Consider the following 143804-nt stretch of genomic DNA (forward strand, 5'->3'; position numbering starts at 1 on the left):
TGGAAAGTTACTAATTATCGTCAGTTGCCTCTTTGAAAAGTGGAAGCTATAGACGCTGCTCGTGTGCCCTCTTGTCTGCTAACGTTAGCCGCTGCATTTGTCAACTCCATTCATCCCTTGTTGTAAGGCAGCTAGCCTAGCCCAGTTCATCCCTCTCCCCCACCTGGCCTGTGTTCTCCGTGTCTGTGTGTGTGTGTGTGTGTGTGCGCGCGCTCGACCCGTTTTGTGGTAAGGTTCAATGTAGCTAGGGGCAATGTACACGCAGCGTCGCCTGCAACCTGACAACCTAACCGTTTTCTTCAGAGTGGCCCGTTGTGACAACACTTCCGCCTGTGAACGGGTCGAGCTCAGGCCTCGTACACCAACACAACAAAGCCGCCGATCGGCCTCGGTTGTGGGTTTTGAGTGTCTCCGTGGAGCTGACGTTGGACCCCAGCAACGGCGGAAATCTCAGTTTAAAGGAACTACTGTGTGTTCCCATTGACCTGGACAGGCACGACTGTGAAAACACACACAGGGACGAGATCATACATATATAGCTGCCACACACTCGATTGATCTCACCAGTCCCAAACAGAACAGGTATTCTTTCCAAGGATGAAATGAAAAACTATAACCTACTTCCCTCCCACGTCTCTGTTTAAGTGATGGATGGGGCATGTACACACAAAAACCCACAAATTGTGCAGGGTTAAATATCCCCGACATCAATTCAGATGTTGAATCCGACTTGTCATCCTTCTTCAGAATGAATTCCAGCATGAGCGGCCCAAGTTGCCTCTCCTGTAGATGATTTACGATATAAGACGTTGGTGAGTCAAGTGACACAGGAGGCGATCTGTCAGACACAGGACACCTCATACCGCTGACGGGCTTTTGTAACACACCTGATGTTGAATTTTGGCCAGGGCCCTAAATGCTGCACTGAATGTTTCATAGGATGGTTTTCGCATGTCTACAGCCACTGATACATGACCTCGTTCGAAAACAATTGCTCCAAAACATGCAAATATGCATATTTACATGTTTTATGAATGCACTGGTCCACCCTGTTTGTGTTACTTCCAAAACTACCTTATCAGGTACCTATCTAATCTGTTATGGCGTGGTGTGTGGTGTTTCCTGTATGTATAATTTGTATGGCCCAACCCCTAATAGATTTTTCAACCACCCTGAATGTGTTTGTGTCTCCGCAAAATGCAGCCGAATACGCGGATTGATTGAAATGTCAACTGGATGCATTCATGCGTTAACAATAATAATGACTTGGCTATCGGAGGTTGGCTTGTGATTGCTGAGTCAACTTTTAAATGTCGAGCGTAGACGATCAACAATAAATTCTCACCCCGTGGGAAGCACATACAGTATGTATTTAACTCTCTGTTGCCGAGGCTGGAAGTGGTTAAACTTATCAAACCGTCTGAAAAGTTTTTGATAATCATGCAATGCTTTCGCTTCTACTTACAGCTGGGGTCCCCCTGCAGGATGTGTGACGGTGGTGAGGCCAGTGAACAGTGCCTGTCCCTCGCTACTCCCACCTCACCAACTCCCTGAATCTCTCTCCCAGTCCGCCAAGATGACCGACAGGAAGGAACCACCCTTCTTTAATGACGACAGTGCGGGAGCTTTACACTACAAGATCCCTTTCTATGACACTATGGAGCTCTTCATAGAGACCCTGACCGGGACCTGCTTTGAGCTGCGCGTGTTGCCCTTTGAGGCCGTCATTTCAGTCAAGGCAAAGATCCAGAGGTTGGAAGGTACAAAGCGCACCGATGTGTAATTTCCATGTTTTTGCATGCTGTTGCTTGCATGTTGTTAAGGAATACTGGCCATATTTTATGAGCAATGACGTTGCACCGATTGTGCCAGCAATCTGTATTAACTGTATTAATTATTTGATAAATTCAGACGATGAGCGTAACATGGAGACCTCCATCAGTCAGAGTTGAATACTTGGCTGAATGTGAGGTCACAAATAATGTGTAGAAAACTCTTGGAATACACTCAAGTTCAGAGCATTTTTTCACTAATCACTCTGGTCTGTGAGTAGATTTGATGGTGTTTATTTGAAATCCAAACTATTATCTTTTGTTAAAAAAGTAAAGTATTCAACTGCCAAGCGCTACAGGCCACCGTGCCTGTGGGTGCTCGTAAAAATGCACCGTCACTTAGTCTTCGTTCATACAAAATGGAGGAAACTTGTCAGCCATGCTGAATCACAACACCAACTGTCTGAAGTTATATGTTGATGCACTTGAAATTAAACACAGAAAATTTGTGGGAAAAGATCACGCTGTTTGCTGATGTTATGTAAAATGTGTCAAGACCGGCAAAGTCTGTGGACTCGCATGTTGGCTTGTCTCCCAAATGAGGCATTGGAAGCAAAACCTGCTGTTCAGTTTAGTTTAGGATGGTAGAATGTGAGTTGAGTTGGAATTAATTTGAATGAATTTGTTATTTATTCAAACCACATTATTATTCTTTTTAATGTATGTCCGTAACAGTCCTCGTTGTGTTATTGTAGTTCAAGATGACCTTCCAAATCTACACTCTTTGCAGCTGTTTTCAGTTTTGGTCAGAGGGCCAATCTGTGCTCTATGTGCAGAGGTGTGTCCGTCAAGTCTGTGTGTTTGTGATGGAGCAGCAGACCCCTCCGTGATGAAGGGACCACTGCTCCCTCACCAACACTGGCTCCCCTCCAGCACCGGGTCGGCGAGTTCACTCACTGTGGGCACACGGACCTTCCTGACTGTGCATACACTCCCTCTCATTCCAAGGAGCAGCTCCATAGAGAGCCTTTGTATTCATCAGGCTGTCATCCCTCAACTGAAATCATATTGTTTTGGTCTAATTTGCAATGACACTGGATACAATATAGAGTAGCCCAACCAATCTTCATGCGTTTGACAGTATTTGCTGTTAAGTTAGGCTGATTTTATGGTGTTGTAACAATGTAGTACATCAACAAATGTTTAAAAAATTGCATTATTTTTGCTGACAATGCATCCTTTCTGTGATTCGCAGTTTTTTTAGCAGCTACATAATTCTGTCTTTAGGGGGCAGACATGAACCGTCTATGGTGGCCATCTCACCCAATTGTCAGATTATGGAAGGTAGTCTATGAAATATGAACAGCTCTTTGTCAACTTTGGTTGTTTTCTCTCCTTCTTTCTCCCTCCTACTGTCAATTAAGGTATCCCTGTTGCCCAGCAACATCTCATCTGGAACAATCTGGAGCTAGATGATGAACAGTGTCTCCATGACTATGGGTAGATCCATTCCTCCTTGACCCTTTCTGTCCTTCAGAGCATTGACAACGAGGCAAAAATCACACGGAGAGCAAGGCTTGTTGGAGCAATTAGCAGCGATGTTTGAAAACATGCTCAACTTAATTTAATTCAGCAGGTTGTAAATGAGCCATAGATTCAGACAAATGATACTGGTCATATTTAGAGAGTTTAGAGAGAGTGGAATTCCCACTTTAGATCAGAGCTTTTGTCAGAAGTGAAGCAGTTTACCGTAAATGTAAATATGCATGTTGCTTACTGTTATTTCTTTCTCCACTTTTATACACACGGTTGAATGGTTTGTTATATCGTGCGTATTTTCTGCTGTATTGTTTATAATAGTTTTTTTGTTTGCAGCATTGCAGAAGGCTGCACTTTGAAGCTGGTCTTAGCTATGAGGGGAGGGCCGATCAACACCAGGAGAGGTAACGAAACTGTGACTGCAAATGTTTCGTGATTGCTGGACATTTGTGGTTTTACATAGTATCAAAATAATTTTTTTCTGAATGACATTCCCTAACACAAATTGGGATTTAAAATACACTGTTCCTTTGTTTTTAACCCTTTTGTCAGTAACCATGGAGGATCCTATGAAAGAGGTGGCTGACCTGATGGAGAGCACGAAGGAGGAGGGTTGGGAGAAGAGCGTGGCCAACAAGCAGGTCACGTTTGTGGTCTATCGCGAGGGCGAACAGCTGAGCTTCTTCCGAGTGGTTGACAGGGGAGATGGCACCCTGACCCCCTTGTCTGAATCTCTCAGGTGAGTATATTGTAATAATGTCCATGTTTTTTAGCACAGTTGTGATAATAACTGTCTACATACTGTAACTATGCACATTAAAGGATTTGGGACAGGGGTTTATCCATACTGTAAAATACACATGAGAACTTTAAACATACTATCGCATTATGCTCTGAGTTTTAAGAATGATACGAGGAAAACAGAGGCACACATGAAGAACAAAATAGTAGAACAGAAAAGTATAATATGATTATTCAGTGATGGTTGTGAACCACTGGAGCTTAGTTTTTGCAGGCTGCTTACTTAGGTTGCTAATAGTTTTTCGACTCTCACATTTTCCAGCGGTGGTTCAGTGTACAATATGTACACAGAAGCGGAGGAGGACGGAGAGACTAATGCAGCTGCACAGCAGACCCACGAGAACTCCATCACCATGAACAAAATGAAGCTGCTTAAAGCCAAGATGGAGGACATGAACCTCAACAAGAAAGTAGGAGGCTACTTGGATCGCAGGATCACCAGAATTTGTTTTATGCACAGTATTCATTTTCAACTGCTCCTCATAATCAGAGACTTTTACGGGAGTCATCAACCATTTTTCATAATGCACATGTACTGCACCAAACACTAATTTGCATGTGTTTGTGTGAGGTTAGAACTTTTCATTACATTAAACTGTACTTGCTCTATAATTTTTTAATGCTCATAATTTATTTATACAAGCAGCCTAATTTAAGATGAGACCACCACTATCATTTCATCATTTTAAGGAAAGGGGAAGTGATGAAAATGTACATTGTCTTTTGTGAGGATGAGAATCTGAATGCCTGCGTCTCTGTTCTCCAGCCGAAGAAGTCAGCGAAGGCGAAACCGCGCCCCCCCGTCAGCCCACAACCCTGCGGCGGCTCTCTAGGACCTCCTGGCACTCGACACCACCACCGCCTCTTCCGCTCTCTCCCGCAGATCAACCAGCCTCGGCAGTCGAATGCACAACTACCTCCAATCGCTCACCACGAATCCATAGACCCCTCGCCGCCCTCTGCTGGATCATCCGCTGTCCACTTATCCATCCCTAGACGACCACCTCCCTCTTTCTCTGCCTCCTCCTCCTGTTATATGCTTCAGGAGGAGGAGCCATGGGAGACATGCCCACCATTTTCAAAAATACGGCCCCCTCCAAAAGTTTCCCGGTTGGACATCGGCAGCACCAGATTGATGAGGGACTGTGTGTACCCGCAGCTCCCTCCACTGTGTACCAGGGGACCACCTGAAGCCATCTTTGACCCAGCTGAGCCTGCAGGGGAGTCAGTTGGACTAGGTTTGTTAGATGAAGCCGCTGGGCTATTGGCGCCAACACAGCCTGCAGCTCCATTCGGGGAATTGCCAGACCCTCTTAGTCTGGATGTTTCCACCCAGTCGGAGGGAGGTTGTCTGTCCCTAGAGGTTGGCGCTCAGCACCAGTTACCCCTTTCGCCCTCCCCACTTAGTACCTGGACGCTTGGGACAAGTGATACTCTCACCAGCAGAGCCGATAGGACACAGCATAGCACATCTTTGCATATCAGCCCTTCCTCTCCATTACCCACATCCACTTCTAGCAGGCCGCTGCCTCAGCCTTTCGACTCCGCTCTCTCCTGTTTACAGCCCGGCATTCAAGCACAATCCTCTGCACACGTGAAGTGCGGCAACACATCCCCTCACCCCTCCACCACCTTAGCAACTCATCCCCCACGCCTTCGTGGCGTAAAAGTGGAGTCATCTGGCAAGAGGCCAGAGCTAATCTCGAAGAGGGAAGCAAGAGGCATCACTAAGTTGGCCAACCAAGCGTACAAGGAGCCCCTGGGACCTATGGACAACTCTGAACTCTTGGCTTCTCTCTCCAAAAGGGCTCCAGGTAGTGGCAGCAGCAGCAGCGGCAGCAGCAGCAGGGACGGTCTCAGAGAGAGTCGGGGACGTGCAGTGGCATTGCCTCCTGCCACTGCCTCAGGACAGAGCAACCATTGCTCCAGGCTGCCATCCATCCCAACTAACAGGCTCCTTCAGGAGGATTTCCTAAGACAAATATCCCCTTTGCACGGAGCAACCGCCTCCTACATGGTGACAGTGTTTGCTGTCAAGATTTGTGAAATAGTTTTTACTCCTCAATTATTGCCTTGAGCTATTTCAAGTATGAATCTTCAAACTATGTATTCTCTGTCACTTACACTTAAGAAATGTTGTCTACAAGAACTCATCCCAACCCGGGAAGGTAAAAGTTACTTTAAAATTAAGGAGAGGGGATTTCTGTGCAACTAACTCGATAAGTTTCACCAAATTAGTACATACAGCTTTGTTATTTATTTTAGTAGACCAGAGTCATAGATATCCAAAAAGACAGTTTGTATTGTCAAGTTTTTGAGATGATTGGCTGTAACAAATTCCTTTAAGATGAAACTGATCAGTTATTTAGAGAACTGTCAGTCATGATATCATGAAGTGATAATATTGTCTCCCAGCCATAGAGCGAAGCACAAAAGATAATGATGATGGAAAAAAAGGAAACATGTTGCTAAGCCCTTGAAAAACTGTATGAAACTGCAACTCAACACTGTGAAATGGTTATTTTTATCATACTTACAGGATACAGATCAGCAACATTCGGTGCCTTGAAAATAAGTTGGATACACAAAGAGAAAGTGAAATATGATTTGTGATTGATTTTCAACCGCTAAAATATCAGAAATCAGAGGAAAAGTTCATAAAAATCTTGTTTTGATCTCTCTTTTCTGCAAAGCAAACCTCTTCCCCTTAACCATATCAGTATTCTCACGATCTCTTTGGCTTTTCGTCAATAGTATAGATTATATACCTGACTTTTTCGATTTTGACTTCATGTCTAACGTATATACATTTCTTACCTGGCGGGTTGAAGTGCTCTAAACTCTTATTCAGCACATCCTTAAAAAAAAATAAAAAATAGAAGTTGAGCACTTCAGGTCGTTTTTTATTTATTTGCCCTAAAACATGTCATGTTTCTGTTTTCACAGACCAACAACACTCTTGCATCAGCGGGAGGAGTCATGACCTCATTCGGGAGAATAGGTAAGAGAGACACGCTCACCCCAATGTTCAGGACTAGTATACAGTATGAAAAAGTGTTGGATTAAGATGTATATGTATGAGAGCTATAACAAAGCACCACAAGGGTTTTAAATATTCATTATTCCTACCACTGCAGAAGCAGCGCAAACAACAACAGGTGGGGAGCCTGCACACCAGCGCTCTAATTTATTTATGTCAGCCCATGATATTGCTCTGACTGTTAACGGATAATATGGACAAATACACGCGGATCAGTACACAAAGTAATGAGTGAAGACTCTTAATTTTCCTTTATTGGATATTCGGTTACGAACAACGCTGAATAACCTGGCTCATGCCAGATTTTTCAGGCGGCCAATGACGTGTGCTCTCCAGTATTTTTTTTCAAGAGTCTGTAATTGATTCTTATTCATTGTTCCTTCAATCAGGACATCATCTACTGGCATGTTGCTTTACCACCGTGCTTTATAGTAGGTGTTTGTTAACCAGTTGTAGGCGGTGGATATAGTAGCAATATGCATTCAGAGTGAAGAGGTCAGTTTTCATCTCACCAGACCAGATTATGTTTTCCATTATGGATTTAGTTTTTGAGAGCAGTTTTACAAACCATTTTGATTTCTCTGAGCTTAGCAAAACGGAGCAGATGCAGAAAAAGATAGGTGATAACAAGCACACGGTAGGTAATTTAGATATTTTTGTGTTTTGGTTTTATTTGATTATTTTGATTATTATTTGAGTCATAACTTTACCGTCAATGTATAAATTAGGGATGTATCCAGCTGCACTTTGCCAGAAGCAACCAACCATTTTGATGTATTTGAATACCTCATTTAATATCACAATTTCCCGGAGGTTTGGAAAAGCGCACTGTTGGTTAAATTCCCAATAATAGAGGAAAGATAAATACATTTTACTTGGGGCTGTTTTTAGAAAGTATAAAGCGTAAATGTTACTAATTAGTCATAGTTGTTTTCAGGAAACATCCCTGGAAATTTCCAGGAAAGTACAGACCTGGTAAATCAACCAAGTCTTAATTGGTCTGTGACTCAGCTGTATTGTTCTGCTCCACCTACACCAGCCTTCGCAAACATCCCATTGGAATTCACAGAAAACAACAACAGTCAATAGTGTTAATTAAGATATCGACACTGACAGCAACTACCAAACTGAGATAAAGTGAGTTAGAAAAATGTGTCTGCGGGGCTGCTGTATATATCAGATGTTCTTTATCTAATTTAACAGATAAGTACCGGGGGGCCAAGAGAACTTGGATGGGCCTAAATGAAACGTGATCAAATTCAAATGAAGTCCACTACACAGCCGAATGTGGAAAAATGTGAAGGGGTCTGAATATATTTGAATCCACTGCATGTCTGTGTGGCAGCGGAATGAAGTGCACGGAACAAATACAAATCCAATCCCACGCCCAACTGCTTGACAACAAGCTCCCTGTACTGTCATCACAGAGCTGTCAGTTTTATCTGTATGTTCCCGCGGGCCCTCGGCTCACAAACTTGAGCCGAGCCGCATGCTTCCACAGACACGATTATCACGGGTACACGCCGACATAAAACCAGTGTTCTCTGACTTGGGGAAATGAACAGCAGTGTATTTTTCTGATACTCATACTGCCCAATTCTGCAGGTCCTCTTTTTACCCTCTGTCTGAAACATCTGGATTTATTTTAGTCCCCCCCCGGCTCCCGATAACCTCACTCTCAGCCAAAATACATGGTACGAGAACTCTCTCTCCTTGAGCTCAATGAAATGGCAATGAAATATAAATTTGGGACAAGACAAAGTGAAATGGCGAAGACTGAGAAACTTTTTGATTTCTGGCCACACTCCAGTTTGTGCCGCCTGAACAGGTGTCATGTCTTCTCGCAGTCGGGGAAAATTGGCTGAATCTACATCACTGCTGGGGTTTGGCCAGAAATCCAACATGACTGAAAGTACTGAACAGAGTGAAAATGCAGTTTTACTTCACTTGAGTGCTTCAGTGTTGACCCTAACCTTTTGAAGCCTTCCTGATTACGATGATGGATCTAGACTGAGCAAACGTCGGTGGAATGTTAAATGAGAGCAAAGAGGGCTACGTCAGAAAGTTGGAAATATTAAGTAATAAGTTCCCAAAATTCTCTCTCTTATGCTTTGTGCAGACAGCAGGGATGCTTGAAATTGTGTCTGAAGAAGAGAGCCTAGCCCACATGATTGGACGGTGAAAATTAAATTCCAGACATTGATAGAAACCCTTTCACTGGTTTCCTCTCCCCCTAGGCAGTTCAACTTACCACCTACCTCCAGTCAAGGCTCCCGCAGGCGGCAAGAAGAAGAGCTCAAAGCACTGCTTCCTCTGCGCCAAGAAGACTGGCCTGGCCACCAGCTACGAGTGCAGGTACCTCAGTGCCTCCAGCGTTTCCATCTCTCCCCATCTCTCCCCATGTCTTGTCCTCGAAGCACCCCCCCCCTCCTTTTTTTTCTTCTTTTCTTTTTTACCTAGTTCATCATTTTTTCTCTCATGAAAACACGTCTCTGTTCACTGCTTGTTCTGCCATAAGTTATTAGCTTTATCAAAGTGTCTCCTCAGCACATCAATCTGGATCACTTCCGTATCTCTCTTTTTTTCTTTCTTTTTCCAGGCCAGTGCACTTTGAGTCTGATGCAACAGTATGTAACTCTCTTAATGTCAAGCCACCTGAAGGGGTTGTTTAAAGGATACAGCTTCGATTGCGTTAACTAAAAGTCTCGCTGATGCTGGATTAGTAAGATCGTTACTAATATAGATCTTGTGATTCTAAAAAGATTAAAGCACACGTAAGTGGATTTTAGTCGAAACCAAAAATTAAGAGAGCACTAAGACTCAGCATACAGACTCAGCAGAATAACCCCATGATTGAGCAGATGATGTGTGCTAATGGAGAAACTGAATGGTTTTATTTACTGACGGTGAGGTTTTGAGGAGTATTTAATAGAGTATTATGGCCACATCAGATTTTTTTTTGTGCATAATTTACATACTGAGAAATGTGTTCAATCTTTTAGGTGCGGTCACAACTTCTGTGCCACCCACCGCTACGCAGAGACGCATGACTGCACGTACGACTACAAGAGTGCCGGACGGCGAATTCTGCAGGAGACCAACCCCCTCATCAGCGCTCCAAAGCTGCCCAAGATCTAGAGCCCTCAGCCCCTCGATCTCACGGGGGACGACCGTGAGAACCACAGGTTAAACTGACAGATTTTTCAGCCAGTTCTGGCAGACAGGAAGCACCCTCTTCACCAGTGTGTGTTTTTTCTTTTCCTTTTCCTTTTTTTATCAGCCAAGTTCGCTTCAAATTTGAAAGGAAATTCTCTGTCAAGTCAAGTGTGAACAAACAAGTGTCGACTGACATGGCACAGAGTTAATTATCACCTCTTGACAATGTGAAACTTAATCGTCTTCATCTGTTACCTTGTTCTTTTTCCACTGCGTGAAAAAAACAACAAAAAACCTGTGCATGTATGTAGGTAGTTTTTTGCTAAATATATCTGCTGCACGTTCAGACACATCTATTTTTAGTTTTTTTTAAACTTTTTTTAAAAAAGAAAATAGGACCACTGATGACTTTTCATTCGACAAGTCTTTGACAGATGCACTTTAGAAATATCATATTTATACATTTACTTTATACTTCCCTTATTGAGAGGGGGAAGGACACTTATATCTCCGTTTGTCTTATGAGGTTGTTGTAATCATCAAGATTTTTTTATATTTAGCGTCTTTCTTACACAGGCACATACATACCAACATCACTTACTTTTTTTTTTTTTTAGAAAACCATACACAGACAATAGACGTACTAATGAAATACTTAATATTTATCAATGAATACTACTTATTTAAATTCAAGATTGTTTTTTGAAATAGTAAGTATGCAATGTGTGTAGGCGTGAATGTCAGTTGTGATCCACATGCCGGTCAAGTGAAGTGTATTAGGATTGGGGGGCATGGTTATGGTATTTATGATGTGTACAGTACAGTGGTTGCCATAAAAAAATCTTTTGTAAGTCTTTTTTTATTGCTCAGCTGTTGCAAAAACTTTTAAATGCTGTTAAAGTATCTACAGGGGTTTGATCTAATAAAGTTTCTTCTAAGCGTTTTCGATCCAACACTTCCTGTCTGAAATTATGTTTCCTCCTGATTTATTTTTGAGTTGATGATGTAACAGAGTTCACAGTCCACTTGGTCCTGATATAATATCCTCTCATTTTGCAGTGTCCTGAACTCTCGCTGATGCTGTTTTTCCTTATCTGCTCACTGAGTTTTTTGACTTTTTCTGCCGCTCGCCCTTAACAGCTCTCATCACATCACCGGGAAGTGGATGAGAAACGGTTTCTGTTTTGGTATCACTGACTTATTCTCCTCACTTTTTGAGCACCCGGGCGTCCTGACACAGACCCATGGGCTGATTCCTTAGCAACAAGCAGAAAACATTAGTCCACCCTTCTAATTCAAGCTTGGGTTGGTATAAATAAAGTTGCACACAACATTTTTTGTAAGTTTGTCAAGTTCCACAACAAGTTTACACCCATCATTTTAAAAAAAAAATCAAAAAAATGACTTAACAAGCAAATGTGTGAACTTGTGATTTTCTCTGGGAGTTTATTGCTTGTATTGAACTGTTGAATATGGCTAAAGGAAAACAAAAAGCCTGGGCTTTGTGCCACTGCATTCCCATTTTCAAATGCACATTAATAATTTTGCTGGGGAGAGCATTTCAAAGCTTCACTTCACAACAAAGTGATCCTGGAGTGCAGATAATGTTGAGATCAGTGAATTTGAGGACGGCATGTAATCAAAAACACACATTGTCTTTCCTCGCTGGCGAGTCGCTGAGCAGAGAGAGGCTCAAATGAAAAGAGGGGCCATTGCTTATTATTATTCACTTTGCTTTTTTCCCTTTGGAGGCTGTTGCTGTGCACCAGACCAGACAGACCCTGACCTGAGTCACGTCTCACTGTTTTTATCCACACTTTCCTCCTTCATGTTATCCGGCTTTGATCCAAGATAATTGGGCCGCGCAGCAGATACTGCTGAAACATGTCTTAGTCTCTCTTGACTGGTGAATGCTCCTCAACATGGAGAGGGTTGTTTTTTTTTAAACTAAAGATGAAGTTCACAGGCATTAGACGCAAAATACATCATACTGATTTTATCTTTTTAAAACTTCTGCAGTGGCAGGAAGTGACATTTTTTTTATCATGCCATGTCTGTAATTTTGTCAAAGGATTTTTCTTTTTTACATTTTGTCACGCAACTGATCGATGGACCATTTAAAAAAATAAAATAAACATAACATTTGAATATTATCTCAATACTCGATGGTGGAGACAGGCAAAGATTGTGGCCACCATAAACTAAAGCTTTGCCGCACCATTTCCTGTAAACTCCACCTCAGCTGCACTTTAACTTTGTGTTAATCATGAAACGTTGCCACTGTTGCTCACACGTTCAAGGCTGAAGTGGAGACTAGGTTTTATTTTCATGTGCAGTGTTCACATGGTGTTTGTTGTTTACCCTTCTCCAAGCAGTAACTTTCAAAACAGTGGCCAGATATTGTTTTATATAATGAGGGTTTTATAAAACCATCCATAACCTCTGATCGTGAACACAAAACTCAGGAAAAAGTGCACACTACTGAATAGAGTGCAAGGGTGGACTCTTCATTTCCACAACCGCGTACCTTTTGGGATTTACACAGGTTTTGTCTGAGTATTTTTCTTTTTCCGTTCAGTTATTTCTTCAGTGGAACATTCTTCCACTGCTCCTGTGCACCGTATCAAATAAACACACCACCCCAAAGGCCTATTTTCTGTCTCAGGATTACTCCGCTCGCCTCTTGCATCTCTGCCAAGTACTGCAAGTCTATATTTTGCACAGACTGAAAAAAACAATGCTTTTCCTCTCTGTCTCTTGGAAGAAAATATGCTGCCCTGTGAAAGTGCCAGTGGACAAGAAAGGAACATTTTTACGATATGAATCACAAGTTAATGATTGCCCGTTGAATAGTTTTTCAATACAGCAGCTAAACTGCAAAGTACCTGGACATTTATGTGTTGCTTTTCTGCAATTTTGCTTTGGAAATGAAGTCATACAGTTTAATTGTCTGTCACGTATAAAGGCTGTGGTTAAGGAGCCATGATCCCAATTTGAAACCAAATCACAGGAATGTGAGAAACAAAGTCAGGATAGGATCCTTCAAAGTCATTTTTTTCCTCACATATTTATGACCTGGCACAACCAGCTTGACGGGCTCGATGTGCCAGGTGGGGATAACTTAAAGGGCCCATATTATGCCCCCTTTTACACAAGTTAAATTGGTTTTCAGGTGTGTGAACTGCCATTCCATGTCAAAACACCTCAAGGACCAAGCCACACAGCACCCTCCTCTTTCTGTATAAGCAGCCCTGTGAGACTACGGTCCATTCCAGCGCTTTCCTGCTCACATCTTGCCCCCTCCCTTCGTGTTCCGCAAAGCTCCGCCTCGCTCCTCCCCGGGTCTGCTGCGCAACTACGGCGTTGCGCTGCCATGACAACAGTCGCACGTGACAAGGCACATACACGACGTAGAGACCCGGGAGGCACAGCGAACACGTTCTCCATAATTACACACAGAGCACATTAGGGCTGGGCGATAGAACGATAACGACATCTGGGCCGCGTGTACAGCTATGCCGGCTGGTAGCCGCTCCGCCGGTAGAGCTCCGCAGGAAGCCGCCGGTAGCCGCAGCTCGCTGCTACCGGCCGCGGTAGCCACGAGCGGGCGCGAGCTCCGCCGGTAGTCGGTAGCTACACCGGCCGGTAGCCGCGAGTCTAGCTTGGCCAATGCCCGCGGTCGTCGTTCGCTTGCGGGGAGAAAATTATGGCGTAGACGCGATCTGTTTTTCCGCACTTCGAGGGGGGAGGTGCTGCCCAGGTTGGGGCCGTGGTCGCCCCAGTAGCAGGAGTCAATTTACGTCACTTGATGCCCGTGAATGGCTCGTTTACAGACCGTCTGCACGATCAACCCAAACCACGAATCAACGACTCATTGTTTTCTTTTCATTCTCCGTGGGCTGGCAGACACCCCAGATAATCAAATATACGTGGAGGCAGGCTGAAAAGGTGCCTGGAGCATAATATGGGCCCTGTAACTTCCCTCCCGGAAATAATCTGAACTGCCGGAAAAAATAGTCAACCGTTCACCTTGGCCTGATTTCCTGCGATGAACTCATCATCCACCCGTCTGCTGACTCCCTCCTTGTCTTTCACCCACTCCTCCTCTCGGCTTCCTCATTCTAATGAAGCCTGACTCGCACACTTGATGGGAGTCATTGTTAACCGACTGGTCTTACATTATCCAGTCCTCCCAGTCAAACAAACACAACCTCCCCTTATCTGTTCAGGAGAAATTTGAGATGTGTGCGGTGTGCATGGCTGGTATAGGGTTGGGCAGACCAGTCAGACCCAGAGTAAATGAGTGCAAGTAAATGCCTCTCTCTGTGGCTGCTGTTCCCCTGTTGTGAAGAGTCATGCTTGGATTCCAGTAAATTTGGTTTAAAAACAAACAAAAAAACCCCCGGCTTCCTCTCTGCACATTTAACACGACGAGCCACGTCGCAATCTCTCGCCTGCCATGCAGCAAGACGGCCTGTATGTCTGCGATGCAGAGACACATGCGTGGCAATTTGGCAGACTCCCTTCTGAGGTGCCCACTTTGCCCAGACAGAGCACAGAGGCTCTCGTTGTCCGACCCCGAGGACCGAGTGGCAGACTGTGCATCAGTAATAAGCTCAGACACAATGACAGGCTTCACGGAGATCGAGCCGGGGCTTTTAAGAGCGGCGGAGGACTCAGTCCCTCGTTTGAGAAGCGAGCCCCTCCGAACATACTGCCCCTGCGATCGAGGGGCTCTCTTGATGTGGAGTTACAGTACATGGAGTGATTGACTCGAGTGTCATTCAGCGCACTGCAGGCCATTCACAATCTGAGATAATGACCACTGTGCCAGAATTTATTAGCTCCTAATTGTTTTGTAGAGGCTGACAAGAAATACTATCACCCGTGAAGGCGTACTGTATAAAAAATGTCAAGAATAATAAATAATTGAAATTACATTTATCATATTGTGTGCAAGAGAGGATTGTCAACACTCTCATATTTGTATGTTAAATATTAAGCATATGCCAACTGTCTCTTAGCTTAGCACAAACACTCGGAACAGGGGGAAACAGCTGGCCCGGGTCAACAATTAAGTGGTCCAAATGACATTTTATGCAAATGAACTTGAATATTTTTTTTGGGCAGGTCACAGAGCCAAGAAACAGTCGGACACATTTTGCCTAGGAAAAGAGAATTGAGATTTTTACGCTTCAACCTGCCTTGCAAAAAAACCCAATACAGACCAGCATGGGATGGACCAGCTAAACCACTACAGAAATACTGCTGGTCTAAAGCATCTTTTCCCCAGCAGGGTGTGTGGGCATACAGATTAAACAAGCAAGATACAACTGAAATACATATCATACATATATCACAAATAATTGAGCTTCTGAAGTGCTGGTATAGGTGGATAATTGTCGAATACATGGTCAAGGTGGTGAAGGGATGTGACATTTCCTACACATTTTTAAATCGGTTGCCCAATCACAACAGAGTGGGACAGCTGGCCAATCAGAGCAGACTGGGGTTCATCGGGAGGCGGGGCTAAAAGAAATCCAGGAGTTTCAGACAGAGGGTGAAAAGAGAAACTGAAGGAATGGACAGTATGAGGACACTGATCCCTTTTCCGAACATTAGAGCATGTAAACCTTTTCAAGTGGTAACCCCAAATTAAAAGTATGAACCTGAATATGAGAATAATATGTCACCTTTAAAGGTGCATGTCTTTATTTGCCACTTTGGTGCAGTGGATCAACCTGGCTTGGTCCGGATGTACGTTATTAAAAGGTGGAATTAACATGCGTTCATCTGGAGTTGCTTTTTGTTTCCGCCTGATGAATTCAAGCCCCTTTTAGCTCTGTTTTGTGCTCCACCAACTCCTAAGAAAGAAGAAAACAAAACACGACGCCCAATAGGTGCTCAATGCTTCACTCAATTCTCCATGTCTAGTTGCTTCACTTTATCTCTCTGATTGGTGTGTTTGGGTAGAGGGAATCATTTTTCTTTCCTTTTTTGTGTGCGGAAACAACTGCTACAGTAGTAGGCAACCAGGATGTGATACGAGCTGTGATGCCGAAGCAAACTGCAAAGTCGTGGGCCAAGAAAAACCTAAATAAGCTAAAGAGCTGCGTCGGGAAGTTGAGGGGGACACACCAGTTGCATTATTCTTTGGAGGGGTTGGTCACTTTTGAATTACACATCTGTTTCAAATATTTTTTACAAAGAGGCATGTCGACTTTTAGCGATACAGGATGTGTGAAATGAACATCCTGCCGCAATTTACACATTCAGCCACAGACGAGACAGACAATGCATGGGAGTGAAGAATGCGGGGCAAGACGAGTGAACCAACAAGACACACCACCCGCAGAAAAATAAAAGAAACACGACAAACTTGTAAAATGACACATCTGTCCACTTTTAATTTAGAAACACTGATTGGTGCAGCTTTAAATATGATACATTGCACCTGTCATCACCCAGTAGGCTGTGGCTTCACTCTCCACCTCCGCCATCGTCACGCACCTCTTCCTCATCCTCATCCTCTTCCTCTTCCTCGTGTCTCGGAGCCAATCGCACACCCCTCTCGCCGTGCGCTCGCCCTTTAATATTGATAAATCGTGTTCTTGTTTTCTGTCCTTCCTCCCTTGCGTGTTTTTTTTCCTCATTCCACCTCAAGGCGGAAGTCGGTGACGCACCATCACTCGCAGCTGGTCAGCCGGGGGCGGGGGCGCCGGGGGCGGGGGGCGCAATTAACTCAACACGACGTCGTCGGTCGGTGCCAAGCACAGCGGCGAGCGGTGAGTGTCCTCTCTGTCTGTCTGTCTCTCTCTGTCTGTCTGTCTGTCTGTCTGTCTCTCTCTGTCTGTCTGTCTGTCTGTCTCTGTCTGTCTGTCTGTCTCTCTCTCTGTCTGTGTTTTTGGTTTGTTTGGTGTCAGCTGGAATATGCGCCATGCGCTCGTCCACACCGAGCTCCCGAGTGGCGGCAGCGTGTCTCGCTTTATTGAGTCCAACCGGAGGCGGCTGTCGGTCGGTCGGCCGGTCGGACGGTCGGTCGGTTGGTCGGCCGGTCGGTTGGACGGTCGGTTGGTCGGCCGGCCGGTCGGACGGTCGGTCGGTTGGACGGTCGGTTGGTCGGCCGGCCGGTCGGTCGGTTGGTCGGACGGTCGGTCGGTCGGTTGGTCGGTCGGCCGGTCGGTTGGTCGGTCGGTCGGTCGGTCGCTCGGACGGAGCGTCCGGACGCCGCCGTGCGATGTGACGGTGTGGAGACTTGTTGTCGTTTACTTGTCGCAGCGATGAGACGCGGACGGTCGGTGCCGGGGGCTGAGACGAGGTACGGGAACTGAGATGTGCGCGAGTGTCCCCGGCAAGGCGTCTGTCAGGCGAGGACGTGTCTGCTGTCTTGTAAAGGATTGATCGCTGGGGGGAGGGGTCATCATGTCGCCTGTGTCCCAGTGTTCCTGAACGCCCCCCCCCCCCCCCCCCCCCCCCGACTTCATCACACTGGATCAATGTTTATTGGGATGTTGTCGGTCACTCTTGCACGATGGGCTCCAGACCCCACCCATGTGCGCCTCACGTCTGACCCGTCGTCCGCGGGCCGCTGCCTGTCCTGTCCTGCAGATGTTTCCCCTTTTATCTGTGAGCCATAATAAATCAAGTGCAGCACCCTATACACACACACACACACACACACACGCAGCTCCACTGCTTCCACGGGGCCAACTCCAACAGCTTCCTTCCCCTCGGCTGGCCGTGGACAGCACAGTGTGTGAGACGCCCCCCCCCTCCCGTTACTGTGGCCCTCACACTACATTGTCCCCTTGCTGTGGAGGATCATCTTTCATCAGTTTTCTCCTAGCCGTATACCGGGCCCTGCTGACCTGCCGGGTGCCATATACCTGCTGCCATGCGTTGCACCTACGGTTTGTCTTTTCATTTGTTTTTGGATGCAGAACACTGGTGTGCGCACGAAAGCTTTCGGTTCTCGTTTCCTCCGCGCGGATCAAGCCTGCGGGCTGTACTGTAGTTTGACACTTCTGCACGACAAACCTTTTCCCCCATCCTCACTCCGCAGGTAGCACGGGATCTGGCTTTTTCGCGTCGAACCGCATCCTCTTATTATAACATACAGTGTTCATGGATCAAGCATCATGAAGTTGGCGTCGCCGTGGTGCTCAGCCGTCGTCGGGGGGGGGGGGCGAGATGAAGAGCCAGCTGCGTCCGCCTGCCAGTGTTACATCATTGTAGCCTTTAGTTATGTCGTCTCCACAGTGGTAGTATACTGTGGGGCTTGTTGCGATAAGAAGCCGCATTGTGCTGTTTGGAGAGTGCATGCACAAACTTGGAAGATAACGCAATGCTTATTCTCTCCGTTGTCCTGCTGTGCAGCTTATCCTGCCTCCGCACATGGGATTACTGCGCATCGCCTCCTCCTTTTCCACACAAGCACCGTTAAAGCTTCTGACACAGCCGAGTGTTTGAACAATAGTGACGGACGTTGGGCCTTTTTTGGTAGCCAAGCACTTGGAGCTCTAATCTTGGTTGTGCTGTTTTGCACTTGAGCTGAAGGAAAGGGAAAATGTTGGCTCTGAAAAAAAAGGGGGGGAATTGAGAATGCTTTTTAATCTACTGCAGCATGAGAAGACAAGTGAGGCTGAAGCCACTTTATTTCTTTAAAAAAAAGGATTTCATTGAAAGATATGTTGTGAGACATCGACAACAATTATCACCATTGTGCAGTGATGTGCTTGTAAAACAGTCCAGCAGCTATCCCCAGTTAAAGAGGAGACGCCGTCTGGCGAGTAAAGAAGTAAAAAGCTATGACGTCTAACACATCGGAGGAGAATTGTTTGCAGTTTTCTGGAAGACCGAATAGGGGTATGAGGTGAAATGGTTATAGATTTGGAAAGTGTTTTTGAAAATGTATCGAAGTAGTTCTGCCAAAAGGGAATTGATAAAGGACAGGAGTAAAACTCCACGGTGAGGTTTGACATTTATCACAAACCTCGGCCTGTAATAGTCGGATAGATTTGGAAATATCGATTTTTTTTTTTGACAAATGAATCTGGAAAAGCACCAGTAACTGTATGAGTGTGAGACGATCAAAGGTAGAAGTTGTGTGGACTCTGTTACGGGCAGCCTCCCACCGGTCATCCCCAAATTACCACCCCGGCTCTCCCCCCAGGCCATCTTTTGCTTTGGTTTCTGGTGTACAGTCAAGGGATTGGAGTCTGTTATAAACCTTAGCAATTAAGGATTTTTTGGCCAGGTTGGAAAGACATTTTGTGCAATGTCTTATTTTGAAAATGACGAAAGAGGTGGGAGGATGGAAGTAGACATTCGCTGGAAAACCATCTTTATGTAGATCTGTGAAGGATCTCACGGCCTTTTGAGACACTTTCAACTCGATTCCATGTCGAGTGCACAGATATTTTATATAATTAGTTGGATTACATGATATCAAATGTTCAGGGATTATCCGGAGACTGAAACATATTTTTCTTTCAAGATAGAAAAAGTGGCCAAAAGTTTGACGCTCATGCGCGACCCGTTTTTCTTCGGTGCAACGTCCTTTGATGTTGCTTTGATCACATCATATGCTTTATACATCCTATACCGCTCTACCTCCGCCTTCGTGTTTCCTGTCCTGGTCTTCCTTCATGACCGGCTGACACTGTGCCCTGCTGACAGTGAGCGATTTGGCCGGTAGCAACAAGCAATCTGCCGTTATGAGACATTTCATCTCTTCCCGAGTCTGAGCTGTCGGCAGACTCTGAAGTCCTCGTCAGTCGTCCCGACAGGACCGGCTACAGGTAGAAATGAGAAAGTAAAGCTGCAACCGTGATTCCAGACTGGAGGAACGGGGCGACTGGGAGCGAGTCTGTTAAGCTGCTAGAACTGCAAGCAAAGGAGCCAGCAGTCCTAATGGGCTGTGCCATTGTGCAAATTAACTCCTACTGTGTGTCTTTTAGAGATGGGTTCAGAGGAAAGTAAATCGAGGTTGAAAAGAAAGCAATCAAAAGTATCTGAAGGCTCTGATAGTAGAGTGCTGCCAATTAACTGTCGCTGTTGTTTGACACAATCCTTTGTGATTGTGAAATGTGTCTCCAGAAGAATTTCACACGGTGGAGCAGAGGATGGGTTTGACAGCACCTATTGTGCTCATCTAAAGGGTTTTCAAATCAAATTCAATTTAACAGCCAAAAGACATTTAGACTTGAGGAGGTTCAGAACGTGCTGAAGTTAGTTCAGCTTTGTTCGTCAAATCATATTTTTTTCAGGACTGTACAACTGCTTTTTTAAAAACTTTTGTCTGATTCTGTGTTCCATAATTGGGTTAGAGCTAATGATCATTTTCGCCCTCATTTAATCTGTCCGTTGTTTTCTGGACTAAAGGTTTGATCTGTAAAATATCGGACAGCAGTGAAAAATGCCCGTAATGTTCACCAGAACACAAATTGATGTATTCACACGTTCAACTTTTTTCTTTAGTGTTAATATATTTTCAATTTCTGTTTTTCAAAATGGCCCCTGCAGATGTTGTTCCGTGACTCGACACTGCATCTCTTTGTCAGCTGCGTTCCCGTGTCCTCACTTTGGTGGTTCATCCTTAAAATGAATGTTTTCTGCATTATGCAAAGAGACAAGAAATGAATCCGGCCAACAAAAATCAGTCCAAACATGTTCTGTTTAACACGACTACACGTGTGCATTATTCAGGATGTGGATTTCCCTAGACTCCTTTGACTGTAAGGAAGATCTCAGTCATAACCTCTGTTTACTAGACTTCTAGCTCGGCAAGTTTCCCTATTTTTATCTTCTGCTGAAATAATTAAAAGTAAATTAACAATATCACCACCATTTGGCAGCTGCAAATGCACAGCAATATTTCCAGTGCCGTGTAGACTCTGTGCATGTGCCACACGCTGCCTTTTGTTATCTGATCTGATCGCATGTCTATGTCCACCGCTCCTCTTGTCGTATCAGCATCTGGCCGGGCTGTAATGCAATAACGTAATATAGGTATCACACTGAGGCAGAGAGCAACCGCCTTCCGCGCACTAACTCAGTCCTGGCCCTGCGCTGATACTGTGCCCCTCATGTGGCTCGTCTTCATCCTCGGGGAATAGAGTATCGATGCAATCTAATGACTTTCTCTTATGGTTGATGTGTCATACACCCTTGTGAATTAAACCTCGCTGGAGTAATCCTCACGGCATTGGTTAAGTACAATAATGTGCATGATGGGACAACAGCATAATCTTCATAATGATGTGTCCTACAGAAGCAGTCCTCTTCACTCGCACTCACAACTGTGTATGTTGCATAGGTGCAATGAAATTATAATGTATGGGACGAGAGAGGGGGGAGCGCTCGACAGCTGTAATACATCAGCCGAGCAGAAGTGCTGGCTCAGCTGAAAGGACCGTGGGATGGCACTGCTGCAGATAGCAGGCGGTGGTTGATGATATCATTAGGGATTTCACGATCTCACGAGCAGAAAGCCCGTGCAACAAACCTTGTGTTACTGAATGAAATGATGCATTAGATTCGTGGCAATGTCAATGGGGCTGTATTAAAAATTATTGGAGGGTGCTATTTTTATAATATTTTTATATCACAAATAGGTAGAGCAAAAGTGTAAGGAATGGATTAAACTTATCTGCTCGACTGTTAAGTTTGTTATCTACATAAGTAACCAAACATTACTTTACAGAGCACATCATTAACTACCTACATTAGTTTTGGATGTTACAGTTCATGTTATTTTTAAGAAAAGCTGCGTCCACGACCAGCACGTATACGGCTTTCCATTTCCCCATAGTGTGAAAGTTAACGACCTCAACTTAAAGGTGTTCCTCTGTTTTTCTTGTAACATTAAAAGTGAAACATACAGTTTGAAAATACATACGAGTGTGTAACGTTGAGCTTCACAGGACCAACAGCACTAATCTGCATTACTTTGTGTCTATGTCTGGCACACTTTTTTTCCTTGGATGTGCAGATTTAATATTTTAGCACAATATTATATTTGTGTGTGTAGCCTTCAAGTACATATTCAATACCCCGTAGACTGGTCTCGTTTGAATTTTTTCACACAAGTCGGATGGAAACATTAAAAGTCAGTTGGAGACGATCTTTGTAATCATCTAATTGACCGAACATTCTTTAATCAGCCTGCTGCTGATGAAATAAGCTACTGATTCTTAGCAAATGATCAATTACATTACTGGGTATAGCACAAGATTCTATTATATTCATACTCTTAAATCCGTTCAATGACTCTGTATGCATTCTTCCATATGGAAGAACATACATTCATTATGTTTCTCTTCTATCTCCTTTAATTTGTCTCTTCTCCGTACGTGGTTGGTGGACTGACTGACTGACTGACTGCAGACTTAACGCATCAATCACTGATAAGCCTGTTGACAGCTGCTTGTTACATGAGCAGCTAATAGCAGAATGATGTCACGGTGGGGATGAAGAGTGTCTCAAGTTTCCACATCAAGAACAGAAGCTCTGTGTATTTTATTTATATGCACGCCTTTTTGTTGTATTTTAAGTGTCTGCCGACTGTCTGGCAAGTGTCTTGCCAGTGGCAATGTGACTGCAGTATATTTGGATGTTGCTGTGGTGGGAAACCTCCTTCCTTTCAAGGGCCTTTTCAGTTTTCAAGACATCCTTCATGGTGATCACCTCTACCACACTTAACTTCTCTAATGCTGTGGCTGGAACTGCTTCACTTTGTTGAGGTGTCAGATGGCAGTGATGATGATGATGATGATGATGATGATGATGATGACCACAACTGTTTTTAACCCCCTCCTCACCTTTGTCTGTGCCATGTGTGGCCTGTAAAACAAGCTGCAGGTACATTTCTGTCTTTTAAATGAATGGCGTCCACTGTATACTGCTTGACATCACTATCAGCTGTTTATTTTGACAGCGTGTAATATTCGGTTAGATTCCTGATAGCCAGTCAGCCGTCCGTTTTCATTACTTTGGTTGGAGTGAAGCAAATCAACTCACCGAAGCCAGTGAACATGCCTCCAAATTATGTTTTGTCAAGGCTTAAACGTTATTGTTCCTCACGTTGATTTCAAAAGTGTTTTCGTCTTTTGGTGCGTTCATGTCCACAATAACTGTTTGAAGCTTCAACGAATCAACATCATCATTTTTGATAGTATCTAATCAAAATAGTGGAGCTCCTTCCTGCATCCTCATCATTCCCCTTGTAACCTCACACAGTAGTTAGTCCTTGCACAGTACATTTGCGTGAAAGGCATCTCTTGAAAGTTTTTAATTTTTAATTTCCTTTTAAACATGCAGGAGCAGCAGCAGTGTTTTGTTTGGACTAACTGGAGGGAAAACTGTCGAACTGAGTGGCAGCTGTGGCTGGGCAGACAAACAAAGAGTTGAGATGTCAGTGCTTTTTAAACACCAAATGTCATGCGAGCTCTGGGCAGTGTTGTGCAACTTGTGGAACTCTTTTTCTTCTTTACTTGAACTTGAGTTTGTAAACTGTACAGATATATAATCAACAAGAAAATTTCCAAAAGGCAGAATGAGTGCTTTCTGTCATTTCAAAAATCATTTTTATTACTAATGGCTTTTTTTCTTTTCTCTTGTTCCCCATCAATTGCTCCTTGCTGCTGGTCTTTGCATGGTGCCAGAGAAGGTTTTGCTGCCTGTAATCTTTACTTCATTGTATTCATGACTTAAATCTCATCGAATAATACGTCCATGTCAGAGACGTTCCCCCTGTCACAGCAGCCCAAAATAATTCCAGCTCTACAGTAAATCCCTATTCTGCTTAAGGATACCCCATGATTCTTTGATCATTTTCATTCAGTCCTCAGCGTGTTGCCATTATCAATAATGAGTCAATTTAAATAATCCACCTTCCTCGTGCTATTGCTTGTACGAATCGGCCCTGTAGTCATTATGTGAGGAAGTAGGTTTGAATTAGCATTTGAAGCAGTAAATGACAAATGTTGACAAAAAATAATTCCATTGAATGAATGAATACAAGTTTCCGTGTGTGCTGTTGAAACGGGTGTGGGTGGTCACGTGGACCGCCCTGGCATAGGATGGAATAATTTGCTTTTTCTCCACAACCTTATGCATAATCTGTGCTGTGCTCTGCAGGTAGGGATTAAGATAGTGGTTCTGCCAGGCTTCAGAACATGGAGCTGACACCAATACCTGCTGCATTGACATAATTGGAAGTTTACACAGGCAAATGTGCGAAGTAGGGTTATGTAACCACTGGCTTTTTGTTTTTAAAGCTTTTTGGCTTTAAGATGTCTTGAGTTGGAAAAAGTACCGGACCACGGTGCGAAAGCAGCTTAAGTGTCACGTGGGTCAAACTCGTGTAAAACGTTGTTGACAGACTGAGCGGGTGTGTGTCTAGTTTTGTCAAGATGTGCAGACTCTAGGTCGGGTTATTTTGGAGCCTCCGACTGCAAATCTGATTATGCCAATTACAAAGAGATGAGTGTATGTGGAACTGGCTCTATGATTTGTTCTGTTACCTTTGATATAAGTGCTGTGTTAATCGGGAAAATAATCAGTAGATTAATTGGTATTAAAACTGTATATCTTGTTTTTTGTGTGATGTGATGTTCAAACTTAAAGTAACTTGCAGCCACAAGGACATGTTTTCCTTTTATTAGATAGAGAAGAATAGTGCGTTGACAGGAAGTGAGGGAAGATTGGGGGGACATGGGACAAAGGTCCCCGACCGCGCTTGAAGCTGGAGCATTGCTAGTACATGATTTACTTACTATAAACCCCTGGGCCGTGAGGATGCACTGGAATGTTTTTCTAGTGAAGAAACAGTCCCTTTAAAATTGTCTCGATACCACCACACGGAAATGAGAAACTATGTCTTGGATGTTTTCAGGTAATATGGGCGTAGTGACCATTCCAGATTAAGACTGATTCCCTTTGCAGCAGTTGCATTATTAAGTTTTCCAGAATTAGATTTAGTGTCTGCAGTTTGTTTGTGTTGTTGCGGAGTGTATTTGCTGGTTAACTGCGGAGTAAATGAGGGCCAGAGACCAGTTCTCCAATGGTCCACACTGTCATAAAGTCATTAAGCTGCTCTCTATGCTCTCTGTATGTGTTTCGCAGGGTCTGCATGCACGCACGCACCCACGTACCCAATGGGCGGTTTGGTAAACACATACCAGTAATAGGCGTGTGTTTACTGGTTGTGCAAGGACAGATAAAGCAGTGAAAACCCTTTCAGTTTCTGTCTTGTGGTGCAGTTTGTTTTTCATTTCCTCATTCTTTGGCCAGCGCATAACACCAGTCAGCAGCAGTCTGGACCATTGTCTATTGGTTGTCGGTGGCCTTATGACAACCTTGAAAGCATTAAGCAGCTGAGGAAATGTGGAATACATCAGGTATGACGAATGTAGCATGAAGCTATCCACCTAAAGTACAAAATAAAAAGAATTGATTGTTAGAAGTCCCATTATAACAGCAACTATAAACATGAATATTACTAATACAATACTAAATCCTCTGTGATATTCGAGTTTTAGAATTTCCCAGTCTGTTGGAATGTCTGCCCCTGTCATTCATATTGTGTCTCCTTCACGTATTGCAGATTTGAATAGCTTATCCATGAAATAATTTTTTGTGTAGAACAATACACATTTTAATTGCACAAAACTTGTGCGTGGCTACTTCATATGAGCAGACATCTCGGATTCAGACTTACTAAATACCAGCAATTCAGCTTAACAAGCAAACATTTGTTTTAAAAAACAATGAGTGCGTGACAATTCTGTAAACAAGTCTTGAAATGAATGCAAGGCTGTCAGAGTAAGACAAGAGTGTTGCCTGCAGTGCCTCACTAAAATTAAGAGAATATATGTATTTGAATATCTACATTTACATTAGTTCAGTGACATCTAGACACAGCATCTAAACTCTGTGTGACTCAATCTGGTTTTGACCTTTGACCTAATTCCTAAAATGTATACAGATCTATACTTGTGGGTTCAAGTTTGCATGTGATAGCTGTATCTGTGTTTTTGCCAACAATGTCTCAAGCCTGATACTGGTGCTCTGCACGAGGTTGCTACCACAACTCCGTACTTATATTGTAAATTTGTTTGTGTTGTGATAACTCAGGTATATTTTAACTAGGATTTGGACCTGTGCAAAAAAAGAACTGTTTTGAAATTGAGGCCTTTTCATTCGCTTGCGTACATCAAATCTGGCTTCCTCTATTCTGTGCTCTACTTCCTCTCTTGACTGTGTGTGTGTGTGTGCGCGCGCGTGTGTGTGCGCGCGCGCGTGTGTGTGTGCGCGCGCGCAATGTAAATTACTGCTCTGTTTAACAATTTCAGTTCCCGTCTCCACACTCTGGAGTTTTGATGTGTTTGCACTTTTCTCCCTGCTTCTGTTCTTCAGATACTGTATGTAATTCTGCTCTTCCCGCAAAATTAGTACTTTACCCACTTTCCTTCTTTTTACCTTCTCATTACACATCAAAGAATTCGACAGCATCTCGTGCATCTTTTGAGGTTATCGGAGAGAGAAGGAAATTTCCCCTCTGGACAGAAAAGGAGGATTTTTATTCGCAGTATGAAAAACATACAGAAAGAGTCATACTTTTCCTCTGGTCTTGCTGCTGGTGTGTCTGCACCATGCTACTGTACAGTCCTCTGTCTGCAACATGTTTGAATACTCCCGACACTACATAGGTAATGAATCTGAATCCCTTATCCAATCTGTTAAGGTTCAACTTTGACTTCAAACACTCATTTGAGAAGTGTGTGATCACAGAGACAGTGTTTACAGTGGTTGACTTATATTCACAACAATAGACAGTGGTACAGTTTGATTTCGGCCTTTGGGTGAGGAACTTGGGGAATTAACATGAATTATCTACAGGCTCCAGCTCATCATCTGCTGCTGGCAACATTTGTCATTTCAACTGTTGAAACTTCAATTGCTGGAAAAGGAAAGAAAACCCTGCTACCTGAATATTTTGTGCAATAAATAGAGCTTGTTCTTTCACTCTGAGCGAAGTGGAATATAAAAGATGCAATAAGAGATTTGTTTGAACTTAAGTGACTCTGCGTGACTTTGCCTAACTGAAAGAAATTCACAATACAGTCATCGATAGAAGTTGCGCTGAAATCTCCCCTTCTTCCCATAATTGAAGTTTGAATTAGACATTTTATTTGCAGTCATGTGTTTTCACAATGTGTGACATTCAAGATTCAAGTCAAAGTAAATGGCATCTTCATGTGGTCTTGGATCCAGATATTAAGACATTTCGGGCGAACACGCCAAGAGTTAGATTTGAGGATTATTACCACTCGCCAATCATCTTATATCTTTTAGACAACTTCCTCAAAGGGGAAATGGCTAGCCTGGTGCTATAAGTTGACAGAAATCCTGGAAAACTTTCCAGCACCTCTAAGGCTCACTTTTCTGTACAGAAATGAAAGCATAGAACTGACAAGTTATGGTTTTTGCATTTATGAATACATTTTCTGCTGAGCAGTGTTTTACCGGAGTATCTGCTATGTCTTTTATCTGGAACGATTCTTCAAAATGACTCACATTACATAACAAGCAGTCAAAAAGTCTGTATCAATGGAAATTTAAGTTCTAGCCACCAAGATGAAACTGTGGCATAAAAAGAAACACACCTACTTTGAAGTTTATAACATTTTGGAGAGGCATCACATAATTTGAGGGCTCCAGTTGAATTATTCATTAGGTGATGAGCAGGATTATTGTACTCTGTTCATTCTCACAGTGGTTAGATTTTAGGGAGATCGTATTGGATTTATTTCAATGACACATGCTTTCGTTGAAAAACAAGGTGAGAGTCATTTCATGTCATTTTGCCTTGAAACAGAATGAATGAACCTGCTCTTCCCGAGGCCTGTTGGGAAATCGATGGCGAGGGGGAAAGGTCGAAGGCACTTTAATATGTTGCTGCTGTTGTTTTTTCGATGCATCTGGCATTTCAGTGCCTGTTCACATCACTGCACTGAGCCGAGGTGTTTAACGACAGTTTATTGAAAGATTTGTGTCTAAACTAAGCGTTTGAGTGAAGTTTGAATGGCTCAGTTCTGTGTATCCAGGGCAGAGACTATTCTTGTAGCGGTATACTGAAAATGAGACATTTACTGAAAATCGACTGATCATCCTTCCTTTGTTTTATCCGGTGAGATTTACTGGAGAGGAAGTTCTCTAAAGTGTGAGTATGTTCATGTCAGCTAAATCTGACTCTTGACTCCTTTTACTCTGGTCTGCTGTCCACACCTCTTTGAAATCTGAATAAGACGGTTAAAGGTGTGAAAGGAGAGGGCGTTTTTTTTTTTTTGTGAATGTTGGCAAAATCCCAGAATTTTTTTTGTGTTTATAAAGCATTAGCTCTCGCATTTGCTACACAAACAAGTCTGTTTATCCCAGATGTCTGTTCAGAGCTCATTTCACCAACTGCACAATTAATTGCATCCAAACTGGGACTCATTAGCATATAATCAAATGGGACAGTCAACAGAGGCACTGTATGAAGGCAGTGAGCTTACATATCATTGGTGCTTTTAAAGAATCCAACACACACACACACACACACACACACACACACACACACACACACACACACACACACACACACACACACACACACACACACACACACAAATGGGCACAGAGACATTTAGGAGGCAGAGAGGTTACTCTACTGGTGCTGATAAATGATGCAGATACATTTGAACAGACAGTGAACCACAAAACATTACGATAATTTATCATCAATATGTTATGAAACCACTGAGTGTAGCACAGGTGTGTGTGTGTGTGTGTGTGTGTGTGTGTGTGTGTGTGTGTGTGTGTGTGTGTGTGTGTGTGTGTGTGTGTGTGTGTGTGTGTGTGTGTGTGTGTGTGTGTGTGTGTGTGTGTGTGTGTGTGTGTGTGTGTGTGTGTGTGTGTGTGTGTGTGTGTACGCACGCCTTTACAATGTCCGTGACGTTAATTTATCGGAATGATCCGACAGTTCAATTTGTTTAACCCTGTTATCCAGACTACCAAAACATGCAGTGCCGTGGGTGTGAGAGGAAATAAGTTGCAGCAGGTTTTATCAGAGGAGTCCATCAGGTTTTTCTGACGTGTGTGTGTGTGTGTGTGTGTGTGTGTGTGTGTGTGTGTGTGTGTGTGTGTGTGTGTGTGTGTGTGTGTGTGTGTGTGTGTGTGTGTGTGTGTGTGTGTGTGTGTGTGTGTGTGTGTGTGTGTGTGTGTGTGTGTGTGTGTGTGTGTGTGTGTGTCAGGGCTTGAAGTCTAATCATTGCTGCAAACACAGCTATGGCATCTGTGTCATGATGAAATGAATCACCTTTGCATCAGACAAACATACAGACTCATGTGGAGCTTTTTCATTTTTATAAAGTCCTGTCTTTAATGAAGATGGATCCACCTGTTTATCGTGATCTGCTCCAAAACACGACGTTTTTCGTCCTTGACTCATGCCACACCCTTCCACCTTATTTCATGGAAATCAGTTCAGTATTTTGAGTAATCCTGCTGACAGACAACGGCTATGAAAACATAGTGTCCTTGGCAGAGGAAATAATAATTGCACTTACAAGCATGATTATGTACCTGCCAAATGAACACTGAAATCATTTCTGTAGAAGTAATATTTCTGTCTTTCTTAATGAGGAACCACACATTGTCAACAGTTACTACATCATCTATTTTCAGGTAACAAATTATTCTCTCTAAAGCTGTAAAATCAGCTTAAACCTGGAATGGCACTCAGTAGAGCGCATTCCTCCGCCAAGGCCCAACAGTCCACACAAATAGAAAAATCATGCCACAGCAAATTCCACACACCCATATGTATCAATCCCCTAAATAAACCAGATTTTTTTTCAAAATAATCCATGCGTTATTCCTAGGAAAATCAGTGAGCATGTCCAAAAACTCTCAATCTCTCAATGTTAAAGTAAGTGAACACATGTCTTGCCACTTTGTCCTGATCTTTGCCAAAATTAATGTTTTTTTTCTGGGGTCCATGTCACATTCTTCCGAGTTTGTGAAAATCTATTCCGTAGTTTTGAGGTAATCCTGACATCAAACAAAAACCAACAAAACAAAGTGGAATGGCACTCGGTAGAGCCCATACCTCTGCCAAGGCCCAACAGTCCCCTTATGAAACCATTTAAATCGGCTATATCCGGCTTTTTATTTGGATCAGCACCAAATAGCACACACTCATAGATAACAGCCGACTCAATATCCATTAATTTCCCCGAGAAATGAATAAATAAATAATTCAAATAACGAGTTTGTCTGCAAGTTATAGTTAATTGAAAAAAGTCAAGACTACAACAGAGTCTGTTCAGCTGGTTCAGAGCTCCTTCACCATGGGAAGGTTCAGAGGTCTGACCCAGATCGTAGAGAAAAGACATGTTAAAAAGCCCGGCCACCATGGATGGGGTCAACAAAACCGGTGGCCCTTACATCTTTCTGAATCCTTCCTTTCTGTCCCAAATGCCCAATTACCCCAAATAAACCAGCTATTTATTACTCCTTGTAAACGGTCTTTCCCACATACAAGAAAAACAATTTAGAGAATATATGTTTAATACATGATTATATGAGAAATTGACACCTGATCCCCCTTTAAAAAAAACTCAAGATGCATCCATTATTCCCTGGTAAATCTGGGACAGGAAGTGATAAAAAACTTCTGGATCTGACCGAAAATTTAATGGGTCCTTCCACCAAATTTTGTGGAATCCGTTCTGTAGTTTTGGTGTAATCCTGCTGACAAACAAACTAACTGACCAACAAATGGACAGGGGTGAAAATCAGGTAATAACTCACTGAAGGATCAAGCTCTCTTTCCTTTGTAATGAGGCTACACAATGCATGTATTGAACTCGCTTGAAACTGTATATAGTTGTAACATCTCCAGCATCTTTAGATCTTATCTGATATGTGCTGTATGTCTCTTTCATAACCACGGCAGTCCTCAGTGAAGACACCCATTTAAATATAGACTGGCTGTAGTACAGTAATGTTGGGACTGATTGATACAGCACCTAGTTTTTCGGCCTTGTTGCACATCAGAACTGAAGAATGGGCTCTCAGCCACAGCTCGGGTCGGATTTGACAGCAGGGACGTCGAGGGGCCTGTTGGCAAACTGAATACCGGCAGAGCTCAGCTGAGCAGAACGTGAGACGGGACTGTGATTTACCTGGAGCGGGGGGCATGAGAGGTCGCGAGCTGGGGAGAAGGGCGCAATCGCCTTTTCTTTGAATTAAATGGACTTCAGCAGGATGATAGGAGCTGTATTAATAGTAAGATCTGTCTGTCTCTACAGATAGCCACTGCTTGCATTATGTATTATAAAACAAAACCATCAAAAACTCATTGTTACTTTTTAATTGCTGTTTGGTGTGGATTATTCATTTATGTAACAGGATTTCTGTTAAATATTTAATGTGATATTATCAGCACCATCCAATTCCACTGAGTCAATAAATGATAATGGAAACACACAACCTAGTTCCCATGTAGAGATGAGTCGCTAAATATTTACAGTGGCCAACAGTCTGATGTAAATGTTGTGATTAATTGAACCAGCTGATGAAAAACTAATCTTAGCTTTAGCAGCACAGGCAAGATCTCAGACCTGAAACATATTAAACTGCTGTTTGATGATTCGATGTTTGTTCTTGTCCTCTTTTCCCATGTTTTTCTCTAGATATTCAATTCTGCTCCTCCAGCAAAATTGGTCATCGTCCAGCTTGTACTGTATCCTGTTTACTTATCTTCCCATCACACGCCCACACACAGAATTCAACAGCATTTTCACAAAACTCTTATCAAGCGCTCTTTTTGTCAGCCGGGCACTGGTACGATGTTATTTGAGCGTGGATATCTGATTTAGTTTTATTTGGTGCAACAAACTTTCAACAAACTTCTCCAGAGTAATTCCTGAAGGGGACACCAAACCAGATAAACGACAGGCAACCCCCGACCCTAACCTAAACAGCAATACGAGCATGTGCCATGTGATGATGCCCTCAAGTGAGTAACTTAGTCTCCTGACTCATGCTCATTTACTGTAACTCATTGTCCTCACACTCTGAGTCTTCTGGCCGTCAAAGTGACCTGTATTCTTCAGCTAAAGTACTTACTCCCAGCGACGTCACATACTGACCAGTGATATAGATACAATCACTAAAAGGGATTAAATGACTTCAAGTCACAAAATCCACTTGATTTCTCACTCAGTCGAGACTGATGGTTTCAGAACGAAGATGTGCAGACAGAATAGAGTTGAATGCCGGCTACGCATAAACACACCATCCTACGTTCTTCCATCTTGACCTCTGTGGTCAATTTTGCACTCGATCGTCAAATATGAATCTTTCCTTTTCCAGTCTGTGCTTTCTTTTCAAGTCCTTGTTTTTCATCACACACACACACACACACACACACACACACACACACACACACACACACACACACACACACACACACACACACACACACACACACACACACTTAGTGTGTGAATCAGCAGTTCTAGCCAGAAATGTGTCAGGCTTGAGTGAACTCCACATTGTGGTGTTGAGTTAATCTTACTTGTGTTGATCCTCATTTTAATGATCTACCTCATCATGGTTGGCGGGTGACGGATCACAGAGTAAACACCACCAGCCTCCAGAACAACTCCTTTAGTGTTTGTTGAACTCTGCTGGAGGCATGAATAGTGTTCTTGAAAATTATATTTCCTCATGCTGGGTTTTGATGATGAGGGTGAAGAGAGCTGTCTGATGTAGGTCCGCCATCAGTATTTAGTTTGGCTGAGATCTGGTGACTGTAAAGGCCATTTTCATTAAAACAGTCAATGCCTCTTCATGCCATGTGTGGAAACATTTGCATTTGTTATGTTTCACTCATTTATTCATACGCTTCCCTTTTATTTGACACCTGTCTACAGTTTGATCATTTGGAAACACTGTTAAACATTTTGTTAATGCCTCATAACATGATATAATATAGTCATGTGATGACATTTTCAGGTGTTTACTAATGTACATGAGTATGGCTAAAAAACTGTTTACTCGAGTAAACAGTTTTTACTCGAGTAAAACTGTTTACTCGATAAGCAAACAGAAAAAAATATAATTTTTGCTCGCAAATATGAAGATTTTCCACTTTTCTATGTTTTATGATATATTGAAATGCACATCTTTGGGTTTCAGCAGTCATAACTTCTCATATGATGAACTTTAAATCGTTACAACTGTGTTTTACCAATGAGACAACTGTAATCCACAGTGTTATCATTATTTTATGCTTTTCAGTTTAGGGCTAAAATAGTTTGTAGTAATAGTAATGGATATTTAAAGGCATCCTCAGTAAGTAGGAGTTGCACAATGTGAAATCACAATTGGATGTTTCATATTCTGCCTGTATAAACAGGAGAGTAAACCTCATACATACAATATTTATCTGTGACCATAAGGCGGTGACGTCTATTCTAATTCAGATTTTCAAAGGGAGAGATGTGATGCAAAGTTCCTGCCTGAGGTCAAAGAGACAGGTGCATGCATGGGATGTAGAATCAGGGGAAGTTAAATAATTAAAGCCAGTCGGTGCCCAGCAAAAATCACATAATCTTTAGATTTTTTTTTCAATAAAATGATATGCAAAATTGACCATTTCCACTAAAATTGTGATTCATAACTGGAATCCAAACAGATACTATACATATTTTGCATTTCCTGTTGATATGATCATCTTCAATGTCAATCGTGAGTAGAAATCCGAGAAAAAGATTCTGCTTATTCCTGCAGATTTGCCAGGGAATCGCTTTCAATTTTTTCTTCAATATCAAAGTTGTAAAGTGATAGTTGTCTAGAAATTTGGATGATCATTGCAACCAAGAACTGCGAATGGCTAATTTGGTACCATTACTACTGTATGGTGCCACTTTGTCGAAAATTAGGCATATGTAGAACGGGGCCCTAGTTTTAGCCAATAGCAAATATAAGCTCTCAATGGCAACGTTGTACTACCTGTTTACAGCCCCCGAATTATTGGAACAGCAGATCCAAAACTATAAAGCATTACCCTCAAACAAAAGGTAGACGAACAAATAATAATGACAGGGAATGGAAAGAAAATAGCTTGAAACAATTTGAAAATCGTTTGTGAGTTCATATGAGTCTAATCACCTCTCCATCTGGATAAATACTTATCTCAGATGGTGCGGCTCTGGCTGTGCTGTTTTGCCTCTAAAGCTCCTCTCCTCGGTCAACCCGTGTGGCATTCTCAGTTATCACCCCCTCGCCCCACCCCACCCCACCCCCAATCAACGGCGGTTTGTCATTACTGGCATTTCACTGACCTTCCACCTGTCTCCTTGCTTTTTGCTTTCTTAATCCTGTCATTTCCATACACAGGAGTTTGGGGGGTTTGCTTGGCGCAAGGGCTGGTGAGCAAAAAACATTCACATGTGCAGGCGGGCTCGTGGTGACGAGGAGTAAGAGCTTGAAATGCTGTCAGTGGCAGTGCAGATGGCTGGATTAACTGAAGTTAAAATGACCCATTTGTAAAACCCTATTGTGTAACTCCCCACACTGCTGCTGTTGCCTTCAGGGTTAGTCAGTCTGTCAATCATGTATTCATCTAAGAGTGACACCACAAACAATCCGTTTCTTGCGGAAATCATGGTCCTGAAATTTCCAGGTCTTTGTGTGGGGGGAAAAAGTGAAATATGACGCTGTGTGCTTGTGATACGCTGTGTGCTTGTGATATTCTGGGACAAACTCCTGCTCCTGTGGAAAAACACCTCCTGCAAACTCGGTCTGTACTGTAGGTCAGCACCAAGACAAGGTGGCTAGACTGCGTTTGAGTTAAATAAGTTTTAAAGACTTGAGACTTATGATTTCATTTGTCTTTGTTAAGCACATTTAAAGTGACCTTCACCATAAATGTTTTGTATTTAACTAGTTAAATTGTCAAAATGATAAGTCACGGTACAAAGCTGCAAGGCAGCCACAATACAAGATAAACTAAGATAGAGGCTTGTGACAATGTACAAATCTTTGGTGATAATCGCTCAACATATTATTATAAATTGGTTGACGGTTGTGAGAAATATTGTTGCAGACAACTATCCTCGTCAAAACCTGAATTAATCAAGCAGGGTTCCGAAAAAGGTTTGACGAAGCCAAGTGCAGAAGAGGTTGGTCAAGTGTAAACACACTTTAGTTTTTGAAATGCTTCAGGACTTCATTCCTGGTTTTCTTTTTGTGGACTTGCATCTCAGCCCTCCAGCTCCAGTGGCATCAATGATTTTTATAATTCATTTAGACGTGATTTTCTGTGTGTCCTCTGCAGGGCGGTGTGGGACGAGGTGTGGCAATTCGGACCGTCATGCCCTTTGCTCCGGCAGCGGGACAGGAAGTGTGTGTGTGACCTTCCCTGGTCGGCTCTGCTGGGATGACCATGCCACTGCACCAGATCTCTGTCATTCCCCGTGATGTCACCTCATCACGGGTGTCGGGCTGTGGGAAAGCCAAGGACAAGGACAAGCAGGTATGTGACGAGTCAAAATGGCCCAATCAGGTCACCGCTGGACACCACTGGACACCGCTGAGGATTATGGGGCAGTGTACACACACATATGATATATATGGACCAACAGTGACTCAGGTCCAAAACAAGTTCAACGGAACTGAACCAGAGCGTAACAGATTTATTTTTCCAACAGTGATTTGTTTTGCATTTCCAGCAGCAACTATGTCCTCCTGTCGATAATTGCTTCTCATCATATCACGCTGATATGAGTCATTCTAGAGGGAAAGGAAGTGTTTTGCAGTTTCATTTGGAGGAAATGTTCTCGGTTATATTCATAACTATCATTAGTTACCCTTTAAATGGAGGTTGCCAGAATATAAAATTACATGGCTGATGTTTGCATACACGCGTTGCTGAAAGCATATTTTACTTCCCTCCAGATAAAAAGTCTAAATGATTTCCTTAATCTTTACCATAGGGGGGGGAAAAAAGCCTCAGTTTGCTTTTGTCACAGATTTTGTTTAATCATCGATTCAGATGACTGGATTGCTATTTTTTTATAATCGGCACCACATTAAGTTGTACAGTTATTCTCTTCTTAGGTTCTCATACACCCACAGGAAGTCACTTTTTCCAGATCCCTTTAAATTGGATGTCATATCTGTTCCTCCTTTAATGAATTGTGCCAATGTTTTTAAAACTAGGTTTGTGAGTAAAACAACAAAAAACTGCTGTTTCATAGAGGGAAATTCAAAAACCTACTGAATGCTTTGGAGATTGGCTGAAATGTCAATTGGATGTAGGAAGAAACACAGAGGGTTATTTTTACTCTAATTGACATGAGTCTAAGTATGGCATGGTGTCCAGTGGAGAAAATGATCCAATCCGCCCTCTACTTATTCATCCGAGAACAATCAGAAACTGATTTGTGGCATTTTTAATGCCACAGGTGTCAATCCCAAAACACCAAAATAAAGGCATGCGCACTCACAAATTATTTCTGTGCTGCCTGTGGGTTGAGCAGAGGTTTGGCATCTAATGAGGTTGGTCAAAGCCTGTTCTGCCTTTCCATTTGTTCCTGAAACAGCCTGTAGGCCAACTGTTGTTTTTTTCATTTTCACATGTGGTCATCTCCTAAAGGTACCACATGCATGGTGATTAATTTATTCATGGTGTTTTTGTAAATTATGGCTACTCCAAATGAATCCATAAAATCACCCACCTGGAGCTCTTTTTATTAGCTCTGAGTTTTTTCTCTAAGATAGTTAAGATATTCACAAGAAATAATCTGAAAACACTGAGATCTGTCAAAGTGAAGCCGGTCAATCTGCTCTTAGTTTGAACAAAGGACTATTTGTACCTCATCTGATGTGAATTTAACTTTAGTGTCTGGATTCTGTAGTTTCTCAGAAGGTCACTTTGTCAGAAATCATGCAGCATAATCAGGTGCATGATGGTCTCACGTGTTGCTTTCTCACCCCCCTTCTCTTTCTGCTGTGCAGCAGCAACAAACACGACACGGTGAAGTGCTCTCAGAGTGCAGACTATATGTCCATTGCCTGCCCTCTCTGCTCGGCCTCGTCCAATCACAATGGAGCCTGTAAGTGCGGCAGCACAGGTGTTCCTGAGAGGCTTCTTCTCACAGCGTTTGACACTTTGTGTTTCTATGGAGTTTCTTTTCTGTCTGTGCTCAAGAGCGTGGTCTTATATTTTGAGAGTCGTATTTCTTCATATCATGTTGAGATTTTTGTAAAGCTGTTCCCTCTCAAATAGTCCCTGCAGATTTTGTTTGATCCTGCTCAAAGCGGTTGGTCCGCACTCAGATACACTGCTGCTGCTGCAAAAATGTCCCGTGCTTCAGTTTGAGTCCTTCTGCTTTTGAGATGTAAACCCTGTAAAAGGCCCCCCAACCAATAAAACCATAGACATGATGATAACCAATCAAATCCTCACTGCCTCATTGCATTCGCTTTACATCTTGCTGTGTCTCTTATGGGTGGTTACTGTTTACCAGCTTAAGGGGGTCACGCATCTGCATGGACCTCAAATAAGTAATTAATTTTAATGGTGCTTTTGCTTTATACAAATTTGCTTGGCAGTTGGTTTCGCATTGGCGTTGTGCAAGTGATGGTACACACAAGCTGTAAATTTGCACTGGCATATGTTTTTATTACTTTTTACACACACACACACACACACACACACACACACACACACACACACACACACACACACACACACACACACACACACACACACACACACACACACACTGATTTTCTTGCTTAATCTGTACTCACTGTGAAACTCAAAAACATGCCTTGCAATCCAGAAGTGAAAGTGAACTGTGATTTCTTTGGAAACTGGTTTGTAATGTTAAATAAGGGTGGGAGTTTGTTTTAGACACCTTCTCATACAATGCATGCTTAACAGGATTAAGGGGTTTAAAAACTGGGAGCATTCATAGCAAGGTTACATTTGTCTGCTGGGAAATATAACCATTTAGGTAAATGCAAAGATCTGGCCCTGCATCTCCCTGGTCAGCACCACTCTGACCCTCTGTCTGCCTCCTGCTGGCTAAGCCCCCCACCCCCCCCCCCCCCCCCCCCCCCCCCCCCTCCAAGGAATAAGTGGATAACAGCAGCGATTTCCCATCCTCCCCGAGACCATCAGCAGAGAAACAGAGTGGAGGAAAAGAGGAGAGAGGGAAGAGCAGTTACTTTGAATGCTGATCAGTGCGCGCGTGTGCGTGTGCGTGTGTGTGCCCCACTAAAGCTTAGTCACAGAGCACAGGCCCATCTGGCCCTCTCGACAACACAACTGGTCTTTTAGTGCCTCAAGAAAAGAAAAAAAAATCAGAACTTAGCTCTACTTAGAATTCAGAGTAAGTCAGCTGCTCCTTCAGAGAGCAACACATCTTTAACTGTTGCTGGCCCTTCGCTGGCCTCTCTCCTCCAGCTCACACCCAAGTTCATTTTTCTTCCTCGAAATCCTGTTTGGATGTTTGCTTGTGTGCACTTTGTTCTCATATTTGGGTAGATGAATTGAGGGTTTAAGAAGTATATATATTTTTAAAAGGAGTGTCAAAAGAATTGTAGAGCAAGAGTTTAATTTTTTGCAAAAAAAGAAAAGTAAAATTCCTATTCCCTGACGCGCCTCAGTCACCGCAAATAATACGGTCAGATTGGTTTAAGTCTGTGGTTTTTGATAAGGCGTGCAGCGAATGGATTATGCATGAGTTGTCTGTAAAGTAAGCTCAGGCAGGTAGGGAAGGAGAAACCTCACTTGCGTTGCTGTTTGAGATTCGTTGGTCATGTGGTGTATCTGGGAAATGCTGAGTGACCCGTCAGTTTGTTTGTTGATTATCTCGTCTCTTTAACCCCGTCCGCTCTGTCACTCGCTGCTGTTTTTGACTGTAAGTAAGTTACACGGGCAGCGTGTGATCGCAACCAGCAGAGTTTCGGTGGACACACAGCTGCAGCTTTCCTTTTCACACTCCCACAAACAGGGCCTCGCTCATGCTCCTGTTCTATTTAGCAGTGTATATCTGTGTGACCGAGCACACACTGAACACTGTGACATTTGATCCACCCCCTTTGATGCTGCATGTATTTTTTATGAAAGCACAGGGCACTGGAAGCTTTGTCCTTCAGAGAGTGTGTGTGAGTCGGAGTCAAGGATGGAGAAGACTCCCCGTCTCTGCTGCGATATTTGGTGGCTTGATAACAGCCGCAGAGTTCCTGGGCTCAGATGGAGCATCTCTCGGCTTTGTGGAGACCGAGCTCGAACACTGACCGTCACAGCAAAAAGTCTCTGCTGATTTAAAAAATCTTTACTGATGCAACAAAGCACTTTTGTAGTAGAAATGTCATGTATAGCAACCTATTAAAACCCGGCACTTCTTTCAAATATCGTGTTCTCTACAAATGTGTTTAAAAAATGCTGGAAAATATGTTTTTCGGCCTTGAAGCCGGAAAATATTTTCCCAATATTTGGTGGATCTAAACTGTCCAAATCATTCCCCTCCAGATTGCGCTGCCCAGGGGCGAGCAAATGGAAATACCATGATAATTACCCAGAAAGCCTTGGGGCTGGGTAAAGGAGGCATGAAATGCTGAATTATCAGGAGAAGGGGTGTTGACGTGTTGTGACTCTATAGTCTGTAAGGATGTAACTCGATGTGATCACATCATGTCAGAAACAGAGCGTGTGCTTGTTTTATCCTGCGAGGATTACAGGTGTAAGTACACGAAATTCTGTCATTGGCTATATATGTGTTAATACACACGTACACGCGTTAATCCAGTTGATATTCAGATTACACTAATGTAGACGTGTGCACATGTTTTAAACACACACACAAGCACACGCTCGTACATTGATCCTGAGACTTTCTGCCGCCTGTAAAGCTGAGGCTGGGGAGAGAAGATAACACATAGACGGAATGGGATTCTGTCATTCTGGCAGCAGTGTTCACAACGGTGTGAATGTTGCGTGTCGGCAAACTGACCTACTTTACATATGGTACTCATGGAATTCAGAAGGGTGCCACACACTAGGTGAACAATCCCGTGTTAAAAAAAATCATTACTGATGTGAGAACTGAGGAAAGCTAAAGAGTTAACGTATGGTTTTTTTTTCTGTGCTGCTTCTGTGCACTTGTTGTAGTCAGTGGTGCTGCAACTAAGTTGATCTGATGGATTTCCATAGCGTTTAAAGCGTTTGAGCGTTTGACTCATATTTTAGTCCTTTAATGTTAAGACAAGTTTGTGTTTTGTCTGAAGTCCGAAAACCCAAAGGTATTCAATATACTATGACAGATAACGGAGAACAGCAGCAACTTTTCCTATCGGAAATGCTGAAACCACCAAATATTTGGCATATGTGCTCGATAAATGACTCAGACGCCTGACTTCTTGATTAATCGACCCCTCGTTTCAGCACCAACTTGGATGATTCAGTATACCACAGCTTCCACTGCAGGCTGTAAAGCTGCTGCTGTTATTTTTCCAGTCTCGTTTCTTCTCTCTCTCCCTCTCTCTGCACACACAGACACACACACACACACACACACACACTTGAGTGTGCGCTCAGCACGCAGGTACACACACACTCACACACACACAGATGCCAGAAGCTGGTGTTGTTAGCACGAGTCTCCCGGAGGACCCCGCCGCGCTAAGCCACTTGAGGTTGAAGTGCTAAAAAAACATAATTAAATGTGGAAAAGCCGACACGATGGCAGGGCCTTTGAGGGCCCGGGCTGCTGTGAGGAAGGACTTTGCTTCACTTCGTTAAAGATTACATTTCATTAGCTCCTGTGATGACTCCGTGGGTTATTTTACTTTCTTTTGATTGCTGTGACACTCTCCGCTTTGGAAAGTTTTATACACTTTATGCGATTACAGTTGACCTGTATCAGCGGGGAAATGATTAGTCCCCTTAAGTGCTCTGCATGCTTGTAGACGTGACATAAAGTTGTATAGTACCGAGTGGAAAGAGAGTTTGCTTTGTCTCCGGTGTGAGGGGGCGCCTTCTGTGCACACATCACCTCTTGGATTCAGAAGGGCAGCTATTAGCACAGAGAGACATTCAGGAGACGATCTCTACTAAATAACTCCCACCTTCCACTATCTACGCACGCACAGACTCACTTTCACAACTCCGTAAAATGAACACTGTCCTGTTAAGAATTAAATATAAATACATTTTTGTTCTCTTGGGAAAAAACATTCTTTCAAACGATGGCCTCTCAATTTACATATTATGTGGGCTGTTGTCTAACCCTAATAATCTGCATTAACCCGCTAACCTATGGAAATTTGTTCAGCCTGTCATATGCTGCAGGAACAGAAAGTGCACCTGAACTCAAAAAGCTCTTTTTTTTTTAAACCACCAATTTCACCAGAATACATTGAAGGAAACCAATTCAATTTTTTTTTTGGCACAGAGGTACTTTGCTCAGGTTTTGAATTATGCCTGTTAAGACGAGTGACTGTTGTGCACGGAGACACGAGGGAAGAGCCAGCAGATAACCGGGAACAGTCATGCATACAGACACAGTTGAGGTTATTCGCAGGAGGGAGACATGAAACGTGGAAATTCTAATCTGCCGGTCCGCTCTCCTCTTTGGGAATCTGCTACTTCAGTCTCCACTCTGTTCTCCATCCAGAGCTTCCTGGATGGACAGCTTTACCCGCAGAGAGCCGGCGCATGCTATTTAATTGCCTGTGACACACTGACTTGACTCCTGTGACTGACGTGGCCACGAACATTCAGACACTCGGAACAATGGTGGAGGCCGTCCGAGCTCCCCCACAGTGGTCAAATTCATCTTCCTCATCCGAGGAGACGCTGCAGACGCTTCCCTCGCTGCAGCCTGTGGTCTGGTCCTGTGCAGGCTGACGCACAACGGCCGCCTGATGTATGGTCTTCGTATGGAGCCACAGACGCCGGTTGTATAATAGAAGTCTGGTAGGAGCCAAAGCTCTGCCGTATGCGGCGAGCACACAGGCGCATAATAAATCTCTTGTGCATTAAGTGAAAGATAGTGGGCAGTCAGATGTTCTCTTGTCCCAGTAAGATATGATAATGAAATTCCCCATTGTCGGGTCATTTGGAGGGAAAGTTTATTTCATGAACCCCCCCGTTGGCGCAAATGCACAACAGAGTCTCCTGCGATGAGGCTGCATCTTATTTCTCTCCAATCGCAGATTCTCTCATTGTCTTGATCCGTCTTCCTCCCTCCTCCCATCCTCCCCTCCTTTTTTTTTTTTCATCCTCCATCATCCTCTCATGGTGTTATCCAGTGGCAGATTAGTGTAGTTAATCTCTCCGCCTATGGATTCACTGTTGTGTCCACACCGTGAACTCCTATTTGTGCTGTCTGTGGAGGCACACGACTGACTTCTTTTTCAGCCTGTGCAAAAGACAAACGCTACGACTGCTTAAACTGTAATTCTGCTGCCCTGACCTGTTGTGCACACGCTGCGGGCTCAGCACTTCAGTCAACCAGTGCTTGTGTAGTCTTTTGTTATGAAAATCTGCTTTTAGGCTTGAGCGCCATGGCTGTGTGAGAAAAAATACTTTTTATCTGTGCTAGCAGCAAGCAAGCAAGCAGGCAGACAAACCAACAAGGGGTTCAGCCAGAATCCGTGTTATAATCCCTTATTGTGCAGGAAAAGTATTTGAATGCTATAGCATGTACGTCAGGTCAGATTTGAAGAAGAGAGTTGGGTCATGGATGATTTAAGATATGAACCATCATTTTACTATTGATTTGTGTTTCCTCCATTAAATATGTCAGGCTAACTGGCCCCGTCTGACTAATTTCAGGTGAAGTCCCCAAGTTACTTCATGACCAAAATAATTCAAAGACCCACGTTTCTATAGAGCACTATCCTTCAACACGTGTATTACATTGACAAAACTGTCTCTGCTTCTGTTTTTGTGTATGTCCAGAACAGCTTGACTTTGACCTCGCACCACTTTACCAGGAGCCTGAAATGGCACCGTGGAGTAAATTACCAGTCATTACGTTCGATTTAGGCTTTTAGGACTTTGTCCTCAGGATGGAACCAAACGAGAACAGTGTACTCCAGTTGTTTTAACTCTGGACAGATGACACAAGGAGTGGAGGCTGTAGTTGGCATATGCAGACTCCGTCTGAGAGACTGGAATAAAACTTGATCGAGACATATTTTAATTAAAAGATATCAGTTAAATTTAGCCCGCAATGAATAAATTGCCACACTGCAGTGTGTCTGTGCAGGCCGCCACAAATGGTCATAAAATTGTAGCTGGACATTGTCCACAACAAGTGTCAGCAGGCATAACTATTTCAAAAGTTGGTTTGGAAAGAAATGAAAGCAGTCCAACGGCCATTTGTCATATTTGAATGGTGGTGTTGAAAGGCTGCTTTCATCAAGTTTTCACTGGTCACTAAGGCAAAAACACTGCATGGCAGGAATGGTGGAGAAAAAATAAAGCATGAATAAAAGATGAAATAAACAATAAAAGAACAAATATTTTTTGCCTGAATTGTTTTGTTTTAGGATGGAGGATTTGTTTGTACTGCCTCAGAAAATGAAAACAACAAAGCTCTAAAAGGTGCACAAAATTCTTAAGAAGCACATCTTCAGTAATCTGAATTGCTTTAATTTCCCTATAAATGTTGTATAGATGGAGGAAATTATAGATTTCAAATAAGACCATCATATTGGCAGATAATAATAAAAAGATCTGGATCAGAATTGGGGCCATTTTTCACTATAACTGCCTCCATGTACCGTATATGTAATCAATTATGCAAAATGTCTTTCCCCTCCAAATGATGATCCCAAGAAATACTGTGTGAATTAGTAACTAAAAGTTAAAACCATGTGAGATCAGTTATTGTCAAATGGGAGAATCAGTAGAGCCAAACAACCTTTCATAAATTCAAACGTAAGAGCCACTGCATTCTGGGAGAATTGAATTTGTGAAAAATCTGCTACCTATACCCTCGTATGCTTTACTGGTGGGGGAGAATCCGTGCTTGTTATGTGGAAAGAACACGTTAGTTGCTTATAAATGTCTGCAGCCTGCAACTCGGAGCCTGTTTTAAAAATCCTGCTGACATGCTGCATCTCAAAGTATCTCAACCAAGGTTCATCCTCTCAGGCTTAATCAGAGAGATCAAATCTACTGTGTCTTATCTTCTGGTCATTTCTTCACCTTTAGACAAATGTCATTTGTTTTACTGTAGAGGTTTTTATGTAAACCAGTGGCTATTACTTATCGTTCCGTTTATGGACTACTGGATTGGTTCAGAGCGAGTGTAACCAACACAGGTAAAATGCAGCAAGTGCCATGTTGGGATGAGCCACTGTTGAGCCTGTTGAATCATGTTCACAGTGCTCACGTTATCCATCCTCCAAGTTCCCAGCAATGTGTTTCACAATCTACCTAGCTACTCACAGTGAAGACATTGCTTGACTCACGTCTGTGATGCGTACTCTGCTAAATACGCTGAGTATTGTAAAAATTGGAGTCGGAGAGCTCTCTGCTGGACAAACTTCGTAAGGACAACTTTTTCAACTTCACCACCCCTGGCATCTTTTTTTTTCCGGCAGTGTGCTCTGTGAAACAAAGTTTTTATATCAACACTCATAGGCCAATACCAATGTCGGCTGGTGAAATCGGCCAACTAATTTATCGGGCTCTTCTAAGGACTGTGGCCTCTCATCGTCAGTCACCTCCATCTATGAAGAGGAGAAATTTGAGTGCAGATATTGCGCACTGAACAAGCACAGAGAGGGGCCAGGCGTGAGAAAATAAAAAGATTAGGTGACGGAGCGCACAATCATGGTCCGTTGTAAACAGGGAGGGAAGCGAGAGCCAGATAGGAGCATGCTGTTGCCGTAGAAACGGAGCAAGGACTGAATAAGAGTACTATTAGCAGAATGTGGAGAAACATTGTCTGTCGTTCAGCACAGACATACCTCAGCTTCGCCTCTGTCAGAGCTGTCAGATGTCGTATGTGCCAGCAGCACTGGCCCGATACCGTCTGCCATCTGAAACCCATGTTGCAGATCTCAAGGCTTTTTTGCGAGCACACCCTGAATCTGATAAATGTCTCCTCTGTGGAATCGAGATGAAGCCTATTTGTAGGAGCAGGAGGAGTGGATACTCGCAGTCTGACATTTTGATTGATGTGTTTATTTGAACCCATGGCACCTGACACGCGTGCACAAAGATGCTGGTGGCTGCTCCGTTATCTGTCGCCTCAGCTCACGCTGGAAGCGGTGACAGCAGTCAGGCCTTTTCTTTTGAATGCTTGCGTGTACGACACCCCCCCCCCCCCCCCCCCCCCCCCCCCCTCCTCCTCCTCTTTCCCTGTCATTGCTGTGACGTTATGATGGTGCTATATGTGAAACATGAAAATCTCTGGCCATTGAAACAAGACGAGCATGGGGGACAATCAGATGAGCCGATGAGTCATCACCATGGAAACCACCTCCCAAGGACTTTGTTGAGCTTTTACCTAAACCAGAGTTGTTTCTGTCTCTGTCTTCTCATGACACAAGGATGTCTTCTGTAAATGTTAAAGGAACAGACCCCCTTCTCTGAACTATCGTTATCCAGTTTAAGGTTAACAAACTCAAATTGTCTACAATTTCCCTTTTGGCACATGCACAGAGAAACTGCACACGGCGCTTATATTAGCACTAATGTTCAGGAATGCTTTGTACACTCTTACATAGGTGGAAGTTGTTCATTTCAGTGTTGTCTAACAAAACAAGTTGAGGTGTGTACTACAGTCGCTCATTTTCTCGGAAATACAGTTATTAAAAAAAGCATAGGATGTTATTGTTTATATGAGAGAACATATTTTTCTCCACTCTGAGGTCGCTGTCGCAAAAATATGAATCTGTTCGAGCAGCGAATACAGAGCGACGTCCACAAAGCACAGATGCTTTGACACTAAAGCTGCGAGTGTATGGGCAAACTGCCGCCTGTCGAGTGCACGTAGAAGACATATCTGTTTATCTTTGTATTCACTTATTATTTTAAACTGTGTATTTTGTCCCATTTCACAGGGATGAGTCATCTCAGTTATTAATGCACAGACAAGGGTCTGTTGTATTTCAGGCTGCACACGGACACCTGAGATTGTGCAGAAATGGGCAAGAGAAAAAGTTTTTCTCTCCTGCATGGGCAGAAAACCTGTTGAGTGCACTCACACAGCGTGTAAGTATGGACAGTACATAGAAACACATGAAACTCACTACACTACGATAGACAAAGATGTGATGACACGGAACTGGGTGAGGACAATGGTGTATTAGTGGCCGGTGGAAGAGGATCTGATGCGTTTTTTTCCTATTGACCATTCAAAGAATAGAAAACATAAAGGCCACTGCTGATCTCGCAGGGAGCTGGATCACTCCGCTCAACAAACCGCTGAAACTCTAGCTGGGTCGGGGGGGCATTTAAACAATGATGTTATCATAAAAAAATGTGTTACTTTTTTTTTTCCTGAGGACATTCAATATTTTTTTCATTAATTGGCTGGTGTCTTTTCCCCCCTAGATCCCTCATACACATAAATCGAGTCTTATGACTCTAAAATGTGCATTAAAAGCATATGAGAGGAGTGAATATGTCATTACCATGCCTCAAGTGTGATGAAAGAGGGAGGGTGGAACAAGTGGAGAATTTTGCTATTAAAGCCAAAAGATGTCAGCGGTAAAGAAGTACCATCTGCTCCTTCTTCGAGACTTGAGTCCCATTTTATGTGGGAACGGAGCTCTTTACCAATGCTATTTGCTCAAAGCTGTCGTTACACAGACCGGGCAAATATTGACAGTGTGCAGTGAGATTGGAGCAGAGATTGGAGGGAGGTTTGAGTAAATGGAGCGTCGGTGGAAAATGTTGATGTAGAAAGAGAGATGATGTAGAGGAAGGATTGGGGAAGAGTGGAACATGTTTCAGATGGCAGCAGTGAAGAATGGATCTAAAAGAAAAAGTCAAGGTTGAAGTGTGTGCCAGCTGGGAGCGATGGGGGTTTAACTTCATGTTTGTCATTTCAGATGTTATTCACTTCACGCCGTCTCTCTCCTCCTAACCCGGGGTGAAGTGGATCATTTCAGAGAAAGTGAGGCCTAATAGTTGTGTTTTGATATGCTTTGCGGTTTCCTTTCACGCAGACAACCTTTATGTCCTGGGGTGCTCGCTCGCTGCGTGTCAGACTCAGCTGCCTAATAGCACCAGCAGTCACTGAGTACAGCATATTTGGAGTGTGACATTGTTGCAGTAACCATTAAAACATCCCTCGCAGGGGAGAGCAGTCAATCAAATTACATGCGATGTAAACGGCACATTGTGGTTTCATATCTGGCTTTGTTATATGTTGTTGCAGCAGAGGAGAACGAGGGGTCGAGGTCACTGTGAGCAGTGGACTGTCACGTGTTGTAAAGATGTCCACATGACTCACATGAAACCTGCACTACTGCAGTAAAATTGAAAATACCTGAATAACATTGCTTTCATTCTTTGGGTAAGTTCCTAATAATCAACAAACTTATTTGATTTGGAAGTTATTACAAGTAAGACAGAGGGAGTGTGACCGCGACAGTTGCTACACGTCCAGTTAATTCCTATTAAATTCTAAAATGGCGTAACCTAAATTAATTTGTATTGCATATGGTGCCCATAATGTTCAATTTGATGTGACACTGTCAAAGATGTGTCAGTTACAGGTACATTTTCAGTGAGCTCACAGTTTGTGATGGTGTTGCATTGTGTCAAGAGTCGTTTCTAATATTCAGCTCCCTTCATGTATGTAAATAAGTTAATACATTTTTTGTATTGTTTTGAAGTTGAGTTCATGGTATGTGCAGGACCATGACAACACAGAGATATACTGTCAATGCTGGTCAGCATTGCACAGCAGGTCAGTTGTATATCAAAAACACACAAGTCATTGTATGAAGAATACACTTTTTCCTATTTCATTGCCTGTGAAATACAATTAAACATTATAGGCATCCTATAATGTTTAATTGTATTTCACACCGTCATAGAGGTGTTGATAAAATTCAGCAAGGTCACGGTTTGTAAGGACAAAAGACAACGGCCCCTAACTATGACCTTGTTTGTAAGCATATCATTGAATTTATACATTTCTGACAATGTCAGCAAAAGTCAAACATTATAAGGGTCACATAATTTTTCCTCATAACTGTGCAGGACAATGTCAGCTGGGGGCAGTAGAGCTGACACCAGCCCTCTGTCCCTATTTTGCATTTGGATTTGAACGTCCAAGTGCCTTTTGATGTGTTGCGACATTGAGATTTATTGAATCTCTCTTGTTGTTTTGGTTAAAACTAGATTGCAACCTGCCTTTAAACCAGAGTGAGTGGATCTTAATGTCTGTAGAGAGATATCTTGAGTAATTTTATCCTTAATACGCCCCGTTTCCTCCACTAACACTGATCTTCACTTGTCATTATTTATAATTACAAATAATTGCAGCAGTTATATCCAAAAGAATGTCTTATCTCCCTGTGAACTCCCTCTGACTGACAATTCGAGCTTTTGGATTTGAGCCATTTCAGGTATTCCGAATGCAAATGTACCTCTCAAAGACTTGCCGGCACAAGTCATGTTAGACGAACAGCTTTTAAATGCAAATTGCTGCTGCTGCTCTGGACCATGTTTATCTGAGAGCCAAATGAGGCTGGACCTTAAAATGTGGATTGGAATGGTGGGTTGAGGACAGTTTCACGCCTCCATCCATCATCAGTTCGTGTGGGTGGGAGCAGGAGAGGCTGTATATAAATCCAAGGTTACTTGCCTCAGGTAGCTGCGGTGTAGAGGAGGGAACTGTGCCGTATATATTCCACTGGTGTGCAGATCATCAAAGCATCTATTGTTACAAACAAGTTGAGTTGGGAAGAACTGAAGCCTGTCTGCGGAGTTTGTGTTTACTGTAGTCTTTTGTTCATTGGCAATACAGCACCTCTGACGAATGGGTCCTCTGATGGTAGGACTTAGAAGAATTATTTATACCCCCTCTGTGTTTCGTTTGCTTCCGTGTAAAGAGACGCCTGCTGTTTCTGTTCTGCTAGATTAGAGGATAGATCAAGTTGGTGCCACTTCCACATCTTAGCACCGCTGTCATTAAAGGTGGGCTAAGACCTGACTCTTTTCACCGAGGTTAGTGCTGCTGGTCACGGTGGGAGGCGTGGATAGGAGCTTTAGATTCAGGAGAGATCGCTTCGTGACCTCAGGGCTGTTTTGTCTGCCAGGAGCCCCCCCCCCCCACACACACAGACACACAGACACACACACACACACACACACACACACACACAGAGAGAGTTCCCATCCTGCAGGGAAGCAGCTTACAACCCAGAAATCCTGAGCAGAAAAAAGTAAAGGTGCAGCTGTGGTTGAAGAGGATATTGTTTTATTCCGAGCGTGTGTGCATGTGTTTCAAATACCCATAATCAGTCCATTTGCAATGCAGACCTCCCCACCTGTCTGGGGTCAGTAATGGGGCGCCATCTGTTTAACAGCAGGTGGTGACTGATGATGTCATTGCAAGTGGTCTGAAGGGGAGCAAGGTGGCAAGGAGGGGGATGCATTAGCTTTATTTTATCTAATATATATATATATATATATATATATATATATATAAAAACACTGAGGTCATTCCTGCAGTGATGAACATGGATCGCAAAGGTTCAACACAGGTGGGGGATCTAAAGAGAGTCTTTGAAGAGATGGCAGGATGGAGTGAATTAGTAATGTCTGCGAAGCCTTTGAAAAATCCCTAAATCCTCTGTTCTCTTTTCCGGCAAAGGCTGAAATAAATCTGTGGGTGGGAAAAAAGCAGAACTGGCCTTCAAACTGTTGATGCTACTTTCTAATTTGAGAAAGACCTGATTGCGATCTTAATGAGCCTCATCAGGCTGCCGATGCTTGTAGGAGACAGCTCAGCCATACTTAAAAGAAGAATGCATACAGCTGTTGTCATTACTCCTCGTGTGTCGGCAAGAAGAATTAACAAGCAGTTTACATTTGTGCTCATTCGGTTTAAATTTCAATAAAAGGAAGAATTCTTCTTCATCCAACCCATGGTCAGGCTAAGTGTCCGATGCAGCCTGGAGACACCAGGTCGAGACCCGGCAGCTTAAAAGCACATTGAGCTCCGCCACCGTGACTCATGTGCCGCTGTCTGCAATAGTCTTAATGATAATACGCCAAAAATAATGGCTTAATAACTTTAGATGAGTCATCTCGTCAAGCACTCCGTAACGCTCCACTGCGACTTGAGAAGCGTTCGCGATGTATTCATCCCCCCTGCTCGAAGCATTACGCAGGACCCGCGTCTGTCGTCAGCTTCCGCTGTCGTACCTTGCAGACCCCAACGCACCGCTGAAATACTTATCTCCTTTAGAAGGTTATCACCTGCCCCAGGTGCTGATGTGGATACTGATGGAGCCGATGCTCATGTCTGCACAGTAATTGCTGTCGGTGTTTTTTTTCTTTCTTTTTTTATCCTTTTGTCCAAAGGCAGATAAACCCAGACTTTAAAGACGTTAAAGCCATTAAAAGCAGACATTGAAGCGAGGGCTGTTTGGACGCTGGCCAGCACATTTCATTCAAGGTGAGGAGTGAGACTGTGTGTGGACATTATTGCACACTTGATAACAAACACGTACTAGCATCTCAGTGAGCGAGGAAATGACTAAAGAGCCCCAAATCCGTCTTTCGTGGCTTGGTCGTAAATCTGCGGGGCTTTACCCTCCATTGTCTTGTTTGGTGCCGTTTTCAAAATGTTAAAGAAGCAGCCTTGTGATGGGGGGGGGGTCGTATCTGTGAAGCAGCAGGACAAGTCGGATTCAGAAAACTAAAAGAGCTCATTCTTTATTAGAGAGAGACAGAAAATACAACATCAATTTTTGACGACAAAAGGTCCCCCTTGACCACTTGAGGAATCGAAAAGAATGAGATATTTAAAAGGCCATCAGATGCGCTTTCCTTTGGCTTTTCTAAACTTTACAACACATTCTTTTGGCAAACTCCTTCGTCCTTGTTCCTGAAACCATCTCTCTCTTCTAAAACCACAGCGCGCAGTCTGGAAACACTTTGATTAAGGATAAGTCTGAGTGGTAATGGGTCATTGCTGCTAATGTGGGAGAGAAAACTCCGACTACAACTGTGGTTTTAACCAACCGCAGTCAAAGTAATGAGCCCATTATTGCCTGATGCAGCAGAATGAGAGGAAAGGGACAAAAACTGAACTGGAATAGCCGGGTTTTACGAAAGAAAGTGTGAGGTTGTTTTGATGAATGTACAGTTGTTGTTGTTGTTGTTGTTGTTGTTGTTGTTTAAAAAAAAAAAAATGTAATCACTTTTATCCAGTTTTGGTTGTTTGAGAAATTTATGATCCACAAAGCTGTTGCTCACTTACACCTTCACTCAGTCACTCATTCATGCTGGCCCCTTACTGGGCATTACAAACAGGCCCCTGGTTGCTCATGCTTATTTTATTTTTGAATTTATTTTCCCATGTACTGTCCTGTCCCTGTTTATTAAACATACATAAACACACTCGTTTCCCTTTTAAGACACCATGTGTGTGTGATTTCTCAGTGATACACAGGCTTTTATTACGTGCGGGATGAGATCTAAACCTGCTTGTAATTCTGATTCAGCAGTTAATAAAATAATATGTAGTTGGGTGAGTGTGTTCTGGCTCAAATTGGTGTAGCACTGTAGACCTCTTTTTGAATTAGATGCTTTAGTGAATACAGACCCTTTGCTAATTTACTTTAACGGATATTACAGCTCCATCACATGCAGTCTGTAATCTGTTGTGTTGTGCTGCGCCTGCTGCTCCGATAGAGACGCCGTGACCCTGTCTATTACCATATTTACTCTTAAGTACAGCGTGTTCTTCTCCGTGAGTCACTCATTAGTGATACAGAGCCCCTTCTGCTCCGCTCTGAAGTCTGCACTCGGGAAAAAGGCAAAAAACACCAGGAGGCTGCGAAAAGATTCTGCCTCGCTACTGACGTTTGTAGATTACACTCCCGAAGATGAACAGCGCGTGCGACGTGTTTTCATCAGCGTGGACAGATTGTCTCGATAATCCACTGAATGAAATTTAACATGCATGGCAGTCACGTCAACTGGGTGACCCCTCGTTTTCTATCAATCTTTTGGTTGATGAATTTATCAATGACATCCATTCTCATCCACCTGTCCCAGTTCAAGCAAGTTTATTTATATAGTAATCCACATTTCTCTCGGGAGCCTTGCAGATTGGCCAGATATAAACTGAGATAAGAGATAAATGTTGCCCTCTGAAAGAGCTGCTTGAGGGTCCCGTTGATGGTCACGTGTGCTCTCGGCAGGAGGCCCCTTTTTTCGCAAATCTCCATCATCTTCGCAGGTTCGAGATTGATGTGCTCCATGGGTGTCAGACCTGAGAAGATTTGTGAAATAGGGGACAAGAGGGCAGCGGCTGTTTTGGGAAGAGCTACATATCAATGAAACTGCGTCAGTCAGCCACTTTCGCGTCGTTCTGCCGCAGTGACGGCCCACTTAATGTTTGTGCTTGTGTATTTTGGTCTGAAGCACGAATATACGAGGCTCAGCTTCCATCCTCCGGTGCATTACACAGATGTGTAAATAACCAAGCAAAGCACCGGATCAAAGCACTGCATACACTTACAGCAGATAAGGAGCAAGTGAGTCCCTGTGTAGGTAACTCAAAATCCTTTCTGAAGAGTTTTTCTTAGATTTTTGTCACGGGCCATCTCTCCCGTTCCTTATTACCGTCTCTCTCCACTCTTTCTCTTAATTTTTTTGATAGATTTGACTGAAACATGCAGCGGGCTGTAGCTGTAGTTATCAGTATGCATGACTGTATTTGAATATGAACTGAAAAGGCTATTACTGCAAAATTTCACACCCAGTTGGATTTCTGACATCTATCTCTACTTTCTGTCCGTCTCTGTCCCTTCACATTTCGCCTTAAATTTTTGTCTTCGCCCACCATCCAGCTCTCCAATAACCTTGTCTCCGTCCTCTCAGGACTTTGACTTTGAATAGCCCGGCTTATCGGACTCAAACTCAATCAGGCTGTTATACATTTAACATTAGCTGTGATGATATTTCGTGACAGGTGCCATCATCGCTTTTTCCTAAGCTTTCTTGTAGAAAGCTGTTAGCAATCAGAAAGCTTCACCTGCATTTTCTGCAGTTGTAGTCTGTTCTCACCTTGGACTAATAATCTTGTCTTCTTTCCCCCACGGGAGGCTTGATGGCTGAATCACATTCGTTTGTCTCACAGCATGCAAAGATTAGTGTTGTTTAGTGACAGGAGCGAAGACGAGTTGATATGCTGTAATCTAGATGCATCATCTTCACATTTTAGAAGATGATCCAGGCATCATTTAACTGTTGCCCTGATCGAATATCACACCGCCTACTTAACCGGCTCTCATATTATAAGAACTTAGGAGGACTTTTCATTGATCGAAGACTGGAACAGTTTCAGTGGAGAGTTCTACATTGTGTGTAAAGGTTTGTGTAAAGTCGGGAGTCACAGAACCTTGTTTAACAGGGTATTTGCCAGATGAGGCCAGTCCACACTGAACAGAGTTACTTAGTGAGTGTTGAAATGAAAGTCAGCGTTTAGACTCTAAATAACACCCATTACAGTCACACGACCGACCCTGTTGTTCCAATCGCAGGCATCACGTTACCTTACATGAAAAGAATTTAATTAATGGTTTAAGGAAGGTCGAAATTTTGACAAAAGACAGCATTGGTATCCGATTGGAAATCTGCTGATCCGTATCAGCAGATGCCTTGAGTTGAACTAATGTGTGACTCGAGGCATCCGAGTCAGACACGGTGGCGCTTTCCGGCAGCTTCTACCTGCTCGAAGCCCCGGAGCAGTGGACAAGAAGAGTGTTCACATTTTGATCGTCAGTCGTGAGCTCATGCCTCGGACTTATACAATAAATAGATTATGTTCCATGGTACAACTACAAGAATTATCAACAGCATATGATTGCAAGTAAAAATATTCATAATGCATAACCATTACTGGTTGCTGCATTTCAATGTTGTAGCTGGTTGAGAGAGAGCTCAGGTACACCATATTTTATACTATATAGATGTTTAATAACAGATGTTTATATTTTGAATCTAATTTCATAAACAGATAATACATATGTAATATCCTGATCTGCAAAGTAAATAGTAACTAAAATGAACAATGTGCTGTACAATATTTCAATCTGAAATGGAGTGCAGTAGAAGTTTAAATGACTTTGTTTGGAAATGAGAACTTGTACTCAGTTACTTTCTGCCACTGAAAGTTGGATAGACATAAAGCAAAGACGGTGATTGATGCTGTTGTTGGCCCAAGTCCACGAGGACCTGCTGTAAGGCTGTATTTAGATGCTAAAGCTGTTTAAGCAGTGTTCCTCAATGAAAGTAAAGTGCTGCTCAGCTCATTATCCAATGGAGAGGACCTGACGTGTCCTTGGTGTGTGTAGACGGAGAGCAGCAAGTCTCAGTGCTTTACCAAAGTCTTCCACCGTCACTGTAACACGTTCGTAAAGCTTTCCCAACTCTGCCAGACGCTCTCGTTGAACAAAAGGGTGCTGGGTGCAAAGGAAACAAGAATGGGGAAAAATATCAGAATATCCACACACTTGTCTCCTTTGCACCAAATTATTATCTTAGCTTTGCGTCTCAAAAACCTTCGCCAGAGCAGGAGATATGCCAGATACTCACAGAACATACCATGTTGATAATGCTCATCAGAAACCCTGGTTTATCCAGAACAGAACATTGTATTTCACCCAGACACACAACATCAAATGTTTCTAAAAACTTAGCACAACACACAAAAGCAAGGTCATCTGTTATCACTACAGAACATTTACATCAACAAATACAATTGTAGATTATGACATAACTTTCATGTCTTATTAAAACCCTAAGAATGTAGAGCGACAGAGATATGAATCCAACAAGTTCCCTTTGTTAAAGTTGTTTTTCCTTTTTTCTTTTTTATCAACACTTACTCCTGGATGCAGACTGAAACTGTGTGGGATTCTTCACGTGTCTGTACATACAGGACCATATATTCTAATTACAGGCCAGTATCTTGCTCGATATTTTGTATTTTACTGTTATTTTCTTTAAACAAACGTGCGCCATGGCTTTACTATTTGAGTGATTGTACTGTGATGTAGATTTGTCCTTGAATGCTGCTGCGAGGATGTACACAATAAATTATCCTCTGTCACCTCGGTCCACATCCCTCAGTGTGTCTGCCGGGGATTGGTGGAGCCAGCAGTACGGGCCTCTCTGATTGGTGGACAATGGTCGTGGGTTAGAAGAGGTTTGGTGGCTTTGTCCTGAAACGGTCGCACATTCAGAGGCAGCGGGGGGGGGGGGGGGGGCTGTGTACGTTGTGTGTGTGCCTGGGTGTCCGTGTGCGGTGGTGTGAAGCAGTGGCAGGACAGGCTCAGAACGAGTTGGGAGGAGGCGCTTTAAGGTTAAACTCCGTGTGCAGAGCACAGGGAGTCTATTTAAAGGACGCCACCTCCATCTAATGAATGATTCAACAACAGTATGCCCCTCCCCCACATCTCATCAAGATCAGCTGGAGGAAGTCGTAGCTTGGCCAATGGGATAACAGTACCGGATTGACTCTGTGTGCATTTGTGTGTGTGTGTGTGTGTGTGTGTGTGTGGCTGAGTGAGAGAGAGAGAGCAGCAGCAGCTCTGCGTCTGTGTTGTTATGTGTGTGTGTGTGTGTGTGTGTGTGTGTATGAAGAAAATGTAGGGCAGTCACTTGTTCTCCCTCCCGCTGCCATCTCTCTCCCTATCTCCTCTGTCTGTCTTTGTTTCTGTGCTGTGCTACCGTAGTAGCAGTCACCACGGTGACGGCTGCCTCGGCTCTGCTTCCATTTTTGCAGAGGCTCGGCTCTCTCTCTGTCTCTCCGTCTCTCTCCCTCTCTCGGCTGACATCAAGGATTTACAGAGGGGGCATGTAGCCTCCCTGAGGAACCATTGTCTGCGTGAGGGTGTGTGTGGGTGTATGTGTGTGTTTGTGTGCTTGTGTGAGTGCGAGGTGGCTTCAGGATCCAGACATGAATTCCTGTTGGAAAATGAAGATTCAGGTACAGAGCCTTGTTCTCGATGTTTTGTCGCCTGTGTTGTTTCTTGTTGATGATGCTATTGTTGTGATCATTTTTAACGTTGCAGCTTCCTCTCAGGGATGTGGATTTCTAACATCCTCTTAAAAAAAACAACCACCTACCTTTACTCCCCTGTCTACATGCATAGCGGATCATGTCTTAGGCGTGTGCAAAACCAAAAGACAACGATATTAAAAGAAAGGGGGGCACAGCGTAGTTTCCATTCAGCGGTTGTTATGGTGAGGCCTTCTGTCTCCGTGGTGATGGCCTAGTGCTTCTGCTGCTGCAGGGGCCGAAAGATGAGAGAGTTGCCAGGAATGTGTGGTTTTGTCTGTTTGTGTGTGAGTGAGAGGGAGACTGAGAGAGTCGAGCGCGTAAACGGACAGCAAAATGAACAGACACAGTCAGGAATGATCCGTTGGTACATCCTGACAAGCAGACAGTGGCAGTATCAGAGTAATGTCTGGGCTGTGTTTACGTGTGCGGGGTACATTGTGTTTATTTTGCAAGTCTGTTGTATCTGCATGTCTTTTTTTATTTTTTGTCATCTCTCCGGGATTCTGCTGTTTCACGTTCAGTGCATGTGCCTCGTTGTGCATGCGTGACTTTTGTGTACACGTTTGTTTTGGGTGGTTCAGAGAAGCATCTGCCACCTCTTCTGTGTGAAAGGTTGACCCACTTTCTCCTGTGCCCCTGCCCTTTGTTCCGCATGAGTGAGGGGGGCGGTGTACGGAGATACTGTATATGACTGGCACACTTGAACTTCAACTTCCCACAAACAATGTTATCTAGTGAGTCTACTTCAGTGCACATAGTTGTTCCTTCTTTAAATGAGCCACTGTTTTTCCATCTCTTCGGGCATGCGGTGTCGCAGTGTTTGGTTATAGATCGTTAGACTACATGAGATTGCAGTCTATCATATCTCATCAGATTAAGTTTATTTGCTGTGTCATACAGAGATTTGTCTGTTTTCTCTTTGCTAACTGTGCTTTTAAAGTGCAAATAGAGGCAGCAGCCACTGCAGTGGGCTGCTGGGAGTGTGATTGTTTGCCTACACACACACACACACACACGTACACACACGTACACACACACACGGGCACACACACACACGCTTTTATATGTATATGTTTATTTTTTTCCCCCTCTTAGTCCAAAGCTTAGCATATCACATCATTGACTGATGCACCAAATCAGAGCTTTGTGTCAAATCTACAGTGGGGGGTGGGGGGGTGGATTAATGCAGTCACATGTCATGGAAGAGCTTAAAAACTGTTGGACAGGGGCAAAGAGGAGAGGACAGAGAGAGGGATGGAGAAATTGGAAAGAGGAAGACGGACAGAATGAGACGGCCTGGATGGGAGAGGATGGCAAGGCAGAGAGTATGTGGCGAAGGCTGCTGTCATCGGTCCGTCACCTTCGTTCCACAGCATTGTCTTCTCCTCTCCCTCTGCTTCCTGTTTCCTTTAAAAGACCCCGGATATGGTTTTAACATTCAGCAGAGCTGATGACTGAGTGCAGTTACTGTTCAGCATGCCAAAAGCTCCTCAGTTTATTTTCTGGTGAGAGTTACGGTTTCAAATGTTCCTTCACTTTAAATCCCCAGATGGTGCCAAAGCTAATGCTCCTCTAAGCAGCTGCTAAGTGCTACCAGCTATTTAAAAAAAAAGAAAAAGAAAAAGGAGAGAAGCTACTCGGTGGCCTCCAGCCTCAAGCTGTTATCGGACTCATGTTGTTAGAGTCGGCACCAGAATCGAAGATTTCCATCTTGACTAAAGTTTCGCCGAATTAGTATTTTTTTATTCCAGTCTTTAATAGCACTGCTCCGTATTTCTCTCGTTTCCCTCTTTCCTTTTGCTCAGGCGACCTCTCGGTCTCCGCGAGCATTTCTTCGCTCCTGCGAGCCACTGACTGGAGGGTCATGTCACGAGGGACTGACGGTTCACACACTGATGACGCAGCTAATTAGGAGGCACTGCGCCAAACTAGTTTTGTGTAGCGTGACTTTTTCCGCACAAATGGTAAATAATGCCTCGTGTTATAGTAAAGGATAGGAAGAAAATGTGCCTGGTAACTGCACCGTCACTAAAATACTTGACTGTGTCTTTGGCTCTCGTGCTCTCGGTATGGAGCAGTGACCCCGGAAACTAAAAATGTTTTTACAGAAAACTCATTTTTAAAACGATTTGATGTTTTGTTTTTCTTAAATTAACTAGCAACACCACGCTGTCATACAGCAACTACAAAGCACCAGCAGTGGAAAAATCCTGCTGGACTGTTTCTGTCCAATCTGCTTCTCGCTGCAGGTCTCACTGGTGCAGCATCTATAAAACTGCTCTATTAGACACACTCGTAGGTCACCATCCACATGGTCCTGCACTGAAATGTGAAGGTCACTATCTCTCCTCACCATATCCTGTTTGTGCATGCTGATGTTATTATGGCTAAGATGAAGAGATATGAGGGACAGACGGAGCAGGAGGAGGAGGAGGAGGAGGAAGAAGATGAGTGGAAGCCACAAGCTCACATCCTGATGAGCACAGAGACAGATGAGCTTGTTGACACAGGATCATGGAAAACTTAAATAGACTGCAACCACAGATTCCGGGGGTGTTTCCTGTTTCTCTTGCGGTCTCCTTTTACATGGTACCTCAGTTTGATGTGGTTTTATTCTCACATGCATGCACACACACCCAGGCTGGTTCACTTCAGTTTTCTGCCCCTTTTTAAGTGCATGACCTCTTTGTGTAGCGTATTATCTGTTTACATATTGCTTTCGCTGCGCGGATGTTTGACTGTCACCTCTGAGGCCAGAGGAGCCAGTCAGTGCAGTGAATCCCAGATATTTGTCTCTTTCTGACAAAATTATCTATGTTCTCTGTTTCTGTGTTTATAATGACCCACTTGACATCACTGGCACTTGAATTGTGTGATGCGAAAGAAAATTCTCTTAGGAGTAGAGGCTCTAATCTCAGTTATTTCTGTCTGAAAAGGCCCTCTTGTGTAAGCTTGTCTGCAGCAACTTGTGCATTGCACAAAAAAAAGAGAAAAGAAAATCAGTGGCCTCATTTTTAGAGCTGAAGGATCAGCCCTAAGCTGATCATGGGATGCTGATGCCCTTTATTTCAGGGAAAGCTATTCGGATGTAAACACTGTCCTGTGCCATCTTCTGCAGGCTACACCCGCAGCTTCTGTTGTCCCACCTGGAGAATCACACGCTTTTTTTGCATTATCATTGCTTAACTGAAAATGAAGTGGCTATGGTTGTGGGCATCACATGACCACATCGTCCACAGTTCAACTCCTGGCCAAGAGATATCTCTCTTTCTCTCTCTCTCTCTCTCTCTCTCTCTCTCTCTGTGTCTCGAAAGATATTTCATATTTTAGTTTTTGAATTTAATCTTCAGGGACTACCCTCAGACAGTAGTGCAATAATGACAATAAAGCCTCTATCTAACGGACCACATAAAATGCGGCAAGCAGTGTGAAATTGAAATCTGGAGTGCAATGTACAGTCGATTAATGGTTTCATGCCAAAGAAAAGCTGACATGATGTTGACTCTCTGCCTTCATCTGCGTGACAATTTGAAAAAGCGCACGTCCCTCAGGAGCGTCCAAAGAGTTAGTTCGGTTTATTGATTCCCAAAAAATGATCATAGGAGAACAATTCACAATTCTGTCCCAATATATAAATGAATTAAACTCTCTGAACATGGGATTCTCTCTGGTCCTGATGATTACATGGTCACCAGACTCCATACACTAATAGGAATGACAAAGGTGTAGTGGGTCCCAACAAAGCTAGAAGGAGAGGGAAAAAACCGTGTGCACACTCCCACACACCACTGAGAAGAGCTCTAATCATCCAACATAAATAAATCACGTGCGTGGGTGTGCAGAGGCTTTACCAACACATTCATGTTTCAGGCCTCCATGCTTCCAGAAGCATGTTATTATGTGCTCCTATCTGTATGAATGAGGAGGGAGTCACAACTGCACTTTCAATGTCCCCAATAAACAAAAACTGCATGTATGATATCCCCAGTTACATCTGATATAAACAGCTTAAACAGTTTGGTGACTTTGCCCCAAAAATAAGGTTTATAACACTTTTCTTCTTCACAGGTTCCACTGCTACTATGCGTGCACATTGGTGCAACAGCATGATTGGCTAAACATGTTTCCCAGCTTAGCTGTAAGATAGCAGACTATTGACTTATTGGGGGGAGGGGCTGGATATGTGTCATACAATCTTTGTAGTGGTTTATATCTGGTTGCATATACATGCACAGTAAAAAATATTTAAAATAATACTGTAAATGTATAAATATGTTTTATTATAAATGTAGGGGTAAAACTTAAACATTCAATATATAAAGAAAGGATTCAAAAACAACAACCAGGCCTTATTTTTGCAAAAGCTGTAACAGACGAAGGGGGAAAGATAAGCTGCTCGACATTGAACCGTGATGATTAGGAAAAAGGTCAGCAGTTTTCAGAGGTCACATATATGGAATGAATTTACAAATAAAGAACAAGAGGGGAAAAGAGAGATAGGGAAGACGCGCGTTCAAACACGCACACACACACACGCACACGCACACGCACACACACACACACACACACACACACACACACACACTCTCTCTCACTCACTCATTTCACTGATTTGATTCCTGTGACAGTCACCTCGTTACCTCTGTCTGATAGCGATCATTCTTTGGTTCCTCTGCCTCCTGCTCCATGTGTTTCTCTGTCTAGCAGGAGACGATACAGTGTATTATTTGGCCCCTTTTCAACACAGTCGCTACCCCATAAAACAATTGTCTCTGTGTAGGATGACCTATCCTCCTGAATATATTTTAGAGCTCAGTGCAGGTATGTATTCTTCATTTTCAGTCAACTCGGAACATAGTTTGTGTTGGATCGAGGCCATTTTCTCGTTTGTTGTTCGGAATTTATTTTTTACTGATTTAACCTGTCCTTGGCCTGGCGCTTTTCTCTCCTCTGGCCCCCTGATTGAAGATGCTTTCACACATCCCACCAATTATCATTTCCTTATGCTGTGTGATTTCATTAACCTTCCGGACACAGGTTGTTTGTTATTTTGGTAGATCGTGGAGCTGGAGTCCATTATTTGGCTCTGATGCAGAGGAAGCAGAAGGTGATAGTAAGTTATGTCACCATGGTGACTTAAGGCAGGTTATGGCTTTGTTTTCTAAGCATGAAGATTGTTGTCGTGTTTCATGCTTATTTAATTCATACATTTTGGAGTGATTCTTATTCCAGGCAACAGAAATCTTGGCTTTTTTATTTTTATGGCATTAATGAGGTCTGATGCTTGATGTTTCTAGTGGTGGGAGCCGAGACAGACCATAATGCACTCTGCCTAGTTGAGGTATTGTTACTAAGGATCACTTATGTTGCAAATTCACTGCCAGAAACACAAACTCCTGCTGTTACTATTTCTACAAGTGTCCCAGTCACTATCTCCTCTCCACTGAAGAGCAGATGCAGTCTACACAAGATTTCAAGGAACATCTTGAAAGTGTACATGCATAGATGATACATACGAGAAGTATTTAATGTTTGTTCTTCACGTTACACCTCACAGACCTGTCTGCACCAAAGCACTTGTCTCAATCTCTCATGACAAGAAAGTGTACGAGGTGAATGGTTACAAGCTCGACAAGCATCTCTCATTTGTGACCCTGACCTATCGAGTGAAATCCCATTTCATGTCTGTGCTGGGACAGAGACTGCTGTCGGTACAAGCGAGCGCAGGTGGCGCTACAGTATGAGCCGGTCTGACGAAGAGTCGCGGGTTCGTACTCTGAGAATCTGTGGACCATAAACACAAAACTATCTTTATGCGCCGCCTCGGGCACGATGCTGATGTGAAATGGTGCAGAAACCAGGAGGAAGCTGCTGGAAACGAGATTCATTTGACTCATCATGGAATTTGTAAACAAAAATAAGGCGTATTCGCTTGAATTCAACCAGACCTAATTCAAAACATAATACAAAAATTACATTAAATCCAGTTACATTTAGTGTTTGCATGTATTTCCACATGGTCTATATATTACAGCTGCAGAGATTAGTCAAATGATTAGTTAGTTGGTTCACAGAACATAAATAATTTGTCATTTTTCAAGCAAAAACATTCTCTAGTTGAATATCTTCAGTGTGAGGATTTGATGTCAAGAAGTCATGATAGTGACCTGAATATCTTTTGTCTTAGGACTATTGTTTTTAAGAGTACGCACTAATGGAATGAAAAGACTTAATGACTGTTTTTTTTGTGATTGATTGTTTAATGTAGTTTTGATTAAATGCATTTACAAACAAACAAACAAACAAACAAACAGTTGTCTGGGCAACCGTCTGAAACAACATACATTCAATTTACAGTGATGTTAAATGGAGAACAGCAGAAGATCTTCACATTTAAGTTATACAGTCTACAGTCCAATATGTGGCACCTTCATCAAAGATGGAACAGATGGTGGATTCAACTCTAATGTTGAAAAAGCTGGCTCGAGGATAGAAACGGAGGCAAGGTTAAATTCACAAAGGTTTTTATCTTTGGAGATTCTGCCATGGATGTATGCTGAGTGTTCCTCCCTGTGGTCCAAGAACAGAGCCCTGAAGGACAGAGGGATCCCTCTCACTGTGACCTCTCCTCCTGTCGTACTCTCCTAAGCTTCTTTTTTTGAAGCTCAGGTCTTCAGAGTCCACTCTGAAAGTTGTGTTATCAAAGGCTGGGACTGCTAACAGACCCTCCGAGGAGGTGGAGAAAGACAGACACCGCAGACTGAGAAACCAGAGCCCTTCTTTATCCGAATTATGCATGAGCCCTTTTATAGTCTGCAGTCGCGGTGGCAGGGAAGGTGACTGCTAGACCTTATACTGTCGTCAAGGCAGTTCTGGAGAGAGGATTGTTAGAGAAACGGGGTTGGAATGAAAGAGAGGACACATGGAAAGGGTGTTGATCTGTGTCCCTTCTCATCTTCTGTAATCTGTCTTCAGCCTCTGTGCTCTAATCACCAGTATCTATAAAAGTCATCGGCCCATTTTCCACCATGTTATTTTAGAAACCCTCAGTCTGGGCAAATCTGCTTGTCACTCTCGTTTTAGTTTTTTTTTTTATTCATTTTCCAAGAAGGAAGGATTAGGGGCAAGGATCATCAATTTGTTCTATTCTTTTGCTGAGCCTGTTATCCCTGGCTGGCATCTCCTGTGAAAAGTGACTTTTCATCCTCTTTGGCAACTTAACAAGTGACGTGCTCGCCACAAATTGCACCCACTGAGAGCTGCATTCACCATTCTGTGACATTGTATCGAAGACATTGAGGAAGTACTGGCACGGTGATCTGATTCATATTAATCCACTAAAGAGACAGGGATTGGCCTCTCCTTGCAGTCTGCAAAAGTACTGGTGACAACATACAAACTTCAGTTTTTTTTATGCCTCTGTGCAGGCGACAGCTGTGGCTGGATGCATGTCCGTCTCACTCTTCCACGTTTTTATGCTTCTGAATTTGAATTCATGGCCTCAGCCAGGAAGTGCATATCATTAAAGATAAGATAAATACAGTTTGCGATTGGAGAAAATGGCCTTGCAGCTGAATTAATACATAATTTCCTGACACTTAGATTAGCTGAAATGTCAGAGATTTGTTGTCTTATGATAAAATGTCAACGCTTCACCTCAGCGGAAAGTGGACACTTTTGCCGTTGCTCTCTGACCAGTCCGCTGTGGGAGAATCAGCGGTGAGACATAAGAGATGCATGGTTTGTAATCAAACATGCATACAAATAACAAGCAAAAACATGTTTATTGCACAGACCCCAAATTCATAGCCCTTTCTTCCCAATGAAAGCAGGAGGCTGTGACAGAAGTTTGAATTCAAGGTAAAAAATTTGTGTATGTTTGGATGTACACATTAAAACACTGCTGCAGGTAAAAATATTTTCCTATCGTTAGAAAATTACATCTCAGAAACCGCATTCAATCTGTCATCGTCTCAGCAGGACTGCGACCACAATTCAGTCTGCGTCTGTATCTTGTGCTCTGATGTCCTCCGGCGTTAAGTTTGAGTGGAGGAAAAAAGGGAGGAACATGGAAGGAAGCAATGGGAAGTGATGTTAAGACTTGGTACATACAGTAGTCCTCTATTACCATGGCAACTAGTCACAGCTAGGACGCAAGGGAAGTGTTGAAGTGAAATGGGTTGTGTTGTTCTGATTGTGTGTGTGTGTGTGTGTGTGTGTGTGTGTGTGTGTGTGTGTGTGTGTGTGTGTGTGTGTGTGTGTGTGTGTGTGTGTGTGTGTGTGTGTGTGTGTGTGTGTGTGTGTGTGTGTGTGTGTGTGTGTGTGTGTGTGTGTGTGTGTGTGTGTGTGTGTTTAAATCCTCATGTGTCTCTCTTCTGTGTCCTCTTATGCATGACTTAAGTTCCAATTCCTGCGAGGATAAATATCTTAACAACTTTTGGATGGACTGTCACAACATTTTTGTACAGATACTGATGCTCCCCTTGAGGTGAATTGTAATTCCTTTGGCTATCCCTTAACTTTTCTTAGTTTTCTTCTTCAAGATGTACAAAACTTGCTTTTTGACCAACTACCTGATAAAGCTATAATGGCCATCCCAGTAGCCCCAGGCAGAGAAAATGGAGGTAGGATAAGGGGATAGGGTCAGGGTGTGAGGTCAAAGCCCCAACAGCGAAAGGCGCTCCTTAACAGTTAAATCTAACGGTTTCATGCTTTAATGTGTATATACAGTTAAAATCGCTCTCCCCACTGAATGGATTTCCATTTGGTGTGAACTCAGCGTTATGTAATTATGATTGAGCACCCATTAAGGAACCGCACAAGGCTTTTAAAACCATCTCTGAATATAGCACAAGACGCCAGCGACAGTTTGAGTCAAGCAGAGATCACTGCAGGATCCTTCCAGCCTCAAAACAAAACGAGTGCGGGAAGTGTTGGCCCGTTTCGATCCCTGGGTAATCACACAAATATTGTGACACCATTTGATTTGGAGTTTGAACGGATTTGTTACATAATCAGCTTGTCCTCCTTCCGGCTTGCACCAGAAACTTTATTCACCACTTTAAGATGCCAAACAGCTCAGACTCACTGCTCCCTGAGATATGATGTGCTCATTAGACACAAATACAAACCATGAAGCAGTCCTTCCTATTCCTGCTATAGCCTATAAGATTTCTTCATTTGTATTACCGTATCTACATTATTAGAATTGTTGCGTTATTATTCATAGCTGCTTTCATTCTCATTCTCAGCCATGCTGGTGTCATGACTCTAAGGATGGCAGTGTCGGTCTGTTGTTTTGTTAGTTGACTACTTTGTTCCAGACTGAAATACCTCAACTAATAGGATGAATTTACATAAAATTTTGTACAGACATTCCCGGTTCCCAGAGGATGAATCCTACCGACTCTCGTGAAAGATCCACGTGGTGAAATCTACACATGGCTGTAGACTCTTAGTCTTGTTAAAGTTTTTTCTTTTTCTGTCTGCTCTGTTTCAGTTGTTCATATGGGAATATTTGTATATGTCAACTGTACAGCACCTTTCATTACAATTAAAATGTGATGCTGGTAGTAATTATAGGGCATATGCCAGCTCTCACTGCCCATATTTTAACTCACTGGAGCTCTCTCTTGTGTTTCCTCTTTTACAGAATGAAAAGCCTCTGGGTCATTCTGCAAGCAGGTCCAGCAACATATCGAAGGTGAGCAAAGCATGCACAAATGTAAAAAATCTGAATCTCCGCTGATTGTATGAAGATAAACAGATAGAAATTTGCAATGCAGTGAAAGCAGCTTACAGATAACCAGACTCTCTCACGTCACATTGTCCCAATCAGAACACCCTCTTCGATTGACCTCCAGAGAACAGACGTGTCTTTACACCGAAGCTCCTCAGTTCAGCGTGGCTTGCTGTCAGAAACACACACAAAAACACACATATACGCACACAAACCTCTGATCTCTCTCCCTTCTTCTGCTCCCTCAGCCAAATCTGCATCAAATCTAGCTTCAGGGTTTCAATCCTTGTTCTCCTGAGCCTCTTAGAGGATTAACCGTTTACTTGTGCTAATAGATGTCAGGGTCACTTCATCACCATGAAACGCTCCGACAACAATGTTTGATCCACAAACCAGTCGGACTCACATGGTGGTTTGTTTAAAAAGTGACAACACCAAGACTGTAGAGATTATTACCCCTCATGTACAGTAGGGTCCAAAAGCTGCTTGGGATGTTTTAAGTTTCATGGACATTTAATATATTGTATTTATTTGTATATCAAAGTATATTTGATATTTCTGTACTTTGTAGATTTGGCAGTCACTCTTAGACAAGTGTGGTTGCCATCATCGCAAGACCAATGACCTTTGGTAGCTGATAAGTATTATGGCTGATATCTGTTATGAAACTATAAGACAAAATTGTCATCAGCAATATCAACTGTTGGATCGCACATGAACATTTTCTTCAACTCCATAATTCAGAATCAGAAATCATACTGTTCAGTCCCCCAAACATCCCCCTCATCGAAAATAGCCTTGGTCTACTATCTTCCAATATAAAGCCCCTTGCTAAAAACTTGGGAGTTCTATTTGATTCACACCTGACTTTTGACCCACAGATCAAAAATGTTTCAATCCTGCTTCCTCCAATTAATAACCATCTAGCCGTCTAGAATTAAACATATACTCTCGCACTCCCACATTGAGAAAGTTATTCATGCATTCATTTTCTCAAGAATCCATTACTGTAACTCCATTCTCTGAGGCCTAAATGAGAAGTCACTCTCCCACCTCCAACTACAGTAGTTCAGAACGAAGCAGCTAGGCGTCTTACTGGTTTTAATAGATGTCATCATATAACCCCAATCCTGGTTTCCTGGCTCCCTGCTCGGTTTAGAATTGATTTCAATATTTTTTCCGATCACTTTTAAAGCTCGACTTGATCTGGCCCCAAGCTCCATATCACAAATGTTGACCCCATATGAGCCAGGTTGCAGCCTTAGATCCTCAGACGAGAACCATATGGCTGTTACTACGTGTAGGCTTAAGTCTAAAGGTGACCGTACTTTTGCCATCAGGGCCCATCAACTTTGTGCTAACTTGGTTTAGCATAAAGACATGATGAAACAGCACATTAAACTGATTTAACTATGAATTTTCATCTTTGATTTGTATACAGATTGAACAAATTATTATTATTGTGTTTATTAGTGAACCAAGAATTTCAAGTTCCATGTATCTCTATACATAAATCAAGGGGGGGATTGATTAAGTAAGGGGGGTTTGGATACAGATTCATTGTCATTGAATGTCCTACGTCGAACGCCGTTCCTCTGACATGGGTGCGCAATGGAGTGATAGACATAAAGTATGAACAAGGCTCTTAAATTTGACAGCCTTAATTAACAAACTACAGTCTGCCTGTCTGCGTCTTCCTAAAGCTGAATACTTCTCAATGGCAGGTTTAAAATCAAATCTCCTCGGAGTCTCAGTGGTTAAAGAGAGGTTTGAATCACTTTGCCGGTTTGGACTAGATAAGGGAGGAAATGGTGCAAGACGTCCCCTCACAACTCTGGAGACAAACCACCAAGATTTATGGATTATGGTGGACGAATGCACCATCTTCCTGAAACCACTTCCCTTGGAAGCATTTTTAATCAGACTGGGATCTGTGAGACTACGGGAGATGATGTTATGCATATATGCAGCGCATTTAGAAGTTTCCCTGCTCTCTGCAGTATTGGCAGCATGAGACGGAACATTTTCATATTTTCAGCAGTGAAATCAAGTATGGCTTTTCGCCGAAAGGATATCCAATGTAGGTCAAGTTCCTTTATGTTGCAAAGTTTCGAAAGACGAAAGGAACCTTATGGATCACAATAAAATGTGCAGCTGATATGATCTACTTGTGTGCTGTGCTGGTTTTTTTAATGGCGGATTGTTTTCATTCATTTTGACATGAGAGTGAAAAGGAAGGACACCAAAACAAAGTCGGCATTGCTCCACATGGCACAGTTTCAAGCTGAATCCCATCAGCTCATGTCAGATCAGGTCAAAAATGAATGCTCTCCTACCCAGTGGCCTATTTAAAAATGATCTCTCTACATAAATAACCGCAGCATCAGCCTGAGAGGAATATTTCATAATGTCTCCGGCTTGGCACAGCAATACAGTCTGGTGTGTGTGTGTGTGTGTGTGTGTGTGTGTGTGTGTGTGTGTGTGTGTGTGTGTGTGTGTGTGTGTGTGTGTGTGTGTGTGTGTGTGTGTGTGTGTGTGTGTGTGTGTGTGTGTGTGTGTGTGTGTGTGTGTGTGTGTGTGTGTGTGTGTGTGTGTGTGTGTGTGTGTGTGTGTGTGTGTGTGTGTGTAGGTCTTAGTCACTTCATTCTGTCAAAGCACCTGCTCTTGTCTTACTCTGATAACCCGAGAGGATACTTGTGGTCCTTTACTTTCTTTCTCCACAGTCTCTGAGCTGTTGGCGTGTTCTTTAATTCAACAGCCTTCTCCTTCCCGAGCATGACTCAGAAAAACATGGTCTTTCCAAGTATCCACTCCCACTGGGATACCTGTCATGAGACACACACCAGTCATATGAGATTTATATTATAACAGGAAAACAAGCTGCTGCATTTAGCCACGGGGTAAATTGTTTCATACAGAGGATATTGCCTCCATCAGTGAGCTTGTCGCTGTTGGGGCATAAGGTTTAGGGTCTTAAAATAGCAATATACGTGTTTATCCAAAGCAAAATAATCTTTATCACTCGTCTGCTTCATTTGTGCAGAAAGTCTAATTAGAACAAAAATTGTGAAATTGAAATTGTGAAAGAGAGGTGGAGGTGAGGGCAATGCAGCATTTTTTCTTGTTTTTTCTAAATGAAAAATAGCCGGTAGAGAATATTCAAAAGCAGTTGTGTAAGGTTGATCTGAATGCAGACTGTGGGCTGAGGATTGCCCGTTGATGTGGCTGGAGTCAAGTTTCCACTCACTGAGGTCAGGAGGCTTAGCTGTAGCTGCTTCCCAGTGCCAGGGAGCAGTGCAAGGCCTCCTACACTGTCTGGGGAGGAATTAAAGTATTACATCCCTCATAAAGAAACAAAGCAGTGACCCATCACTCCGTGGGCTTCTTTTGATTGTCGGGCCAAACATCTGGTGCTCTAAAATTCCGGTTGCTGCAGTTTTGCAGCAGTTTTAGGTCCCACTGCTTTTAGAGCACAGCCCCCGGGTACGTCCTCCAGATCTCCACAGGACCCCTTCTACTGGTAGTTTCAGCGTGGCAGACCACTAATGTTAAAACCAGGCACCGAGCCAAACCGGCACTCTGAAGAAAGTGGAGTTGATTGTTAATTTCTTGGAACGCACCACATTTCTTTTAGTTTTCTTCCTCCATTGGATTGCTCAATCTGGCAGCATTGCTCATTTTCTGGCTCTGGTCCTTGGAAAAAACCAGACTCGAATGGTTTCATTCTGAAATGCTTTCGATGGAACGTGCTATTTTTGCTTATTTGCCTGCAAAGTTTTAAAATTACACCAAAGGAGGGTGAGCAAAAAATAATATTAACACGGACATCAATGCTCCTTTTATCTCTAAAGCAGCCTGATCACACAATCACTGCTACAATGTTGGGTCATACTAGGTAATGATTCTTTTTTTATGATCGATTAAAGAGCAGATTTCTCTTCAAATAATAGAAAAAATGTAAAAAACAAAATGGTGAAATATACCTCCTATAGTTAATCTGATGATGAGTGACAATTGCTCGTTTAGTCTGACCAACATCCCCAAACCAAAGATATTCCGTTTCACCTATTATGTAGTTTAAATTTTAGTGTTTGACTTTTTCTTAGCAGAGCTGCTGAAAAATAACATCTAAAGTGACAGAGGATATTCTGCACATGCTTGGTTCTTGAAGAAGACATTTAGTCATTGAACTTTACAGCTATTAACTCCAGCTTCATACTTCTGTGATTGTTCACTATGCCGATCTATAATCAAAGAAGCAATCCTCTGGAGCCTTCTCCCTCCATGTCTTGTTGGACTTGAAGACAAGTCTCTCACAGCTGATGATGTTTGGCCACGCTTTTGCCATGATGAAATGCTTGCAGCTGAATTGTAATGCGATAGAAACTGCAGTAATCAGGAGATATACATTCTCAGCACGACGTGATAACTGCTGTGGGGTGTTTCAAAAATAGTTTTCTCCGTTCCTTTAAATAGCGTTTTTGATTTTGTAAGCCTTAGTTTCAGGACAAAACAGCCCCAACTCTGGGGGCCTCTCGCAAGCATTAGTTCCTTTTCAATTGTCAACTGTATCACATGGATGGACGACTTCATTCATATCAACAGCTCCACAACTTAGAGCAAATTCCCTCCACTGATAAAGACCACATGGTTGAAAGCAAACAGCCAGAAAGTGAGTGTTGTCAATCAAATATATATTTTGTAGTATCAGTGTGTTGTGAAAGTGATGTTGATGAGGATACATAACCAAGACATCTTGGGGTTGTTTTGTACTGTTTAGTCAGTTCAGTATAACATTGGCTGTTGTGTTGCTTGATTGTTAGTGTCTTGTCAACATGTGGCCCGTTCACACACGTCTGTTCAGCAACGTGTCCGTCTTGTTAGACGCGTCTCCCTGGGAGCCAGTGATTCATTGTTCCTGTTAGATGTTGAAGGTCATTCTTCGAAAGGCCCCAGTGGCTTAAAAAAAAAAGAGAGCACATTTCTCTAAAGGTAAAACATGAATGGAGGCCAAGGTAATAGCGGATTTGAGAGAAGAGGTGTTAGAGGGAAATAAGAGCAGGTTAAAGAAATATAGTGGATAAGAGGATAATTAATGCACGGATGAAGATTGTGTGTGGAGGGTGGGATCGTGCAAGGAGAGAGGTCAAATAAGTTGTTTTAATAATGATAAAGTGTGAGACATTTTTTATCACAGCGAAAAACACAATTTATCACCAGTCGGCGGAAGAAAACATCTTGCAGTATTCGGGTTTTCTGTCAAAAAACAGGCAATCGTTACTTCTTCAAAAGAAGAGAGAGGCCAGTTATAAGAGCAGCTGTTTGATATAAGAGTCACACGGGCAGTCAGGAAGTGAATCATTACTGTTCTGACTACGTTATAATCACCCGGTTATTGTCTCTGCCCAGAGCCAGAGGTAAGTCATCCGCTGGCCAACTCCCATCAGATGGCACCATGAATGATTAACAGAGGAAAGGCGGCGCAGGAACATCATATTTACATACAGCTATGATAAAACAGACTGAAGATACTGTCCAGTGTCATCAGTGCAATCGTGACCCACCTCAAATAGCTCAGCTGTGTGTGATGTGTTGTGTGACATCGGTTTTCTTGTTTTTGGTTATTGTTGTGTAAGTGTAGCGCTCAAGCGCCAGGATTCACGTCAGTAGTGCTAGTTGCGAAATAATTGTTTTATCACTGTGATGTGATCACTTATCTCTTTCGTGCACTCACTTCTAAGAGCCGTCTGTTCGTTTTTTTAATTTTATAGTCCAGACTCCTGCAACAGCCTCCTTGAATTTGAATTTTTTTTAGAATAAGAAAATGATATAACATATTTTAGGTAAATGAAACGCGTTTGTGAAAATGCAGCATATCGTGAACTATTAAATAACAACAATATAAAAGCGAGGGATGGCATGTCCGGGACAAAATAAGGCCGTTAAAGAGAGAAGCTGTGCTGTTCATGTGCAGTCAGAAAAGCAGGCGCTGAACATTGAATTTTCTATTGACTGCTGTCAGGCCATGAGCTGTAAATTTCCCCATAGTTAGAAATGTAATCAATAGATAATTAGTTACTTATCGAAATTGCCAGCCCCCCTGTGTCTTTATTTTAGCAACCCAAACACTGTCTGATCCCATTCTTCATGTTCCCTGCCCTTGTCTGTAGCTTGTGGAAGGGATCTTTTGACATTTAGGGCATCAGCTTATACACTTTCTCTCTGCTAGTTAGGTGAGAACATATGACACCAGCTTCATGCCTTTATAGTAAATGAATCTAGATCCAGATGAAGTTTATCTTCAGTCTAGTGTTGTAGGTTTGGCCATCATTCCCAGGGGTTATGAGATCAGAGTACACACTAACTGCTAAGATCTGGAAATGAGCAACATTGCTAAAAAGAAAAAAAGTCAGACGATCATACAGTTCAGGCTGAGTGTGGGGGGGATTACGTCATGTCAGCCTCCGACTTGTAATTCCAATTTGGAAATATCTCCTGCTCATTAAAAACAACTACACAAATGAAACAACTGTTGGGAAAATAGAAGAGCAAATCCACCATGGCTGGCAGTTATATCCAATTAAATCCAAAATTAACACTAATACAATTGATTTGGCTAATTTAAAATGAGCTGTGCTGTTTTTTTCTCATTTCACTTGTTAATGAGCCAATCCGAACAAGCCAGACTACAAAATACACGGTATGTAAGTGACGTGACTATAAGGCGAGCGCCAGTCCTCACATTCTGCTGACATTGCAGCTGTATCACTGACATCTCATGCGTGTTCCAGCCAAACTCTCGACTTGTTTACAACCTGTCTTGATCATCTCCCCCTCTCTTGCCTCGTCAGACCTTGTAGTCACGATGTGGTCGTGTTCCCAGAGCCCAGCTGCAAACGCGGGGAGTAAAACGTGTTCACAACCAATAGAAATTATGGCCAAAGCTTTGTTAATGTGACCCGCAAGTGGTAATAAACCCTTGTAATCCTTTTACAATTCAAGTCCATTTCATGTTATCCTCACAATACATAAAGCTGCCATAGATAACGCTGAAGGTGTTGTTCATTATAATGGCCTCGTTCCTGCAGGTGCATCTGTTTTAAAAAAGTCTCCTGGGAGGCTGAGCGAGGCGACAGCGTCCCGTCCTCCAGCTGTGCTTTTCCCAGCGCCTCATTCGTCACCACTGTCCCTCTGTCTGCCTCGTTCTCTCCATGGCAGCCCGATGTTTCCCCTGCTCCAAGATGCGCTGACAGATTTTGTCTGGCACTACTTTAATCAGATAGATTAACTGCCAGTATTGTGGGTTTTTTTTATCATCCTGTGCATCAGTGTGTGAAGTGTTTTTCCTCTTTCTATGAAGATCAGATTCAGGCGCTTGACAGCCTGATAATTCTCACCCCAAACAACCTTTCCCGGCAACAATATGATTTGATCCTGGTTTTTTTGTTTATCCTAATTTTTTGTATGCATTTGTTTTGTTCCTCAGGCGGGGAGCCCGACTTCTGTCAACGCCCCATGCAGCTTCTCGAGGACGTCAGTTTCTCCCTCCAGCCAGGACATCTGCAGGTACAAACCACTTTGCTATGAGCAGCTGAGGACAAACGCTTCAATCTATTCATCAGCTCATTATTGGTGAAGAACCTTATCAGTGGGTAACGCTGGTTTACCCTTTACCCTTGGGATACACACTGTCACTGTGGAGAAGCGCGGGTTGTGTGTAGCCTGCTGTGAAATGGATTTGATTGTGACATGGATCATAACCTCTGTTTTCCACCAGATTCCTTTGATTTCAAACATGTCTTTTCCATTTCTCTTTTCTGCCCTTTCCCGTTTCCACCCCTGCTGTCGTCTATCACTTGTTCCTCTCATAAACAACACACGCAAAAACACTTTCACACCAGCAGTCCGGATCAGGACTGTCAGAAGCAGACCGCAGTGGTTCTGTTGAGTTCTACTGGTAAAACCTGTCACGGTTCAGGGGTTACTTCAGTGACCACCCTCTGTGCAGACGCTCTACCAGCCTCCAAACACACGAAACAACGAGACTGGCTCTCTCTGCTGCGGCCCTCCTCAGTCAACCTCCGACCCAACAGCTCGCTCAGGTTCTCCGTGTCGCTGAACGACGTGGGCCAGCGCGTGGACAGCCTCTGTCGCGGCCTGCACTTCATAGATCGCACCTGCTCCGAGGGAGAGCTGGAGATGAAGCCTGCTCAGCCGCCCAGCTCGGATCGAAAGGCGCACACACTCGACGGAAAGCTGTCTGCAGCACCCGCACCCCCGCAACCAAATCCGACCCTCTCAACAGGCCCCCGCCCCCACCTCGTCCCCTCCTTCACCAACAACTACAAATACACGCTGGGCATCCCTCCGGCTGATTGTTTTTCATCTGACTCCACCGTCGCCGCACCTCCTCTTTTCAACGCCCACCTCCACCCTCATCACTGCCCGAGCGCCCACTTCCTCCGTCGCATCCTCCCCTTTTCTCGCTCCTCCACCTCAGCCAGCCTGCAGTGCTCTGAGCTGGGCAGCTATGCCTCTCAACTCCACATCACCAAGTCCTCTAGCGCCCTGCTGGAAGTAAGCGAGTCAGGGTTTCCCCCCGAGGATGTACTGGGAGATGACGGCGTGTTTGAGGAGGCCTGGTCCCGTCCTGCTCCGAAGGGAACGGGTCAGCTGGCAACCCCAGATCCAGTCACGAAGGCTGTCCCAGGCGCTCTTCACGCCCCCCTGTGCTATATGGATGAGGACAGTGACTTGGACTGCTGCCCGTCCCCTTTGTCAGAGAAATCTGGGCCACTGTCACCCTATTCGCTATCTGAGGACTGCTGCAGGTGGGTGACTGTCTGGATGGTGTGATCCACACCCGCCCTTACTGTGACGTGGTAGAGCCCAGACCACTCCCGTACTGTTGACATGGCAGTGAACCCCCAGAGCCCTTTGGAGTAGAGGAGAGCGTATCACCCTGTAGTTTAAATACCCAGCAAATGTCTTACACATCAGCTGTACTTGTCCCCAGAACCCCTGCTCGGAGTGGACCTGTTGATCAGAAGACCCCGACACGTAGATGTTTACACACTGCAACCGCCATAAACCCCCTCCCCAGCCCCCCTGTGTGTCTAGAGCAGAAATCTGGCTTCATTTCATTTCATACCATTTCATTTCACCATGTTTTTTTTGTTTTTTTTTACTGTGCAGCACTGCTGGGTTTATTAAATAATATTTTTCTTGGTACTAGATCAATGAGGAATTAAAGTGTCTAACACATGCTGCTGAAATTTGTGATTGATTTTTACCCAAAGGCTTTAAACTTTTGCAGTAAAGGCGGGAATGTGGGGCAAATGCACTGTTATGGAAAATATCGAGGAGCAGAGGTTGCGGTAGAAAATTTAACAGTGTCGAGAAACCGAGTGCGTTTCTGTCCGAGAAATCGCGGAACAGAGGCAGACCTGGGGAAATTGGAATTGAACTGATGCAGTCTGTCTGATTGGGTCAACAGAGCGTCAGCGGCAGTTTTCACTTGATCGTCCGTGTACAATCAGAGCCGGGCTGTGTTAGCGGGGGACATATTGTGAGTAGTATTTGATTATAGACCAGGTCATGGCTGAGTATGATGCTTGCTAGCAATAAGTCACCAAGAAAAGGAATTTTGAGACCCCGCACAGATCAAATTGAGCCGCCTGTTGGTTGTCAATAACTCTGCTTGGCAGCAGTTTACTGGATTCATGAGAGTAAAGTCTAAAACACCAGAGAATGTCAATTACATCGGTCGGACTTTGTTGTCCTCTCAGCTGTGGTCTGTGCAGGCACTCCCCGTTCCGACGATAAGATTATGCATCTTGTATACGTCAGCTGTGGGCTGATTTGAGAAACATGAGCTTAGAATTGGCATGGTGAGTGCCAGAGATCAGGGGGGAGATTATTGGCCTCAAATAGCTTGCCTAGTCTCTGACTAAATGCGCGTGTTCTCACGCACACGCACACGCACACACAGACACACACACACACACACACACACACACACACACAAACATCGTGCCGGCCTTTTCTCTCAGGTGGCTGCAAACGTGAGCCGAGTGCAGGAGTTGACCTCACCCGTGAAAGTGCATGTGTGTTCGCAGAAGAACAGCATGTTGATTATTACCCCGCGCTTCTATTGACAACGCGTCAGAATGGAAGGACTACAAGTCCGATAAGACGCGTCTCGGTCCATTTTCATCAGAAGTGTGACCTTTGAGGAAAATACAGAGGTACAAACAAAGTTATGTTTGCACTCACTGTTTCTCATAGAAAGCAAACATTCTCAAAGCAGGTCCTGTCTCATAAAGTGTTTCCAAGGGCTAATTTCTGTGATTATTTCTTTAAAACCTTATTTACATTGACTTGTAGTTATCTTCTCACCTGCCGTTTACAGATACGGGTTTACTGGTGCTTTATGTTGCTTGACACATGACTGCCAGCAGCAGTTGATCAACAGAAAGCCATTTCAACCTCTCTTCTCTGAGGGAAATTGCAGTTATTGCAGTGAGAATTTTGCTTTGACTGCCTTTTCCCCTTCTCCTGTTCTTGCTTTAATTGTTTGCCGTTCTCATGCGTATACTTGTATACGTATATAGTGTTGAAAACCGCCACAGGGTACCATTTAGGCTCTAACGTCAATATGCAGGATAGTTACTTTTATATTTTATGCAACCATCTGGGTTTTATGTCATTTCTTTGCCTTCCTCCAAAAGAGAAGATCCTCCCAGGAAATGTAATATTCTTCTAAACTTTCAGGGCAAGCGTGGCCACACAAAGAGAGACGAGTAACCGCTTAAGACAAGCAGACAGAGAGAGGGGGGAAATAGGAAAAAGGTGGACGGCTCCTGGTGCTGCTGCCGCTAATTCAATTGTGTTTCTCTCTGATCAGCGTGTCTCTGGCAGAGTGCGGAGCTAAAACTGTTCGGACTGAAAACAGGATGAGAACAGGAGGTGAACAAAACGCCTCAGTCACACTCTGCCCCGTACCACCCCAATGAAAACCTGTTTAACAGGAACCCCCTCCCCCCAAAAAATTGATTGGTTCTAAAAGAATTAGTTTGAGAATGAATATATAAACATTTCAGGATGAGGGCAGAACAAGGAATGTCTGAAGGGGTATTTAAAGTGACACACAGTGAGAGTGCAGAGATGCGACTCGAGAAAAGTACAAGGAAACCGCCAGAGCGATAACGGGGCGACAGCGAACGCCTCGTGATGCTGCCGAGCTCGTTTCCCCTCTCAGCTTGTGGTGCCGGAATTTTTCCTGACTCTGTTTTGCTCCTCACATTTTAATGCTGATGTACTCTTGACGGCGCCTCTGAGTGTTTTGGCTGATCAAGTGATGCAAATTGAATTTTAACTTGCCTCCCATTCCTGACAGCGCTGACACAGATACAGTTGTTAAGCGGGGAATTTGCGTCAATCTGTTTAATGAGTGGATGTTTATGTTGATTGACAACAGCAACATTTTCTGTTTGCAAGATTTCTGTCTTTAAAGTGTATTTTGAAGTAATGTGGGCATTTATATACATGATGTTCAGACAGAACTGTCTCCTCCACTCATAGTGTTTACTGATCATTTTATTCCCAACGTGGCTTCTTGTGGAGGTGGAGGGATTTTTCTGTGGTTGTCCCATCCTACCCTTAAAAGTCAACCTGCATTAACATTAGAATCATTTGTTGAATCTGTCCATTGCAGCAGGCACCATTTGTTGATGTGAGCACGGAGAGAGTTGGTGTCCTTAGGCTGATTTTTATTTTTTTTAATTTTTATATAAAATGTTGTTATTTTTGTAAAGTAAGTGGGGGAGGGAAATCTGCAGTTCATCTTGCGATCCATGCAAACAAACACAAACAAAGCAACTCCGCCATAACCAACCGGGGAGACTCTCCTTGAGATGTTAATTGTGCCTCGTCTATCCTTTAATCCCTAAATTGTCATTCCACTCCCTCCTCCTCGCCTGTTTGAGAAACACGTAGAAGTGGCCTATTTTTATCCTCCTCCGTTCACTTTGTCTTTTAATCTTGTTACGCCTTGGCCAGATCAGTGAAGTCTGGAAATAGACGTTATCTCGCTCGCTCACTTTCTGACCTGAACCTAGGATAAGGACAATCCCATTTGAAACCTCTGCTCCCTTCTCCACCTTCTTTTCATGCTTTTGGTCACTTGTTTATTCTTCCCCCGAGGGATGTGCCACTGCTCTCTGCATCTCACTCTGGGGAAAACGGGAGTAGAAGTCGTTGCTACTTTAAACTACACTGACGGTAAAAAATTGAGGTGGAAATGACGACTTGTGACCTCTGCCGTCCTTTAGTCACCCGTGAAGCCTCTGCGGGGAGATGATGTGCACATTTTTCTTCACTGCAGCAGATTTCCCTTTAATTAAAGTCGTGTTGTGGCGAAACAAGCAGCAGGCGGTTTTGGCGCTTGTTGCTCATATACTCAGGACGGTGGCCTGGTCTGTGATATTTACTTTGAGGTGATAGGTTGCTTCAATAACTTGTTTCCAACCCCTCATCTCGTCCCTCACCACTGAAACTCATTACTTTGGCAGACTCTGACTCACATTCTGGTGTAGGTGTGATCGTAGTCTGGATTCTCGTACAATCTGTCTCAGCAGTGGCTGCACAGACACACACTCTCACTCAGACCCAACAGGTAAACTCAGACAAATATAGTCCTGCTTTGTGTGGGTGACTAATAGCCGCTGTCCTCCGACCTGTCAGACAGTGGGCCGATATGCAGCCATTGCTTGGAGAAGAGAGGGGGGTCTGCTTCAGTCTGATATTAAAAATCCGATTGGTTCCTCTCACTGAGTGAAATGCCTGTCCAGCAGTCCTCACAGGTAGCTGACACCCGAATAAAATGTCCCAGCTGTATCGTACACGACACATAATATCACGCAATATCACATTCACCTGTTAAATCAAATGCAATTGCAACGAATGAGACATCTTATTTTGGTATTATATTATTTCTAGGGCAAAGTTTATGATGGTGTTTTGCAGTGACTCCCGAGTTGGGGTACTTGTACTCCAGGGGTGCTTCAGCAGTTGTTGGGGGTACATGTATATTTTGTTACGAGTTTTAATTAGTTAGAGTTCTTATTGAACTAAGAATCTTAACAGTTAACTAAAAATTATGGATAAAAGATTGTTATATTAATAGTAAGAAACATTTGAAACCACTCAAATGTTTTGTTCAAATATATTTAAATATGTTTTGTGTTAATAGCTTAATGATTTAAAAGTATTCAATACTATGTAAAAAAAATTTTTAAAAAATCAACAACTGAATTAGTTCAGTTTCGATAGTAGTAGTTTAATATGTATGAATAAGAAAATCCACTATCATATAGTTAATGACATCCTCCAATTGCTAATTCATATGAACATGTTTACTTGATGAGTGGTTTTGATCGAGGGGTATTTCACGTTATATGACCTATGGTCTGAGAAGCTGATGATTTGATGCCACAACATTACTGTTGATGACATCGTCTGCACTCCCTGATGATCATCACAGGCGACTTGTATTAGTTCTTCCAGCACTGAAAAAGAGATTGCCGCTGCCACAACTGCAGGTTATATCGGAGATTAGATTTGCGGTGTCCAGTTTTATGATGTGACGTAGCAAGAACACAGAAGACTATTTATTGATTCCGCTTTTAATATGCTTTTTATGTTTGTGAAATTACAGCATCTTCCCACCTTGCAACCATTTCCATATCTGTAGCATATGTGTGTTAGCTTTTTCTAATTGTCTTTTTCCCGTACGACTTACTAGAGAATGCTCCAGGTTTGCTCAGATATCTTCCAAAAATTCAAATTTCTCCAGTCGAAAAATGTGTCGGCTTTTCTCTGCCAACTTGTCTCTTTTTGATCTCCCCTCCCTCTCCCCCTGTCTCCCTTCTGTTAAAGCTGACCTGCCCCTGGCTTGATGTTGACTGTATTTCTTTGGGCTCCCGCAGGATTTGTCACTGTGAAGGCGATGAGGAGAGTCCCTTGATCACGCCGTGCCACTGCACGGGCAGCCTGCGCTTCGTCCACCAGTCCTGTCTACAGCAGTGGATCAAGAGCTCCGACACTCGCTGCTGTGAGCTCTGCAAATACGAGTTCATCATGGAGACCAAGCTCAAGCCGCTGCGCAAGGTGAGACACTGTCTGCCTGTGTGCATATCTGTCAGAAGTCAGAGTTAATGTTCGCGTGATCAGTTTATAAACTCAGGCTGCCGCTGTCCCCAACTGAGCTCACCTCACTCTTTTGTTAGGAACCTGTAAGCACCAAAATCTTTCTCCAGTTTATCTTGCACATATCAAAAAGCGTGACTTTCAGCTTTGATGCTGTTCTTATAAGCGGAACCTTTTTTGGGGTGATTCATTTCAAATGGTTTAGAGGCAGTGCACTTCCATTGAAGGCTCTTATCAATCACTGTGGCCTGGAGATAGAAGAGCACTCTAATTAAAATTCCTCCAACCTTCATTAGCCGCACAAAAGGCCTTAAACAAACGCTGGGCCGGTAATAGCTTCGGAAATCCCGCCGGTGAACATTGAAGTTTGTTGGCGTGTGAGCGCGCAAGGAAATTGAAGATGAGACGCTCTTGGTATGAAGTGTTTATCAGAGGACATTTGGTTTCACCTCATACCCGCTTCTCAGTCTTCTTCTCTTAACCACGCCGTCGTGCCATTCATTCGCCGAATACATGAGTAATGAGCATGTGGATGGGAGAGCCAGTACAGCTTGTATGCTGATGTTGTATTTTGTGTTTTTCTTTATATTGTCGGGCTCATTTCCTGATGATCGGCGAGGTGCTGTAGTGTTAGCTGAACTTGCTGACAGGCATCACGTTGGCTGTCCTCTGTGTGTTCTGTCTCACTCGGCCCACCAAGAGGCTCTGTGTAGCACTGGATCCTGGTCACAGTGGCTGAACGCTCTCCCTTCAATATTTAGCTCACACTCCGAGCTGCACCACCAGACGGCCAAGACAGCCAACAGCTTGTGTGTGTGTGTGTGTGTGTGTGTGTGTGTGTGTGTGTGTGTGTGTGTGTGTGTGTGTGTGTGTGTGTGTGTGTGTGTGTGTGTGTGTGTGTGTGCGCGCCTCTGCTGACCCTTTGTCCCCTCTCTGCATCAGTGGGAGAAACTACAGATGACGGCGAGCGAACGAAGGAAGATCATTTGCTCGGTCACCTTCCACGTCATCGCCATCACCTGCGTGGTCTGGTCGCTCTACGTTCTCATCGACAGGACAGCAGAGGAAATCAAGCAAGGTCAGCACAAACTCAAACATTCTCATTTAAAATCAACATAAGAACCTCGTCCTGCGTTTGACGTCGTGTTCATCCATGTATCTTCAAGCTCCCACCGTCTCCCAAGTCATTCATGCGCTGCATTTGATGACAAATCTGCATAACCGAGGTGTCATTTGAGCGGTGTGAGTGTGAATAGTGAGAAATATTCCGTCGGATTTGAATACGCGTGGGTGTATCAAAGTCACGGCTGAGACAAAACCAATGTGTCGAAGAGTTTCTTGGACTTGAAGTTGAATTTGGTTCACTTTGATTTTAGACCATTAAAGCGAAGGGTTAAGAGATAAAAGAGAAGAAGATTAAAACAAAGATATTTACTTTTATCTTCCTAAGATCCAGTTTTAGTTTGAACCGCTCAGAGAGTTTATAATTGCAGAGTGAGGGGATTTTGGTTCAGTCTTACTTCTTAGAAGGGGGTTACGTCAGGTTTTCTTGTCTGTGCTGTGAATTTCAATGGCAGTCAGTCCACGGTTAATCATATTGTTGTTAAAGGAAAGATTGTAGTCGGCTGAAAGTCCTCACAAGAATAGAATATTTCTCTCTGACTATGTATGCGTGCATGGGATATCAGTGCACACACAGTCATGTGACCACAGCCCTTTTTGTTTGTGGCAAAACCTGGACACAGCAGCTAAAAGATAAAAACATAAACACACAATGACCTTACTATGAAGATATTTAAAGGAATTATTTGAGTCTTATTCGCTTTCCTCAGATGAGTAGATTGATACCACTCTCATGTCTTCATACTGAATCTGAAATGTAACGTGTAAGACGTCCAAAGTGTGGTTTTTCCAGTAATATGTGCCCACACGGAACCTTTTGCTGCTCATGAGCTGTAAAAGCCACAGGCAAAAATCCAGAAGTAGTCAGTGTAGGACATTGTGATCTTTTAAAACCTCAGAATAAAAGGGGCCAAACCAAGACTGGGAGGCCTCTGCAGCGCCCCCTGGAGGCTTCTTTCGTCCATCCTGACCAAAGAGGTCTGAGGTACTTATTGATAATTGACAAATTGACGGCACCATCCATAAGAATGGAGAAGGCCTTTTTAACGATGAGCTGCTGTAACATGCGACGGCTCGTCTGCCGCTGCCGCTCCGGAGTATTCGGTTGGATTCTGAAACGGTGTGCAGATGGAAGAACAGCCTGTGCCTGTTAAGCCCAACCTGATGATTCGGACTTGTCTGGAGTCCCTGAGGGCTGTCTTGTTCTGTCGCCATGGTGATGCCAAATGTGTCCCCACCAGTACTAGTTGTCCTCTGCCAAATCACACATAACCACAGTTATGTTTTTTTTTCCTTCTCTCACTCTGCTTGCAGATTACAACAGATTAGATCTAATACACCTTGAAATGTATATTTCATTGTCTTTCTGATTTGTGAAGCAGATCCAATATGTATGATTGCGTGCAACTGTGATATTTGACTTGACTTTACATTTCTGGCATTGCCACTCTGTTTGTGTGCCTTTGGTAATACATGATACTTACACTTTCTTTACTCATGCAGCCGGAAGAATCCCAGGTAAACATTTCAAGTTTGACCTTTTGACTTTGAAAGTGTGTTTTCCCTGTCAGCCCTTTGTATCCAGTTCTTTTCCAACTGCACTCCACGCCCTGCACTCTCCCTTTGCTGCCATGATTTCAGGATAGAAATGTAAAACCTCTTCTTCACCCTTAAAGTCTGGTTATATTCACACCACCTGACTGTTCCAACCCACACACGGTCGAGGAACACACTGTGATATGTGTATACGTATTTCATTTTTTGTTCTTCAAATTTGTGGAAATCTCACTGACATTTTGAGTTCATAAGAGGAAACAGGTGCACTGGTCCGACTTTTAAAAATAGGAAGAAGCCGTGACTATGTTCTCCAGGGCCGAGTCAGGAAAGGAGGCAACACTCCACATTCTCACACAGCAAATGACACATTCATCTCCTCTAATATAGTTAGATACAGTCCAAAGCATCTGATATCGCTGACCCACACAAGCATAGTTCATACCATAATGATTATGTTGCCTCTCCCCACACCGTGAGGCATAATTAAATTTGAATCGTATGTTTATTGTCATGGTTCCAAGATTTAGTAACTCAGTTCTGGACTTTTATTTCATTCATGAATTACACCACCTAAAATATAATAGACATGAAAAGACTGGTGGGTTGCAGGTCAGCTGTGTATGTTCAAATGAGACATCCTTTTTTTGTTTTTGAAGATCTCTTTTCTGCCTCTTATTTTCTTTTTCTTTGTTTTGGATGATGATGCTGTTACAAATATTTACACTTAGTAAATTTGCAAATTTTCACCCCTTGCTTGGAGCCTTTTATTTGAGGAGTTGGCAATTTGCAGAAATGCTGCAACTGCCTCAGGGACAATGGAAATGTTTTTGCACAGTTAAGCACATTAGCCACAATTCACACACTGCACATAACCGCTAACCGTTCTGTAATACCCGCTGTAGCGATTCAGTTTATTGTAGTTTTGTTCCCAATTTTCAAGCAGTAGTTTGCTTTTGTTATATGTATGTATAAAAATTAGTAGTTTAGGGGGCATTTTGTGCCTTTATTAGACAGTGACATTGGACAGATGCCAGTAAATGAGAGGAGAGAGATGGAGAGTGAAATGCAACAAAGGTCCCTGAGTTTTCTTGAGTAAGTTTAGGTTGATTTGACGAATCTGCTCTGCGCAATGTGGATAGAATCCTCTATCACTCTATATTAAATTATGTCATTCATCATATTGTTTATATACTGATGTGCTGCGTATGGTGCATTTCCTGGGAAATTAAATAGGAGACACGCCTACTGATGACGAAAGAAGTTGATAATTTCTGTCTACTTTAGTTAATAAAAAATCTGACACATCAGGGAACTTTATCATGTTGATGCAAAATTAATACTAAAATCCAATTATTCCCCACACCGATGAGCAATGTTTCTCACAATGACCTCTAGTAATACATCCAAAAATGTTCAAAGGATGAAAACATCACAATAAAACAACAACAGGGCAAATTCTCAGATGGTAGACAAATATTTCATCATGCAGCTCGTGGCCCGACTGTTCTGCAATGCTGCAGAACAATAACACGATCTTGACCAAAACGAAGGCTCACAGGACATCCACTAGGAATTTCAATACTGCACAGATGAGAAAACATAGTTAGATATCACAAAGAGAATAGTATATTGGAAAAGGGTTCTACAGTTGTATAAAATATACTGCACATTATTTGCAAAAACATCAGTGTGGTCTGCGTCTTTATAAAACATACAGCACATTGAAGGGACCCCCTGTCCATTTGTCTTCCACATCCCTTCCCCAGGTTGATCTGCTCAATGATCGACTGAAGTGCCTGCTAAACCTGCAGCAGCTTTATTGATTCCTTTCATTCCTGCGCATTCTTAACACCTTAAATACAACTTACATTTTTTGTCACAGTCTGATCACTTGTTTGACTTTGTGCACACGTTTCTTTTTGTGCTTGCTCTCCGGTCCTCAGGGATCCTGGAATGGCCTTTCTGGACCAAGTTGGTGGTGGTGGCCATCGGCTTTACGGGGGGACTGGTGTTCATGTACGTCCAGTGCAAAGTCTACATACATCTATGGAAGAGACTCAAGGCGTACAACCGGGTCATATACGTGCAGAACCGGCCGGACACGTGTAAAAAGCTGGCGCTGGAGAAGCCGCCTCTCATGGAGCCGGGTCTGGAGAGCAAGGAGGCCCTGGCCCCCACCCAGTCGGACACAAACTCCTCCCAGTACACAGAGACAGAGGACTACAGTATGGAGGTGCTCCATGTCTGACCGCTCAGTCCATGCCATTGGTTGTCCTACTCCTAATACAAACACACAAGGGCCCACAGTGACCGAGGAACGACCGGACACTCTGAGACCAGACTGAGCCACTGTCCTCGTCTGGACATGTGACGTTCCCACAGTTCCATCCACAGAGACGGACAGACGGACTGACCATGACTATATTCTTCTGTCCATAACCGTCCTATTGGATTTATTCCTTGTTCCTCCATCATCCTGCACCCTCACTCCACACTCGCGCCCCTTTCCTTTGCCAGGACTGGACTGTTTCTACTGACCTCTGTAAATGTCTGGAGAGGCCTGGAGCATACCAATCTCTACACACGCACACATACAGGCAGTCTTGTTTGTACCTCTGGAAGAGCAGGACTGAGATAAATGGACTCATAAACTGCTCCAGAGGTTTACACATCTCTGACGCGTGGTCTGTTTGCTTGTGGATTTGTTCGATTTGTTCGTTTTTACCTCCCATGAGTCTCGGGCTCTCTGTGGATCAGTTTGTAGCGCCGCACATCGGATCTCTGGAACATTCCAGCCACTGCCGTCTCTGTTTTGCCGTGGTCTGTCAAGTCTGCGCTGGTCTGGATCCGACCAGTCTCTTGATCTGGACATGCATCGAAGCACTTTTTTTTGTTCCTTTCCTCCAGCTCCTCTTTCTTTTCAAAGTCTTAAACATTGTACGTGGGAGAGAGCACACTCAAACATCATTGGAAATGTTGGTTTCCTCTTTTATTTCACATGATTTCTTTGTACGCACCTACTCATATATATATATATATATATATATAAACCCTCCCATGGATGACAAAAAAGGAATTGGGTTTGAAAAATGGAACCAAGCTCAAAGAAACACGTGAGTGTTTTAGTCAAAACAAAAAAATGGGTTGGACTGTGCAGATAATGGTAAATCCAGCCAGATTAATTCTATACCCCAACATAAACTTTCTGAAGGCTTTGAGAATGTAACCTTTTTAAATAATCATTTAAAAAAATGTATAAAATATAGAAAAAAAACAACAATTTTTTACTGGTCACAGGAAATTGCAAGATAATTTCCATGTCCATAACAAGAGCCTTTGGGCATAACCAACGTCGCTTTTTTTTATTATCATGTGAATTACACAGTATTTACAGTGTGATATTCCATGTGCAGTTTTTAATACGTTTGCTTAGTCATGGGATTTGCCTTGAGAAATCATCTGCTGGCGGTTTTCAGTTGGTCTCCTGTCGCTCCTGTCTATTGACCCACAATAGACGGTTTGATGAAACCATCACTATGACACTAGGTTCTGCTCTGCAGGTCCAGACTGACGCACTTCTGATCAATCTCTGTGGTTATTTGAACACACTTCAGAGTGGAAGGTGCCGGATCTGATGTTTCAACGTGACATTCAGGATCATTACTGAGCAGAGGAGCAGCAATCACATTTTTCGTTGAAAGTGTCTTGTTTCTTCCTGTTCGAGTGTCTCACTTTGAGGCGGATGTCGCTTTTCTTTTTGTTGCTCTGTGTAGAAGCGCATCTGTAAATACTGTCGCTGCACTTGTCCAGCATTTAAATATCAGTGCAGCACTTTCATCGAAAAAACGGATCATTCGTTTTTCAATGAAGAAATGCAAAAGCGTCCAGATGTTTTCTACCTGTGGCGGACGCTCAATAGGTGAATCGCTCATTGATGCGCTGAGTGCAGTGCCACCTGCTGGCGTGCCACTGAAGGTGCGGGCAGCCGCTGATTTCTGAGGACAACATGTTTGGGGCTTAGTTTATTGTAAGTGCTGCAGCGATGCCGGGCTCATGTTGAGCCTCATAGCCATTCCAGCAACACACACATTTCTAAAAAAAACAAAACAACAACAACTGTCTTTGATACCCTTATATACTGTCTGTGAACAACGATCGTCCAGCTGCATACCTTGACAATTACTGCTCAGCAGCAGCAATAAATGAAATCAGCGCTTTGTTTAGTTTTTTTTGCAACTGTGACAACTGTTCTTGTGTATACGCCCCATGGTGACTTGAGATCTGGAGTCTAATATAATTCTAATATATAATTTGAGCCGAGGGAGTTGTTGTGTGTGTCAAGTTGGATTAAGACCTGGTAATGAGATGCTTCTCTGAAACTTCAAAACCCACGAGGCTCAGTGCAATTAGACAGATAAAAAAAAAAGTGCAATTACCCCTTTCTTGTTATTCTATTCTATAGTTATGTACTGGTGTTTAATGTCCAGGATGTCCTCTGGGTATAATGATTATTTCTTCATTTTGTGTTGTATTTATTTTCAAAAGAATACGGTGTACAATTTGTTCATTTAAACCCCCCTCCATTAGTAATTTTATGCAACTTACACTTAGGTTTTTTCTTTCTTTCCCAGGCATAAACACTAGAAAGCCACTCTTTGTTTTGCACCTACGGTTGTCATTTTGATATAAGTGTTGTTAAAAGGTAAACGTGTGTATCTGCCCTTCCTTTTGCTTTTTGAATTTTGCTTTGAATCGGCAGAATAGAGACATTCAACTCCTGCATCATATTTGAAGATAAAAACAACACTGGATATTCAGACATACAGTTTCCCTGAGATGGTTAAAGATGGACTGCATAATATGTTTTGATTTATGTTTTTTTCTACTCATAGGAGCTGGCTCCTTTCATGTTTTGATGTAGTCCTGGTGAAGATTGAGGCCATTTCAGGGGACTTTAACAAGCAGACATGTTTCCCTGAGAGCGGCTTTTTTCTTTCTCACTTTCTAAGTATCACCATGAGCTGATTATTTTAACTTTCACTTTACAATCCTACTGAGCAGGAATTGACTGAGGAGGAGACGTACTTTCGCAGCCTTTGAGTCGAGATTCTTCTGTCTGTCTTCAACCTACCTACAAACTTTAGTTATGTCTGGGAATAGTGTAACTTGCATAAAGCTACATTTGTTTACTACTGACTGGACTTGAACATATATGACTGTTCCCCGTCTTATAATATCATTCCACAGTTTGTCTGTGAATTTACTTTGGAATAGTAACTGTAAAGAATTTGGTAACGGTACCTATGTTTTTAAAATAAATATTGATGTGTTTTCAGTTGAATTTCCCATGTTTGAACAAAGTATGTAGATTTAAAAAGAACAACCAAATAAAAATTAAGTTACTTTTAATGCTCCGTTGTCTTTTCCCAGTGGTAAATGGTGTGTTGTGAATTTAAATGGAATGTTTGCAGGATTTGTTACAGTGACCCTGTTACAAAATCTTTTGAAATGTTATTCAACGTAATTTAAGATGTTGCCTCAGTAAGTAGGACAATTTGACTTTTAATTCCAGGGTGGCTGATATCCTCTGTTTTGCTCTCCTGAAAAAGGAGCAGGACACACACACTGTCACTATAAATGATAACGTTTTTAATTGGCACCTCCATGGAATAACATTCAACCAATTTTTCACATTTCAAATAAATGACAGAAGAAAATTTCGAAGCAAAGCTGAGATTTGAAAACGGGGGATTAGATCAGCATCTGTTCACTTTAATATGCAGTATTATTAAAATCACGCCGGCACATTTGGACAGAGCAGTGACATCAGCAGAGCGTCAATGAGCTGCTTGTGAATGCCCCCTGAATAAATAAATTGAACTCAAACGGCGACACTGTTGGGGATTTGGTCAGGGGACATGTTGTAGTACGGCAGCTTCTTTCCCTCGTTCCTCAGCTTGATGGAGCTGGTTATCTCCGCCAGCTGCTTCCTGAACTTCTCCATCGCCGCCTTCACTGGCTTCTCGATGAAGTGCTCATTCGGATACATGCCCAGGTAAAGCTGCGGAGAGCGAGAGAGGAGACGGGTCATCCAGCCCGTGTGTGTGTGTGTGTTGTGTGTGTGTGTGTGTGTGTGTGTGTGTGTGTGTGTGTGTGTGTGTGTGTGTGTGTGTGACCAGTGCCCTGTACGTACCTCGTTGTCCTGGTACTGGCTGAGGGCCCAAACGGCGCCCAGGTGCCAGCTGGAGCGTCCGCGATCAGGGAGGCTCTCGATGATCAGGTTCACATCTGCCATGCCCTTCTGGTTGGGCGGGGGCCTCCGCATGGTGGACGGAGCGTTGGGGATCCAGGAAAACCAGTCGTACTGCACAACGTACACAGGCCGTTCACTTTACTGTTCTTTTGTGGGAACATGTACTTCTGTTCCTACCAAATTTGACTTCTTAACATTTCTGCCAGAGCCGTGGTTACTACATTAAAAAGAAACGTGATAAGCTAAGAAAATACAATGCACTATTAACGATCAAAGCATTGGTTTCCAACCGTTTGTCTTGTGACCACTTACCAAATGTAATGTCTATGTGTTTTCTGTTTCCTCTATATACCATATTTCCATATTGTTGAATGGGTGTAGGTGCAATTATCCAGTAGCTAGCAGAAGGAGTAGTTTGTTTTTTTCTTCTTTCCTATCTCAATAACCATATTATGACCCACTGCAGGGGGCTTAGCACCGATGTTGGAAACCAGTGGATGAAACCTAACTGTATATAGTATTTCAAACCTAAAAGTAGAATAATGCGTACACACTGATGTATCAATATAAAAGAAATATAATTTAACCCGGTATCACCCGGTTATGTTACTTATGATATTTCAAATGTCCTTTTCCTTCAGTAAGATTTTGACTATTAGTCCCTTTTTCTGGTTATTTTGACTTCAATGTAGATGCACATGTCACCTTTTCCACAAGAATCCATCCACAACTGTTAGGGTGAAATGTGTTATGAAATAGGAGTATTGCATGTCAGGCTGCGGATCGTTCTGCTCACCTGTCCAAAGTTGACAGCTGCGTGCTGCGCTGAAGCGGTGAACACAATGACAGTCAGGTACTCCGTCAGCTCCTCGCGGGATTTCAGCAACTTGGGAAACTCTGTGCACAGATTGTGGATGGATGGAATTAACAGAGCGTTTTACTGTGGGAAATGTGCTTGCACAAAAGTCACAGATAGGTGATGGTGAAATGCAGGAAGGATATGAGAACACCGGGGCTCAGTCAGTGACACCATCCATTTCTTCACCTTCAAACCATGCGTCTGTGACAGAGCCGATCTGAATTTTGTAATGCTGTCTGTTCCCCCGTCGTACCTGTCTAATGAAACATTGAAGGCGAGCGAGCTGCTTCTCTCTGCGCGGAACAATAAACTTTACGCGTTGGTTTAGCTGCTGCTTTTTGATTGTTGAGAGAAAGAAAAAAAAATGATACAAACAGGGAAGCTGGGTAATGTAACGTGCGCCCACCACAGTGGTCGAAGTCCTGCATCCCGAAGCTGCACACGTCTTTAATGAAGGCCTGGATCTCCTCGTCTGCCTGCAGCGCCTCGTCGCTGGTGTAGTAAATGTGCACCACATTGGACACGAAGCTTGCAGGAAGAAAACAGCAAAGCAGTCACGTGTGGAGGAAACACAAATACCCGTGAGAATCTGTGATTCCCTCCCCACACACACACACACACACAGATTTCACTGTTTACACTTCATGTCATTTCTTGTTTCCTCCACAAACTCAGCAGACAGCTGCTCCTCACCTCTTGGTGGCCTCCCACACGCTGTAGCCGTCGTCGCGGTAGAAGTAGGTGGGCAGCTCCTCCTTGCAGTCCAAACCTCGGGCCTTGATCATGTCGGGGAAGCACAGCGACCTGAAGGTCACGGACTTCATGGCCTTCTGTATCAGCTGGACGTGACCACCTCCGCCGGTCGCGTTTGCCTCCATGCGGATTGGAGAAGAAACGGCGTCATCACAAATGATTCCTGCAGCTAATGATTGTGGTTTTGATCTATTGTTTGTAATAACTGAATGTAGTATTGCCAAATTTAAACTGAGAAATACATATGGCTGAGTAGAGGTTATGAATCTGCTTTTTCTGTGCCATTCCTCACTCTTCTAACACATTATTTCTCCATAATATTTTATATAATTTGTTTAGTGTAATACGGATTATCAGGCTTTTCTCTGTCATCTCCCACTTTTCATAATTCTTCTCATCTCTACTTCTCTCTCATTATATTTTAACAGAAAAAGAGTAAACCCCTCTTTTGTTTTCTCTCCCCTTCTAAACTGCCCTTCTATACATCCGCAGCTCACCTTGTCAAAGATGCCACACTCGTTGATGAGCTGCTCTCTGGCCTTGGTGTTGATGGCGATGGTGAAGCGAATGTGTGGGAGCAGGAGCTGGGGAGAAGGAAGGAATCAGCCGGTGAGCCAATTGATCAATTCTCACAAATAATCAATTTGAATCCGTCCGAGTCGTACCTTATACACGGGGTGGACAGCCGGGAGCTGCCTGTACATGGCGATCGCAAACATCTCCGTTATGAGATGTGTCCTGAGCAGGTGGGTGATGTTCTGGTGGTACTGGAAGTCAGCCGAGCGAACCCAGATCTTCGCCAGCAGCCAGTCATTCTCGCCATCAGTGGGCAGGAAGATCGGGGTGTCCTCGCCCGGAGTCTGGCCAAGCTGTAGAACACCGAGGAACGAGGGAGAACATTGATTTATGGAATTTGACCTCATGAAACGATGCCAGTTAATGCTCGGCCTCGCTGTACCTGTATGGCAATGGGCAGGATCTTCTTCTTGACGTTCCTGTAGAGCAGACACATCGGAGCAGCCAGGTACTGCATGGTGCACGGGTCCGTGCGGTTAGCTCTGATGCCGTCTATCACCTCGTAGTCTACTAGGTAGATGTTACCTGCCTGGAGCCAGAACATTGGTGGTACATGAAGCACCGTCAACATTTATCCGTGCTTTTAAATTTTGGAAAATGAAAAAAACAAAAAACAAAGACGTAGATACACAGAACAACAGAACATGTCTCTACCTCCACTTCCTGCTCCAGAGTCAGATCCCTCTCCAGGCTGACGGAAACCATCTCGTGTGTGACAGGAAACTTCTCCGGGAGCTTGGTGCACTTTTGGATCACCACGGGGTTGCAGCCATTCAGAAACTGGTAGCCAAACATGAAGTCCTCCTTCCAGTGTTGCATCACATACTCTGGGTGAATATAATATAATATATTATGATAGAATATAGTAAAATAGAATATAATATAATATGACATCATATACGTGAGGCTGACCTGAGATTGTGTTTTTGATCCTCACAAAGATCCTCTCAAAGTCATCTAATCCAGTCCAGGAGGACTGGAACATGTGCATGAAGTGGTTCACGCACAGGTTGTCTATCCTGGAAATATTGTTAGCATCATCATGATCATATTTCTCACCGTCACATTTTTATGAGAAAAAAAAAGGGGTCAAAGAATCATAAATCAGATGCGTACTAGAAAAAGAATGTGTGTATGTTCATTCAAATCATGATCCTTTTTGCAGCAAAAAAACTGAATCAAACGAATGAGGCACTCATCACAATTTTCCATGTGTGGTTTTTTTTTTTCATGTGAACCATCAATGATTTCCTAAATTTGTCATTTTTGTCGCAAGAGCACCTTTGTCATGCCAGTCAACAGTTGTATGCTTTGGATCTGTTTTGCATTATTGTGCGTTGGTCGGAGCTGCCACGTCCACGTGACGGTGCATGATGCAAATGCCCCCCCCCCCCGGGGCGACGAACAATTACGCCTCTGTTACTCCAGGTAATGCAGAGTGCAGAAAAAACAGAACCGAAAAGAAGTGCTCAGCTCCACTGACTCTGTCCTGAGGGCCATCAGCTGCCACTTGGAGGCCTGCTGGAGCGCCACTGAAGCAGGCCGTGTGAGGGGGAGCACTTACGCCTTGACGTAGTTCAGCACAAAATCCACCCCTTTCTCGCTGTCGAACTGGATGTCTCGAGGCAGATCCTTGTGAGCGTTGGCGTCTATGCTCATGGGGAAGCCGGGCTGCCACTCCTTCCATCTAGAAAAGGACAGCAGAGTCATTATTGGGCCTATCGCCGCAGCCTCCGACGGAGGCCGACGACACACTGCACGTGTAGAGTGAACCCGCCTGAAGGTCTTTCTCCTGAAATTCAGCTCCTTTTGTCTGTGCTGTTTGACGAGGCTGGTCTTGTCATCCTGGGGCAGATGTGCTACGACAGACAAGACAGTCTGGGTTTTTTTGTGCTGCAGACCCTCGACTGACGATGGGCAAACTTGACAAATGAGCTGACGACTACCTCGTCCGTCCCGCAGCACAATCTCCTTGTCGTCCACCAGCCAGCTGAAGCAGGGGAACTCCAGGTAGTCTCCCGAGGGGGTCTTGACGGTGATGTACTTGCAGTACCAGTCGTCCTGCACCCAGTACTTCTTTTTCTCAATCTTCACCAGCACAAGCTCGCCCAGGTCCTCCTCGACCCTCACGTCGTAGGAGTCCACCTGCAATTGAGTCAGCGGCTAGATGAGGAGCACGTGCTGCGGGGAACGGGGTCATTTACTGAGTTGGGTCTTTTTTCATCTCATTAGAAAGTTTGGAGTATATATATATATATATATAATTATTTATTTAATTATTATTTAAGTCACAGGCTTGTTCTTTCTTCATCAATGACATGCGGTGCAGAAGATGTTGTAGACAGCTACGATATATATATATATGACTTTAATGTGCGTCATGTTCCAATAAAAACATTTACAATAAAGGTATTGTGTAGCTCAGTTTACAGTATCTACTTGGGTTTGGGATGAGTGGTAACATTTCCACCTCTACAGTGTACAGGCCCCGCAAATGTGCCGTTTGACCTTGATCCACATTTTTCTTTCTCTTTCTTACTTCATCGAAAGATCACACGATGAAAAAGCCTGCCGACATTTTTCCACTCAGTACATTTCACGTTTACGGTGTCAGTGTGCAGGTGTCGACGCTCGGGGTCGTCATCGCAGCCCCTCGGCAGTGGCGCGTCACTTACCGCCCCCCTCTCGAAGTCATTGTACAGAGGTTTGTCCAGCAGCGTTCTCTCGCTGCACCGATCTGTGCCCACCAGTGTGATGAAGATATAGTCGTCTGTCCCTGCGAACCACTGGCTCCCCGTGGCAACGGTCACCGTGTAGGTAGGCATGTCGGATGCAAAGAATGTCCCTGTGAGGATGAGGAAATCTGCAGACAACCGACCCTGCTCCCGACCATGAAAAGTGCAGATCGGGGCTTTTAGCAAAACAGGCAAGTTTCCTCTTTCTGCTCAGAACTCTATTTCACCAACTCTACAGAAACACCGAGACGATGTGTGATCAGATGGAAGAGGGCGTTGCAGGAAGCGCACAGTCTTTCGTCCCTCGGTGATGTGAGCCAGTGAACCTCACACTGTAAATGAGGTCAGACCGTCCCTCCGTGGAGTGTTATCAGTGATGATTACAGCCCTGAATGTGTGAACAGGAAAAGTGATCACATCCCAGATATCGAATGAATTTTTCTTTGTCTGAAAACGACCCTCCTGTCAGAGAGAATTCCTTTGATAGAGACCAAAAAAACCCAAAAGAAAACAGACAATGACAGGGTTTTCATTTTGGGTTTATGTTTAACTGGTGATGAAGTTTCATCAAGGAACATGTGAACACACTCTTGTTTGTTCTTTTACACATCATATTTCCCAGTCAAATCAGTGTGTGACGTGGAGGTAGTGTATTCCAGCTTCAGTGAAATAAATGCAAAGTCCCTCTGTGGTTTTTAAGAGTCCACCAACATGAGCCGGGGTCTGTATGTCTCTAATTTCGTCGATCTTTAAAATCCGAGTCTGCACCATCTCGTTCGGATGTGACAAGGTGACGGGACAGGACAAGATCATTCAGGGGATTCAAATCTCGGTCGTATTTTTGAGGAGGTGATATGTGACGTGTAATTCTGCTCCTAGAAAGCACGACAGGCAAAAAACGTTCAAATTAAAAAACAAAAACAGGCATTTTCACCTATTTTCTTTCACTGGGATCTAAGTGAGCCTGTATGAGTTGTACAGCCACGACATACATTTGTGTGTGCAAGTATCTGAATATTCCTCATCTTGTGAATTTTCTGATCTGATCTGATCTGAGACTGTAAAACGACACAGCAGCAGTAACAAGGAAAAACCACGGATTCCGAAACCAAACACAGAAGTCAAAAGAGCAGGAAGTGAAAGGTCCTCTGTACACAGCAGTACAGCAGATGGACAGAAGAAAAAGAAAGAAATGCTGCCGAAGACTATTATTCTGTATTTCCCAAATGGCAGCTGCCACTCACCAGTGGGAGGATGTGGGATTATATCTCAGGCCCAGACAGTTGGATGCTGGGGTCTATCCGTGGTCACATGCATCTGGGCGATCACACCGAAGTCTCTCATTGACTCTCGGTTTTTTAAAGGTGATCCGGGAGAATTACAGGTTCACAGATCTTTAGACCTTCGTCGAGCTGTCTGGAGCCGACGGGCCGTTTTCTATTTAATCAGACACCTGAAATGAACATTTTGGTTTCGGTGTGTGCGGTGTGTGTGTGTGTGTACTAGCTGGTTGGCAATTCCAATAGTGAATCAAAATGTGAGAATTCTTTCACTCCTTGATTTCTTTTCTCATTATGCATCTTCAGGTCGATTGTTGGGATCAGAAGTTTGTAGTTTTGGTTTTTTGTTTGACGGGTGACTGCACCTCTTCGGCAGTTAATAGCTTTCAAAGAGTTCAGTGTGAATTCATTCAACGTTCTACGGGCTGATACTGAGGGCTCACAACATGATCCAATGGCAGCAAACACTACCTATTGGGCGCGAATGCACCCTCTTCATAAATTAAACATTTGAAAGGGATCACAAGCCCAAAAAACAGGTTGGAAACCACTGTTCTAGGGCGTCTGCCCATTGAAATATCTCACTGTGCAAACACAATGACCCCAAAGCTGAGGCAGCAACTGAAGCATGTGAGGAAGCTCAATCTCAATCACCCTGGTGAAGTAAGACTTTGGACGCAGGAGGCGGCAAGAGGCTGAAAAAATGGAGCTGCTGATGAGGCCCATGCAGACACTGGTGGTGTGTGTGTCGTTCAGCCATTAATGCTCAGGCTTCCTGGGGAATAGACACATTTCTTTGGCAAGGCAAAAAGAGAGAGAGAGAGACTCATAAAGAGCCTATTCTGACTTGTATTTGAAAAGAGGTGCATGAAATATGTATGAGTGTCTGTATCCAGCTCTGATGGTAAACAATTCATTTGATATTCAACGCTGCCACCCAGTGGCAACAGGTCGCTAAATCAATAAATACAAAAAGAAAACGCTTCAGTGCAAATTTTCTCCTGAGATCATTCAGGTAAACGACTCACTCCAGACATACGTCAGACATACATTCAGTTCATGTCATAACGTCTGACTCCCCCCTCATCTTACTGATCACAGCTGAGCATGGACGTAAAAAATTCAATTTCATCAAACATGCTACACATTAATCATCTGAGTACACATTTGACGTTTTTCCAGCAAATTAATACACATACAGTAACTGCCCCATTCAATGTTTGGCAATAAAATTGTGAAGTTTCTTTGACACTGAAAAACTGAAAACATGTGCAACCCAGGGTACTGCATCTTTTAAAAAAATAACTCAGCAGGTAAAGTGTGTTATATCAATCTCAGATTTGTGTCGAATACACTAAAACCCAAATAAACAAAACATTATGACACAAGATCATTTTACAATTTCAGGAAGCTTTCAACAAGTCAAATCGCTAAGACGAAGACATAATAGACAATAAAGAAAGTGTGTAGCTGTAGAACTCAAGTGTTTAAGGGTGATATAGGTTTTTAAATAAATACACATCATTGAATTTTCGTAAAACAATAAAAGACAATGATTGTTACGAAGCGAATTTGATTATTTTTAGGCAGATGTCCATCTTAAAATCAGGAAGAGACAAGTGGGTGGAGATCCGTGTCTGCTACACAATCAGAGGGTTGTTGCTGTGTTGTCGGCAACATTGTTGAGGAGTATATCATTGCTGTAAGCCATCCGTCCAACCAACCAAACCAGGCCAAAGAGGCTGCTGCCCCACTGTATCCATGGAGACGCTGATGAGGGAGTTGTTCGAATATAAGCCACATGTTGTGTGGTTCAGTTCACCATCACTTAAAAGGTGGCAAGTCACAAGAAATAGGAAGGAATGAAACACAAACAGGCACAGGGGGTTAACTTGTTGTTTGATATCTGGTTTTCATTTCATAGAATCAAGTGACTTCCCCTGGTGCCTTCAGTGAACTCAAGGAAAAGGCAATGCCCACGTTGAGGAGTTTAAGACGTAGCAAGCGAGTCTCGCATTCACTCGGTGAAGAAAGCGTTGCAGTTGAGCTGCCCCGTGACTCGGTGTGGCTCCAGGTAAAAAAACAGCGGCTAGTTCAGGTGCAGGACCTGCTTCATGAATTCGTAGGTGGTGAAGGCCACGGCTTGAGAGGGGACACAGCGGACGTAGTTGAGAGAAAGGCCTCGATACAGTCCCTTCTTGATCCCGTACTCCCTGTACACGTACTTCAGGGTCTTGCTCAGTGATCTGTTCAAGTGCGAGACAAGATAATATAATAACAGACACGTTTTAGAGTGACAGAAAATAAATACATTTAAAAACCACTGGTTATGTGTCCTGAAGTTTGAGCTGACAATTAAGTATCGAATCTGTTACTTTCTTTTCACAGGACGATTTTGTTTTAAGATATTTCCTTTTATATCAGTAATGACAAATCAGCCTCGTCTGTTGTTGTTGCTGCCAGTGCAACGACCTCAAACCTGTCGGGAGACTATTGACCCTCTGTGGCACTGATGTAGTGACTGAACACTTTCTTTAGAAAAAAATCTTCAATGTTGAGGGAAAGTAGATAAGGCAAAAACAAAGAGCAACGCTTGGACTGGCCTAATGTGAACTTGCGCAGGTATGAACGGTATGTTGCCATAGTTCTACAGCTCAGTTGCAACTCTACTCCTTAAAGTTCTTGGCTTTGGCGTTTTATCTAATGTAAACAGTCCTCCTTCTGGAATTCTTTTTTCTCCCTTCCTTGCAAGCACGAAGTTCATCAAACTCTGCTGTGGAATCAACTATTTTAAGTGGAAACTTGAATTAAAACCTTCAGAGCTCCTCGTGCTTTTCTTTTATCTTTTTTTCTTTTTAACGTTGATCCATAGCCACAGAGAGGAGGTAGAGAAGCTGGGAGCACACATTACTTATTAAGGAACCAGACAGTGCAGACCTACTTGCCTGAGGCTACTGTCAACAGGTTCATTTTTAAACAACTCCCCCACTTAGAGACACACTAACAACTTCTGCAGAACAGAATATCAATTCTTTAGATAGATGAGCATTAAGCCTCTCATTTGTTGTTTCCATCTCTATTATCACCCTCAGTACAACGGTACAAGCTTACAGTTAGTTCTCTCTCATTTAGTGTCACCAGTAAGAATAGTTTCACTGCCAAACCCACAAATCAAATCAGTGACCAATCAACGATACTAGGAACTAAAAATCTGGTCTAATCATTATTCTATTGAGTACATTACTCACACCGATTGGTGTAATGTACAGCGGTGCATCGCGGTCTGACACGACATGCAGAGTAGGAACAGGTGCTACTTACACACATTTCTCCGAGTCAGGGAGCAAGGCGCCTAACTGCATTCTTCTCCTCGCCACATCCAACGGGTACCTAGTGAGAAGAAACACAATATGACACATCAACCGCCAATTAATATAATAATAATGGTGATGATAATAATCTTTATTCATGTAACACCGTGTATACAGATTGTTTTGAAAGACAAAGCCGACACAGGACACTCAGGGGCAGTCTCCAAAATGCATTCACACAAATAAAAAAAAGTAGGATATAAAAGCAATAAGAGAACTTCATGTCAAAAAAACAGTTAATACAGATAAAAGAATGTGAACAATAAAAAAAAGGACAACATTATCTAAAAGCAAATAAATACAAATAAACGAATAAAGGCAATAGAGCATAAAATATAAAAAGACGACGACACATGAAGGCAAGTCTGTAAAAATGGGTTTTAAGAAGAGATTTAAAAGAAGTCACTGAATCTGAAAGTATTATCTCCTCAGGCAGGTCGCCCCGCCCGAGGATCTCAGGCTGTGAGCTGGCTCATATGGGGTCAACATTTCTGCTTTGTCGTGCAGCTTGGAGCCAGACCCAGTCTAGCTTTAAAAGTGATTAGAAAAAATCTTAGAATCAATTCTTAACCGAGCAGGGAGCCAGGAAGCCAGGTAACCAGTAAGAAGCCGAGCTGCTGTGTTCTGAACTAGTTGGAGGCGAGAGAGCGACGTCTGATACATGCCAGGAAGAATTAAATCAACACACCCCGGCCATAAACCACAAACGACCCGGCCACACTGTCAGCTCATCGTTTATGAGAGTCTTGCACTTGGAGCTTGTCGACTGCCTATGTACATTAACTAAGTGCTGTAAACTTACGATATCGTCTGAGCGATGGCACCAGCGACCCCGCCGCAGAGCAGGTTGACTTTGGTTTTCAGAACCAGGACGTCCGGGTTGTCTGAGGAGGGGCGTCCGAGCATCTCTGGGAAATGTTTCAAGCCGAGGCTCTTCAAGGTTCCATAGGTGAAGAATGAGAACCCTGGAGGATAAAAACAGGTCAAAGACAAAGAGTAAAGCTAAGGACAATGCTCAAAATTATACTGAATTAGTGTCAGTGTATGTCAAAATAATCTCAATAGTCACCTGCATAAGGGGCCATTCCAATAAGTGTTGGGGTAAGTCCCCTGTAGAAGCCCGGAATGCCCCCCTCCTATTCAGAGGGGGAAAAAAACAGCATTCTGTCTCAGTATTTAGTTTTCATGCATTTGTAATGAAAGACTCCAATTTCTGGGAAGACAGTGCCATTTGTTTAGAAACGCTGAGCACTGGCAGATCACCTTAAGGTAGATGGTGTTGAAGGCATTGGCAATTCCAGTGTAGCGATGCTCTCCCGTCACCTGGAAGGCCAGTCTGGCTCGGATCACATCCAGAGGGTAGGTGAATATCACCGCAGTCATCCCTGAAAAAATACACAGAATACGAACGTAGTAGAAAAGACACAATCGATGGCTATGGTTGTGCTTCATTGTGGTTTTCTGAGATTTGAGTCACTTTCTGGCTGCACACTTTTGAATGTGCTGAGGCTCAGAGCCTGAAGAACTAAGATGTGTAACTGTTCACAAATGTAAACGTGCACCCATGTGGCGTCAGCCAATGATCAAATGAGACGGAAGAAGTTGCCAGTTCAGTCCGTGATATCCAGCAAGTCTCATCAGTACTGACGATGAATTACCTGCCATCGAGCCTGCCATGAGGCGGTGGATGTGTCCAGAGATCCCCATCTTTTTGCTTAGCATCTTTGAAAAGGATCAGCGAGGGGGAAACAAAGGGTCAACAGGTTCACCAATACAAACAATCCACGGGTAAAAAAATAAAAAATAATAACTCTATTCACTTCAACTGTAGCAAAATATCACTATAACAAAAAACACACCTTGTAACGAAATAAAATCACATCATTTCACTAATCAACCTCTACTGTCAGTTTCCCTACGACCCATTTTTATAACTTTGCCCTCTGAAAGTGTTATTTCACAACTAAGCATGAACTGTACCTTTTTATATTTGTCAAAGGCCATGAACTGGATAGCTCCATATGGAAATATCCTGACCATCATTGCCCCGTTACCCTTGTACAAGCCGAGGAAGCCTTCTTTCTTTGGCACAGCTTGGAGAGTGGAAAACACTCCTGCAAAAGAGAAGATCGGACATTCCCCTCATGTGGCACACACGTGTGAAAACTTATCTGGCTTTTTCTGCGTTTGTCTGCTGATGTTTTACCGAGATGTTTGTAATGGGGGTTCTGGGCTTGAAGAAGAATCTTGACTCTGTCCAGGGGAGCGATGGTACTCTTGGCACAGCATCCTGCAACACCTTAACCAAAACAGAGAGCATTAACACATCTATAATTACATGTCTAGTGTAAAAAGGGATGACGGATGACGATTATGAAGGCTGCACAGACATGAATGGTCACAAAGGAAAGCCGCAGTGTGTAAATCATCACAGACGTGAATGCGACATTACAGACTGATGAGTCAGATCCTACCTCCGGCTACAAAGGAGCGAATCCAGTGGTAGTCCCTCTTGCCGGGGGCGCTGCCTATGGCAGCAGGTGTGGCGACTGCAGCCTCTGATGTCATTCTCTCTGCTCAGGAATCTGCCACATCCATGGCTGTGCAATGTAGAGAAAGAATGTAAAAGGAGGTTGAGATTGGGACATTGCTGTTAAGGTTAAAAGCTTCCAGTGGTGGAGTATCCAGATAATTAATTAAAAGTACTAAGAGATGTCAAAAGAAAAAATACAGTAAAAGTCCTCCCTTGCAAATGTTATCTAAGTAAAAGAAAGAACATAAAAGTAACAAATACAGAAAATGGTCACTGCGACTGCTGGATCTTTAGATTATTATTATTATTATTATCGTAATTACTAATGCACAATGAGTGAATGAACAAGAAGCATTCTACTGTTCTATCTGACATGCAGCTTATTCTAACTATCCAATACGGTGCTGCAACGAATTACAGTTTGCATTTTTTGGATTCATCCGGTGACTGTTGACTTGATCATTGATTATGAGCCACCGGGACACGTTGGAATGTCTTGTTTCGTCTGACCAATAGTCAAACGTCAGATCAATTCGGTTTACTGTGATTTAATGAATGGATCCTCATGGCTGCTAAATAAAAAAAACTTTGAAATTGGCAATGTCCTGTTGATCGACGAATTAATCAACTGATCGTTTTCTGCTTTAATCTCATACAACGTTGCTGCGCAGAACATAAACGTGAGTCATTCTGTGACCTTTGCATGGGTTTGGGGTGTCAAATCTAAATTGGTAAATGAATTACACATGTTAGATATGGGAGTGGGGAATAAAAAAAAACTACTGTACTGTAATGGAGTAGAAGTATAAAGCAGCTCAAACAAAGTACAAGTACCTCAAGCAAAGCCCTCGTGTACATGGACTTAACGTCCACATTCAGCAGGTAGATTTAGCCCCAACACAACAACTGCCGGTCACAACGGATACTCACAAGATGATGAGAACAGTCAGCCAGGAGCTACGCGTCGTGTTCGTCCTTCGATGAGCTGCAGCTTGTGTCGGATCCTTCCTGCCAGGAAAAGATGTAGCTGTTATCCAGTGGTAAAATCTGTGGCACCTGCAGTATTCACGTTACAACATTTGTGTCCTTCGTCCGAAGGCGACTGACACATTCTGGTCGCATGTTGATGACGTGGGATGACGTAGATCGCGCGCGCGCGCGCTTTCCTGTTTTCGACGCTCGCTGCTGCGCGACGAGCAGTTCAACTGGTTTTATTTGGTTTTCAAAGCTTGATGAAGCTCCGCTCAGTACACAGAAACACTGAACCGGAGAATCAGCTGTGGTCGCCGCTGCGTGAACGTGCTGTTGTAGTGATCGTCCGCGTGTCTGCCGCCGCCCTGGAGCGCTGATCAGCTGTTTGTTCAGAATGTATCAATGCTGAAGGCGGAGCGTGTCCAAAATGGACACTGCACTTTTCCCTGGACCCTAGACATCACGCAGTGCCAAGTGTGAGGCTGATAGTGTGAAGACCACAAAACATATGTATGTATGTATGATGGTGGAAATTAGATGAATATCATCATAGGCTGCAGACAGAATTATGCAAAGAATGATATTTTCAGAAAGAAGCTACCTTCCCCCCTTTTTTTTGTAACAGAATGAAGATTGGGGTTATTTTATACACAACACATTGGTAGTAAGGATATTAATGGTGGTGGTGGTCATCATTCATATCCGGACAACCTATGTGTTTATTATTAAATTCTTCACTGCAACACACTTTTTTATGCGAGTGTAAAGTTCTTCATACATCTAGCCTCCTAAATTGCTGTCAATGTTCACCGGATTGATGGATTTAACTTTGAAATGTCTCTCTTGATATCTCTCAAAATCCTATGTGAAACACTTATGGGCTGTCAGCTTGAACAAAAGTACAGATTTCTCTGAGTTTGAACGTTGTTAAAAAGATTGGGAATACAGAAGTCAGCAAAATTTGTAACTTTTTTTCAGCTTTCTGCTTGGATTAAGGTCATTTTAATGGACTTTGTCCTCTGAACCAACTGCTCGTTGGATGATTTCTTATCAGTGTCTGCAAGGAGGTGATAGGTAACAGTTCCAGTTCCAGTGCTGAGCATGTAAAGAAGTGACTCGGGTTCAGCAGAGCTGAAGCTCAGTAGACTCAGTCTAACCCCCTTTCAGGATTACAGCGATTATAAATGACACAGATATGGTTACAAATGTCATATAGTTTTATGTTCCTTTTAAAATATTCAACTGTGTCTCCATGGCAACCACCACTTCTTTTAAGTAAGTGTTTCATTATTAGGCAAAAAGAAAAATGGGTCAAAAAACATAAAATGCAAAACATCTAATGAGCTGATTTAGCTTAACAAATTTCTTGAAACACTCCTTTTAGCCTTAAAAATAAAGCAAAGCATGTGTAATAAATGACAGAAGCTGGATATATTGATTCACGACTGATTTATTTTATGTTACCTTTAGACAAAATGGCAAATCAAAGTACTTTACACAAGACCAAAGAAAGATATGAGGCAGTATAGAAACACAGGTACAGATATGCTTCATTACAAAATAAAAGATACAGATGAGCTAAAATGAAACAAAACTGAATAGAATAGAACAAAATAAAAGAATAAATGCAGTGGGATTCAGAATGTAATGAATTTTATATTTCAATAAAAGGCAAACTATAGAGTAATGTGTGGAAAAACTGAACACTGCATCTCACTCAGACAAACTGTCCAACACCGGAGGTGTCTGGAAGATTTAGAAAGTAGCTGCAGAATACAAAGATATTTTGACCCAACATTATTGCTGTATTGTCAAAGGAAAAAGTTTTATTGATCAGTGTCCAAACAATTTTACACATAAAAGCATCAAGAGAAAAACTTTATGAACCTTGAGACAACCTTATGAACCTTGTGTCACAACAATGAGCTTTGAGCAACAAACCTGAAGAGAAAAGAAGTTAAAGGTTTGAACACAATTTAACTCTCTGCACTTTGAATGACTCAATTCTATTTGAGTTTACAGAACTCGGCTGTGGATCCTACTTTATAGAACCTAACTCCAGCATAGAGAGGCTGAGTGAATGTGGTCTGGACTCTGTGGAGGAGAGTCATGGTGTCTGAGACGCTGTAGAAGGACAGAATACCTGCACTGTGATCCAGGTACACTCCTATTGTGGAGGACTGAGGACCTGAGACTGGAGTGTTGACTTTGTTGAAATAAAAGTGATAACTGTTTCTGTAATGATCTAACGCCCAAGACTTGTCATTGTATCCAAATCCACATTCTTCTAACCTCCACCCTCTGCTGATATTCTTGTATGTGAGTGCTACACAGAGTCTTCCTCTGCTCTCCACTTCCCAGTAACAACATCCAGTCAGGCTCTCTCTGCTCAGGACCTGATAATAATTAGTGAATCTGTCGGGGTGTCTAGAATAAAACTGTTCTTCTCTCATTGTTGCTTTTCTGTTTCCCTCCGATAACAGCAGACGCGTGTTTGATGTGTTTGGATCCAGTGTGATTTCCTGTGCATATGTTAAGAATTCAGCTCTGGTCTTGGGCTCTGGTTGTGACAGTGAAACATCCAGTTGGGTCACAGTCAGTGAAATGTTAGTCCATGTCTCAGTCAGAATGTCTACTAGTTGCCATCTGACCTCTGACACAGCTGCTGTCACACCCTCAAAGTGCCTCAGGGGACTGTTGATGCTGGATGAGTGTGTAGATTGAATGAGTGGTGACAGTGAGGGGTAGTTGTGTAGAAACTGGTTGTGATCCTCTGTGTGTGAGAGCTGCTTCAGTTCAGCGTCTTTCCGCTTCAGCTCAGTGATCTCCTGCTCCAGCGTCTCCTGAATCTCTTTAGATCGACTCACTTCAGTTTTCTGCAGGGATCTGATCTGCTGCTTCACATCAGAGGTTTTTTTCTCCATGAGACGGATCAGCTCTGAGATCTTCTCGCTGTCCTCCACAGCTTTATCGGCAGAGGCATTGACAGCCTCCACCCCCCGTTGTAGCAGCTCCACATCTTTCTCTGTGTCCTGGAGTCTCTGCTGGATTTGTTGTTGACTCAGCTCGAGCTCTCTCTGCCTCGCTCTCCTCTCTGCTGCAGCTGAGACTGTGTCGTGGCCTTTATGTTCGTCCACAGAGCAGAGATAACAGATACACTGCTGATCAGTGCGGCAGAACATCTTTATCACCTCATCATGACGAGAGCAGATGTTCTCCTGGAGCTTCTTGGTGGGGTCCACCAGCTTGTGCTTCTTTAACTGAGGTACATCATAATGAAGTTGGATGTGTTTTTCACAATAAGAGACCAAACAAACCAAACAGGACTTGACAGCTTTCAGTTTTCTTTCAATGCAAACATCACAGGGCACATCTTCAGGTCCAGCATAGCAGTGATCAGCAGGAGCAGCATGGAGTCCAGTCTTCTTCAGCTCCTCCACTAAAACTGCTAAAATTGTGTTTTTCACCAGGACAGGCTTTGGTGTGAAGGTCTGCATACACTGAGGGCAGCTGTGGATTATCTTCTCATCCTCTTTGTCCCAGTGGGTTTCAATACAGCTCATGCAGTAGCTGTGTCCACAGGGAATAACCACCGGATCCTTCAATAGATCCAGACAGATCGAACAAGAGATGGTTTCCCTTCCGAGCTCAATTCCTTTCTCCGCCATTTCACCTCTCAGTGACTGGCTGTCTTATGATTCTGGCAAGACTTCCTCAAGAAATTGTGCTTGTCTTTCCAGGTGGTGGTGTGGGTCCGATTTTTAATTTCAAATGTGGTCAAGTAACTCAGTGTGTCGCCCCTGTGAATGCTGATTCTTAGAGGATTCACTTCCTGTTTTATGCGATGAGATCGAAGATCACAGGAGTGTGTGTGCCTTTGATCCCATGATCATTGTATCAACAGGGATGACATCACATTTGCATCAAAATTGAATGCTTTGATTTGATTTGTGTATTCATTTTGTCAGAGAGTAAAGATCTCAAAGCCGCATTTCCACCTCAGGAACTATACCCAGGAACTAGGAATTAAGGGAGAAAGTCTGCGTTTTGAGGAGCAGGAACTAAATTTAGTTCGGGTACTCGCTGCATTTTACTTCACCCGCCATTTTAAAGCCGGTGTGCAGCTGCAAGCTCACTGCTATTTTGGTTTTTTTTGCTCTTCGTCATGGACATGCAGAAGAGAAGCTACAATAGATGGACCGACGACGAGGTGAAGGCTTTGCTGAGCATTTTCGGCGAGGACGATATCCAGGGGGAGATCGAAATGGCAACACTAAATGAAAAAGAGTATGCCACATGTCAACAGCCTGATTTGCATAAGCTTCCCGGGACTTCAGGCCACGGTGGAAATGCAGACAACAATGGCTCTGCTTCTCCCCAGCTGGGGAAGGCCCATCTGCTCTCTGAGGATCTTGACCTCCATGCAGGCCTGCCTACGACAGACTGCTCCCAGCGCTGCAAAAGGCCTGCCTCCCCAATTGTTAACAACTCTGGTAATTTACAGTGACCATCATTATTATCATTATGCATTGCATAGACTTAGTTGTCAGTGTGTTAATCTTAGCTTCTACATGTGCAATGACAAGTTCCAATTTTTGTTGATCAGTTAAAGAAGGTCTCTCACTCAGTGATGTGTCTGTATCTGCAGTTGGCTGATCCATTCCAGGGGTCCACTTTGCTGCCAGCAAGTTAGATCCAGTGGCAGCTTGTCTCCCGCTGTGACTCCGTGCAGTGGCAACAGTATAATAATAGTGTTATAGTTGTAAGTGTTCATAGGTGAATTCGATGCTAGTATCCTGGAACTTACCCCTCTTAAACTGGTATCTTTGTCCAACACCAAATGGCTTATCAAAGAAGCACAGCATGTGGTTGAGCTGGCACCTTTGATGCCACAATTTGACCTGGACAACCATCTAGTCTGTGTTCACACGCGCGCACACTCACACACACACACTCATACTGATATATATTTACATATTTACATTCGTTAGATTAGATATACACTTATATTGAATATAATTTTTCTGCATCCTATTAATAAATCCTGTTTCTTTCACACTGTCCTGTGCTTTCCTAATCAATGAATCATTCACATTAAAACAAGATATTCATAACTATACATATGTTTCTTTTTAAAGGAATTGCCTTTTTCTAGTTTGTGTATATTATGTTATTCTACAAAAAAATGTCAGGCTTGCTGTTGCTTTACCTTATGAATTGTACACTCCTGCCAAAATGAACAATGCAATGTAGGCTTCCAAGTTGGTCACAACTGTCCCCAAACACGCGCCTCCCCTCTAAATTTGTAATCTGAACTATATCCTTCTCAATCTAGGGTGTTATGAAGAGTTCAAATGCTGATTTCATGTCTTTAGGGCACCTGTGTTTCAGGAGGCCGTCGGTAGATCGGCGGTTCGATCCCAGCTTCCCCCAGTCTGCATGCCGTTGTGTCCTTTGGCAGGACACCTAACCCTAAATTGCCTCCGAAGGCTCTTCCAACAATCAATGAATGTGACAGAAAAGGCGCAGTAACCAGCAGCGCTATGAATGCGTGTGAATGTGGGTGAATGTGACTTGTCCTGTAAAGCGCTTTGATTGGTCAATAAGAATAGAAAAGCGCTGTAGCCTATAAATACAGTCCATTATCTTGGGCATGGCTGAACGAGTATCTGGTGTACCCTGGGTGTACCTGGCCTGGAACCATTCTGAAGACATTAGCAACACTACCCTGTCATTCAAGTGGGGAGTAGGACCATGATAACTTTACATTGTGGAAGGTAGCATGTCTGCTGGTGGCCAAGAGACAACAAGATCTCATTCTCATCAGAGGAGGATGCCTCTTAATCAGGGTCCTCCTCAACATCATCCTAGGTCTCAGACACATTTTCCTCTATGTTACTTTCACTGTCAAATAGCTGTGACAAAACTGCACTGACTGAAAACCTATTCTTATTTGAGTCAAATGAGATACAGCATGTCAAATAATAATAATAATTTTCATTAATAGAGCATAAAAAGCACACAGCACCAAGAGAAATGATTTAGAACAAGCAGCTATGCAAGATTTGATATGTTTGGTCCTCCTCTGAACTATCAAAGTTCTTGTGGGTATTGTGTTTCCCCTCCCCCATGCCGTGTGCAGTATCAGTTCTTGCACTACCACAGGTTGGGTATATGTTTTTTGGAGATTGCAAAATTGCAGGTTATGGAGACCTTAATACCATCCTGAACAACCAAAACACGTGAGTTGAATGTTGATACTTCTTATGTGTTTTACAAAGCTAAAACAGCCTGGGGTCAAATAGGACCCAAAGAACATGGATACGTAACCTGTTCAGGGCATTGAAAACATATAATCATGTTCATTTTATTTTGTCCCAGGCGCCCCCACTGTATTAGGAAACTTCATCAAATGCAGAGCAAAAGTTTATTTAGAGAAGTTAAACATTGAATGGGGTCAAATTTACCCCAAGGATAACAGGAGGGCTAGTTGAATTTGGAAATGACATTGAGCGTCAGGCACTCATTTAAATAGATTTAATGCATGATGCTTGCATTGCTTCCCTACTTTCTTTTCTTTTCTACGTATCAATATTTTCCCACTGATTCAACGTTGTGTCTTTAAAATTGCATTTGTATTCAGACTATTTGTGCTGACACATACACACCATTGTACCACATCCCCCGAACACACACATTTATGTTTAACATTGTATGTCACATGATCAGTTTTATTGTAGTTGCTTCAAACATCAACAATTCATTTCAATTGCATTGTTATAAAGAGCAAAGGACATATATCTGTCTGTCTATCTATCTATCTATCTAACTGTCTGTCTGTCTGTCTGTCTGTCCGTCTGTCCGTCTATCTGTCAGCCTGTCTGTCTCTCTATCTATCCATCTGTATGTCTATCTATCTATCTATCCATCTGTCTGTCTATCTATCTATCTATCTGTCTGTCTGTCCGTCCATCTGTCAGCCTGTCTGTCTCTATCTATCTGTCTGTCTGTCTCTCTATCTATATCTATCTATCTATCTGTCTGTCTGTCTATCTATATCTATCTATCTATCTATCTATCTGTCTGTCTTTCTGTCTGTATCTATCTATCTATCTATCTAACTGTCTGTCTGTCTGTCTGTCTGTCCGTCTATCTGTCAGCCTGTCTGTCTCTCTATCTATCCATCTGTCTGTCTATCTATCTATCTATCTATCTGTCTGTCTGTCTGTCCGTCCATCTGTCAGCCTGTCTGTCTCTCTATCTATCCATCTGTCTGTCTCTCTATCTATATCTATCTATCTATCTATCTATCTGTCTGTCTGTCTATCTATATCTATCTATCTATCTGTCTGTCTTTCTGTCTGTATCTATCTATCTATCTATCTAACTGTCTGTCTGTCTGTCTGTCTGTCCGTCTATCTGTCAGCCTGTCTGTCTCTCTATCTATCCATCTGTCTGTATCTATCTATCTATCTATCTATCTGTCTGTCTGTCTGTCCGTCCATCTGTCAGCCTGTCTGTCTCTCTATCTATCCATCTGTCTGTCTCTCTATCTATATCTATCTATCTATCTGTCTGTCTGTCTATCTATATCTATCTATCTATCTATCTATCTGTCTGTCTTTCTGTCTATCTTTCTATCTGTCTGTCTGTCTGTCTGTCTGTCTTTCTATATCTATCTATCTATCTATCTATCTATCTATCTGTCTGTCTATCTGTCTGTCTATCTATCTATATATCTGTCTGTCTGTGTATCTATATCTATCTATCTATCTGTCTGTCTTTCTGTCTGTATCTATCTGTCTATCTTTCTATCTATCTGTCTGTCTGTCTATCTATCTATCTATCTATCTATCTGTCTGTCAGTTTATATCTATCTGTCTGTCTGCCTGTCTATCTATCCATCGGTCTGTCTGTCTATATATATCTATAAATCTGTCTGTCTGTCTATCTATCTTTGCAATATCATAACTTGTTGCATGTATACATCAGAAATGTATCAATGTTGTAAACGAAATGAAAACACACCTCCGTTCAATAAAAAGAAAGCAGAATTTCGTTTGGTGACGTTTCTTTTCCGCCTGCGCCCTGGGGGCTGCATGGGGCGCCCCGCGAGGACACACGACGCGGGAGAAATCCAGCCCAGGTTTTCCGGCGCGCTCCCCCCTCCGGAGCGGACGACGGGTTTGTGGCCAGCGGAGACCGTGGGTTGCGTCTGGTGGAGGGAGAGTGAGCGGGCCGGGGCCGCCGTGAATGGACTGACACGAGAGGGGGATTTACATTTCAACGGGCGTCGCGCTCCGCAAAAGATTCACACAACGCCGCGCGTTTTGGGGGGAAAAGCGAACTCGACGCGCCGCCGCGTCGTGTCCGTGCCATGCCCGCGTGTCGCCGCCGTCGTCGCGAGGGGACTGAACTTGCCAGCGGTCTATATTTGCCGAGGAGGGAAACCAATACGAGGTCTCGCCGTCTCGCTGGAGCGGAGTATTATTAGCGGTTCAGACAGTGCAACTGTCTCTCTCTGGTATGTAAAGCATTTCAGCCAGTGAACAACAAAAAAAACAACCGTTTGTGTGTTGGAACACAACGAGCGGCGCGTAAAGCGAGGGTTTTCCAGGACGCGTCCGTGTTTTCACATCGGCGCGGCGCTTTAAATGACAGCGGTCAAGTGCAGGGGGGGGAACAATAATCCACGGGGGCGACGCCGAACGCGGTTTTTACACGGTAATAACCCTCTTCCGCCAGCCGGAGAGACGAAAACAGGATCCGACCTCCGGCCGGAGCCCACTCCTCAGCGCGCCTGCCCTTTAAACCGCCGAGGCCACGCAGGGAGCGCGGCTTTTCCACTCTTGTTGCCGATCCACCTCGACATCTATACACGAATATCCTGCTGTGTGTAGGCGCGTTGAGTTGTCTTCATCGACGACGGCCCTCACGACACTTGCTCGACCCGGTAGATATTCCAGGCGGGGCAAGAGTGACATTCCAAACAAAGTAAAGGACAAATTCTATAGATTTCGTTTTTTTTTTATAGCTTTTGTATTATTATCATGTTGTCAGCCGTCGAATTGTACCATGTATTATTGAGTGTTTGTCATTGTTACACTGAAAAATGTGCTGATAGTATTTCTCTTTTTGATTCTGTTCTTAATACCCCCCCCCCCCCCCCCCCCCCCTTTATAGATCATGCACTGCAATTACGCAGCAGCAAAACCTTCCTAGCTTTTAGTTTACAAAATAAAAAACACTAAAGAGGGAGCTTTTATTGGAAAAAAAGAAAAAAAACATTGGGGGCTGAGCAAAAGATAAACATTCACTTGGCTCCCATGCTGGCTGCCAGAAATCCTCTCCTCCACACCCTCAGCCATGCCTGCGACCACCAAATCCACCAGGAGACAGACACCTGCCCAGAGGAAAAATGCCCAGAAAGTGATCAGCAGCAAGAGGAAAACCTGTAATTCCAACAAACCCCAGGGAAGAGCAACAGAGCGGCCCCAGAAAGCACCTGCTGAACCAAAAAGGTCAACGGCCAGAGCGCAGGCACAGTCCGGCCAAAGCCCCCGTGGAAGAGGGGTTGGCGGGCCTGCTGGCCGGGGCCCCGGGAGGCCCCCTGGCCGAGTTAACCATGCCCTGAATATAACAGGATCTGCAAGGCTTAGACGGCAGAGCAATCTGCCCGACCACTGTGGCGAGTTACAAGACCCCCCAGGGCGAAGGGCATCCCTGCGGGGCACGCGGCTGTCCGCTGCTCCCTGCCAGCCTCCTAAACCTGGCAGACGAGGGAGAAACAGCAGGGGGGGCGCGGGGAGAGGAGCAGCGTCACAGCACAGAAACACAACAAACCAGCCCTCAAGCGCCAGCGTCAACGATTCAACCCCTGGCGAGGATGACGAGGAAAACGGGAAACTGGACACCTGTGACGTCGACGGAATCCTTCCAGTGTCTCCAAAGACGGATTCTGACGTTCCTGCTACTATCAAAGATCAGGGTCTCGGGGTCAACAATGCCAAAGAGGGCAGCCCTCTTAAGGCAGATTCACCACCGTGTAACGACACACTGGAGGACTGTGTGCAGTGCAGCTGTGACAGCGCTACAACCCAGCCAGAGAAAAAGGCCGTCAGCCAGAACATTGAAGGTGACCTGAGGTGTGCGACGGAGGCGCCTGCGTGTGACGGCGTTGACGGACACACAGGCGTCAAACTCTGCGGTGACAGAGGTGAAGACAGCACCTCTGAGCCCTCCGCGCTAATGGGCACTGCCTCCCCGGCGGTGCAGGCTGGCGGCGAGGGAAAGGACACTTCGCCTGTCGTTGAATGCAGTGATGGTAAGCAGGATGACGATGATGAAAGAGTTGTCGCTGAGAAGGGAGAGGAGGTAAATCATGCGCTAAGTGGGAGCTTGGAGGCAGAGAAAGGGATGGAGAGACAACAGGAGCCCGGGGAAGAGGTGGAGGAGATTGTTGAGAGGCTGGTCGACTGTGAGGGAGAAGAGCGAGGGAAAAAAGAGAAGGAGAATGATGTGCCCATCAGAGCTACTGACCTCCACCCCGCCACTCCAGCCTCTCAACCTGTGGAACCTCCTCTCCCTAACAAAGGCCTGACAGCACAGTCAGAAACACCTGAAGGTGTGCCACGAGTCTCTAACACAGCTACCTCAAATCCCACCAAAGCCCCCTCCACCTCAGACTCACTTGAACTAGAAGTTCTGAACAAGGGTAAGACCCACATGCAACCTACCATTCATGGTGCTAAACCACACACCCCGGAGTCCTCAGCTGTCCCGTGTCTCGTGAAAAGAAACACGCCAGTTATCATCCACAGTGACTCCCTCAAATCTAGAAGCTCGAGGGATTCCAGCCAGGTGCAAGCGCAGAGCCTGGAGACCCTTCCTCCTCCTCAGGGAGAAAGACAAGCATGCACACCAGCAGAGACGCAGACCAAAGAGAGTGAATCCAATCCCGAGCCATCGGAGCGCCACAGCCGGAAAGAGACACCTGCACTGTCATCGCCGCTAGTTCCTCGGCCGAGCACGGGTGCCCTTACAGCTCAGTGCGAACCAAACCTCAGCGAGGACAGCGTCGTGGTTGCAGCGACGGAGCCGGACTCAGTGCCAAAGATCTCGACCCCGTCTCTTGACAGTAGCTCCACCTTGTCCTGCAGCTCAGAGAGCACTCGCTCCTCTATGGACACTGAATCGGACGCAGGGTACGGAGAGCCCGGCCCCTCTGTTCTACCCAGATCGTGGGGGCCAGAGGGGGGCTGCTTGCCCTCGTGGACCGCTCCAAAGTCACACAGGAAAGAGCGGAAGAAGCGGAGCAGGTGTGGGACGTGCGAGCCGTGCGTGAGGAAGATCAACTGTGGCCAGTGCAGCTGCTGCCTCAACCGCAGGACTGGCCACCAGATCTGTAAGCTGAGGAAGTGCGTGGACCTGAGGAAGAGAAGATCTCCGCTCGCTCTCTCTGCCGCACAGGTGAGGCTTATACTGTAGTAAACTGCACGAGTGACTTTTGATTTCATCTAACAGCAACACATTGCGGGGGAGTTTTGCTGCAGTCAGATCCTTGGTTGTTTCCCCACAAAGAGGTACATTTAGACAACATGAATACACTGGAGCTTCTTTGTGCATGTGCAAACAGCCGATGTGGAGCAGCTGAAAAAAGAGCGATTGTTGCTGTCTGACATCACTGCTTTTGATCTCCACGGTTTCCCAGCCGTCCGCTGTTAGCGGCAACAGTCGAGAGCTGAGCGGGCCAGACAGTTGAGACAGAGGGTTTCGCTTTTGCATTTTGACTTTTCTCTCGGTTGGTTTCAACAGATGCCGAACACGTAACTTCATGGTGTCTTCCTGTTATATGTTGTTGTATTTTATGAGTTCAGTGATGAAAGGGGAAGTACTTCTCTGTGTGTGCGAGTGCGTGTGCATGCGTGCGTGTGTGGAGAATAGAGATCAGGTTTGAATGCATGCTCAACTCTAGTGCTGATGATGCCCTGTGTGCGAGGGGAAGGCTCTGTCACAGGACCGACAGCAGGTCAGCATGTGTTTGGAGTATGAGTCTGTTTGATTGTGTGTGTGTGTGTGTGTGTGTGTGTGTGTGTGTGTGTGTCTGAATGGATGGGTATGGCTATGTAAGCCAATTTAAGCCGGATGTTTTTTGCGCAGTGGCACTGAATGGCATTGAGTACACATATTTTCAGAGAGAACCCAGTAAGACAATGGACATCCATGACCGTGGTGTTGAGAGGAATCTTTTCTGAGTCATTTCTAAAGCCACTCAAGTCGATATATGACAATGTGACCATGTCAGTGCGTCCGCTTGAAAGGGGCCACTTGTAGTCATGAACCCACAGAGAATCATCATGTGAATCTGCAGCCTCTCTCGGCTTCAGCCGCCTGAATCGCAACTGTTTTGGTTCATTCCGACCTCTCTCGTTTTCAGCCACAGCCGGCACCAATTTTCACAGAATAAGCTCTAGAGCTCCACAGACGGACAGAGTTAGCGACCAGCAGGTGAACACATGAGGAGCATGTAGCAGCAATAGACCCGGGTGTTTTTCCACTGAATTTGCTAGAGCTAAAATATGAGTATGAATATGTAAAATCTAATGTTGAATATTGGACTTAAATTCACCAGGTGGCCAGAAAAGTGACTCTAAATGAATGACAATGTTCTTCTGTAACTGCTGGGTGTCTTAACAAGTTCAATACATCAACCCGAAAGGTGGTGATATGTTAATGTTGTGTTTACAACTTGTTCCTGTTGGCCCCAAGTGGCCATGGAAAATCAGCTGTTGCAAGTTTAAATGCTCTGGTTGGGTCCTTTGTTTTTTCTGTTATCCTCATTAAAGGTGCATTAGTCAGAGGAGGACGTCTACTGTGAAAGTAGAGAATTGTCACCCGGCTCTACTCCACCAAGCTTCGGAGCGTCTTCATTATTGCTCTGGTTTACTGTCATATTTAAAGTACGGTCAAGTCTTTCTACTCTTATCAACCACATTTAAGACTGCAACAGGCGACTATTTTCAGCAAACAAGCCCTGATAAACAATGTGATAAACCAACAACTGTGGCAGACGGACAGATTTAGCAACTATAGCTGGTGAAGAAGATCCGGACTTCAGACTACAAGGCTCTATATATTTTATACTCTCTATATTCTTTATATTTTCTCAGAAGGTCAAGACCAAAACAGCTGAAAAGCTTGTGAACATAGTTTTTTCGTTGAGTGTCCAGAAACAGGACTTTATTAAGACAATGAAGTTGCTCCCTGAATGCAGCATGTCCCACTGTTTGCCTACATTTTAACAATAATAGAAACTGTATATGGAAATATTTCAGAAGGGCTGTGTGATTGTTGGCTTGTTTTTAGTCAAGTAGGCTTGAGTTATTCCACAATCTTGTTTTTTGTGTAACTGCACAATGTTTGCATGACATTTTATTGTGCATGGACCTGATTAAATAGTATTGAAAGTATTTAAACAAGTGGCTAAAGGATTTGTTAATATGTTGTCGTTCTTTTAATCTATTACATATCCGTGTAAGGACTGCGATCAAATTTGCACACATTTTGCTAGGTGGGAGAAAGAGTTCCTCGCAGCAGCTGGCTACTAGAGCTGCATAACCATGTACATGTGTTCAGTGGTGTCCATGTGGCTGGGGGGAGGTATGTGTGCGCACAACTGTGGGTGAGGGTCCATGTGGCCCCGGAGTTATGCGTGCGCAAGTGTGCAATGCATACATCCACTGGCAGAGCGCTCCGAAGCGGTGACGGCGGCGGTGGCAGATTAGGGTTGATTATGTAACACCTGCGGTATTAGTAGTGAAGACCTTTGCGCACTATTTGTGAGTGTAGGAGGGGGCAGAGGAAGGAGAGATCAGGCCAGGCAGGGATTTACGAACATATTATTTGGAATAGGCTGGAATGTGGGTCAGTGTGTGTGTGTGTGTGTGTGTGTGTGTGTGTGTCTGTGTCTGTGTCTGTGGCTGTGGCTTAAACTCAAAGAAACATTTACAGTACACAGTATATGGTTGTTGGATGTTTGGATGTTAGACAGTCAATGTGTGTGTCTGGTGCGTTCATGCTGCTGTCAGAGGACAGGTGAGGTAAAATGACAGAACCACAGATCCACTATCATTCACACTGCAGAGCCTGTTGTTTCCTCATTTCTCTTAACTGACATCACATCGGCCGACGCAAATATGTAGCAATACCTTGTTTGTGGTTTGAGAACAGTCTTTTTGTCCGATTCTGGGTCGAAGCAGTTACTGCAAACCAACTCCGTGAAGACAGATGGTATCACGATGAGGGTCAAATCCGCACCTTCATACATCTACTTGTAGTGTGAGTAATATGTTTACATACTTGCTGGCTTGTCTGGCTGATCAAGCTCACACACCCTTCCAACAATGGAGGATGTAAAAAAAAAAGCCAACGAGGAGTTGATGTAGTCATTGATACATGGTTTTACCATAATGAGGTTATGAGCGGCCACACCAAGATTTAGTTTGGTCATTAAACACATTCACAAAGTAACTAGCAAAATTACACACACCAAAGATTCAAGGGTAGGGGTTATGTGTGCATATCCAAAAACTCTAAAAACTGTTTTGTGTGTTTGTGAGAAAGAAAGTGAGAGTCAAGCACACTGAGAGTGGAGCTTTCCTTTTTCAAAATGTCTGGTTTCACTCAGGCTTAAGGCCCCCCTCACAGCCTCGCCTTGTATTGGGCCATGAGGACAAGGCTGGGGTCTGGCCCTGAACACACAAACACACCAGTGGTGTAGTGTACATGATACTTAAGTATATTGCTTATACTCAGGATTTCCATAAACCCACTTAAAATGCAAAAGGGTATGCAACAGTAAAGTTCCCTGACAGGACTTTCTTTCACTTCAGTGATTTATTTCTGCTAATACTGGGTAGAATTAAACATTTTAAAGGGGCATCTCCTCCTTTCACTTTCATTCGTAAAATTCACCCTGTGCACCCGTGTGGAACTTTGTATGGAACAAACCCATGCCAGCACCTACACAGTAGAAACAGACCAACGGAGTTCACAGGGTGCAAAAGCTCCTGTATTTGTAGAGTTGAATATGACTTAAAGTCCAGACATGTTTACAGCTCCAGGCTGCATATTTGAGTCACTTTTCCATGTCAGCATTCACAGACAAAGTAATTAACATTCCCATCACATTAAAATATTAATAAAAACAGCGTCGGCATTTGAACAGAGAGGAAGTGAGCCATTTTGTAAACAGTTGCCCCTCAGACAGTCAGTGCAGGCTGCACATTTGACTTCTACAATCACACAAACTCTCAGATACATAATTTAATCAATACAATAAGCATACTAGACATTCGACATTGTGCTCCTTCCCATTGTAATCAGCTAATGTAGTATTTTCTATTAGCGCGGCAACAGTTAATCGATTAGTAATCGACTACTAAATTGATCCAAAACTATTTTGATAATCGATTACTATCGGATCGGTTACAAAAAAGAGTCAAAATTCTATGATTCCCGCTTCTTAAATGTGAATATTTTCTGGTTTCTTTGCTCCCATATGCCAGTAAAACTAAATATATTGGGTGTATATATTGGACAAACCCATCATCTTGGGGTTTGGGAAACACAATCTACATTTTTCACCATTTTATGGAACAAACAACTAATCGAGAAAATAATCAACAGATTGATCAATATTGAAAATAATCGTTAGTTGCAGCCCTATTTTCCATTTCAGTGTTTAAGATGTCCACATGTCTTGTTTACACCAGGTCACTTTCCCCATCATTACGCTGCAGCTGTGATCCTTAATGCATATGGAGACTTCTGCAAAGACTTTGTACCCCTCCTCTAGGCCTGTCTCAATAATTACATTATCGACCTATCGTACAATACATGAACATGAACACAATCATTTTTATTGATCTCAATAGTAGCCATTGTGTTTGCATGCACATTTGTTGAGATAAGAATGAATGTCAGCAACGTTACAGCCAGTCTTGCTGCTTCTATCCTCTCACCTGCTCTGTGCCGGAGGTGCAGCTCACTAACTATGGTGTTGCCATATGCTTGAAGACTTGAATTATTTAACATTTTCTCTCAGCAGCGACACAAACCTTTTAGGAGAAGAGTGCAGTGACTCACACTGGCAACAACCAATAGGCCTGTGCTGCAAGCTCACATGATTCAGGAGCAAAAAGTGATCTCAAAATGACAATAATATTGTTTATCGCAATTATTTCTAGGACAATATATCGTCCAACAAAAAGAAGTCATCATGACAGGCCTGACCATCCTCATTTACTAAACTGCGTCCAGTTGTCTGCATTCACTGAAACACAGGTTACTGCAACCTAAATTTAAAGAGACATGTTCCTGTATAAGAATAAATGGTTAACTTATATATGTCATAACATGTGTGAGTTATCATAGACAAATTAAAAAAGAGAACATCACTCACATATAATATTATGAACTATTATCTGTGCATGTCACTGTATTTATCAAGACCATGGTGCACATGGTGAGTTTGAGGTACACCATAATTATATAGCAAAGGCAGCTCCAGGTGGACGCTATACTTCTTAAAATAGTTACCTGCATGCTTCCAGTCAGCTGGCCAACACTGCACAGCTCCCTCTGCGAACGAATTCATCTTCTGCACTTCTTCATGTCTTGCTTTTTTTCTGCTGCAGTGCATTTGCCAGGAGTAGCCAGCTGGGATAACACGTGTATGAGGGGGGAAAAAAGTTGTGTATCCCTGAGACAGAGCTCTGGTAGCGAGGACAGGCAGCCTGCAGCACCCAGCAGTGACTGTTTACTTTGGCATTATAGCAGATATTCAAAGTCGCGCGTGTCTGTGATTGATACAAACAAGCAAGTTTGTGTTAATGGGGGTTGTGCATGCATATGGGCGAATTTTATTTTTAAAGGATGTAGCTCAGACCATCATGCACCAAAACACCCTCATTGTTCTCAAATGGATCCAGCTTGATGTTAAGTGAGAGTGATTTGTTCCTGCAGACGTTGCTGTCAGGTCGGAACCCCTCTTCCCTCTCTCAAACACAAAAGTGGAGGTTGCCATGGTGACCTCATTGTCTGGTGCTGACCTTTGGCCCGCCTCGGTTGTCTGATGGAGTATTCTCAGGGTTGTAATAAGGATTAGTGGAGATAACCGATGGACACACACTTCTATGGGTTTAAAGCTTTGAACTCGGTAACCTGCATCCAGGTAATTAGGTTAAACCAGGCAGGCCGTCCTGCACATGGTGGATCAGCAGGAAGTCAGGGCTGTGTCGAGGGATGGACACATCAAACAAGGCCTGCAGTATGAACCCATTCAGTAAGGTAAACGCACTTGTTTATGTTGCTAATAAACTTGTGTTAGCGCTGCATTATTTTCTTTAGATAGAAAGTTAGCCTTTTATATATCATTACGATTGTTTTTATGAGCCATCTTCTGTTTTTGATATTCTTTCTACATTATTTTGTAACCCAGTTACGTTGTCACTATACGTTATAACATTGTGCGAGCAACTTTATCACAAGCAACATACTGCCAATTGAGTGGATTGTTTTATCTGCCATGATCATGAAAACTGATAAATGATATTAATCCAAATAATTCAAAGATGCTGGATAAATGTCCTCAAATATACACGCAATTCTCACATTCTCAAATTCTCACATTTATGAATTCAGTTTTATTGATTCATTTATTCAACATTTGTTCATAAAAGATCCTAAAAGATCCCATGTAGTATATTAACCATGAGAATATGTTACAAAACCAAAAAATATAGCAACACTTAATCAGTCTAATTCAATAAAATACCAAATTTAAACCGACATTAGGTCCCTTGCCACTTGACAAACTTGGTTAACTGCACAGGCAGCACCTTTCATGTAAATATAGATCAGATTTTTCACTGAACATAAAAGATATAAACCCACAACTTGTAGTACCTCTGCAACATCAACGATTATAAAAGAAGACATAATGTTTAGTGTGATGCTTCCTCTTGCTCAAACAAGTTTCAAGCATCTCTGAGACGATTGCCCTTGTGTACTGTAGGGAAACTGGCCACCTGGAACATAAAAAAAAACTTTAGAGAAAACGGTACTGTGAGGTGTGTATGATTTATAGGAAATATGCCAAACATGCAGTGAGACAGGGATGGTTCTCTAACAGAAATAACTCTTTTTCCATGACAGTGTTTGGTGCCTCACGCTGCATCATGTGTTTGTCGTCAGGATAAATCATTTTCGAGTACAGGATCCCCCACACATGGATGTGGGCACTCTGGCAATGAGCTGAAGGATGGCCGCACATCTCCAATCTCTTTTTTTCACCCTCTTCATTGCGTAAACGTGTGGGACAGATGGGGGCTGAGGTAGCGAGGAAGATTCGTGAAATGTCACTGCCTACATTTTAACAGAGCCAACTCAATATAACGGAACAGAGTGCGTTGTGCTTTAGCCTACTCTCTCCTTGCACTTCTCCTCATCTTTGACACAGACATATTTTATGACAGGAGCCTGCCTCTGTTGAGAGCTGCTTTGTATTTTCTGTTAACCTGGTCCACGTCAATTAAAATTTAAAACAACCCTGTGAGGTAGTTATCTGTCATGGCTGCAGGGCTTGGGCAGTAGCCCAGAAAAAAAAGGGGGAAATGTCTCGTTTATTTGATTTAGGGCTCAGTTATTTTGCCAGAGCCCACTATACATCAGAGCAGACGTATGGCCCAGGCTGTGCCCAGCTGAAGTTTTACATCCAACCATACAGAGACATTGATTTAATGCCACAGGACTCTGATGTCGATGCTGTTGTTTTTCTAATTGCCATAAAGAGTCATTAAAACACATTGCAGTTTGTGCGTTTAACTCTCTATGATTATTTGTAATTCAAGCAGATATTTGTAGAGTTTAACTTTGATGCCATCAGTGCTCCACTCCTGAGCCCTCTTTGGGTCTTTGCATGTGTGACTTTGTGGCTTGTTCTGACTGTTGTAAGGCTCTAAGTCCCTGGACAAGCTTTGATGTCGTGCCACTTGGTTTCTCTGGGTGAAAAGAAATCCTCATTTTGCCCCCTAAAAGAAATGCCACTCAAATCCTACCAAGGGCACACAATGGCCTCCTTCTGGCAAAAGCGGAGTTTATTCAAGCATCCACCTGACTCGTCTAACTTGGAATATCGCTTATACTCTTGAAGAGGACAAAAACTCTCATCTTTTTTTGCTCCCTCCTTTTAATGCGCCACTGCAGTTGGCATGCATCTGTCTGCAGACATGTATGTGTGAGCATGCATATACACATGCATTCATGTGGCCAACATGCTTACTCAGCATGTTGCACAGGCACAAACTAATGTAAGCCTGTAATACAAATCAATATGTTTAAGGCGACATGTTCCTGACTCTTCAGGCCTAACAAAAGCTAACAATATCCTGTATGTCAATGGCACAACTGCGTTAAAAAGGAAAATTATTAAGACGTATTTCTTTATTGCTCAAAATGTGCTTGTCAAAGTTACATTTTAGTCAGTATTACAAAAACCTTTTTAAGAAATTGGGGGGAAATGTGCACTGACCTCAACTAAGCCATAATGATGATACTGATGGTGATTTTGAACCCACATTTGTAGCATAGCTGAGTGACAGCCTTGTGCATAGTTGTGTTAGATGTATGATGTGCTAGCTTTACCCGACAAAGTTCTCACTGCACAACTAATGTATTTTTTTGCAGTTCGACACAGAACCTTTTGCACCTGATATTAACACCTCCTTCTTCTTCTTCTTGGTGGTTGGAAAACCATTACCTTTATGTGTTATTTCCTTCCAGGCACCAGTAGAAGGAAAACATATTCATCAAGATCAATAGTTGCACAAACTTTTATTATTTTTTATAATTTAATGACAACATAGAAAAATCATGACCGATCCCTAATTTGGGTCATGGTGTGTGCATGTGTGTCGATTTTTAATATTTCATTGTGTGTTGCACAGTTTGTCTTACTGTACATACTGCGTTTTTAATCAACAGGTTCCCACAGATAAATACATAAAAAGACCAAGCAGACACTAGATTAAAGAGAACACTTCGTCAGTGCATACAGGCTTTTTAAGTCCACCCTTCTTCTCTTATAGGGTCTGTGGGTCTAAGAGTTGGATTAACCCACTGTCCCCCCATGTTGACCAATCACTGCCGCCCCTTAAATTGAGTCCATGTGGGTTTAGGGTGTGGTGTTGAATGGTGCACATTTCCTTCCTAGAGTGGGACTGTAGTACGTTACATAACCTCGTCTGTGTTTATGTGTGTGGAATGGAATTTTTGAACGTGAATCCATTGTGTCCTCAAAATAGCCTCACCAGTGGGTTACTCACTGTCCATGCAGGAAGTGTGAAAGCTACAAACATGCATCTGTGTTTATGTGCATCTGCTGAAGAAGCAGAGAGCATGTAGAAGAGAGTGCAAAGTCTGCCGAACACGAGACATAGTGCTGCCTCATTTCAGGTTCACGCAGACTTTGTGGTTTCAAGGTTCTCATGTGGTTTGAGTCTGAATTCACAAGACCCAAATGCAAATGTGGGTGTTTGCAGTAGATTAGTGCTCCTTATTTACATGTCTCTAAATCTTAGTGTGTACTGGTGTTTGAGCTTTTACCTGTAAAAAGAGGTGTTTGAGTTTGAGATAATGTGAGAAGTTATGCGTGCGTGGCTGCACAAACACCTCTTTTTCGCAGGTTCAAGTGGGCGCAGTATTTGAAAAAAATAATAATCTTATAACTATTCATTGGCTGAGGATACTTTTTTAACCAGAAAGATACACCAAATAACCTCAACATTAATTAGTGGTTTTAATGTTGTGGCTGGGACATTCCCCCAAAAGGTAAACTTATTCTGTTGTCAAAAACATCTACCAAACACAAATATCTTATAACAAGATGTAGTAAGACAAAAAAAATACGAGAAAGAATAGGACATGGATAGTGTCTTAATCACCGTCATTTACTTGTGAACACATATGTATTTTTCGTTGGTCCTATAATCCCACTAGTGGCAGGAGAAAATGCAATAAACTTGTTTTCACTTGTAATGAATGTACAGCAAAAAAAAGAAGCTACACCAGCCGTTCAGAAGCACCTGCAGTTTAAGCTGAGCCAACCGAACACTTTTAGAGCCAACTATCTCTGAAAAACTAAAAATAAAAGGGCTTGAAAACACTCACTAGCCCGGCGGTGCTACAGCTGCAAACAACCCATAATGCTCTGTAATACTGTAGTTACACTGGTCTGCTCTCCATTCACAAACAGCATCTGTTGTTGTTACATTACTTTGCCAGATTGGGTATAACGCAATACTCTAGCGACTCACGTCTTTCACTGACGAACCAAAGCATCAGTAAGACTCACAGATAACTCACTCAGCAACAGATAAACTGCAAGAATGTCTCTTTTAGTGTCGCTACTGACGAGGAAGAAAATGACAGGACTGTTGTTCATTTACTCGCAAGAAACTGTGACTTTCACAAATAAACGTAAAATCAAGTCGGTCAAGGGGTTTAAGCCCCAAACCACTCGACTCCCTATAGGGCCGTGATGTTACAGATTAACTGCAGCAAATCCATGCACGGCGGAGACAACTTCTGTCAAGTCAGGCCAATTTAGGTTATACAAAATTAGAAGTCGGGGTTTCTTGTCGTTTCAAGTAATGAATAGCATCTGAAGATGAGAATTTTACCCTGAAGACACTGCTTCTCGACAGTCAGAGATGCGTGTGCTTGCACAGAGTTCTCACTCAAAGCGCTCTCCAGTGGTCCAAAATTCTCAGCAGCGACAGTGGTAAAAGTAGCTCAGGCACCTATCTTTGGCTTTTCATGACTTCAATTGTTTGTTGCTTATCCGCTATTATAAACGACAATCAATAAATTTATCTGCAATTAGCACCGTGCTCCACCCCTCCACACCACACACACACACACACACACACACATATATACGTTCATACTATAATAGAAAAACAAATAACAGCTAATAACTCCCGCCAACTGCCCTCCCTTCAGAGATCTTTAGCTTTTCCATGCAAATGAGACAGTTTTTCATGAGCTGTGGCAGTAATGACAATTATTGGCAACATTTGTGTTTGGCACAGCTCCATCGCAGGAGCCCGTCTCCAGTGGGTCAGCCTCCAGATGTGTCAGAGACAGTTTATGGCTGCGTTGCAGAACGACTTTCTTTACCTCGCCTGCACACTTGCGTACTGTGGCCCAGGGTGATTAATGTCCAGACGACTTGTTCCTAACGAGAGCTGGGAAGCTTGTTAAAGGGGAAAAACATATGGGATACTTAAAGAGCAAATTAAGGGTGTGGAAGAATTGTTAGTGGTGGTTGTGGAGTATTTTTGGATGAAGGAGTGGAGAGGCTGCATGAGGAGGAATATTGAAGGCTGAGATGCACTGTACAGCCATTGCATGTTTACATTTCAAGCTCTATAGTGATTTTTATTTTGGGCTGTGCTCAACATGATTTGACATTGTGGAGTAACATAATATTTTTGTTCATTTTAGTACCTAAAGGTTACATGAGCCAATCAGCAACGAGCTGTTAAAAAAAAAAAAAAAAGTTAGAGCCAGAATGTTAACCGCAGATCTATTTCTATTTTATTTTCCTTAAATAATTTAAATTCATGTAGCAGTTGGATTGTGCAGTTTAAAATTTAGTGTTAAGCAGCAGCACGTGTCAGTTAGTGGCCAACATGATGGCAGTTGATGGGTGTGTGACTGTATATCTTACCCAGGTTTGTTGTAATGTTTAAGTTGTGCAACCTGTTTAACAGAATGTCGAACCTGTCAGACGACCTGTGCAAACCAATAACTGCCACAATTAATCTGAAAAACATATAGAACACGCTCTCCCCAATTTGTCAAGCAAGTAAACTGGGACAAACCAGTTGACATAAAGACGTCCAGATGTAACGTCGGTCCCATGCATCCATCCATGGGTTATACAGCAGTGAAAATCTGAATAATAAGTGTCGACAGATGTAGATGGCAGTGACATGGCTCACGTGCATCCATAGATACAAAAGATATAATTTCTTTGAAGCCATCCATTCAATAAAATAAACCTGACTAATAAGAGAAAAAACAGTTGAAGCCACAAATGTATGCTCAGAGACACTGACCATCGGACATTGCTCCAAGGCACATATGCGTGAAGCCACACCACGCAGGAGTTTGACTGTGATAAGCTTTGAGCGACAAACTGACCGACTGACAGTTGAACTCTGTAGTGTGATTAAAAACTGCCTTGCAACAATGGCATGAACACAAATCTACAATATGCTTTTCATTTTTTCAGAAATTGCAACATAGTGTTTCCAAACACTGTGGTTAGTTTTTCATATTGTGACATGTTTTTATTTGACTCTCACTGAACTGTGAGGACTTCTTTTCGACTACTGAGTGTAATGTTTGAGATTTGGCTACGGCTTACTGCAAAAGAAAAATGGCTATGTGACTGCATCTTCCGCCATGACCTGCTATTTGCATTTGATGCATCCTGGTGTTTGCACGCTGGACACTATGCAGATATGGTTTACATTGTTTTGTCTGCACTAAGCTCTGTGCTCTACTGCTTCCACAATCAAAACACCCGACTAAAGTTGGTTACTAGAGCGTTACCAACAGGCACTGGCTCAGGCTGCCTTCGTGTTTTCGTGTCCTGGTGTGACCTCAGCGTCTTGGCCACATGGTTGCCTTTAAAAGGGGGGAGTATTTTACTCTCGCATAACATTTCTCTCTTTTGCTTTCCGTCTCCTTGTTTTCTCTCTAACCACAGCTTCTCCTCTGGGAATGGCTTAAAAAGAGAAGAGGCTCTGGCGGCAGATGAGAGAATGACAGGAAGGGTTGTTGAGACAGTGAGGGAAAGGAGAGAGTGGATGCTGTCAGAATCATGTGGGACTTTGAGGTGCTGCCGAAAATGATGATGCCGCGCGGATGACTGCATTTGTAATTGTTTAAAAGGCATGATGTAACATGCTTCATTCGGTGTCTAATGGGACACACTACAGCACTTCCTCATAATGTAATAGATCACATGCCTTAAAACTGTGGGGGAGTAGTGTAAGAAACACACTCACAAACATCTGTCATGTGATGTTGGCCATTGCCCAACAGTGTAAGTATTTTACTCATGAGTGTAAAGTTTATTTCCGTTATGAGTTCGTCTGGTGACTTTCTTTTCGATTAGCTGATGGATTGTTTCTGTAAAATGGAGGTGTAAATTTTTTTGTTTGTTTGACCAACAGTCTGCACCCCAAATATATGCAATATATATGCTATATTTACATCGATGAAATGAAGGAAAAAGAAGCATGTGAAAACCTGGGAGCAGCACATTTTGCCATTTTTATGGCACTTAATCAATTTGTGTCAGCTGTAGATTTTTTTCTTCTTCGTATCAACTAATCATTTAATTGACTCACTTCATCAGTGGAACTAGGAATTCAGTTCAAATCGAGAGTCCAAAAGGAGTGTTTTGTGGGACGCCTCAGGGGTTAACAGCTCAGTGGTGACGGATTTGTTTCCCTCTGATCCAGATCCAGCAAGTGTGCAGTGTCCGTTCCACAGCTTGCCTCCTATCCATGTGCATAGGGCTGGAGTAAAAAGCCCACATAGGGGATCCTTTGTTTAGGAGAGTCTAGGCATGGAAGATAATTTACAAGCCGCTAAGGTCCTCACGCCATTGGCTGACGAGGCTCTGTCTGCGTCTGCAAAAGGCATCCCGTATGTCCGTGTGTGTGCGCGCCTATATGTGTGTGCGTGCGTGCGTGTGCAGCAAGTGTATTCACGTCTGCTGTAGCAGCACTTTGCTACAGCGGCTCACAGTCACCCTAGTCATGACACCGAGGATCTTGCCCTGCGCACGGCTACTGTAGCCAGCGTTTTCTTTGGAGGCTGAAGGAAGCCAAAGCAAGATGGCCACCAATACCTTTTAGGGATATGCTGCCTAAACTAGAGGGGCTTCCTCTGAGGACAGACAAGGTAAAGGCAGCCGGAGTATTCACCCTGGGGTCTATTGTCTCGCTGCAGATGGGTCCGTTTGAGCGCAGCTCATCTAGAGGTTATCATCTGTCGTCTCTCTCTCTCTCTCTCTCTCTGCCACCCTGGATTTAGCTGATTGGAGCGCTTTATTTGGAAGCTGGTGTTGTTATTGTTCCTCCTGAATCACTGAGGAGCTGGGCTTCTGTGTGTTTGGCGTGTCTTTTTCCAGGTGGGATTAAAGGATGTGACAACAAAGTCATCAACAAAGAGGTCAGTTTCCACGGTAACAGACACCCCTCTTCTCTTTTTCCCGTTTTCGTCAATGAAGAAGCCCCTTTGCTCCCCCTCGTCTTTCTTGCAGGGTTTTGGACAGCCATATTTATACACCTGCTGTTTTTCTAACTGCCTCGCAGAGAAGTGTAGTGCGTGTGAGCCTTGGGCCGTAGCTTGTAATTTGGCAGGCTTTACTTGTTTGGCTGCACTAGAAAAAGGCATTATTATTGTGCAGTTTGTAGACAAGGTCCCTCTGTTGATGATGACATCTTGATCTGTATAATTTCATAGTTGAGTAAACTCTAATTAATGCTGGTCAACCATGAGCCAATTCTTTCGAGTTGAATAGTTTTCTTGCTTATAAGGACTTCTCTGCCACCGTTCTTCTTTTTGTGCAGTACGTTTTGTGTGTTGAGCTCAGCGCATACAGGAAACACTCTCTCAATGAATGAAGGAAATGTTCACGTGTTGAGAGAAACACACACAAACCACTACTTACTCTCTCAGCCCGAAAGGAAGCATCGTATCTTTTTTTATAGTTTCATTTTGAAGAGTGGTGTGAGATGTATGATTTTGTGCACCGGAACAGGTATCTCATGAAATTGAGGCTATCTCTTTTCTTCCAGAGAATTTTTTGCACATACTGTATTTGTGTGAGAACATATATATATAAATAAACATATATATTTACTCAGCATATGAGATTGTTCGTGTTGAGTCAAGAATGGATACACACTTCTTCAAACCCCCCCCCCCCCCCCCCCCCCCCCCCCGGAGGCTCGTCTCTTGAGAGAGGGTTGTTAGGATTCGAGTGGCGGTCACACTTCGGTTGCCATGGTAGGTCTCCGAACGTTTAGCCACACTTTCTTGCATATGCTTTGTTGGTTTTTAAAGCTTTGACAGGCGCCACAGATGGGCACGGGTTTGTCTAGCACAAAAGACGAGGACTGTGTTTGCATTTAAGAACGGCACCGTGCAGTGCGAGTGACTTGAGTCACCCCTTAGGCACAGACAACATGCACAACACAAAGACACAGCCCTAACACATCACAGACCCTGTTCCCTCTCCAGAGAAACAGCAGCTAAATGAGAGCACATGACTCTGTGTTTGCATCCTGCATTAGGCTTCTTTTTTTTTTTTTGTCACCACAGAATTAAATAAAAAAAACTCACTTCAAAAACGGGGGCTGTATTTTGACATCAGCTTTAGCTCATGGACACTTGAATGAACAGATAGACGCAGAGTCAGTCACACGCTTACGCATACATAGAGACACGCGTGTGTCTGGTGCAGTGCTGGAACCCGGCCAGTGCCGCTTTGTCTCTGAAAGCAGTTTATTGTGACAGGCACACTCCCCCCCCACCTTCTCTTTCTGCTCCCCAACTTTTTTCTCGCTGCTGAACTTTGCAGTGACCCGACTCCAAGGTGTCTTGCCCTGTTGCACTTACAACTTCAGCATTACCTAAGTCTGATTTCCAGCTTTCTGTTGCATGGCAGTCATGGATGGTGCAGTGGAGTGGGGCGAAAGCACGATGGACTTCGCTGCATTAATCACTTTATTGATCATGAAAAGTCACGTTTGCTTTATCAAACAACAGTTAACCGTCAACTAGGAGGATAGATTACTCCTTTTGCCTCTTCCATATTGTTTTTCTAATCAGCTTTTGGCAGTGTGTCTTGCATTCCTGTGAGTAAATGGCCAAGAACATATACAATGTGGTGCCACGTTTAAATATTTCCAACCCAGCTACACTGTAGGTACACATGAGAAACAGTACTTTCACTGGTAAAAAACAGGTTCACCAGTATAAGTTTCTCATACGCAAAGAACAACTTATTTTCTAAAACTGTATGTTGACTGGGAAAGAAATTATTGCAGAAGAGGCAGATACACACTTTCCCCCACCAAATGTCACTGGCTTTAATCATCTGAAAAGCTTGAACACTTGCTTTTTTATTCTCTGTCCTTTACTAAAAAACCTCGCTTACCCCACATTTGTAATCAAACACTGAATGCAACAAAATCCATACGGCAGCTTCTTATGTGGGTGTTCAATCTCCTTACATTAGAAATACAGTCTGGGTCCAGAGAGTCAGGAGATCGCTCAGTAATAATCCTCTTAGACCTCTGCGCTGCCTTTGACACGTTTCATTTTCCAACTTCAGTTAAGTGTTTGAAGCAATGCACGACCACTTCATCTCTCACTATTCAATTCCTTCTTCTTCACAGGCCTCAATTGATTCTTCATTAGACATGCTCAAGCACATTTGATCTTGAGATGTCTCAGAACTTCTAAAGTGAACTCCAGCTCTGGGTTGATATTTTGCTGCAATGTGACTTTGAGGATTGTATTGTTTTGTAAGAAGAATGGCTCTCAGTACAGCGCATACCTTTGCCAAGGCCTAGCAGACCCCTTAAATTCAGTCAAGCTGCACCAAATTTGCACACACTCATAGATACCAGTTCGCTTAATAGGTCTGAGATTCTTTTCATCAAGATCCATGCATTATTTCATGGGAAATCTGTCAAAATGTCCATATAATGTTCAAGAAAGTGAAGGAAAATAATCCTGGAATCCTGGAAATTTAATGTGATCTTTGTAGTTTCTGCCTAATTGTACTGTCAAACAGACCAACCAACCAATCAACACACACTCAAACGGGCAGGAGCGAAAACATAACCTCCTTGGCGGACGTAAAAAGAAGTAGAATTTACTATACGGCAGTAATACATGGACAACAGTGGCTCAGAAGGTTGACGATGTCGGTCAGTAATTACAAGGGTTAATGGTTTAGTTTCACACAAAGGTTTGGCCCCAGCCTTGCATGGTAGCTCTGCTGCCATTGGCTTGTGCATGGGCGAATGAGAGGGGCGTCAGATAAACGCTACTGTTCTACCACTGTAAAAGATGCTATTCTGCTTAGTTAAATACAGTAAAAACTGTGGTGTTTGTATGTCGGTGTAACCGAGTTCATGTCCGATGGAAACGGAGAGAAAAAAGATGAACAGAAGAGCACATGTAACTGATAAACCCAAGTGTTTTCTGTTTGGTCCATGGGTTCATTGTAGTCTGGTTCATATTAAAGTGCTGTTGCCGCTCTTGACGTGCCCGCTTGAAGTCCACATCTCCTGCTGTAGAGTGCATTAAACAGTGTCAGTGATGGAGTTTAATGAGTGTTTATACAAGGTAAACAGTGATAACGAACATCTCCCCTGAAGTCACGCTTGTTCATTAGAGGGGTTGCCTCTCACACACACACACACACACACACACACATACTGCATGTCTTGCAAACGAGTTTAAGATCCTCTTGTCAGCTGAGTCTTTGCACATGACGCCGTGTTTTTTGTGACTCCACGCTGGCGACAGCCGTGACCTGAGGCATTATGTTTTTTAAGGTTGTCCATCTGTATTTATGCACATCTGTGGTGATTGTAAACCTTCGGCAATACCTTGAGGGAATTTCTTCACGTTTGGCAAGTTCACTTGAACTCAAGGATGAATGGGTTACATTTTGGACGTCAAAAGTCCAAGTCACTGTGACCTCATGTCTGTCTGATTCTTGAGAACACGATATCTCAGCGACACCCGTAGGGAAATTAGGGATATCAATTTTATTTATACATCACTTAATCACAATTATTTAAAAAATAATACCTTTTATGAAATTCCTTCAAATCCTTCACTTCATATACTATTTGAGTCTGGAAAGATATGGGGGTAATGCAACTTGTCTGGTTGGTGTAGACATACAACAAGCAAGATTATAATTCTACGTTATCTTTGTTACGATGCAGGATTTTTGATTAGTCTTCCACTGCTGAAGGCTTTTAGTTGCGAATGTGACGTGAGGTTGAATCCTAAAATAAGAAGCAGCTTGACTTGACTTCAGTTGATCATATGATTGTAATAAAAGAAATTTTGTAAATCAGAACAGCTGTCCTGTTTAGTTTCAATGATAACATGTGACAGCAAAAATACTGTTATAATAAAACTGCCTTAACTTCTGTCTCGCCCCTAATCAGTTTTGTTCCTGCTTATCCATTAATGGCTATGAAAGTCAGCGCTTGAAATCATCCAGAATAGTGTTACTGATCGGGGGCAATCACTATGTCGCTATGTCATGAGGACCTTTGGATGGTCGTAGCTCTGCTGACAGCCAGAATCCTTATTAGCTGAGGGGTCAAGCAGTGCTGTAGCGCAGCTCTGACTGGATAAGAACCCCGCTAGGTTAATCACTCAGGCAGTTGTGTGAATAATCACATGTGCTTGCATGCACACGTATGCATGCCAAGGAACACACCTACAAACCCAGCACAAACACAACATGTACATGCACGTTGCACATATGCCCCCAGTGACCCATCAGTAGTGACGCAATGTTGAACTGTGCGTGACTCCGAATGTTTACTCGCTCTCGGCTACCTGTGGGTCTGTGGCTCTCCACTCTCCAGAGCCCAGGCGGTAATGTAGTCCTGATCCAAGCCGCGAACCCAACTAATGCGGCTTTTATTTTATTAGCTCTGTTTAGAGATCAGTTTCTGCAAGATTTATAGAAAGCAGATTCTTTGTTTTCGCGTGTCATAATATTTTCCGAATCTCAGTAGTGGCTGTGGCAGATGCTTAAACCATGCTGGGAGGCAATCTGTTGTGCTGTGTGCCGTGTCTGCTTAGAACAAGCTGAATAAGCTGTATACTGCTAGAGCATTTTGAGTCACCTCTCTCTTCTCGTTTCTCTGTCTCTGTCTGTCCATCTCAGGTGGTTCCAGAAAGTGGGTCGTTAAATGGCAAAGGCAAGGCACAGATGGATGACACCCACATGGCAAAAGAGGAGGATGAGGGGGAAGAAGGCCACATATCTCATACACAATCTCCTCCCATCAACCACTCGCTCAACCACAACCTGGCCATGGACCAAGTCGGACGGCCGGCACTTATTAAAAGAGAGCCCGGGCTGGACCTGACCAGCTTTGCACTTCACCAACGCGTATGCTCTTCTGTGACTTTTCATAATGGTTCTGCTGACAACCTGTCAAAACCGAATGGTGCTAATATGACCTCTGGGTTACACTCTGATCTGAAGCCTGCATTTAAAAGAACTATAATGGCTTCAGAGCCTCAAAGGACTATAATAGCTGCAATTCCTAAGGACTGCTCTGAAAACAGACCCAAGACTCCTCCAGACGACATGTCGGTTCCACTAAAGAAGATCAAGCTGAAGGAGCCGTGGATGTGGATCACTGAACAGGCCACCACACAGCTGAGGGATGAAGACGAGGTCTGCGAAGACCCGCTGTCCACGCTGGCAGCCGTGGTGTGTCTCTCTGTCACAGAGAGGAAGGGATTGGAGGAGGAACTATTCTGCTCGCGTTCTTCCATTCTTTGCTCCATCAAAACAGAGCCACCAGATATGCACTTAGTCAAAAAGGAGCCAGAGGACTGGAAGAATGACTTGTGTCCGACAAGCACTCCTGTTAGCCTGCAAGGGACACCCCCGCCTGTGAAAAGTGAACCTCCTGCAAGTGACTTGCTACCAAGTGTGCAGTCTTTGGCAGAGAGGGAAAATCTTAGTTTTGATCAGGCTATTGCTATTGAGGCCTTGACTCAACTGGCAGCTATACCTGAAAACACCCCAAGGTCCATTAAAACTGAAAGTGAGTGTGAAAGTCCCATTTCTACTGTTGCCCCATTTTCAACCTCCAGTACAAATGCAACCCCGCAAGAAGCCAAACCCACTGGGGCTATCCACTACAACAAAGTGTCTGTCATAAGCTCACCACTACACCAGACGTCAGTCATCCGCCCTCCTGTGGTAAGACAGGGGAATGTCATCCAGTGCTCTCGGGGGACAAACTCCAGCACAAAGCTGTCTCTGCAAGATCTACTAGAGGCCAGTTCAGACAGTGATAGAGCTCCCTGCGGGAGGACAGAACAGGGCTTTGGTTGTCAGGTCATCAAGTCCGAATGCAGCTTTAAAGACCCCAGGGACATGAAGTTCAGTAAAGATCATGAGCGGCTGTTCGGGGAGGTCAGAGACGGGGTTGGTAAAGTAAGGAGAAACAGAGATGAGGAGGAGGTGGCAGCCCAGCTGGCAGATCTGGCCTTCATCATCCAGTCCCGACACAGCCACCCTCCAAAAGGAACACCTGTGTCGGCCATCAAGTACAACTACAACTCCCAGCTGCCCCCCAGTCAGAAAAAGACCCCCTTAAAAAAACCAAGAGCTACACCGCCCAAACCCAGAAAGAAGAAAAGTGATGGACAAAATGAGGGAAGCAGCCGCAGGACCCCCCTCTCAAAACGCATGCCAAATGGAGAGACGCCCAACAGGGGCAGAGGCCAGAAGATTCTCCCTCAGGGGAAATCAGGCCTTCTCCATAAGAGAAACCTGTTTCTGCCTCAGGCTCAAATTGACCTGAAGAGATACTTAGCTGAGACTCTGGAGGAAAGGAGGCAGCTCATCCATCATGCTAACACACACTATACAGCCGTCGTAGGGCCACAGACTCAGAGCTACAGCAATCTCGCAAGGATCAGCCACAATTGTGTTCAAGAAAACCAGCCATGGGGCCTCTCAAATGGTTCGCTCCATCAACACAATCCACGCAATGGCCATGCTGCAGGACCGGAGCAGGAGTATGAAAGGCATTTGTTATCTCAGGTAGCGCAGCCCTGTGGTGGGCTGCAGCACGGTGCTCATCCTAACGCCAGCCCAGCCAATACCGCTTGCCTCAGCCACGCCGCTGGGCACCCTGGTCTGGTTAACGGCTTCTCAGGGGGGCAGCATTCCCCTCCTCCAAGTCAACAGAGCTACTACAAGCTGGAGAGGTCAGGACCCGTCACTGTCCTGTCCACGGCTGCTGATGGAGATCTGGGCCACTCTGCAGAGTCGACCCCATCCAAGAACAGCATCAACAGCTTCCTGGAGTCTCCAGTGAGTTTTCTGGATACCCCTACCAAGAACTTGCTCAATACACCTTCCAAAAAACTGTCTGACCTTCCGTCGTGTCAATGCATGGGTAAGTTGGTGCTCCCTTAGATTTTTCAGATGTCTGTAGCGTCTGCACTGGTATCAAATTGGATGTATTCTACTTAGTGACTAAATCTGCTGTTCTTTGACCTCAAAATGACTTTCATTTTCTGTCTCTCTCTCTCCCTGATGGGAAGACACACAGACACACACACTCACACACACACACACACACACACACACACACACACACAAACACACACACACACACACTAGCTGCGTCCTATTTCAAGGGCCAATTCAAGCAAAAGGAGGCTGCATTTCTCTCCTCCTTATTTGGAGGAGGCTTTGCAATGCTTTGTGGAGCCTTGTTGAGCCAGTATGATCCTTTATGAAGAATATGAAGAATATGTTTGATCAGGGTTTTTTCTCAAAAACATGTCGGCATCTCAGTGGAGTCAAACTTGTGGCCCGCCTCTGATGGCCTTTGTCCTTTTAGCAGAACAGTCCTACACTCTATAAAGTTGCTTTGATATCCAATAGATCAATTTTTTTGCTTCTTTTTTCTACAGACCAAATCATTGAAAAGGAGGAAGGCCCTTACTATACTCACCTTGGGGCAGGACCTAGTGTTGCTGCAGTGAGGGAACTGATGGAGAACAGGTAGAGTGACTCTGTTTACACTGTGCATGTATGTGCGGGTGTGTTTACTACCAAACACGAGAGCCTGCTAGTCAACCACAGGCTTGGTGGAATCGGGCGGGTCACAGCCAAACAGTCTGTCATTAGAAGGAAGCATTGCTGAGCCAGCTCAACACGTGCACACTCCGTGTCAGCAACACACACATGTTCACACAACACACACAGCATGTTGAAACAGGAAACCCCTTGAGCTGAGACGAGGGGCCGTAAACTGAGATGACAGCCTGTTTGAAACGACTCGAAGTCCATCACAGCCGCTCTTAACGGAAAAACTTGAGTCTGCAGTTAAAGTTTTTCACTTATAAATGCATTTTTAATTTAATCAATTTGAGTGTCTGCTCTGTACTGAACAGTGTGGACTACTGTGCGGTGCTTACTACTGTACACTTAATACAGTTTGTACATTTTATTGATTTCCGGCTTGGGCACGAATGTTTGATCAGTTGATCACAGTTTATATTATATTAAGTTCCATTATTCACCATTAAATAAACGTTTGGTAAATGACTTAGAAAACACTATTATTTTATATCATTACAATTGCCTTCTATTATGTTGTCACAATTTATCTATGCATACTCCAGCCTCTACATACTGAATGGGTGAAGCTGGAGGAGTTAGAGTTGTCATATTAATGAACAGTTTTATCTGCTCATGGCTACATATTTGTGTGTTATAAACCACATATTTGAGTTCATATACTGCTTATGAATTCTACCTATATTTTTGGTCCTGCTGAAGGATGCATGTTGCCATCAGGTCTGGGTGAAAATGAAAAACTGTATGATACTGTATGTGTTGTCAGTTATATATTCTCTTGTGATTAATGGCGTAAATTGACTGTTTGTCTGGTGTCTGTTGTGTACACGTCACAGGTACGGTGCCAAAGGAAATGCAGTCAGGGTGGAAGTTGTTGTTTATACTGGGAAAGAAGGAAAGAGCTCCCAGGGGTGTCCAATAGCTAAATGGGTATGTGGATGGTGTTTGTGCTAGTATCATAAATCTCTTCAATGTGTGTGTTGTTTTTTTGTGGATACCACCGTAGTCTATTTAGGGGGCAGAGATGAAAGTTACCCCCAAGATTCTCACCCTTACTGCAACCACAGCAAACTCTTTCCTGCCCCTCAAGCATGGAACATTTATTTCGGTCCACATAAACAATGTCCGCAAGAAATTTGATACAAAACAAATAAAGCAATTGGGTAACAGAAAATAAATAAAGCAAAACTAAACCTAAACATGACTGTTTTTAATCTATTGCCGTAAAAGCCCTATATTGTGGTTTGGTGGGTCAAGGGATACATCATTTTGTCATGTTTTAAAGCATGCTTGTTTTGCTGTACTTTTCACAGTGCAATCAATCATCTATTATTACCTGCTTGTTTACTGTGTGTGTGTGTGTGTGTGTGTGTGTGTGTTTGTGTGTGTGTGCACTATCATCTGACAGGTGATCCGGCGCGGCAGCGAAGAGGAGAAGCTGCTGTGTTTGGTCCGCCAGAGGCCAGGGCACTTCTGCGAGTCTGCCGTGTTGGTGATCCTTATCCTGGCTTGGGAGGGAGTCCCTCGGCCCGTGGCAGACCATCTCTACCGGGACCTCACAGAGACACTTTTTAAACACGGCTCCCCCACCAGCCGCCGCTGTGCCCTCAATGAAGAGTGAGTACCTCTTATTTTGTTTCTCCAGTGACAACACTTCTCCCAGCTTTGAAGGCTTCCTTATCTTCCTCCCTCCTCTTCATCTCCACAGTCGCACATGTGCATGCCAGGGTCTGGACCCAGACACATGTGGAGCTTCGTTTTCCTTTGGCTGCTCCTGGAGTATGTATTTCAATGGCTGTAAGTTTGCGCGCAGTAAAGTGCCCCGCAAGTTTCGGCTGCTTGGAGACTCCCAGGAGGAGGTGAGGGAGTAGATAACTTGCAAAAATCCTGGATGATCATCTATTGCAATCTTCATTTCTAGTGGTGTTATGTTGATGTGAGAGGATGTTTTCTGTATAATTAGTACATTAGCTCTTTGTTATTATGTTTAGTTTTGAAGGCATTGGGTCAATTTTTTGTGTAAGTTGTATAAGACCAATTCTGTTGCTCCTCTGCTTTTTATTTACTAAAATGAAAAACCTAGTTTAACAAATCTTTGCCAAGCGTTTTACCTTCAAGTAGCTAATGATGAACGATGACAATCCCAGCTTTAACGAAGGACATTATTTTAGACCACGTTATTCACACCAAAACTAAAATCTGTTTATTGATTTTAGGAGGAGAAAATACAGAGCAACCTACAGAGTCTCGCCACTGACCTCGCACCACTCTACAAAAGACTGGCTCCAGAGGCCTTCCAAAACCAGGTATGAAACAGTCACTCTTTTTTTAGTTGACATGCACTCAAAGACTAGAGAATGTACTCTTAGGCTTTTACAAGAAATCTTTCCTCAAATCTTTTACCATCACCACCACTAACCAGAGTCTTCTCATGTCTTGTCCTTTCACTCGTCACAGGTGGAACATGAGGAGGCAGGGGACGGGTGCCGGCTGGGAATAAGGAATGGACGTCCGTTTTCTGGGGTCACTGCCTGTGTGGATTTCTGTGCTCACGCTCACAAGGACACTCACAACATGAATAACGGCAGCACTGTGGTAAGCAAACGATGAATACGCACCCCCCAACCTATTTCAAAGGTCATTGTTTTTTGTTTAGGTCCAGTCTCTGGGTTTATTGATTGAGAATTGCCTGCTGTTTGGTTGACCAGCTTTCCTTTTTGTCTGTGTCCTTTTTCAGGTTTGCACATTAACCAAGGAAGATAATCGTGCTGTGCGTAACGTACCAGAAGACGAGCAGCTCCATGTTCTGCCACTTTACAAGATCTCTGAAAGGGACGAGTTTGGTCAGGTTGAGGGCCAGTGGGCCAAAATCAGAACTGGTGCTCTGCAAGTTCTTTCTTCCTTTCCCCGAGAGGTGAGGGAACAGGGGACCAGCTGTTGCTATTTTTATTTTGTTGTTTTTTTAATTTTCTTTCCAACTGCACCATCAGTTTTTTGAGGGCTGTGTTTCAAAAAATGCTGAACAAAAACAATTTTTTTTATAGTGTTTTAAATCATTAATATATATTCTTTTGTTATTTATCAGGTGCGTCTACTGGCTGAACCAGTGAAATCAGCCCGTAAGATTAGGCAAGAAGCTCGTATGAAGGCTCAAGCTGAGAAACTGAACAAGAAGCTCGGGCTGACTCCTCTCACTCCTGGGAAAGTCAAAAGCGAAACCCCCAAACAAGGTAGTAAATCCAACTCTCTGGTCATGCTTTGAAAATTATTTTGATAAGTTAAAAAAGTTAATCTTTTTTTATGATCACGTCTGTGCTTTAGAGATACATGTGTTTTCCTCATCCACAGAGCCACCGGGCTACTACGGCTCGTACAGACTTCCACCCAGACCTGCCAGTGTTGGAAGGTATCTACCTGAGAGGAACCAGCACAGCACTTACAACCAGAGCACCAGCAACTACCCCACTTCAGGGGCAGGGGACACCCCACAGAGGGAGGTTATCTACCCCGACCACCCCAGCCGGCCTGGCCTCCAGTTCGGACAGAATGGCTCAGCTCTCAGTAATAAGACAATGAGTGAGAGCGTGAATGGTTACTCTCCGACATCGGGTGAACGGAGTGTTCAGCCAGAGCTTATACCTCCACATAATGCCCTTAGTGACTATCCCTCTACTTTTAAAACTGAGCCCAACGAGGTGCACTGCTCTCCTCTGCGCAGACCCTCCCCCTGTGGGAGTGCTCCTCCTTCCTCCTCATTCTCTCCGACACCTACCTCTGAGGGCCTCTTCAGCAGGCTCAACGGACTCCACAGGGCTGCAGGAGATGTCGCGGCAGAGGTCAGGGGTCATGGCCTCCCTCCGCTCTCATCTCTTCCCCTCCCCCTACAAGCTCCCCAACATGAACACGAGGAAATTAAACAGGAGGAGGTGTGGTCAGACAGCGAGCACAACTTCATGGACCACGACATAGGCGGAGTCGCTGTGGCACCGTCACACGGCTCCATCCTGATAGAGTGTGCCCGGCGGGAGCTCCACGCCACCACCCCCATCCTCAGGCCAAACCGCAGCCACCCCACCCGCATCTCCCTCGTATTCTACCAGCACAAGTCTCTAAATGAGCCCGGCCACGGGATGGCTATGTGGGATGCCAAAATGGCCAAGAGGGAGCGGGAGAGGGAGGAGGAGGCCGAGAGATTAAGGATGGAGGAAAGCCTTGGCAGCGCGGGGAAGAACGGCACAGGTGGAGGTGTGGAGCTGGAGGAGGAGACAGGGAGGGAGGCAGAGGAGAAAAGGAGGATCGTAAATGTCCCAACACGCCAAGCATGGACTCTCCCGAGGGATGGTGTCATCACCATGGCCCCGTATGCTCTTACTCAAGTGACAGGCCCCTACAATCGCTGGACTTAGTCGAAATTTTTAAACACGCACACACACACACACACACACACACACACACACACAACTCCTACACCCTACGCTTCTGCCTTACCTCAACCAACTTTAAAATGCTACTCTCATTTTTACGTCGTTTTCATTGTGCTTTTCTAATCCCTTTGTTCACTTTGTCCTTCTTCTTCTTCTTCTTGGCCTTCGAAGTGATGAAGAAGACCAAAGTTTGTTGGCTTTTTAACTGTGAGTTTCGGTGTTGGTTTTTATTATAAAGATATGGTGCTTTGAAGCATTTTAAAGGCGTTTTTAAACTGGTTTTGTATACACGACTAAGAACAAAAAAGATGTGATTATTTATTGTGATCATAACAATTTCTATTTAATTCCTGGTGCAAGCCTGTTTACTGCAAGAATTCTATGATAACCTGCATTATGTGTTGACACTCGGATCGTTTGATTTACAGTACGACTACGCTCTTTATTTCAGCCAATAGTTCCCTTTTCACAAGTTGAATCTTGTTGGCTTTGACATTGGTGCCATTTTCACTGTAACATTGGTTAGGCATACGCATTACACCACAGAAAACAAGACTAATATTGTGCATATATTTACGACAGATTGACACATGTAGCATTGTGCTTTTCTTTCTGCTGCTGCTGACTTCTGCTGGCAGTGGATGAAAGGAAAGTTCTTGTTTGGTTTGTTGTTTTGTTTGTTTTCTCTATGTCTGAATGGTTTGTCTTTAATTCACAGATATGTATGGCATATTAAGAAGCACTTTTTTATTTTCCTAAACTTAACTTGAAAAAGGTCCCAAACCGTAGGCCTGCATATGTATGTACAGATAGAGATATATATGACAGCTAAGCATGAACCCTGTTTTATTTTTACAGTTAGGAAATTCTAAACTTAGCAGAATGAGGAATCAAAAAATGCCGCAACAGTGGAGTGCTTATCATTATTGGCACTTAACTTATGTCAAACTTCTGGAAAAGGAATTCAAAAGTCTTGAATCATGTGTGATAATAGGATTTCAAAAACTTACTGTACATTTTAAAGGTGCTAACGAGTCCTTCATCTTCTCTTCAAATCACCAAGTGTCAGACATATTAACAAAATATTCTATCTATTTCTATGTTTGCTTCCTCTCTGCTTTTGTTGGAAAACCACTCAAATATCAGATCCAACACGGACACTTGCCTAAGACAATTTCGGGTGCTCGACCCTTGTGAAGACTTTGTTTACAGATAGCTTTTTTACAGGGTCTGAATAGGGGGGTTGTTGTCAACTCCTGGTGAATCAGGTTTTTTTTACCCATGAAAGAGAAGCTTTTCATCAGTGAAATTCCAGCAAAACCGATATACTGATATTCAGACTAACACTGGTGGTATAACATTTCCTATGAGAAATTGTAGGTCTTTTACACACTTTGACTTCATTTTGGTGCTTAGAAGACAAGATGTCATGGTGCATGCCTTTGACGTAACCTGGTTTTATATTCTCAACAGTGTTGGCATGGTGCTTTTTTAAATCTCAGCACACACTGATCTGATATATGATTCAATACAAAGGGTAGATTCGTAATTTCTCTGGAGGATTACTGGCGAACATAATAAAGATTGGGGGGTGGTATCTCACCATTAATCAACATGCTTTTCATGGATCAGTAAAAAGGCAAATTATTGTCACAGATTAGCGTCTATAGCTCATATGTCTTCCACAGGTAATACCAACCCTCCAGCAATTATCAAAACTCTCAACATACACACAAACTGAGATGAATGTAAACAGTTTTTAAATCAGTTTATTTAGAAGGAGTATTTTTGCATATCACATGGCAAAGTTACAGTTTTAAATGTTTTACTGTGGGACATTCTCAGTCCACATTCAAAGTATTTGTATCAGCAAGGAACTAACAACTAGCACCAGCATTCAGAAATCTGAAGAAAAAAAAGAGAAAAAAAACTTAAGTAGAAAATGTGTAAATATTTAGGAGAACCATATTGTTTTTACTGTACTGTTAATGGTGTTTAGACAATGGATGATCTTGCTTATTTTGAAACTGAAATACTGTATGTTACTGAAAGGGTATCCAGTTTAGACTTGAGAAGAGACTAAATTTAGCATTCCTTCTATGGATGGCTGATCTCTTTCGGGATTGTGAAATAAAGTCATATTTATATTTTGGACCTGATCCTGATTTCCTCTGTCCTGATTTACTGTATGTGTGTGTGTGTGTGTGTGCGTGTGTGCGTGATAAAGATGAAGAGCCAGTTAACGATTTAGTTCAGTTACATGTGAAGTAATGTGAATTATTTTAAATAATTTAACCCTTCCATTAAAATAACTGACTTGAAGTAGGCTGATCTTTTAACAAACAAACATAACATGTTTTATTGCTTCCTCTTTATTCAAAAAGCCTATTTCTCTCTCCTTTTTTTAAAAATCCTGAATATCTCACACTCACACAGTGAATGACTCACTTCTAGGTAATTTCAGTTGAGATGAATCACTACTTGTTTTTGTACAGTTTCATACAGAACTATTAATATGATGTTTTTTCTATCATCATTGAGGATATAAGAAAACCATCTGCTTCTGACTCAGTGAGATGACTCACTTAACTTGAACAAATATAATAGAGCATCCGTTTTATCAAATCTAAAGAAACTGCACCAAATGTATTACCATAATCTCACAACCCAAGCAGTTTAAGAAATAGTATTGAGATTGAATCAACATGCTGAGCTCAACTGTTTGTCTCTGGACATTGAATCTGAAAAGTTATTTGTACTTTGTGTATGTCAATGTTTTTAAGTTTAGTAAACATGACTTTATCACACTGGATCATTCAATATTTTCTTTTTAAAAACAGTTTCACAGTTCTGTCTGTTCTGATAAATGTTAACTGGACAAGAACTGGTAATTGGTGATCCAACTTTTTCTCTACTGATGCCGAGTCCTGTGCTTCAACCACTAGATGTCCCTGGACTTTCTTCCTGTCCATCCGCCTGCTCACCCCTTTTTCATTTTCAGTCTCCTGAGCTTCCCTTTCCCGCTTACACACTTATTCTGTCTTTCCCTCGTCTGCCCACGAGTATTTAAACCCAGGCTTTGCACACGGTCCTTGCTTGTCTCTGGGTGTATACTGATGTACCTGCTACCTGTGTGTACTAATCTGTGGTTTCTGCCTACCCGCTCGTCCATCCAGGTTATTTGCCATTAACATTCCATCACTCTGTCCGCCTGCTTGTGTGTCTGCACTTGTGTCACCAGCCCTTAACAAATGCATAAAAACATGCAGATACCTGTCAAGAGCATCAGTTAATGTTCACGTCAAACATCGGGGCGGAAATGCTGTCTCAGCTACTTTTTTGACCGTGGCATGATTGCTAGTGCCAGACAGGCTGGTTTGAGTATTTTTTAAACTGCTGATCTCCTGGTATTTTCACACACAAGTTTCTAGACTTTACTTACTCAGAATGGTGCGAAAAACAGTATCGGCGAGCTGCAGTTCTGCAGACAGAAACACCTCAGAGGTCGGAGGAGAATGGCCAGACTTGTTGGGCCCTTTAGTACCAATCAATCATGGTTGAGATAAACTAGAAGCTAGAAAGCTTTCATAGTACAGGGAAATTAGGTGCTACTTCTAAAAAACAGGGCAAAATTATTTTAAATAGGTCTTAAATCCAACAAAAGACACAACCAATAAATACACACTTTAAAATAGAAGAGTGGTTACCTGTTAGTTATTGCACAGAAT

The 143804-nt window shown here is 43.4% G+C and overlaps 6 protein-coding genes across 9 annotated transcripts in view; 3 read left to right on the plus strand and 3 right to left on the minus strand.

The window, feature by feature from the left end:
* zfand4 (zinc finger, AN1-type domain 4) overlaps positions 1-11261 on the plus strand; it is an 11672-nt gene extending 411 nt beyond the window's left edge. Inside the window, exons 2-10 of one of the 2 annotated variants that reach the window (XM_035606554.2) lie at positions 1468-1760; positions 3197-3272; positions 3648-3715; positions 3864-4050; positions 4375-4522; positions 4879-6129; positions 7059-7113; positions 9390-9507; positions 10155-11261. In XM_035606554.2, coding sequence (XP_035462447.1) covers positions 1577-1760; positions 3197-3272; positions 3648-3715; positions 3864-4050; positions 4375-4522; positions 4879-6129; positions 7059-7113; positions 9390-9507; positions 10155-10290 — 2223 coding nt within the window. In that variant the 5' untranslated portion in view covers positions 1468-1576 and the 3' untranslated portion in view covers positions 10291-11261. Of the gene's footprint in view, positions 1-1467; positions 1761-3196; positions 3273-3647; positions 3716-3863; positions 4051-4374; positions 4523-4878; positions 6281-7058; positions 7114-9389; positions 9508-10154 lie in introns of those variants that run through there. The other variant, XR_004784743.2, reaches the window with a different exon arrangement.
* An 8583-nt stretch (positions 11262-19844) lies between these two features.
* On the plus strand, positions 19845-88698 carry march8 (membrane-associated ring finger (C3HC4) 8). Of its 2 annotated transcripts, XM_035606868.2 has the most exons (9): positions 19845-20108; positions 35705-35902; positions 66316-66366; positions 73889-73968; positions 74307-75233; positions 80391-80571; positions 81553-81688; positions 83236-83250; positions 85233-88698. In XM_035606868.2, the coding sequence occupies exons 2-9, from the start codon at positions 35807-35809 to the stop codon at positions 85535-85537; spliced, it is 1791 nt and encodes a 596-aa protein (XP_035462761.1). In that variant the 5' UTR covers positions 19845-20108; positions 35705-35806; the 3' UTR covers positions 85538-88698. The 2 variants fall into 2 exon arrangements, with proteins under 2 accessions (XP_035462761.1, XP_035462759.1); XM_035606866.2 differs by lacking the exons at positions 74307-75233; positions 83236-83250 and having other exon boundaries at positions 19935-20108.
* Positions 88699-88921: 223 nt separating this feature from the next.
* alox5a (arachidonate 5-lipoxygenase a) lies at positions 88922-94757 on the minus strand. The gene is made up of 14 exons (XM_035606863.2): positions 94406-94757; positions 93677-93875; positions 93508-93589; positions 93295-93417; positions 92643-92749; positions 92385-92557; positions 92113-92259; positions 91820-92023; positions 91652-91738; positions 91095-91273; positions 90808-90929; positions 90339-90439; positions 89483-89653; positions 88922-89350 (listed from the first exon to the last, which is right to left on the minus strand). The coding sequence occupies exons 1-14, from the start codon at positions 94553-94555 to the stop codon at positions 89171-89173; spliced, it is 2025 nt and encodes a 674-aa protein (XP_035462756.1). The 5' UTR covers positions 94556-94757; the 3' UTR covers positions 88922-89170.
* Positions 94758-96574: 1817 nt separating this feature from the next.
* Positions 96575-103004, minus strand: slc25a16 (solute carrier family 25 member 16). Its single transcript, XM_035606865.2, has 10 exons — positions 102580-103004; positions 101591-101716; positions 101323-101415; positions 101097-101230; positions 100775-100838; positions 100380-100501; positions 100186-100252; positions 99919-100081; positions 99067-99135; positions 96575-97991 (listed from the first exon to the last, which is right to left on the minus strand). Exons 2-10 carry the CDS (start codon positions 101682-101684, stop codon positions 97835-97837), a joined length of 963 nt encoding a protein of 320 aa, XP_035462758.1. The 5' UTR covers positions 101685-101716; positions 102580-103004; the 3' UTR covers positions 96575-97834.
* Positions 103005-104518: 1514 nt separating this feature from the next.
* Positions 104519-106425, minus strand: LOC118284166 (tripartite motif-containing protein 16-like). The gene has a single exon (XM_035606864.1). The coding sequence runs from the start codon at positions 106287-106289 to the stop codon at positions 104628-104630; it is 1662 nt and encodes a 553-aa protein (XP_035462757.1). The 5' UTR covers positions 106290-106425; the 3' UTR covers positions 104519-104627.
* A 4350-nt stretch (positions 106426-110775) lies between these two features.
* On the plus strand, positions 110776-142235 carry tet1 (tet methylcytosine dioxygenase 1). 2 transcript variants are annotated; one of them, XM_035605183.2, is made up of 12 exons: positions 110776-111615; positions 111805-114090; positions 132701-134960; positions 135484-135574; positions 136489-136582; positions 137061-137269; positions 137361-137511; positions 137869-137958; positions 138110-138247; positions 138390-138566; positions 138738-138882; positions 139001-142235. In XM_035605183.2, exons 2-12 carry the CDS (start codon positions 111988-111990, stop codon positions 140056-140058), a joined length of 6516 nt encoding a protein of 2171 aa, XP_035461076.2. In that variant the 5' UTR covers positions 110776-111615; positions 111805-111987; the 3' UTR covers positions 140059-142235. The 2 variants fall into 2 exon arrangements, with proteins under 2 accessions (XP_035461076.2, XP_035461078.2); XM_035605185.2 differs by having other exon boundaries at positions 110776-111145.
* Positions 142236-143804: the final 1569 nt, after the last annotated feature.

Source organism: Scophthalmus maximus, chromosome 10 (genome assembly GCF_022379125.1).
Source record: "Scophthalmus maximus strain ysfricsl-2021 chromosome 10, ASM2237912v1, whole genome shotgun sequence".
NCBI classification, from domain to species: Eukaryota; Metazoa; Chordata; class Actinopteri; order Pleuronectiformes; family Scophthalmidae; genus Scophthalmus; species Scophthalmus maximus.

What these genes read in the sequence shown, in the direction of transcription:
- march8 (XM_035606868.2), top strand. Translation starts at nt 35,807, where the DNA reads ATGACCATGCCACTGCACCAGATCTCTGTCATTCCCCGTGATGTCACC. An exon ending in GGTCCAGCAACATATCGAAG is followed by an intron (nt 66,367 to 73,888) that starts GTGAGCAAAGCA and finishes TTTGTTCCTCAG; the next exon opens with GCGGGGAGCCCGACTTCTGT. An exon ending in TCCAGCCAGGACATCTGCAG is followed by an intron (nt 73,969 to 74,306) that starts GTACAAACCACT and finishes TCACACCAGCAG; the next exon opens with TCCGGATCAGGACTGTCAGA.
- LOC118284166 (XM_035606864.1), bottom strand. Translation starts at nt 106,289, where the DNA reads ATGGCGGAGAAAGGAATTGAGCTCGGAAGGGAAACCATCTCTTGTTCG.
- tet1 (XM_035605183.2), top strand. Translation starts at nt 111,988, where the DNA reads ATGCCTGCGACCACCAAATCCACCAGGAGACAGACACCTGCCCAGAGG. An exon ending in CAGAGGCCTTCCAAAACCAG is followed by an intron (nt 137,959 to 138,109) that starts GTATGAAACAGT and finishes CACTCGTCACAG; the next exon opens with GTGGAACATGAGGAGGCAGG. An exon ending in TTTCTTCCTTTCCCCGAGAG is followed by an intron (nt 138,567 to 138,737) that starts GTGAGGGAACAG and finishes GTTATTTATCAG; the next exon opens with GTGCGTCTACTGGCTGAACC.
- slc25a16 (XM_035606865.2), bottom strand. Translation starts at nt 101,684, where the DNA reads ATGACATCAGAGGCTGCAGTCGCCACACCTGCTGCCATAGGCAGCGCC. An exon ending in TCGCTCCTTTGTAGCCGGAG is followed by an intron (nt 101,416 to 101,590) that starts GTAGGATCTGAC and finishes GTTTTGGTTAAG; the next exon opens with GTGTTGCAGGATGCTGTGCC. An exon ending in CCCCCATTACAAACATCTCG is followed by an intron (nt 101,231 to 101,322) that starts GTAAAACATCAG and finishes TCTCTTTTGCAG; the next exon opens with GAGTGTTTTCCACTCTCCAA.
- alox5a (XM_035606863.2), bottom strand. Translation starts at nt 94,555, where the DNA reads ATGCCTACCTACACGGTGACCGTTGCCACGGGGAGCCAGTGGTTCGCA. An exon ending in CTGTCCACCCCGTGTATAAG is followed by an intron (nt 91,739 to 91,819) that starts GTACGACTCGGA and finishes CCTTCTCCCCAG; the next exon opens with CTCCTGCTCCCACACATTCG. An exon ending in GCCAGTACCAGGACAACGAG is followed by an intron (nt 89,351 to 89,482) that starts GTACGTACAGGG and finishes CGCTCTCCGCAG; the next exon opens with CTTTACCTGGGCATGTATCC.